Source organism: Haliotis rubra, unplaced genomic scaffold, assembly GCF_003918875.1.
Source record: "Haliotis rubra isolate DU_JTF1 unplaced genomic scaffold, ASM391887v1 Scf191, whole genome shotgun sequence".
In the NCBI taxonomy this organism is placed as follows: Eukaryota; Metazoa; Mollusca; class Gastropoda; order Lepetellida; family Haliotidae; genus Haliotis; species Haliotis rubra.
The window spans coordinates 1,376,370-1,520,548 of record NW_025765903.1 but is presented as its reverse complement, the minus strand read 5'-3'; the positions used below and the strand labels follow the sequence as shown (position 1 = coordinate 1,520,548).

At 39.4% G+C, this 144,179-nt stretch overlaps 2 protein-coding genes and 3 long non-coding RNA genes across 5 annotated transcripts; 4 read left to right on the top strand and 1 right to left on the bottom strand.

The window, feature by feature from the left end:
* Window positions 1–26,691: 26,691 nt before the first annotated feature.
* LOC124274482 (uncharacterized protein F54H12.2-like) lies at window positions 26,692–27,372 on the top strand. Its single transcript, XM_046709841.1, has one exon. It carries the CDS (start codon window positions 26,692–26,694, stop codon window positions 27,370–27,372), a length of 681 nt encoding a protein of 226 aa, XP_046565797.1.
* A 5,459-nt stretch (window positions 27,373–32,831) lies between these two features.
* Window positions 32,832–94,310, top strand: LOC124274517. Its single transcript, XR_006897963.1, has 2 exons — window positions 32,832–33,477; window positions 93,235–94,310. It is a non-coding gene; the product is annotated as an uncharacterized LOC124274517 (long non-coding RNA).
* On the bottom strand, window positions 42,841–43,933 carry LOC124274516. Its single transcript, XR_006897962.1, has 3 exons — window positions 43,641–43,933; window positions 43,315–43,373; window positions 42,841–43,151 (listed from the first exon to the last, which is right to left on the bottom strand). It is a non-coding gene; the product is annotated as an uncharacterized LOC124274516 (long non-coding RNA).
* Window positions 46,152–46,754, top strand: LOC124274518. Its single transcript, XR_006897964.1, has 2 exons — window positions 46,152–46,235; window positions 46,614–46,754. It is a non-coding gene; the product is annotated as an uncharacterized LOC124274518 (long non-coding RNA).
* Window positions 94,311–101,269: 6,959 nt separating the features above from the next.
* On the top strand, window positions 101,270–104,369 carry LOC124274515. Its single transcript, XM_046709882.1, has 2 exons — window positions 101,270–101,375; window positions 102,249–104,369. The coding sequence occupies exon 2, from the start codon at window positions 102,262–102,264 to the stop codon at window positions 102,964–102,966; it is 705 nt and encodes a 234-aa protein (XP_046565838.1). The 5' UTR covers window positions 101,270–101,375; window positions 102,249–102,261; the 3' UTR covers window positions 102,967–104,369.
* The last annotated feature ends 39,810 nt before the right edge of the window (window positions 104,370–144,179 follow it).

Below are 144,179 nucleotides of genomic sequence, written 5' to 3'. Positions count from 1 at the left end.
CTCAGTATCATTTATTGATTGATGGTAAGGCAAGCATTTTTACGATTACAAGTAGTTTATTTGGGTTTTAAAGATTTGCCACACTTTCCTCATATGGCCCATATTCTGCACAATTTTCAAATTTTCAGATCGATAATATAAGTGACATGTACGTATTTTGTTTTTGGGTTGAGGGAGTTATTATTCATAGAAGAACTTTTATTAAGAGTCGTGATGATAACCGAACTGTTGTCGTTTAAACATATTTGATTCACGGTCTAATAGGACCATGCAAACATGATTATAAACGACTAGGATTAAATTAAATATCATTACCATATCTAATACATGACGTGCAAGGCGCGGCGGTCAACAGTGCACACCGGAACTTCAAAGATAAGGTCACGGCGGGACGTCTCTACCGTTTATCGGTATGCCCCACTCGGCATGTTCCTGATGGAAAAGAAATCAGCCTATTTTTTGGAGTTGTATCTTTTTTTTAACTATTAAGTGGGACAATGTCACGACATCCTTAGCCTTTACACAAGTGTTTGCAGATGAAAAGTTGGCATAACTGTTACATGTTCTTTAGTTCTTACTATGTGCAATTCAATATTAATTCTTATTTCATATAAATAGGTTAATGAACAGTGATTAATATAACCTTATAAGTAAAACTGACAATTTTAATGAAAATGATTGATATATTTTATGAACTGAATATGCAGATAAAGGAATTGTCTTATTCATTGTTAATGCATTTGTATGGACAATACAGTGGTGCATAATGATTGGCCAGATGCGCATTTGTCAGTAACGTTTTACGATTCACTCAATGTTGTTCATGATAAAATCAATTCATATTCGAATTTTTTTTTTGTGAAGGCATGATATCTAACTAACCATATTTCTACAAGAATGGACAACAACAAAAATAAAATTAAACCATGCCAAATCCTCCTTTGGACAAACTTTACATAATTATTCTGATCGTTCCATACCAGAAGAGATTTCCTTTTGCAAATTTCATTGATAGACTTGATATACTTATGATGGCAAATAGCCAAAAAAATTATAAACAAAGAAAAGACTTATTCTTAAACATACATTTGTATGTTGTAAATGAAACGAATTCATCTCTACCATAATACACTACTATATCTGGCTTACATCGTACTGTGGCGGTGGGGTAGTGGTTAAAGCTTTCGCTCCTCACGCCGAAGACCCGGGTTCCATTCCCAACATGGGTACAATGTGTGAACGCCATTTCTGGTGTCCCCCGCCGTGATATTGCTAGAATATTGATAAACCTAAACTCACTCACTCGTACTGACATTTTGACGAGGCTGGAAGGCATACACAAAGGGTATTTAAATAAACAACATCAAATCCCAGATATTTAATATTGTGTCTTTCTGACAGTATCTTATGCCATGACCTCTATTTCCGTATATCATGATATAGCAGATTTTGGATGATGAAACTATACAGTTCTCTAACCTTTGATAAGTCAGGATTGAACAGATATTTTCTGACAATTTAGACGAACAGTTACATTCATGCACATCAGAAATGCAAGTATAAATCAGAACTATAAATCTTGCAAAATCCACTGTATCGTATGGAAACGCTCCCGGTTAAGGTACGTGTGTTGTAAATAGACATTTTTCATTTTCAACCCATGTTGGCGACCAAGAGGAGTTAACTCTTCCTGTCATATTCCACGTACCATACATAGATTATTATTCAGAGGACTGGGTTTAAGTCAAACATCTAACTGACGGTTGACCTGACAAGCATTTTATTTTGGCTGGCTAGCATATATTTTGTGCCAGTGTTAGCCATTTATTTTCCAAATTGATGATGAAAATACACAGTTCTAGGAATGAAGCTGTTCAGCCTTATAAACTTCTCTCAAACATTGTTGCGAAGCATGATCGAAGCAGGCCATTCAGTTACTAATGAAAATGTCAGCAAATTCGTTGAATACATAGAACTACCGTAATCAGTATATGTACACTGGAGAAGCATACAGAATTTGAATTATGTTTGAAAATGCAGAAAGAAGGAGTAACATTTTTACAAAGCATTAAAATTTTCCCTTAAATTGATAATTTGATTTTAATGTTTAATATTTCAGGTTCAAGAAGCATCAACAATAATGACTGAAGCAGCAATAGCGTTTGTTCACAAAGTGAAGGACGCATTACATAAACTGGCTGACGCTCTGGACGCAGACGATGCACGTTATGTCAAAATTGCTGGAAGATCCTTTGTTGTGAACATAACAGGAGGAACCATTGTAACTGCGAGTGTTGGAGGTGTCTTTGGTCTCTCGCTTCTTGGTTTCTCTCTTGCCACAGTGGTTCCCGCCATAGCTCTAGTTGGGATGGTTTTGGGAAGTGGCATTGGCGCCGTTGGTGCGTATACAAGGTATGCAGAAATGCATCATTCACATCCCATGTGAAAGAAGCACAAGCCATCTTTGACGAGTATTCACAGTACCTAAAAAAACAGAGCCCACTTGGAAGTTGTGACATCAGAGCAGTTAGGAATTTAGGCGGAATGATTGATGTGACATCTCTGGTACTGACGCTCAAAGACGGAAACACGATGAAAGGGAGTGATGCTATGGCCTTCTTAAAGAAAAATCAACCGTATTCAAGGGCTACAGTGACATTTAGCGTAGGAGTGTATGTCAAGAAGAACAAAACTCAATACAATTCGGATCTCACAAATACGATTCGTGAGAGGGCCAATGAGCTTATGAACTGTGGGGGGTATTTGGGCGACATACACTTTGGCTGACGTAAAAAAATAATTGCATTGTTTTTATCTACAGTTTAACATGATTGTAACTGATTTGTTTGGCAAAAGTTTGTTGGGACATCTATTTTGGGCACTAACTGTTTAACGTTTATCAGGTCCCATCCAAAACGTTACACAATGAGTTTCTAACCGACTGTTTCATGTTAATGTGTCAATTGGTTTGTAGCTTTGAAGGATGTTATACATTAGGATTTAAGTGTTCTGTATTTTGTTAACGTCCTTATGGATTTCAGTGAACTTTGTTTTCCTTTCAACTAAGACTGCCAATAATTTCAATAATATACACACTGAGACGTGGACGCATCGACTTTGAACACACGAAGACGTGAGCCAAGAAGTTCTGTGATGTATTGTGATGTATTGGCCAGAATACATGTTTACGCCATGGCTGTTGCAGCGTTCTTCTCAGTGTGTTGTTAAGAGTCTGAATGTGAATCTTCTGCTGTATATGCCCTAGTTTCTTTCCTGTAATAGTTGAATTTGAAATAGGAGCTGCAAATGTATACTGGCGGAAAAAAAGTAACTGTGCATAGCATAAAATAACACCACATCGCTTCAAGGGCGTGTCACGATGCCCAAAGTCAAATCAAACAGATTTCAGGATTATCCTGTCAGTAGCTAAACAGTGATTAAGGAAAACACCACAATTCATGTTATTATCTTTTTGAATTAAAACGACATAACATCAAATAAAGCACAGTTTATTAGTATATATACTGTAAGTTTTAGGTTAAGATGATGACGTCATTTCTCCAACCACGCGGTGAATAGACCAAGTATATTTATTGTAACATAGGTTTATTTGTTTAATTGTTGTTTAATACCGCACCCTGCAACACTCTCTTTGTTTACGGTGGTCTGTGAATAATCGCGTCTGGATTAGTCAATCCAGTGAGTGACATGCATCAACCAAGTTATCAAGCCTGACTAGCCGATCCCAATAGCTGCCGAAGACCAATTGTAACCTGAATATTCCTTGGTCATTACAGAGCTGAGATTATGATATTATTATACTAGTCATAAACAGATGTGTATTATCGCGCGTCCTGAAGCACTATTTTACCTTAGCAAGTATAACAATACCAAGTCAGTCGTAGGAGATTGAATGTTTAAGCGGTCAGAGACAAGTCAATGTCTGTGCAGCAGAGATATCTGAAAACAGTGTGTTGTAACACTATACGTATATGTACCGTGATGTATTGTAAGACTTCACGTGTATGTGCTGTTATGTATTGTAAAACTACACGTGTATTTTTACATTTTCATTACATTTATATAGCGCTAATATCCAGTCTTAAGAAGACTGCTCAAGAGCGCTGCTGAACTCCGTATGCAGTGCTGAACAAATGAGTTTTTAATCTGGATTTGAAAGTACTGAATGTCTCTACTGATCGAAGAGAGGGGGATAAGTTGTTCCACAAAGCTGGGCCGACAACCTGAAAAGACCTTTCACCAAATGTCTTGGTCCAGCTGACTACAGTCTGGCACATGTGTTGTTGTGATGACCTCAGATGGCGTGTTGGTTGATATTCTTGCACAAGGTCTGAGAGATAAACTGGTGCCGTGTTGTGCAAGGCTTTGAACATCAGTACCAATATTTTGTAATGGATACGTTGTCGGATGGGTAACCAGTGCAATGTCATCAGAACAGGTGTCTTCTTTGTGCGTGTCACAACTCGGGCAGCTGAGTTCTGGACTCTCTGTAACTTGCTTAGAAGATATTCTGGAATCCCCTGCAGCAGTGCGTTGCAATAGTCCAACCGAGATACTACATATGCTTGCATCAATGTTGCGTCAGTTTGTTGGTTGATGTTCTTCCTGATTAAGCCAATGTTGCAGATGAAATAGTAGGCATTTTTGCAGATTTTATTGACGTGCTTTTCAAGGCTAATAGTGCTGTCAAATATCACCCCAAGATTGCGAGCATGATCAGTGGGTTCACTGATACACTCATCAATTTCAAGTGTTATTGAAGACAATCTTTGTCGTGTTGAACTTGAACAGAGAATGAGCATTTCTGTTTTGTCTCGATTCAGCTTCAGGAAATGTCTGGTCATCCGTTTTTGGATATCAGCAATACGATTTTGAATGGTAGCACATGCTGCATCGCTGGATGACGACTGCAGAGGCTTGAAACCTAGGTAGAGTTGGGTATCATCTGCGCACAAGTGAAAAGCAATTTTTGGTGTGATTGGGCTATGTCTGCAAGTGGTGAGGTATAAATGACAAACAGAATCGGAACGAGGACTGACCCTTGAGGCACTCCAAATTGAAGTTCTTCCTTCTCTGAAACTGTTCCATTAATACACACTGACTGATGTCGGTTTGTTAAGTAGGACCTGATCCACTTTAACGCTGGACCAGTGACCCTGATCCTACGCTCAATGATGGCGAGTAAGATGCCGTGGCCTACCGTGTCAAACGCGGCGGCGGATAGGTCCAGTAAGACCAGGATGGCTCCTCCTGTAGAATCAACAGCAGACAATAGGTCATTCTGCACACAGACTAGCGCAGTCTCGGTGCTGTGCCCTTGCCAATAAGCAGATTGCATAACTTCGAACAAGCAGTTTGATTCCATGTGCTCTTTAAGTCTGGATGCAACAACAGGCTCCATGAATACGACAGGTTAGATACTGGCCTGTAGTTCTTCATTATCTCAGAGTCAAGCTGGCTCTTCTTTATGAGAGGACTGACAAGAGCTTCCTTCATTGACAGTGGCACTGATCCTTCTGAGAACGAAGTGTTTATTGTGTGCGTCAGGAGAGGAGCAACAGAGTCAAGGCACTCCTTTAGGAACCATGTTGGCACGGGATCTAGGGGTCATGGTTTATCCGGACTCATCCTAATTATCTCACCCACTTCTTTTTAGGTTGTATCACCGAAAAAGGGCAGTGAGGAGAAATCACAACTATTTATATCTTCGCCGTATGCAGGCGAGGTATCAGATTGTAGATTTTCCAAACATGTCCTTATAACCTGAATTTTCTCTTTGAAGTACTTTGCAAACTTGTTTGCGAGTTCTTCCAGTGCATCAAAGGTTGGTAGAATTTTATCTGAAGCTAGTCATATGGATAGTTTCCCATCTTCTGAACACACCAGTTTTTGCATTTCTCGCCTGGGGGCAATGATGTTCGTGTTGAACAAAACGGCAAAGTGATCCGACTTAACTGACTGGTCCATTGTGATATCGGTGATATCGGATATATCGGTATCTGCTTTGATGTATTGTAAGAAAACATATGTATGTGCTGTGATGTGTTGTAAGACTACACGTGTATATGCTGCGATGTATTGTAAGACTACACGTGTATGTGCTGTGATGTGTTTTAAGACTACATGTGTATATCTGTGATGTGTTGTGAGACAACACGTGTATATGCTGTGGTGTGTTGTAAGACTACATGTGTAAATGCTGTGATGTGTTGTAAGACCACATGTGTATGTGCTGTGAATTGTCCTATACATTGTGTTGTGTACACACCATTCAGGGTTAACACACCCCAGGTCCCGTGGTTTTCTGCTCCATGTATTGTTAACAGCCTGGTGAATGAGAATGTAATGTTGAGTAAGCGCCAGTCACATACCTGTTATGGCTGAATGTGGAGCTACATATATTTAAACTGTAAGCCTTAGAGAAAGAGAAAGAGTAATAGAAAGCTTTGACGGTGTACAGACCAAACATAATTTTATTAATGTTGTTTTGTTCGTCTAATTGTTGTTAGCGCCATACATTGACCATCGATGTAAGCAATAGTGATACGACGACATGCATTAAGCCAAGTCGGCATCCAGCCTGTTTGTTGCTGAAGACCAACTGTGAGCCGTGCATTCATGTCAATGTAACAATACAAATACTTATTTTTAAGTTTAAGAAATAGGAGATTGAATGTTTAAGCGGCCTGACTCTGGTCAATGTACGTGCAGCTGTGAGGTTTTGTTCCTTGTGAAAAGTGTTATCACGTACCTGTCATAGCTGAATGTAAAAGAGGAGCTGCAATTATATGCAAGTTTTGCACACTCATAGAAGAAACTAGGTCAGCCACCCGATATACTTTATTGTTTTGTTACACAGTGAAAACAATATGTTTATAAATCTCACATTTCATTATTTTATTTGCCTGACCGATGTTTTTTCTAAAAAACTTGAGGTTGGAGATAAATACACACATAAATACACACATGAATACACACATGAATACACACACCAATACACACATACATACACACAAAATACACCCATGAATACACACATAAATACACACATACATACACACATAAATACACTCATAAATACACACATGCATACACACATTAATACACACATACAAACACACATAAATACACACGGAAGGCCTTACAGACTATTTGATTCACCCAAGTGTGGTGTAGTTCTGTTTGTGTCTGTACAAGCATGGTAGCAGTAGCTAAATCCTTCGTGCTAGAAAGGGGTAAGCAATATAATATTTGGACCTATTCCCAAATCAGGAAACTTGGGTATCACAGATTAGAGGCTCAATCTTATTTATTCATTGTGTTCTCTTCTGAAATATATTCTGGATAACTCTTGAAATACATCCTTTTGTGAAAATATTGATATTACACTCATTTCCAAATGAGTGTGTGTGTGTGTGTGTGTGCCCTAATCCATTAGTATGTGGTACAGTGAGTTAGTAAGCAAACATTTAACGTCAGATCGGCCAAATATAGACGTGAAGAGGTATGCTAAATATCTATCCCAAAGGACAGTAAAACATTCACAAGTTTCACAAGGGACAATTCTATGTCTTTTTTAACAGTCTAGAAGTAAACATATGAACTGACGTTGATAAAACCATCCTGTAATATGTATCCCTCGTGAGACAATATTTCAATCAAGCTCAATTACACAACAATAAAATTTCAAGAAAATATTGTTGCTTAAAAGAAATACCTTTCAGTGGTACTGGAATGGCAGGGAACATGAAAAGATGGCAAATTGTTTATCATTTGGCAGATGTTGAATGTACTCCAACACTGTCAGAATAGCCTTTGGTTCAGCACTGTAAATTGAGCTATTGTCTGGTATTCTGAAAACAATGTTTTAGACCCAATTACAGTGACACTTGATACTTTTACTTTGATCCCATTCGTCATCCATGAAATCTCTTGTCAACATCAATAACCATAATGGATATAACTGAATAATTGGAAATTTGGATCTTTGCCATTTGGCGACAATTTCAATGCATGATAGTTCCAATTTTGTGTTATGGTACTGAAACCTTTGAAACTTCATGCAAAAAGTCAATAGAAGGCCTACCGATATTATTCTGCAAAAGGTGTCTCAAACTAAATATAAATACTCCTAATGACATGGGTGTCGTTGTTCAAAACAACCTTAGCGCTAAGATTATCGTACCTCCTCACGTTTTTGCTAAGGCTGACGTCCCGTTGCACAAATCTACCTTACGCTAAGGTAGCTTTAGTTAAGGTGAACATTAAGGTTAGCCTGATAGACCTTAGTGTGGATAATGTTAAAGATTGAAGTAATTTCAACATGGCTGCATTCTTTATGATGTGTGATGAAACTGGTAGAAGCGTCATTTGGTGTAGAGCGGTGTCGAGTATTACCGAACAGCTAACACCATATCATATCTAATTCCTGTTGTGTTTTATTATATGAAGCAATAAGTAATAGTAACAAAGGACTGTTCAGTGGGAATCCTATTCACGCACAAAGGGAAATAAATCCTGTCGACCAATCCTGTTGCTGATGGATATTTCACATCTTCAAATTTTCGTTTTTTTACCCTTGCAAACTCGTCTGAACACCCTTGTCGGGCTATTCCGAACAGTCATGCCGGGCTATTCCGAACAGTCACGTCGGGTTATTCTGAACAGTCATGTCGGTCTATTCCGTTAATGTGTCTGTACATGCTAACGATATCAGGAAGTATAATATTTGTTAAGAATGTATTGACGACAATATACTGACATTCTAAGAAAGATGTAACTAAAACAAAATGCGGCCCCAAATTCCAAATATGTTAGACGGTTAACATTTGTTACAACTGACATAGAGGTCAGGGTTTAAGTCAAACTTCTAACTGACGGTTGACCTGACAAGCATTTTATTTTGGCTGGCTAGCATATATTTTGTGCCAGTGTTAGCCATTTATTTTCCAAATTGATGATGAAAATATACAGTTCTAGGAATGAAGCTGTTCAGCCTTATAAACTTCTCTCAAACATTGTTGCGAAGCATGATCGAAGCAGGCCATTCACTTACTAATGAAAATGTCAGCAAATTCGTTGAATACATAGAACTACCGTAACTAGTATATGTACACTGGAGAAGCACACAGAATTTGAATTATGTTTGAAAATGCAGAAAGAAGGAGCAACATTTTTACAAAGCATTAAAATTTTCCCTTAAATTGATAATTTGATTTTAATGTTTAATATTTCAGGTTCAAGAAGCATCAACAATAATGACTGAAGCAGCAATAGCGTTTGTTCACAAAGTGAAGGACGCATTACATAAACTGGCTGACGCTCTGGACGCAGACGATGCACGTTATGCCAATTTGCTGGAAGATCCTTTGTTGTGAACATAACAGGAGGAACCATTGTAACTGCGAGTGTTGGAGGTGTCTTTGGTCTCTCGCTTCTTGGTTTCTCTCTTGCCACAGTGGTTCCCGCCATAGCTATAGTTGGGATGGTTTTGGGAAGTGACATTGGCGCCGTTGGTGCGTATACAAGGTATGCAGAAAATGCATCATTCACATCCCATGTGAAAGAAGCACAAGCCATCTTTGACGAGTATTCACAGTACCTAAAAAACAGAGCCCACTTGGAAGTTGTGACATCAGAGCAGTTAGGAATTTAGGCGAAATGATTGATGTGACATCTCTGGTACTGACGCTCAAGACGGAAACACGATGAAAGGGAGTGATGCTATGGCCTTCTTAAAGAAAAATCAACCGTATTCAAGGGCTACAGTGACATTTAGCGTAGGAGTGTATGTCAAGAAGAACAAAACTCAATACAATTCGGATCTCACAAATACGATTCGTAAGAGGGCCAATGAGCTTATGAACTGTGGGGGGATTTGGACGACATACACTTTGGCTGACGAAAAAAAATAATGCATTGTTTTTATCTGCAGTTTAACATGATTGTAACTGATTTGTTTGGCAAAAGTTTGTTGGGACATCTATTTTGGGCGCAAACTGTTACACGTTTATCAGGTCCCATCCAAAACGTTACACAATGAGTTTCTAACCGACATGTTAATGTGTCAATTGGTTTGTAGCTTTGTAGGATGTTATACATTAGGATTTAAGTGTTCTGTATTTTGTTAACGTCCTTATGGATTTCAGTGAACTTTGTTTTCCTTTCAACTGAGACTGCCAATAATTCCAATAATATACACACTGTGACGTGGACGCATCGGCTTTGAACACACGGAGACGTGAGCCAAGACGTTCTGTGATGTATTGTGATGTATTGGCCAGAATACATGTTTACGCCATGGCTGTTGCAGCGTTCTTCTCAGTGTGTTGTTAAGAGTCTGAATGTGAATCTTCTGCTGTATATGCCCTAGTTTCTTTCCTGTAATAGTTGAATTTGAAATAAGAGCTGCAAATGTATGCTAACGGGGAAAAAAAGTAACTGTGCATAGCATAAAATAACACCACATCGCTTCAAGGGCGTGTCACGATGCCCAATGTCAAATCATACAGATTTCAGGATTATCCTGTCAGTAGCTAAACAGTGATTAAGGAAAACACCACAATTCATGTTATTATCTTTTTGCATTAAAATGACATAAAATCAAATAATGCACAGTTTATTCATTCCCGTAGTATATAAACTGTACGTTTAGGTTAAGATGATGACGTCATTTCTCCAACCACGCAGTGAATAGACCAAGTAAATTTATTGTAACATACCTTTATTTGTTTAATTGTTGTTTAATGTCGCACTCTGCAAGACCCCGCTTGTTTACGGTGGTCTGTGAATAACCGCGTCTGGATTAGTCAGTCCAGTGATTGACATGCACCAAGTCATCAAGCCGATCCCAATAGCTGCCGAAGACCAATTGTAACTCGGATATTCCTTATTCATTACAGAGCTGAGATTATGATATTATTATACTAGACATAAACAGATGTGTATTATCTAAACAGTTGCGTGTCCTGAAGCACTATTTTACCTTAGCCAGTATAACAATACCAAGTCAGTCGTAGGAGATTGAATGTTTAAGCGGTCAGAGACAAGTCAATGTCTGTGCAGCAGAGATATCTGAAAACAGTGTGTTGTAACACTACACGTGTATGTAACGTGATGTATTGTAAGACTTCACGTGTATGTGCTGTTATGTATTGTAAACCTACACGTGTATATTTACATTTTCATTACATTTATATAGCGCTAATATCCAGTCTTAAGAAGACTGCTCAAGAGCGCTGCTGAACTCCGTATGCAATGCTGACCAAATGAGTTTTTAATCTGGATTTGAGAGTACTGAATGTCTCTACTGATCGAAGAGAGAGGGATAATTTGTTCCACAAAGCTGGGCCGACAACCTGAAAAGACCTTTCACCAAATGTCTTGGTCCAGCTGACTACAGTCTGGCACATGTGTTGTTGTGATGACCTCAGATGGCGTGTTGGTTGATATTCTTGCACAAGGTCTGATAGATAAACTGGTGCCGTGTTGTGCAAGGCTTTGAACATCAGTACCAATATTTTGTAATGGATACGTTGTCGGATGGGTAACCAGTGCAATGTCATCAGAACAGGTGTCTTCTTTGTGCGTGTCACAACTCGGGCAGCTGAGTTCTGGACTCTCTGTAACTTGCTTAGAAGATATTCTGGAATCCCCTGCAGCAGTGCGTTGCAATAGTCCAACCGAGATACTACATATGCTTGCATCAATGTTGCGTCAGTTTGCTGGTTGATGTACTTCCTGATTAAGCCAATGTTGCGGATGAAATAGTAGAACACGTCACAATTTAATTCTGGGTTCACAAAGGTCCAGAAACTCTCCGCACTGTGGGCACTTTCTGACAAGAGATTCGACTACATTAAACATGCAGTTCTTATGAATATATGCTAAGGATGAAAAAATGAAAAACGTTGTTTTCGAAAACTCAAAATATATTTAAACTCGCTCGCCCATGGGCGAGAATGTTTAATTTCGCTCAGAATTCATGTTTTGGAGGTTGTAAATGAATGAGTGTATGGGCGAAAAATATGATGGCCCATGGGCGAGAATATTTACTTTTACTCAAAATACATGGTTTTTTTTCCATGTTTTGGAGGTTGTAAATGAACGAGTGTGTGTTTATAAGCATCATGACACAAATTTCAACTCATTTTGACTTAATTCAGCTAATTTAGAGCGATGTTAAAATATCTCGCCCATGGGCGAAACACATTTTGGCCAATGGGCGAGAATATTTATTTTTACTGAAAATACATGTTTTCCGTGTTTTAACGGTTGTAAATGAATAAGTGTATGTTTATGAGTATCATGACATAAATTTCAACTCATTTTGACTTAAATCGGCTAATTTAGAACCATATTAAAAAATCTCGCACATTGGCGAAAAACATTTTGGCCCATGGGCGAGAATATTTACTTTTACTCAAAAGACATGTTTTTCCATGTTTTGGAGGTTGTAAATGAATGAAAGTATGTTATAAGCATCAAGACACAAAATTCAGCTTATTCTGACTTAATTCGGCTAATGTAGAACGATATTTAAAAATCTGCATTGTTTACGGTAACATGGATTAGCTCATAATAATTGCCGGGAGACCCACATTCACACGGTCACTCAACCATACCCATAGCCGGTTGAACCACATCATTTTCAACTCTTGTTTTCTTAAAAGTGGCTTTCCCTGGCTATAACTATCAGCACACCCCAATCCGACCATCTGTCATGAATTACCTGTCATGAGCTTTCAGTTGTATTAAAGCTCTCGCCTAATGTTTCATTACTAAATTGTTTCACGGATAGGTATGTCACTCTAAATTCACCATATGTGCGTGACTGCCCTCTCCGACGTCCGCGCCACCTCTCAACCTAGCAATCTCGATCCACTTTCCAGCTCACTATCAAGCCATCTATAACTTCACCTCTCTCTCTCAGCCACCTGTCTTCTCAGGGTCCGCGCCTCTCTTCTATTCCTTTATTATTTCACACCAACTTTACCTCCCAACAACTGCACACCAATGCTCCTCCGAGGTCCGCGCCTCCAGCCACCACCGACCCCGCCACCTCTCAATCACCAACCATAACAAACTCCACGGTCAAGGCCGCCCGTAGCCCCTCAGTTAAGGCCACTCAACCAAACTTACTACTGCCTCTCAATTACTGCACTCGCTCACCCTGCCTTGCCCCCTCAATCCTTCCATACCACCCCTCACCCCACCCCGTTTAACCCCTTTTTCTTTCTTTACCCATTATTGAATTATAAACAGCTTCACTGTTTCCAAAACATGCTCCCAATATGCTTTACAAATCTTCTTCCCCAACACACACACAGCACCCCTAACCAGCCCCACTTTATATCTATCAGTTTAGTTCTATTTCTCATCTCTTCTCATCTAATTAAATCAGACTACATTATTTTTTCTTTTCCCTTCATAATCACGGCTTTTTATTAATTTATTATCATGTTTGTAGCCGTTTTCATTCCAAATTCACTTAAGTTAACACCCCATCATTTACATTTTTGGGGTATGGTGGTTTATCCCTAATTATAAACATATTAATTATTACTCTAGCTCCCACCTACCCCGTCGGGGTACATGTCAATTCACTTTAGATATCATCTTTTCTTGTCATGATACTGTTTCATATATCTATGTATATTGGAGCGGTCTTCATATAAGTTCGTTTAAGCTTGTTGACCAGTCCAGTTGATGAAAATTCTGTCGTTGCTTTTTCATGAAATAAATACGTTTAAACCACCTACCCCGTCGGCGACATTGCCTACAGCCAGAAGCCCACGTTAAACTCATAATCATCATCATAATTATGTAGTCACTAGGCACTTAAAACATTAGAAGCAATGCCATGGAACAAGTTACCTAACTACAGTATGACGTGACATTGTAAGTAGTATAAATTTAAGAGCTTTGGAACCTCAATGGAGGCTCTGACCTAAAAACATCATCCTTAAATAGGTTTTCTGACGTCATAGCGCACTTCCTGACCCTAATCTACACCAGATGTGAGTCTCTGACGTCCTTCGACCTTTGGAAATGAATACCTCACACACCTGTGTCAACAACATCCATTCATTGTCGCCCACACGCTGTCTCCACTCCCATCTGACATCATTTAATGCACCTAATAGCATCGTCGATGTACCCAACGACTTTCTATTATTATTATTTTATTTTTTTTTCGTGCACCCGATAACATCGTCAATGTACCTTATGACTTTTTCTATTTTTTTAAATTCGTTTTTTTTTTTGCTTCATCGTCGCCCACACATTCGTCTCCTCTTCCAGATGCCATTCATATTTGTTTTGGATTCAAATCTTAGACATAGTATAAAACCTTTGGAGTTGTGATCCCAACCTCACATTCATCTCTGAGCCTCATCAGAAACCATACACAACTCAACACGACCTCAGTTTTATTTTAGGAGTTTGGATATTTTCAAGCTGAACAGACACATTCTTTACAGTGGAAGGTAAGAATCTTTCATATTTTCTTGTCTAATAAACACATGTTGAAGTTCAGGTTCAAATGATGAATATTTTCTGACAAATTGATGTCTTTTTACCTTTCTTTTTTTTTTTTCCATTCATTTCAGAGTTTTCACCTATTCATCTACATTCGTTTGCTAGACCTTATTAACTGCTTAATTTGTACCATTATTGTAAGTGTACATTTAATATTAAATAAACAAACAAAAAAAACCAAAATGTTTTCTTTAGAATTTAATGCCATTCAAAGCAACTGGGTTTACATTATAGAGCATTTGGAAACCTCACCCGCTTTCTCGATGTTTTGTTTGAGAAGGGGATGATTTCATTGCTCATTATTCTAGTGAAGATCAACTTTTGAACAAATTGGCAGGAGAGAATCGAATCGGAACTTAATGAGCTTTCTCCTCAAACATAGTTATTTCCGACAAGTGATAGATGCTTTCAGAAGATCACATCATGATGATATAGCAGACAGGATTGAGCAGTCTTTTCAACAGAATGATCAATAATTAAAAAAAATACGACATTTAATATCAAAGTGATTATAATAAGTGTTTATTTGTAATTAAGAAGGTAATTTTTCAAATTCTGTTGAATCATCACATCACATCACATCACAGCTCTGAAAGATAGAAAATTCTATTTATTGTTTCAACATATTTTTCAGAGAGGCATAATCGTTCATCCAATGAGCAGTGTTTGCTAGACTATTGTTCAAAAAAATAAAAAATAAAAAAATGTCTACCCCATTTACAAAATCTGTTTACAAATGTGAGTTTTGTCAAAAGGAATATAGTTACAAAATTAAACGGTGAGGGCATCAGAGAAACTGTGGACCTTTTGTAGAAAATCATGCCTGTCACATCTGTGAGTCATCTTTTCCACGTGAGATAATTTGCTGAGACACACACGAACTCACCAGCACAACACACGAAATGCATCTTCCTCGAAAAACCTTTACTTGTAATACATGTTCAGAAAGGTTCCACACACTAAAAGCTCTCATCAATCACACAAGGCAATCACATTCAAATCACCAGCAAAGTGGTGGAGGATCAGCTAAACGTGGGAAACCCATGCAAATAATCAACAGTCATGCTCTAGGGAAGCACTGAATGGAAATGTTAGGGAATTTAATTTCATTCCTCAGGGTCAAGAAGGGAACGATCCCTTCTATTACTTTACAATGAAAATGCAGCCTGAAATTATTCAACATCTAAAGTCTGAAATTGAAGTGAAACAGTCCATCAAATGGGGACTTTGTACTCAATTTAGATTTAACAAAACCAACAGCGGATGGTCAAATTACTTATTCAGAACCTTACTTTAGAACCAAAATGTCTCCAGTGACACAAGCGGATGACTTGAATGCATTTGTATACTGAAGCCATACATACATTAATGAAACTGATGGACAATTATGAGGCGATAGTTCAAACTTAAATTTTGAGACCCGTGATGAGTGTTAAATTATCTGTGGTGAAATTTCAACCTTTTAGGAAGTTCATACCTACCCCTCCCCATCATTAGAGCAAAAGCGTTGCTTGTTAAACATCAAGAACGTGGATGATGACATGTGTTTTGTGTATTAGCGTTTTGGCTCATCTGTTTCCCGTTGAATCTAATCTCATCAGGGGAACAAGTGACTCACTACTCAGATAAAGTAGAGCAGTTAAACCCTAACAGGCTGTTCATTTCCCATGAGACTCAATCACATTTCAAAATTTGAAAAAACAAACAACGTAAGTATTAGCGTTTATGGTTTGAATGAAGATGAGAAACAACCCATCGTCTTTCCTTTGCGAGTCAGTCCAATAACTTCTATGAAGTACCCAAAGATCGTCACATCGATCTACTTCTGTTAACTCAAGAAATAGAGGAGGGCGATGAACCACCACTGTCTCGTTAATGTTCTGATCACTAGTTTGACAGGTTTTATCAGGAAAGCTGTAGACACTAACAATAGTAAATTCATATGTAGAAAATGTTTATGGACATTTGCTTCTGAACATGCTTTGGTAAAACATGTTCCCTACTGTCATCACCAGGTGCAACTTTAGCAATTAAAATGCCTGAACCAAACAAAGCGTTTGAACATTTGGCTTGGGACAGTACAGTAAAATGAATAAAGTACCTTTTGTGATCTATGCAGATTTCGAGTGTGTTTTGGCTCCTCTAGAACATGATGAGACAGCGAATTCGAAATCAACATATCAAAAACACATTCCCTGTGGGTACAGTTATCAAATAGTGTGTAGGGAACCAGATCTCTATTCTTTTCCACTGAGAACCTATAGTGGGAACAGACTGCAGAACATTTCATGACACACCTTTTGACTCGATTCTGATCAGATCATGGACATTTTAAACCATCCTGTCCCCATGAAATTGACACATGAAGAAAGGTTAGCTTTAGAGTTGGAAAACCACTGCTATCTTTGCGGAGAGGAGATGCGAGATGGTGAGAGACACATCGATCGATCGATCACCCTGACCGGTCAAGTCAGGGGTCTGTGTCACAATTCATGCAATGTCAATTTCAAAGAGATCACGATGTCATTGAATGTTATTTGTCCACAATGCCTCTCGATACGACAATCATTTGATACTTCAGGCTGCGAGAATTATTTTGCTGATGCAAATTGGCGTTGCATAGCTCAAAATTCTGAACACTTTATCATGTTTCAAATTGATCACCTCTGCGTTTTTAGACAGTTACAAATTTTTGAATACCAGCTTGCAAACGTTGGCAAACAACGAGAAGCAAAGGTCAAGAGGAATTTGTCTATGTGGCAAAGAACTATCGAACATGTGACTTTGTTGACACAAAAACTACCGTGCTATTGCTGAACAAGTAAACACATTTGAAAAATTAGACCAAACAGAATTTCAGTGCGTTGATGACTTTTATTCCTCTTTATGTGAAGATACCATTTTAGGAAGAAGAATATGCCTTTGCTCAACACATTTGGCGAGACTTTCAAAATCACATCCGTGAGAGGAATTCATAGGAACTGTACGTTGCTGTTGACACTTTGATTCTAACCGATGTGTTTGAAGCATTCAGCGGCGTGTCTGAGCTACTACAAGCTCGATCCATGTCAATACTACACCCTCCCTGGTATGGCTATGGATGCATGTCTCTTGATGACAGGGGTGAAACTAGATCTCATGACCGATCCAGACATGTACAATTTTGTCTCCAATGCGGTAAGAGGGGGTGTGGCTAGTATCAATCATCGATACGCCCAAGCCAACAACAAACACATGTCCGATTTCGACCCATCGAAACCAGAATCCTATCTGATGTATTATGACATTAACAATTTGTATGGCGCGGCCATGAGTTGTCCTTTACCACGAGGCGATTTTGAATGGGTGGATGAGTGAGTGAGTTAATATTTAACGTCACATCGGCAATATTTCATCCATATCGTGACGAGAACATTTTACATTGTAATGGAATATGTATATATTATAAAACCTGTCGTCGAAGGACAGTAAAGCAACTAGAGTATCACAGATATATATGTGTAAAACTAGTAATTAAATCTAAAACATTTTAACCATAGGGGACAACACAATCTAAAAATGGGCTATAGATCGCCAACAACTGAAGGTAGATCACCATACTAAGGCCCATGGGGGCTTACATTACTTTGCTACCTGCATGGACCCTAGCTGGATTACACCATCCCTTCAGCCATTGGCGTTTATACTGAGATTAAGCCATACATTAAAATGACAAAAATACTACGATTTAAAACCTGGTAGACTGAAATTTACTTGAAATGTTTTGGGACTTACGTACCCTCTCAGGAGGACAATAATTTTACGCTACGTCAACCCCCTTTGAGGGTACAGCCACTAACAATCTAAGTTGCTAATCTAAACTACCAATAATAAAATATATACCTATTTACAAATCAGTCGACAAATCTAATTTTTTAAAATGCAAGAATTAAATGAGAACTGACATTATTAAAAGATCCTTCAGTGTTTTGGATGTGAAATAGATATCCCTTGTGATGGAATATTCGATGCAGTCAACCAAGACATGCTTGACTGTGATCCTTTCATCACAAGGGATACAAAACGGAGGATCTTAAGCCTTTCAATAAATATTCATGAGTATATCTGGTATGGCCAATGCGACATCGTCGCATAATGACCTCCCCTCAAATCTGGACTGACAACCCAAGTAGGTGTAACCAATATAAGGTTTTATTGCATGTAGTTTATTAATACCGACTTGGGTGTCCCACTTCTTTGCATCAGATCACGGATATAAGATCTTATAGCAGCTTTGTAATCAGAGTATGGGATCAGAAGTGGTGTCACAGATTTGTTGAGTGCTGCCTTAGCAGCAATATCAGCCATCGTGTTCCCAGAAATGCCAACGTGGCTGGGTAAACAACAAAACTCGATGTCGCATTGTCCAGTAGCAAGCTCATTATACAATTCAATAATTTCTAATAAAAGTGGATGTTTGCAAGAAAGATTTTTATAGCCTGAAGACCTGCGAAGAGAATCTAAAAAGATGATATATTGTTTATATTTAAGGTGTTTATTAATATATTTAAGAGCTGTTAAGATGGCGTTTGCTTCTGCTGTGAAAATTGAACTGTCATTGGGTAGTCTGGAAGATATTGTTTTGGACCCAATGACAGTGGCACAAGCAACCGCGCCACCATCCTTGGATCCATCTGTATATAAGGATTTATAGGTATTATATTTATTTCTTAATTGACTAAATTCTTGTTTATATTGTAAATCATTAGTTTCGAATTTTTTAAATGTGGTTAATGTTAAGTCAACTTCTGGCCTCACCAATTGCCAAGGAGGAGAAGAAAGAAGACGAGAAGGAGATATATTCTCCAGCTCAAGAATGGGTGGATGAAACAGAGGTAGATGCCATTGACTGGATGCAGCTAGACCCCGAAGGCATGGTAGGTTACGTTGTAGAGTGCGATTTGGAATATCCACGTCATCTTCACGCTGCTCATCACTCCTTGCCCCTCGCTCCCACCAAAGAAAGCATTCCTTTCGACGACTTGTCACTTTATCACCGAAACTTGCTCACAGAGTTAGGTTTGTTAGGGAAGAAAGATGAGAAGAAGCCACCCACACGGACCAAACTGTTTTCGACCCTGAAAGACAAAGAGAATTATGTCATTTATTTCGGAACTTTACAGCAATACTTGCGATTGGGTTTGCAACTGACAAAAGTACACAGAGTATTGAAATTTACTCAATCCAAATGGATGAAGCCTTATATTGACTTTAACACACAAAAACGAAAAGAATCCACAGATGACTTTTCGAAAGATTTGTTCAAATTGCTTTCGAATGCTGTGTACGGGAAACAACTACAAAATGTAAGAAATTACAAGCAAATTGAATTAATCACCACCGAAGAAAGACTGAGAAGGTTCACGGCAAAATGTAATTTCAAAAGTGTCAATATTTTTTCTGAAAATTTGGTCGTGGTGAGCATGGAGAAAGTGTGTGTGACTCTGAATCAAAATGTGAGCGTTGGATTCACGATCCTGGAGCATGCTAAAAGGCTTCTCTATGATTTCCATTATAATGTCATGTTAAAGGAGTACACTAGCGATCAGGTCAGGGTCCTCATGACAGACACAGATAGTTTGTTTTATCAAATTTGGTCCCCTGCGGGTACTGCTCTTCGCGATCCTCAAGAGTTCATGTTAGGGAACCTCCACCTCTTTGACACTTCAAACTACTCGAAAGACCACTCGCTTTATTCCATGGAAAGACACAAGGTCATTGGCTTGATGAAAAATGAAGTAGGTGGTAAGACAATCAGAGAGTTTGTTGGACTTCGACCCAAGAACTATAGTTTCATTTTTGACAAAACTCCCAGTGAACAGGTCGAGAAGCGCACTGCCAAAGGTGTTCAAAAAAACTTTGTCAAAAAACATCTTCGTCACCAGATGTACAAAGACTGTCTTTTCAAACACCAACAAAATATGTCCACTTATCATCAGATTCGATCAATTCACAATACGCTTTACACAGACAAAGTGACAAAAATAGCCTTGACTCCTCAGGATGATAAGCGATACCTCTTGGCAGATGGCATTACATCACGACCGTATGGATTCAAACCTCTTTAGAACTTTTTCGAAACATTTCCAATATTTTTTCAGAAAATTCCTTTAAAGAACAAAAAAAACCAAAATACATAAAATCCCTCACTCTAAGTAGATTAAGAGTCTAGCAAACATGGATGATACCACGAACCTCGAACACCCTGCATTCCTGATATGTGAAAAGGTATTTCTTACAACATTAGTTATCTATTTGAACAACAACGTTAATAAATAATGCAAGAAAAAAATAATATACAAGTGTTTATTATAAAGTAACAATCCTAACAAATTTATTCACCTATTTCTTTTTTTATATATTTTTTATTTTATTGTTTGCTTTTTATAGGATGAGTAGAAATCTGAGATACCGCTACAGGGTGACTGGAAGAAATGGACAATTAGTGAGACAAGGAAGAACACTACGAGGGAGTCCTCTTGCAGCCTGTCTTGCCGGGGTTAGACATCTCGAGATGACACTGAGACGTCAACTATCCACACCAACGGTCAGAGCGGAAGCATACCACTCACCCTTCACCATAACCACCCAAGAGGTCACCGTGGAACAACGAGCTGCAGCAGCAGCAGCAGCAGCAGCAGTAACATGTGATAATACTAGTGCTAACACAATTGTCACTAGACTGTTATTCGATTGTGTGCTTGAATCCGCATATCTGGATGAACTTCAAGAGAAGGTTCATCAGTTGTGTAACAGACATTGTTATGGGTGTGAAACTGACCATCCATCACAGGTTCATCACCCATGTCTAATGATGGACGATGATGAGCGAGTTGAATGTTATTTCGATGAAGCATTGGCGGAAATGCCACATCAGACCATTCTCGCAAGCGCTAGAGAGCGAATGAAACCAACCGCACTTCAAATTGAGGGGATCGCTCAGTATGAAAATATTGACTATCTGAACAAACATTTCTTCACATCCACTAGAAAAGAAGAACTGAGAGTCAGACTTAAAGAGAAAATGAAGGAAACTTAGAGTGTGTTCACTATTATGTTAACTATTTTGTACTCATCTGCATGTGTGTGTTGATGATATTAATCATGAGTGTAAAAAGTATTTTGTCAACAAGATATTCAACTCATTGTATAATTTTCGAAACAAAAACAAAAAATACATCAATAAAGTATGTTTTTATATCCAATTTCTTGTTGGTGTATGTCATTCCTTGTGTAATGAACATGATTTCATCATGGATCCAATTATTTATGATTTTAGTAAACACGTGATAAACAAAAAGCCTATCAACCCATGAATTTTCAACCACTTACAGGAACCAACATTGAAATATTCAAAACAATAAAAAAGTGTCAACAGTTACACAGTTAGATCCAATCATTTATGATTTTAGCAAACACGTGATAAACTTGAAACCTATCAACCAATGAATTTCAAATACGTCAACATCATAACATACACACATACACACGCATTTGCGCCTAAAAGTCATTTCATCGACTAGCTCTTAAAGACAGAAGTTGTGCTTGTAACACGGTGTATCATGTCAGCAAGGTTTGTGCATTTTGTTTTCTTTTTTCTCATTTTTGAAAACGAAAGAGTGTTTAGCAGTTGAATTGAAGCATTGGTGTCACACAGAGAATGTTATTTGTAAACTAAACATTAGGAGTCTTGGGAGGAGGGAGTTGCAGTGACCTTACCAAGAGGGTGGGGACGAGTTGATTTGTTTAGACAAAGGGGAGCTTCCGATAACTCGATAGTTTTCACGATGTAATGTTTACTCATTGTATATGGAGCTAGAGAGATTGGGTGTGTCAATAAATCGTATTGCAGTGGAATTATTTTTATCACAATGTGTCAAACGTATGCTGCTCAAACACTAGCGACCACCTGTCACCCCTTTTTTTTTCTGATAAGTTCATAGTTTTATAGACATTAGGTGTACATATTGATCGATACCATGCCATGGTAATATAAAAAGCAATAAACCATGAGTCATGGTTTCATAAGCATGGAAGACACCGTAGAGGCACAACCTCTAGATAGGACTAGGTCTATAGAGTCCTGGAGACTATTTGGTAGAATCGTATCAAAGACAGAAACCGTATTTTTTCTCAAATTTGTATTATCTATCTATATCGTGTGATTACCTGCATTGTTAACTTATCCCTGAATAAAGAAAACTCAAATGTATGGATAGCATTGTTGGGCAGCTGCTTGGGGTATCTACTTCCTAACCCTAAAATAAAGTCGCGATTGTCACGGTCAGTGTGAAAGATAACTCAACCACTCCAGTTGACATGACTGTTGACTTTGGAAATAAATCAATCAGAGGAGATTAGTGTTCATGCAAATGAGAAGATCCAATTGGCAGAAAAACCGGTGTTCGTCCAGCTCTCGCATCTTGTGCAGGTGTCGACACATACTGAACAGATACCATGAGAACAAGAAGCGTAGAAATGGTTTGTATTCTTGTACACCAAACTATGACCAATAAGTCAACATTAACCAGTTGGAAATTGACGAAAAAAATTGAAAAAAAAAAAAGGGAAACTGTAAAGAAAGGTATTCCTGGTGGGGAGAGGTTATTTTTGTGTTCATGAACTAATTTCTCAACATCGGTGAATGTGAATATATATATTTTTTATTATATAAACAGGACGTCAGATGATCGAGCGACCTTCTACACTTGGAAGCAAGTGATGAGAGCACCACATTGTCTGAAAGAGTCCATCATAACGCAATCCAATGAATGGTTCCAAGACAGACGTGAATGTTTGAAGGATGCGAAGAGAAAATTTCAGGACGAACACAATGCTACCCAACGAGTGATCGTAAAAAAGTCCAGGAAAGTGGCTGCTGTGTGTGCAGACGAAGTGGTCATGGTGAATCAACTAAAACATGCAGAGGCACTTCTGACTTTGTGTTACAGTTTCGAGGTCACGAAGATCGTGAGACGACTTTCGTGGGAACTGTGTTTTGGGTGCATGTTTGACGAAGAACTAGTCCATACTTGTCGCGACCTGTCAGAACAGGAGCAAGTGGACAAGTACTTTAACGCCGCCATGACCGAGGTGAACGATGATCACGTGATTGACAGATGGATGAACTTGCTAACTGATGACTCATCCTTGAACACGGTCACTGCTTTCAGTTTGGTTCCCTTTCAGTGCAAAGATTATCGTGACTCACAGTTTAAAACCGCGGAATGGGTTCATGATTTGAAATCACGTGTGCATAAGATGTTATTTTTGGAAAACAGATTTAAAACGGACGAATGTTGATACATATCAATCTTCCTATAGGTAAAAAGACTTTCAAAATGATGGATGTCTGATGTGTAGCAAGAGAATGCTTAAGAGTCAATAAACTACACATGTATAGTCTTTTGCTGTTGTGTTATATATGATAATATATGTTTATATATATTTACCCATTTGCCATGTCTTGTCGCAGTCCATCATGAGTTCTCAACGGAGGAACAAGACATTCATAAGGAGGCACGAGAAAGCATTATCGGAGTATTATTATAACCCCACCAAACCAGGGGCTTATTATGGACCCTCCAAACTGCGCGATGTGTTAAAGGCGAACAGACCAGCCGACGTTAAACTAAGAAAGGTCAAGGGGTTTGTCAAGAACCAAGATGCTTACAGTTTACACAAACCAGTCAGGCATAAATTCCAACGCATGAGAGTGAGGGTTAATTCCGTCAATGAGATGTTTGACTTAGACCTCGCCGATCTTTCACGCTACAGCAAAGTGAATCAGGGTGTACGTTATTTGCTTGTGGCTATTGACATACTAAGTAGGTATGCATTTGTTTTTCCCCCTGTCAAATAAAAGGCCCGAATCTGTCTTGAGTGCTTTCAAACAAATCCTCAAGCAACGACGTCCTAGGAAAGTGAGAGTGGACGGCGGAAGTGAATTTAAGGGTGTATTCAAGACGTTTTTGCAAAAACAAAAGATAAAACTCACCATAGCCCGCAATGAAAACATAAAAAGTAATTACGTGGAACGTTTTAACAGGACGCTGAAATCGTTGATCACACGGTACATGACCCGTAATAACACCAAACATTATCTGGACGCTCTACCGGGTTTAGTGAACAACTACAATCATACCCCACATTCGTCTTTACCCCAACTCTCTCCAGCACGCGTCAATAAAACCAACGAAGTGAAAGTGTGGAACCATATCTATCTGGAACCTTTGAGAAAAGTCAGCAAACCTAAAATCAAGAAATACTTATTTAAAGTAGGTGATCTGGTTCGCATCTCATACCTCAGGAAACCTTTCAGCAAGGAACTCGACCTCAAGTGGACGGAGGAGCTTTTCAAAGTGGCTCGACGTTACAGGAAACAGGGGTTTCCTCAGTACAAACTCAAAGATTTTCACGACGAATCCTTGATAGGGTCTTTTTACACAAACGAGCTTCAAAAGGTGAGCAAAGCAGCGGATGCGCTCTGGCAAGTCGAGAAAGTGCTTAAAAGGAAAAAAGTCAAGGGGAAGACATACGCTCTGGTGCGATGGGTCGGCTGGCCTAAGTCATTCGACTCGTACGTGGAAGAAAGCGAATTGAAAGAAGTGTAATAAAATATGGAGAAATATGTGTTTCTCAAAAGCTCTGACTCCAAAACGACATCCTTTCCGGATAATACACCCCATCATTTTCGTGTCAAATTAAATCAAAGGTTAGTCTTCGACGGATTCTGGGTGGTATCCTTAACGGAGTTGAACTTTGGAAAGGTGGATCTGACTAAGGTCACGGATCATTACGTAGACGTGTTGTGTAACCTGTGCGACAGTACATTGGCGGGCGAAACTCAACTGGCTTTATTGAGACGCATCGATTTGAGACAGGGACCTACCTACACCTTTGGTACTGAATTTAACATTCGTGTCAAATTGAAAGACACTGACAATATCGAATTGTATTTAAAGTCAGAAAATGCGTCTACAGCTTCATTCTTAACGGAAGAGACCTACGCTACACTTCATTTAAGACGTTATCCTTTTGTGGAGTAAAAAAAAACAACATGGATTCACGTCCACTGTATTTCCCAGACTACGTCAAGTTTAAACAGTATTTCGATAACAAACAGGCGAGGAAAACATCTCATCTGCTCCACGGGAAAGCAAAAAAGCTGGTGATCCCGGCTCGTCAAGCAGGAACACAACAACAACAACAACAGCACCGTGACCCGATCAAGGTAACTTTGCAAATGACGTCAGAATCGCAAAGCGAGGTAGAGAGAGCGGGGGCCAAAGACAAAAGACAGAAGGCTTTAAAACGCAAGGCGGGCGAAAGGTGCGTCACAACGAAGAAGATACGTCGAACCGACAACAACGCTACACCTTCCAAGACGGCCAAAGCGCTCCAGTGTACTCCCGTGCAAGAAAACGATATCTTCAGTTAAAGACGTCCATTATAGGAACATAGAGCCGTCATGTCACTCATCAACGATAACGAATTCGACGAGCTCGTTCCAGAGTCCCTTAATCTGTTCACGCTACCTCCTTATCAGACTAGCATACAGAAACATTATTTCGTGAACGTGCGACCTTTAAGCCAAATCAACGATGCTGCCCCGTTGGAGTTTCAAGTGACCAACTCAGGCCCCGACTACACCGATCTGAGGCGCACCCGTTTGCACGTCAAAGTCAAAGTAACACAGACCGATGGCACGGCCTTGGCAGAGGACGAAAATGTGGCCCCAGTGAACTTGTTTATGCAGTCGCTGTTCTCCCAGGTCTCGGTCTACCTGCAGAACCAGCTCGTGTCCAGTACCAACAACCATTACGCCTACAAGAGCATGATGAGGGCCCTGCTGGGATATGGTGCGGAAGCGAAAAACACTCAGTTGGGGACGCAGCTGTTCGCCAAGGATTTTGCCCAGGGGGACGCGGATCTGGAAAGCAGTAACGTCACCGGATCTGTCAATTCGGGAATGTCATTACGTGGCACTTTCATAGCGCAAAAAGCAAAGAACTCACCATGTCGGGGCCCGTGTACGAGGACATCTTCGACGTCAACCGACTCCTCCCCAACGACGTGGACCTGACTTTGAAAATGTTCAGATCGGAACCCAAATTTTGTTTGATGAGCGACGTGACTGATCACGAATTCAAAGTTCAACTCTTGGACGCTTATCTGGAGGTGTGCAAGGTCAAAGTCAACCCCGCCTTGATCTTGGCTCACAACACACTTTTCGAAAAATCGAACGCTCTCTACCCGTACACCAAAAGCGAAGTCAAGGTGACCAGCATCCCGACCACACAACAGACGCACACCATAGACAACGTCAGCAATCCCGTCGCCAACCGATACGTCGTGGGACTGGTGGAAAGTTCGAGTCTGAACGGCAGCTACACCGGCAATCCCTATAATTTCAAGTCGTCCATGCTTAAAAAGATAACGCTGTACATCGACGGAGTCAGTGTGCCGGGTCAACCCGCCGAAGCGGACGATGTCTCCTCTTACGTCAACATGCTCGACGGCATGGGACTGTGGAAGGAAGACAAGGGCAATGCCATCACCAGAAGCGAATTTCTCCTGGGGAATGCCTTGTTCGTCTTCGACATCGACACAATGTGCGCCGAGTCGGAGTACCTGAACTTGGTGAAATCGGGAAGCGTGAGGCTCGAACTGGAATTCAAGTCGGCGCTCACCAGCACGCTGAGTTGCGTTGTCTTGACTCAGCGAAATTCCCTCATTGAAATCGACCAAGCCCGCAACGTGTTTGTCAAGTAATCACCAGATGATAATGAAAGCTTCACAGCTTCGATGTGCCGTACGATGCGACCCGAGTTTACGATCTCGTGTCCTAGGCGTTTTTGCTAAAGACACTCTACCCGTGCTCACACCGAGCATGCGTGCTAAAGGCGTTGGACTAATCGTCAACACAGAGAACCGTTTACACGAGGGCTGCTAAATAGTAGCTGCTACACTCGCAACACAAAACAATTACAATCTTCCAAATCGAATATATGTGGTCTGTTTACATTGTACTATCTTTTAAGTAAATTCAAAGCCGATTTACGCCTGAATGACATTGTACGACAGTTTGATACGAATGATCATTTCATCAATGATGAATACATATCCACATTTATTTGTCACTATTTCAGATATTGTGCAGATTCGTGTTTATCGTGTACTAATCAGACATATATGTAATATTAGTGAATATTGTTTTGTGTTTCAAATGCTGTTCATGACACAGTACTGAATTCTGTCCATTATAGTATTGAATATATGTTGTACTCGTGGAAAACATCAATAATAATAAAATTAGACTAGAAAAATAGCTTTATGTTGTGAATGGTATAAGTCCATGTGCACGGACCACGATGAGTTCAGTTGTCTCAGGACATTTGTACGGTATAGCCATGGATCACTCTAATGATGGACCTACTGTTGCAGAAAGCTCTTGTTTACTACCGTTTCCAACACCTATAAGTATATCTATCATAGGAGGAAGTTCATCTGGCAAGACCCATTTGGTAAAACGGATGTTGGAACACACCGAGGACACGTTTCAACCACCGCCCAACTCGATCGTGTATTGCTATGCAGTTTGGCAAGATGTGTACAGTGACATGCAACATTCCATCCCCAACATTCAGTTTCACGACACACTCCCCACAGAAGATGAATTGAGATCCTGGTCTGTTCAGTCGGAAAAACATGTGTTGCTGGTTTTTGATGATTTAATGATGCAGATATGTAAGAATCAACTCATGTTGCACCTGTATACTACTCTCTCTCATCATTTAGGCATCACGGTGATCAATATTCAACAGTCGGCTTATCCCAAAGGCGAATGCAACAGAACCATGTCCTTAAACACTCATTATTTCATTCTTCTCTCTAATCCAAGGTCAGCTCACGAATACAAAATCTTGGCTTCTCAAATGTTCCCCGGACAATCCAAGTATTTCAGCGAATCGTTGAAAGATGCCATAGAGGGGAAGAAATACAACTATCTACTCATCGATGCATCTCCCTATGCCGACGAGCGCTACGGTCGTTTACGAACGGGATATTTCCTGGAGATGTGTGCACAGTGTATTTACCAAAATAGCTATATAGCGGAACACATCTTGAATAAAGAATCAGTTTGTGATTCGAGTATGGACAAGAAGGTATATCGCAGTGGCTTTACGCACCAACAACATCGTCGGAGAGTAGTTTGCTTCAGTGTGAAAAGTGGTATGCCAGCAAAGTCACAAGCTATCGACGAGCTTTAAGGTGTTGTCAAAACTCGATGTATCAACATTCCTCCGAATCGTTGGGGAGGCACAATCTATTTTGTGATTGAACGGAGTAAAAATTCATCCGCGACAACTTATCGGCCATCTGAACCACGATTGTTTCAAATCCTACATTATGAGCGAACTCGTGGAAAAACACGTGTCTTTTCTACGCACGTTGGAACAGGTCAACACCAAGCAAAGGAAAGCTTTGCTGACACATCTTTCTGGTGAACAATTCAAAGCTATTATCACAATGATATATATCATCCTACGCGGTATCATACCCATCCCCGATCCTGATAAAATTCGACTGCGACGATACAAAAAGCTCATTAGGACTCTAGCGAACAGGACGGTGAGAAGTCGTGAGAAACGTCAGCTACTGGTCTCACATCATACAGTTCTCTGTGTGTGCATAAGAATTTTACTGGCTTACCTGTCGCTCACTCGTCATGGCCAAGGCAATGATGCTCCTGTCGAGGGACACCTACAACAGTCTGATGTCCAAACAGGAAGACAACAAGTCATCGATGATATAGACAGCGACAGCGAGTCAGGAGAGGAATCCGGAACATCAGACGACAGTGCCTCCTCTTCCTCCTCAGACAGCGAATGAATCGACACGCTACATTGCCTCGAGGAACGATGTATGCGATGGGAACCGGAAACCTGTCAACAACAGCAGTGACTTTTTGTATACAGTTCTTGATCATCTTCTGAAGAACATTAAATCTAAGAGAACTATGGGAAAAGTAATGTCTCTGTTTCTGTTTGTCAAACATAAAGTCGACGCAGGCAACATGATAGTGACGGATAATTTAGAGATTGTGTTGCCAAATGGAAACGTGTTGAAAGATTCAAACCTCACAAAGTTGATTCGATATTCTATTCTTGGTTCCGAGTCTGCGTCAAAAAAGAAAAGACCAACTGGCTATAAGGAGTTTCGTAAATTACTTGTAAGTTTATGCGTGCCCAAACATCTCTTGAGGAATTACAGTAAAACCTCAGAACACCAGAGTGCGAAAAGACTGTACATAAAACGCAAACCTGGGCTTGGCATACCTGGAAACCCTAGAAACTTGGAATCTTTGTAAAAGTGTTTAGTTAGTGATAAACAACCATAATGTAATCCTATGTTAAAACATATAGATAATAGTAATAAAAAAATATTTGTTAACATATCATTGTTGTGAGTGTACTGTCATTTGTTTTAGCATGCATCAAACCTGATACCATGATCAGTAAATCTCGGAGAAAACAGTATGGTCTGCGAGTCGAGGTGATGATCACAGTGCTGGAAACATGCTGAAAGAGAATGTTCAATGTTATGTGTATCAAATACACTGAACCTGTCACGATGCTAGCATTGGTTAACACACGTATCTTTGGACCATCATAGGTACATTTCTCAACTTGTACATACATTTTTGGAAGATATCAGACGTAAACGTAATTCGTGAAAATTATTCTTGTAACCACAATATATGGTCTCCACATTTTATGCTTACTAATTCAAGTTCAAGTAGGTCAACGGTCACATCTATACACTAAGTATGCGCACACAAAGGTTTTGGAATTCCAACGCTTTAAAATACTCATTTCGTTAGTTCCTATAGTCATTAATCAATCATAAAAAGACACATACCTCTTTGGTAGTCATCTACACTCTTCGACTTGAATTATGTCCTGCAGTCAAGCGATGACGACCGACAGAAACCCACACTTGCCATATATATTGAACCAAACGACACAAAAGAGCAGTCAATAATTCGAACTAGCCGCTAGAGTTGTAGTTTTGTTTTCTCCTAGTTCCGGAACAATGAATATCACAAATATTCAACTCATTGTAGATTACTAATTTTAAAACACAATCGTAGCTCTTCAGTCATTTCATTTTGGACTAAGACAGGCTAAGTCTATATTTCATAAAATCCAAAACACTGAATTCTCCCTCCACGGTGAAAATTGCCTCACTCTTTATAACGCACGGAGGCGAGGTTTTCCAGATCGTGCTCTGGAAATTACACGGGGTGTGTTATAGTGAGGGTAATGAAGCAAACGGTATACATCAGATCGCCTGCGCAACTCCGACATCCAAATGGTGTGAATTCCATCTGTTGTTAAAAAAAATAGTGTCACTTGGTACATACATGGGCTATCGGAAATGTACAAATGCTATTGTTGCACGATTGCATATTACGTCTGACTCAGCTTTCCTACACATCTAGACACCTACACACACACATACATATATACACACGTGCACACAGGGAAGTGCATGAGTTATTGCAAGATATGTTTTTACTAAGGCGTGCACAGGAAAAGAAACACATGCCCGCCCCCCTTAGTCATTTCTTGTCTACGTGTTTCTGCTGTAAGAACTAGTCATAGTGGAAGATCGTCGCTATCTTAAACCCTCTGAGAGAACACGGTGTGTGACATAATTTACCACATTACTTACACTCAGAGAAAAGTCAAAAATGCAAACTATAAAAGCTATGGGAATAATTTTGTCTTCTACTAGTCGGGATTTATGAATATCACACATATTCATGTAATTGTAGACTACTAATTTGAAAAAAAACCAATCAGGGCTCTTCACAGGACCTACTATGAAAATGTTTTATAATATTTTCATGAAGTCCAAAACACTGAATTTCCCCGCAGTGACACGATTCCCGGAAAGAGTTCCGCCCGTATCCCCCCTTCTAAAATATGATTAAAACGCAATGACAGTGGTAGGATTATAAAAAAATGCAACCAACATTCAATAACGTGAGGGCAAAATAGAAACTTAATACGATTGGGTAACACACTTGAAACACCCCCTGGGAATAGAACACTATCATTCACCCACGAAAGACGCAATGACACCTGGCAAGGAGGAAGCGGAAATATCACATATTCCTCACAACTAAATCATATAATATAACGAGCATCACATGAAATAACATTATTCTCCTCTTGTTTGACATCGGTACATGTACTGGGCGAGGTGAAGCGTGAAATCACCCCACCGATTATGTGAGGCCGGTAGCTGTCGCTTCACGCACCACCATCTATTTTCTAGTAAATTGGTGCATGCAGCGGTCACTGGATCGGTAAGTGGTTAAAACGGAATTATTTACAATTATACAATTTCAGAAGGCAAAACAAAGTACAAAGACGTGAACATTATAAATACCAACATTATGCTGAAATACCTTTGAAATTTTCCGAATGGTTTACGTTGGTGTGAATATATCCGAGGTCACCAAGTCCGTCGTAACCCTTCCAACCGTCCGTAATAATGTGACTACCCCGAGCTATATTGTCCGTGATGATCCTCTCAAGCGTCTGTTTGTCACGTTTGTCCACTGGCACCAAAAATAATTCCCTACTTTATCTACAAATTCCACCCAAAACCCACTGGCCCTCGACTACTCTACCCCGATGATACCTACGTTTACCAAACGTACTATCATCCATCTCTACCGTCTAGCCCGGACCCCCTATCATGTTCGAACTGTTCCTTTCCACGACCGAAGAGCATACCTCCCGACAGTACATGAAATAGTCCGCTACAGTTTCTCTAGATGTTTCCTGTACTCTCCCATCCTTATCACAATCAATACTGATTTCTATGATTGTGTCACTGTAACTCATCTTATGAGCAAAACAGTAAGGGAGGAGAATAGTCTTATTCAAAGACAAATTGGAACCAGAAAACCATGTACTCCTCCGTGCAGGAACTTGGTTCTTGTTACATTTGTTGCATACCTTTTTATTACATTGAAATATGAAAGCCACTTTCTCACCCTTTCTGTTAATACCATATGTGCGTGTTAGTACTTGGTGACAGTTAGGGCAGTGAGCTTGTGCTGGTAAAACACCGTAAAACACACTTGTGGAAACCTCACCCTAAACTCATGTGTTAGTAAGTGAGACTAACCCGTGCTGGAGACGGAACTTACAGAAGATGCCTGGCCGTCATTCGTATGTTCTTCAGTCATAAAGTCGGGAGTAACCTGCAAAAAAAAATAGGTGAGTCATCGTCGGAATCGTCTCTCAGTCTATGTTGACCTGGGGTGATGTCACCCGATGATAACAAATCCAACAGAGGATATAGGGAGCTTTCACTTGAATGTGAACGTGAGCGAGGCAAATTTGGTGGAAAAATGTCATCTGAGGACATGGTAGCTGTATGTTCGTATGTTCTCAGTTTCAAGGCAAGAAAGAAGTCGATTTTACCTTTCCAAGTCAATACATAGGCTCAAATCTCGTGCAACATCTGCCAGAACACATAATGCGCCCAATCACACAAGTTATAAATGTTATAAAAGTTATATACGAAGCTATCATACAGCGCATGAAATAGGCGTGTACAAATCTAGGTCACACAAGCAAATACACTGAAGTCAACAGACACCTTCACAAAACTGAAAGTGCACAACATCAGTTGTGAAGAAAGTTCTCTATACGTCACACTAACAATATCGCTAAACATAAAATCAAGAAACTATCAGCTTTTCTCGTCAATCACAAAACAGCTGTGATCACACTACGGAAGCTCAGATGACCGGAAGCAAAGACAGATAGAGAACAGTGGATCGAATCCCAGGTAAGACACAAACATTTGCAATGTAATTCATGAAGGGAGATAACTCAATTGATGTGTGCTGCAGTAAATGATAGCTGAAACCGGATGTATAGAATCGGGGAGGATGGAAGAATAAGGACCAGCAGGAAGTAATTTTTGCCTCCCCCCCTTTTTTAATATACCCCCAAATATCTAAACCCCCATTAAACGCTTCCACCCCCAAAAAAATTATGAAAGCGCCCCTTTTTCAATATACCCTCCAGGGAAAGGATCCCCCGGAAAGAATGAATTTTGTTTGGAGAGGGTGGGGGTGTGTGGGGGTGGGGGGTGGGGTGGGGGGTGGGGGTTTGGTGGATACGGGCGGAACTCTTTCTTACTTGACTCGTTATAACGCACACACGGACATTTCTCTGAGACATTACATTGAGTGTGTTATAGCGAGGGAAATGACCTTAGACCTGGAATATTTATAGTCTAAACACGTTGATTTGTGTCTCACGAGTATACTCGTATTACTGCCAATTCTATTCGAGTTTGCCACTACGAGTTATCTCGTAGCTGCATCAACTGTATTTTAAAACAAGTTTTCACATGCTGGCAAAATAGGTACAAAGAAACAAACGTCTCCTGACATTCTTTGTTACTGCCAGGAGACGATTGCTTCTTGTACCTGTTTTACCAAGCTTGTGAAACCTGGTCTTTTTTTCAAATGATGCTGATGCAGCTACAATCGAGATAACTCGTAGTGGTAAATTCGAATAGACGTTGATATTACGAACTCGTATACTCGTGGTGTCAGTCAACGTGTTGAAGAGTGTTTACTTCTGTACTAAATTTTATCTCCTAATTGCGACAGTATCAAACCCTAAATAAGTTGTCATGAAAACCCGTATAGGTATCTTTTAAAGTGGATGATGGTGAAATTGTTTTAATCTTGGTAGATCCATATAGATCAAGGGATAGAGAAGTTCCATATGGCTAAGATCTACACCTACACAACAACGGTTCATATTTCACATCTGTTTGTCTCAAGAAAATAGGGTCACTTGATACGTGTGCGTGTGATCAGAGGCGTAGGAAGAATGGTATTGTTGCTCGATTGTACTCACTGCATGTTCCTAAATTTTTTTTTTTTTCTTCTGACTCAACACCTCTCGACACCTACACACACACACGTACACCCAGAGGAAAGTGCATGAGGTACTGCAAAAAAATATGTTTTTACTACTTAAGGCCTGCACAGGCACAGAAAAATATATGATTCAGTAAGAACTATAACACACCCCTCCAACATATTGAGAAAATTAAAATTGACGTAATATCTAACAAATCAACCCCTCAGTGCATTTTTTGTGTGTTTCTTTTTGATGAATCAGAATGTTTATGTAACCGGAGTGGTTTTGTAGATACCACAAAGGCGAATATGTTTCGTAGATGTCAGTTTATTGGCAATAACTGAAGAAGGCCCTATAAAGGAATAAATACATTGCATCAAAATGCGCTACAATACATGTGAGGCTTAGCAATAAGTTCTACAATTGTATATAATGTTTATATTTGAAGATACACATGTGGCATCATACAAGTGCATAACATGATTGTTTACAATATAATACAAAGGAACCCTCACCGAGTGTATGGCACTGTGCCCGTTATCGCCACAAACGTCAGGAAATATGTTTGCCACACCTGAACATAAACATATACAAATCCAATAATATATAACATTCTACTTCTGTACATTATCAATCTACTGTACATAAAATATCTGTTCTAATAAGCCTTCCCCTCATACATACATTCATTCATTCATGCCAAGTTTGGCGCATGTAACAGATAGTTAATTTGATTATTATTTACCACATATAACATGATACATGCTTTAAAGGAAGTTAAGAAATAATACATACACACTAAACATGAAAACATAAAATACACAATCCATATATAAACTAACCTGTTATAAGCTGTTGCTAGCTGTGACCAGTGACCAGACAGACTGAAGGGAAAATGATAGCTGACCCACAAAACACCCTGCTATTGAAACTAGGGGCCTGGGGCTGGGACAAGACAATAGATACAATAGACAATGTAAGCGCAAGGGTGAGAGTGCTATTGTGAAAGTGAAGCAGGTTAGATTGAGTGGTTAAGCTAGGGCTAGACTTAGTGATTAAAATACAAATTAAAATATACTTGCTTATATATACATAATTACATACTCCTACATTCTTCCCTCCCCAGGAAAATGACGTCTCTGTCATTCTGTGTTCTGGCGAGTGAGAATGTTTAGAAAAGCTTTCGTGATGTCCGGTGCAGTCTCTTCTAATGTTCCAGCATTGGTTAAATGCTCTAGGTACCGAACCCTAGCCATCCAATCTGGTTCTGCTGTGATATGGCTAAGTGCATACTGTCCCGAACGCACCCAACTAGGGGGTTGCCTAGCACGTGTTGACCTTTGTGGAACAACATCGAATCCATTAGCATCTGGAGCAGAGTCATCTGCGGTGTCCATTTCTTCAACTGCTTCAGGTGAAGACACGCCGAGTCCAGAACATCATTATTTGCTCCTGCTTCTTCATTCTCAGGAATGACATCATCTCTGTGTAGATCTGGAGTATTAACACCAGCGTCTTCATCCACTTCAGCATCAGAAGGATTCATCTCTGTTTCTCCCTCTCCTGGGATGTGACCGGAGTCACCAGAGATATGTTCCACTGCTATCTCAGCCTCATGATCGCCACCACTTTAAGCCTGAGTAGCAGTATCCGTGATTCGCAGAAACATCCTGTTTGGTATCTGTAGGAATACCAGAAGCTGCAGCACCTCTATTTTTGTGGATCTCTACAATGATGTCTTCCTGGTTGGTGTTATCAACTGGTAGTACATTATCTGACTTTGGTTGTGGTCTAGATCGTCTTGGCCTTGGTACGGGTTTGGGTCTGATGTTGGAGACTCTGCTTCAGGTGATGACTCAGCGTTATCAAAGCCATGAAGAGTGCCGATTGGCAAAAGGAGATTCCTATGCAAAGTCTTCTGTCGACCTTCACCATTCTCTTTCTGCACTACAAAGACGGGAACATCTTGATTAGGCTGGGACAGAATAATGTAAGGATCCTCCTCCCACTTGTCCGAAAGCTTATGTTTACCATCAAATGCCAATTTCTTTACTAGTACGCGATCTCCAGTCTGCAGAAAGCGGCTCCTCTCACCATGTCATATCCTTTCTTCTGCCTGTCACGAGATGTTTTAGCTGAAGCCAAAGCTAGTTCATATGAGTCCTTCAATCGTTTTCTGAGTGATCTGGTATACTCAGTGAGTGACGTCTGTGTCATTCCAAGTTCTAACCAAAGGCAAGATCGAGAGGAGACGTGGTTCTCACCCGAACATTCAGAAGAACGGTGGACTGTCAGTTGAATCATGCCGTGTGCAATTATAAGCATGTACGAGGCCCAATGTGAGATTTCCAATCGCTTTTCTTGTCAGGGGACAAAGTTCCTAACATATCACATAATGTGCGATTAAACCTCTCGCGACATGCCGCTACCCATGGGATGATATGGTGTTGTTCTGGATTTCTTCATGCGGTTAATAAACACAATTCCTTTATAAGATTTCCATCGAAGTTGGCACCTTGATCAGAGTGTATGCGCTGTGGAATCCCATAATGCACGATGAAGTTGTCAAAGAAAGCTTTTGCTGTGGCTTTAGCTGTCATGTTGTTGGTGACATATGCCTGTGCATATCTTGTGAAATGATCCGTGACAACTAACACACAGTGTTTCCCTCCTTTGCATGGTTCAAGGTCCAAGAAATCCATGGATACTAACTCTAGTGGCTGAGTTGTTTCAATTCCTATGAGTGGAGCTCTCTGGTTGGTTGGAGTCTTCCGGCAGATGCATCTCCTGCAATTTGTAATCAATTCATCAACATCTTTAGACATGCCTGGCCAGAAGAATCTGTCTCTCAAGAGAGACAAAGTTCGGTCTCGTCCTGGATGACCCATATTGTCATGAAGGCCTTCTAATGCATCTTTGATGTACTCAGCTGGTAAAACTAACTGCTGTCTAGTTTGTCCGTTAATTGACACTTCTCTGTACAAAATTCCCTGTTCAAGATGAAGATTCCTAGAGATCTTGAGCAATGCTGAATGTGTAGGGGAATCACAGAAATCCTGTCTCCTTGGTTTGTTGTTGGATTGTAAACATCTTGTCCATTGTCTCAAGATAAGGTCCTGGTACTGTGCCTTTCTCCCAGTCCTGTTTTGACATCCTGGCTAAAAGGGACACCAATAGTGTCTAAGTTCTCTTCCAGAGTAACGCCAGCCTGCAAACATAAACTCTCAACATAAGGTTGGGTATGAATGATGTTGCACACAGCCTTTACAGAGTCGCCTGGCATATGCCTCATTTCCTCCACTTGTCTCTAGGTCTGGTAGATCGGACATGCCATCTGCATCTGCATTGTTGATTCCAGGCCGTACTTGATGTCAAAATCATAGGCTGCCAAGGATGCTAACCATCTATGTCCTGTTAAGGCCAAGTTTAGCTGAGGTTAGAATATAGGTCAACGGGTTGTTATCTGTATAAACTCTGAACTTGGTACCATAGAGGTAATCGTTGAACTTTTCAGTAATTGCCCACTTCAAAGCCAGGAACTCAAGACGATGTGCAGAGTAGTTCTTCTCAGCTTTGTTTAGTCCTCTACTGGCATATGCAATAGCTCGCTTCTTTCCATCCTGCTCTTGATAGAGGAGCAGCCTTCAGTCCATGTGTACTAGCATCTGTATGGAGCCCAAATGGTAGGCTGTAGTCTCATGAGGCTGGGAATAGGAGGCGAAACCAGAAGCTGTTTTAAGTGATGGAATGCCTTCTCTTGCTCAGATCCCCATATCCACGGCTGTTGGGCAACTTTCTTCTGTGTTCTCTTTGTCTGTGTTGGTGGAGGCATAAGACTTGACAGGGGCTTGGTGATTGCAGCAAAGTTCTTCACAAATCTCCGGTAATACCCTGCAAATCCAAGAAACTGTCTAACCTCTGCTGGATTCTTTGGTTTAGGGCCATGTCTTTATCTTTTCAACTTTAGCCGGATCTGGTTCAATGCCTTGTCCTGATACAATATGTCCTAAGAACTTGATCTTGTCTTTGAAGAAGCTGCACTTATCTGGAGCGAGCTTGAACTCCAGAATCTCGAGCCTCTCTCAAACACCTTCTTTAGCCTGTCCAGATGTTCTTCAAAGGTATCCGCAAAGACAATGACGTCATCCATGTAGATAAGGCATATCTTTAAGTGCATATCTTCAAAACAGTCATTCATGAGGCGCTGATAAGTGGCGGACTGTTGCACAAACCAAAGGGCATCCGGGGTTGAATTCAAAGAATCCGAGGGTCCTAATGAGAAAGCAGTTCTCTCCTTGTGATGTTCTTCTAAGTCAACATGGTGGTATCCGCTCTTCATGTCCATTGTGGGAGTAGAATTTTGATCCTCTAAGTGTATCAAACATCTCCCTCAACCTAGGAGAGAGCGTGAGGAATCCTTAATAGTCCTCTCTGATTTAGCTGTCTAAAATCAATGCACATCCTTAGAGTCCCATTTCTTGCGTATTAATACCACATTGAAGACCAAGGTGATCGTGATCGACGGATGACCTAATTTGCTAATAGTTGGTGCAGATGATCTCTACTTCAGCATGCATAGATGGCGGAATTCTCCTATGTCGCTGTTTAAAGGGTCGCTCATCTATGAGATCTATCCGTGTTTCACTGCACTAGTGTGTCCAAGGTCAAGATCACCATGAGAGAATATGTCCAAGTAGTCCGAGATAACCCTTAATCCCTCTTCGCATTGAGTGCCTGAGATCTGTGAAGTTTCTATATCCATCCTGTTAAAGAGTGAATCTCTTGTCCTGTGACACATCTGTCATAGAAGGCTGTTCTTCAACAACAACAGGCCGTATCTCACACAAAAGGGCACGGGGGTTGAATGACTACTGTTCTTGTGGTAATAATGTTTGAAAATGTTGACATCTACAAATCCTCTCTCTGTATGTTATCAAGCTGGTTGAGATGTCAAGATCATCAGGAATAGCTGAACGGCTAGTACTTTGCAATATAGCACATGTATTGCGGTAATGAAGTGCCTTGTCAATGTAGCCAGTGATAGTGACTTCTGAATTGGGTGGGATGACAACCTTCTTCACTCCTGCACACTTCTGACTAGTCCGGAGCTTAAATTCCTGTCGAACAAGATCCCGTTCCTGCAGTACCATACACCTAAAAGCTAAATACCAAGGTGTATAAAGGTTGGCATCTTGCAGAAACTTCTCCCCATGTTGTTGTCTACAGGTTCCTAAGTAAACTGATAACATATTGGTTCCAAGCAAAACCGGTACCTTGTAATTATAGTTGCTTGTAGGAACAACAAGCAGAAGACATGGCTGGCGTTCAGCATCAATCCCATTAACCTCTAGGTCCAGCTGAATGTAACCTGAGTATGGCAGGGGCTGTCCATCAGCACACTCAATATCCAAGACATTTGTGATTGGGGTGATAGGAATACCGGAGAGATACTGATCATAAAATGCCTGACTCACTGTAGAGACTGTAGCTCCTGTGTCCAATAAAGCCCTTGTCTTGATTCCTTGAATACAGACATCAACTTCATTGGCATTTCCTACAAGTGCAGTTGTTTCATATCTCTGAGTACCCATCTGTCGTCTGTTGAGACCTATGGACCACCCCTTCATATAGGCCGCCTCCCTTTTTAAATGCTGACGACTGTGATCCATCCTGACTCTACATCCTGAGGCTATATGCCCAAACTGCCCACAACGAAAACACTGCACATCTCTCTCGAAAGGTTGTCCTCTGGATCTTCCTCTGTATGATAGATGATCATGCTGATGTTTCTGGAAAGAAGGTTGAGAATAATATCCAGTGCTGCCCCTTGTCAGTTTGATTATAAGTCCTGGAGTTAATGTTATCTTGTTCTCCGGTAGGATGTTGATAGTGATACAGAGGAGGCTGCTGTTGTTTCTTCAGAGATGCAACCTCAGAAGAAGTAAGGCTCTTGATCATTCCCTCGAAGTTCCTTCATCTCTGTTAGAGGGGTGTTTCAGAAACAGCAGACATACTTGTGGCAGACAGTTTCCCTTTAGTTCTACCTTCCTTCCCTCTACGTTGAGTGTTATACGCTCGCCAATCTGTCGAAGTTTCGCCGCAAAACGTCAAAGTCCGAAAACAGATCAAACTTGTGTCCGCTGACATCTTTGATTGATGGCTTAAGTCCTGTCCAAAGCATGGAATGAAGGAGCTTGTTGGTGTCTAGAGAGCTAACCTCACCAGCTTCTACCGCTTTTGCAATAAATCTTTCTAGACGACAACACCAAGTGTTGACATCCTCATCTTCCCGCTGTCGTGCTGTGTAGAAGGCCGCCAGTACATTTACGGGACTATCACTTGTGTCAAAAACACACTTCAGTTTATCCAATAGAGCAGAAAGAAAAGCGGTGGAACCTAATCGCATGGCAACCCTTGCTGCCTCCCCTCTCAAAGACTTCCTGATCGAATGTTCGATTGTTGCCCTTGTATGTGCTTTATCCTTCAATATGCAATCCACTTCATATATCTCCATAGGTCATAAGACACGTTACTTTTAGTTTCATCTCCGGAAAAGCAAGGTAAACTTGGAGGGTGAGATACAGTAACCATCTGAGCTGCTGATGGGGGACCAGGATACTGAGGTTCAGAGTCATGTGAAACACCTTCTGTTTTCACAGAGACAGCTGAATAATCAGCCATCCATTTTAACAAACTTTCTGGGGACTCAGCCTTAGGTTTTACTTTAAGCTGCTTGAATGTTGCAACAAGTTGAGCAACTTCCTCTTCTGACATATGTTCCGACATGTCTGTTAGTGGTACTAACAGCAAGCAATGAGCAAAATGTTGGGGAGGGGAAACAACACTAACTGTAAAGTATGGCACAGTTAGCACAGAAGAAATATGAATGTGGTGGATCACCACAGCGCAGCAAAATGTTCAAAGTGATGCCCTACCGAGAATGAAAACCTAACCTTCAACATGGTACTGAATATGCTATACTGGTGCAGTGGTTAGTCATGATGTGCAGGTGTAAGCTTTGCGACCGCTGCAGATAAACACACACAAAAGGAAGAAAAGGACAATATATTCAAGATGAGGGACCAAGAAATAAACCCAGAAGAGACAAAAAACACACACTTTATGACCAACTGAGTTATATGACCAACAAACACCATAAAATATTTACCGGTTTATGGATTGAATATAAACTGATTTAAGTACTTTATTGTGGAACTACATTATACTTTAAATGTTTATTCAAGGTATTTGAGTGATAAGTAGGTGCTAATCAGGCATACATCATTCGCACAAAACAAATGTATCATCCCGACAAACAGATGTTGAACATCAACTAAATGCGATGTACTAATAGAATACTTACAATATCACAAATAGCTAATCTCAAACTAACTAATTAACTAACTAAGCTAATTTGACTAGTAATGACTAACTACAGGACTGGGTGAGCTTGGTGTACTGCCGCTGTAAACAATACTTCAGTTATATCACGGCATGTCAGCTTGATGTGTGAGGGAAACCCAAATGATGCAGGTCTCAGACGTTTACCACTCAGTGCAAACCACGAGCATAACTTGCTTACAAATATATGAACATCAGTGGAACACACAGAGAACTCAAAACCAGCGAGTCACTAACATCTTTTAAGACTGGCCTCAAAACATTTCTTTTCAAGTGTCAATTTCCATCTTAAGCGCACAGAGCATTTATTAGTGAATGATGCGCTATATAAATGCAATTATTATTATTATTATTATTATTAAAACCCACGACCACTGGAGATAAAGTGCCTGAGGACGCGTCTATTCAGCAAAGTTCTGACACGTTATGTGGCTGATCCACCTGAGCCTCCAACTCAGGGACTGTTTAGTTTATGCCCTAACTGCTAGCTACCTACTGACATAGACAATATGTCTACTGATGATCTACTGAGAGAACAAACAAATAACCTAATTACACACTATCAACTGACAAGACTAATAAATAATCTAACTAATGACTATATACTGATGAAACTAACATGATGTGACTAATGACCGGCCGACATGATCAACACTATAAACAAAGTGCACTGCGCAAAAACACACCCACAAAGCAAATACATAACAGGCAAATTCTGAATTATTGCATTGCATACAAGAACATAATCCAAAATAAATTTTGGTTAGCTTGTTCACAGCATAGGTATCCTCTTCTCTTCATATATATAAATGTCATTCATAAAACGCACAATGGGATATACAGAGTGTGACACGCGTTTTCAATCAGAGTCAATATCACTTGCACAATACAAGAGTCTCAAATATCTACAAGCCAAGTAGTAAGCTCAAGGCCGAAACTCATGTGTAACAAAGTGTCTGGTTGTGTACCGTAGTGTTACATTACTTGGTCATTACGGTTCCCTTCCATCTATGGAAAGTTGATGTCCATCATTGTCCCTTGTCACTGGTTGCATCACTGTTACTTCTGAACATCTACATCCTGCCGACGACGCCAATGTAACCGGAGTGGTTTTGTAGATACCACAAAGGCGAATATTTTTCGTAGATGTCAGTTTATTGGCAATAACTGAAGAAGGCCCTATAAAGGAATAAATACATTGCATCAAAATGCGCTACAATACATGTGAGGCTTAGCAATAAGTTCTACAATTGTATATAATGTTTATATTTGAAGATACACATGTGGTATCATACAAGTGCATAACATGATTGTTTACAATATAATACAAAGGAACCCTCACCGAGTGTATGGCACTGTGCCCGTTACCGTCACAAACGTCAGGAACTATGTTTGCCACACCTGAACATAAACATATACAAATCCAATAATATATAACATTCTACTTCTGTACATTATCAATCTACTGTACATAAAATATCTGTTCTAATAAGCCTTCCCTCATACATACATTCATTCATTCATGCAAAGTTTGGCGCATGTAACAGATAGTTAATTTGATTAATATTTACCACATATAATATGATACATGCTTTAAAGGAAGTTAAGAAATAATACATACACACTAAACATGAAAACATAAAATACACAATCCATATGTAAACTAACCTGTTATAAGCTGTTGCTAGCTGTGACCAGTGACCAGACAGACTGAAGGGAAAATGATAGCTGACCCACAAAACACCCTGCTATTGAAACTAGGAGCCTGGGGCTGGGGCAAGACAATAGATACAATAGACAACGTAAGCGCAAGGGTGAGAGTGCTATTGTGAAAGTGAAGCAGGTTAGATTGAGTGGTTAAGCTAGGGCTAGACTTAGTGATTAAAATACAAATTAAAATATACTTGCTTATATATACATAATTACATACTCCTACATTTAGAACTTACGCTCCGAATTCGATCAACCCACGAATAAACATTTTATATAAAATGAACCCCTCGGTAGAAATTTCCTCAAAAAGACAAAACAGTTTCCTCAAGTTCATGATAATGGATTTGCTGTTACTTTTTAACAACGAGTGAATTTCAGATTTCTGTTAGGGGACAACTACTAAATTATCAAGTGTCGGGACGTTTAAAGTGGATAATCAACCAGCTTCTGGATGAACAAACACTGTTCAACAAGAGGGACTTTATTCCAACTTTCCGTGTCTTACTGACGATCGAGGAGGACGACACCTCCTTCATCTACGACAGAGACAAGAGGACCCTAAGAATTAAAAGGGCTGGATTTCCAGTAGAACCTCTCCTAAAGTTGAAGGAGATTAAGGATCTTGGCATATTTACAATTGAGCCGAATCGGACTTAGAGAAGCACCATTTCGATAAGACCTTCGATCATATATGTGTAAAAATCATAAATGTATTACAAGTTTTCTATATATATTTTAAAACTAAATGCTAATTTTCCTGTTATATAACAACTTTGAGGTGTTTTCTCACGTAAAAAGAATGAGAAATGAGAATGTATATGGTAAACAATCATGTTTTATTGTGTAGGGTTAATGCATGTCGACGTGTTGTTTATTATAACAGATACATCTGTTGAGGGGTCGTATTATTTCATTTTGAGTTTACATTATTTGCTGACCTAATTCATTTCAAGTTAAAAAAGTGTCAAAACATTTTAATAAACAGCTCACTCAAGTTAATAAGGAAACTATTGTGAACGCGTGGTGTATGTGTCGACTGGGGAATTAGCTCAGAATTAAGACGAAGTGTAGGTAGAATACGTTGACAAGACGAATAAATACGTTGAGCTCAAACTTCTTTAGTTACATGACAAACAAATACACAAGACATAACTTAGGTGAGCATAGTTCATGCTCAACCCCCCAGGGCGTTTCCTACGAGTGGCATTATCCTGCTCGTGGTCGTCCCAACAGACAGTCCAAATACCGAACTCGTACTCCTGCACTGTCTAGATGTGAGCATACTAAGTATATATATAGAGAATCTCACCCAAGTGTCTTCTGATATCAATTATATCAACACGAGTTGATAAAGTTACAAATATCCGAGGCTTGCCGAGTGTTGATATATTTGATATCAGAAGACACGAGGGTGAGATTCTATTTATCATCCAAAATCACTCTTCATTAATTTTCAATGAAAAATGTACATCTTTGAACATGGTACTGCCATTAGACTTGCAGTGCAGCGATGTCATAGCATTGTGACGTCATCAAGTACATGACGTCATAGCATTGTCAGGGCATTGTACAAAATCTACTGTCAAAGGAGATATCGTTTGATCTCACACAAGCGATATCTCCTGTGGAACACAGTTTTGGATGATAAACAGTTTTTTACAACAATGGACAGGCGACGACTCATCAATGGACAGACAGAAAAACAATAGCACTTCCTTGGCCAGTTGATGTGATGACAGACACGACCAAGGGAGATTACCGATGAAGGTTATAAATGTCTTATACAATAATGAATGGGCTGACGAGTCAATGTACGATGCGGTAGTGATAAGGATGTATGGTAGTGATTAAAATACAGCTTAGCGTGATATATATTTATATGTTACAATAAAGTCTTACATGTCTTGAGTACAAATATTTGGACGATGGATGCATGCATTGGTCCCTATAACACTATGTACGGAATCATTTACTTTAGATTATATGACAAAACTTGAGTTATATCAGATGTGTGTACTTGGCATAATGTTATTTTTCTATGTCAGTTTTGTCTATGTTTCAATACCGTTTCCTTTATTTTTTTATCTGATTATTTTGTCTCGAGAATATATTGTTAACGATAGCCCACATTTTTACTCAATCACCAGAGGACCTTGAAGCAGTTTCATTGACATGAAACATGTGAAAACATTCTCATTAGTAAATGAAAACATAACCATGCATAGATTTAAGGTGTCGAAAACTAAGAATGTAGGCATTGATGACCGTAGTAGGGTTATGTTCTACCACCAAGCCTTCTGTAGTAAGTGTAGGCTGCAGAGGGTTTATGCATGGGATTGCAAATGGAGAAACGTGATAGCTGTATAATTTAATACCAAAATAAGTTACGTTTTGATTGAAATAAACATATTTAACATGCTACCCCTCTCAGATTCTTCAATCTATGTTATCAACTAATTTCGGTAGCATGCTAGGAGTGGGGGCGAGGTGTGATGACATTCAGAGCCCTGGGGTGTCGAGTATGAAGGGTTAATGGAATATCTTGTAAGGGTGAGTACATGAAGATAACGATTACTGTGTGAACACCTAATTATGGATATAGTAATATGTAGTATCAACGGACAAAATTCTTTATGTTTTAGTTTACTCAATTGTAAACTGGGTACCTCACTCCAGAGATTTGATTTGGTCAATATGATGTATGATTCTGTAATAATTTTCAATCTAGGATGTTTCTAGCATAAAGAAAACACTATAAATTCAATTTGATTATGTTTTTATGGGTTTCTTTCAGACAATTGGCCACCTATTACAATTCCTACTACAAGTTCTATAACTAAAAGTATATTAGTTGAAAGTATGACTGTAATTGCCACTCCATCACACATATACTAAACTATCGTGTGTTTTTTCTCTCTTTCTTTCCAGATCTAAAGTCTGTGAGGGACAACCGTAGTCTCTTTGGTGGTGTCGTTGGTGGTTGCGATAGCGTCGGGTATTGCCTTCCGTTTTAGGAAGAATATACGAGATGTTATTAATAAAACTTGTTACTTGACATATGACCCAGTCGTAAGTGTGTTGAGTTTGTTTTTTCTTGAATGATATTTAAACTAAAATCGTTTTCCTTGAAAGTTAACTGACATATAACTACAACCTTTTTGTGTGGAAGTTTATTACCATTATTCGATGTTGTCATGTGAATCCATAGTAATCAGATTAGTTCGTTTGTCACAATTCCATGAATACAACCCATGATTATATCGCTTGAAGTTGTTGTGAGAAAATTGTAATCCGTAACATATTCGAGAAAAATAAATCCTGACATCGATTGAATTGATCTGATTTAAATCCTTTCTTATTGGTGCAATTGGAATCACGTGCCTTTGATGTTGAATCGATACTATGGTCCTTGAGAAATGAGTTGTCAATCTGTGCTCTTTGTTCTGTATGGGTTGGAATGTTAATATAATTTTTATGAGATATTATTGTGTTGTCTTATCATCTATGGTGTTGTTTTTAATCATAGCCGAAATTATTTTTGCTTAGACTTCATTCTGGTCTACATAGAACGAAGAGCGCAGATTTTCTGTTAACACATGTGTAGTATCAACATTGACAGGTGAAGATGGAAACTGTTTCACAAAAATAAATCAGGTGCAATTAATCAAGAGAGTACGATAATGCATTCTCAAAATTGAAGTATAATGAAAAAATAGATAATCTTTATCTCTTGATTAATTGTATCCGTTTTATTTTATTTGTGAATTGAGGGTCTTGGGTAACGGTGATATCTATCTATACTATGAACATAGCAACACACAAAAACAAAAAAAAACAACCCCAAAACAAACAAATACTTATAATTAATTGTTTATTGAGAAATGATTAAAATATTGATTCACATTAGAATGTCGGATCATATTGGAATACTGACTGTTTACAATAATGGAACATTGGCTGATTACTATGACATTACACTGATGTAAACACATTCCAGCAAGAAGTCTTCTCTATCTGAAATGAAATAGTAAAAATATAGACGACTAATAATGATATATTTACAACGGTCATACATTACAACCAACGGGGAAGATAATCTGTTATCTTGACAAATGGTTATTGAGGATAAACTTATCTTCTGATTCACCCAAGAAAACTAATATATAATGTGATATTCTAAGATAAAATAATATCAAATAAAACCTTACACAACTTTGCATTTGCATAAAGAACATTTGTGACATTAACTGCTACACACTCAAGTACATTATCCTTAAACATTTGAAGAATTGAGTAATATTTTATCATTACTCACCTAAGAAGACAGAGATTGTGTCAGGGCTTCCGGCATTTCCTCTCCGTCCTCTTCCTCTTCCTCCTCCTCATTAATTCCATCTTCCATGCAGGAAAAAAATTCAAGTCTGTTGAAGGTGCAATTATTTCTTGATTGGCCCTGTCCCTTGAATACCAGATGTGTTGAAAACTCTAGGGCCTGTGTGTATTGGTTGTTTAGTAGAATATCAAAACGACGAGCGTCATCCTTCTGCATGATTGGAGTTAAAACCACCTTCCACAATGACTCGTTGCGGACGTCCACTGCCTTGTAGGAGTCTATCTTCATTATAAGACATGGTGGCAGCTCGCTGACTCGACATCGTGTTGTATCTTCTTTGATTAGTATACCATTTTCATCAGCTTTTCTCATGAGTTCATCTAATGGTAAAGTTGTCACCATATGTTTGAAGACTTTGTCGGTACTGGTAGAATCTTCTGAAGCAGCACGTTTAGACATTCTCCTGGTATATTGGAAAACAGTTGAGGCAAATGATGGCTGGGGAGCAAGTGTAAGTGCAGCTAAAACTTGAAGCTCTTGTATATCTATATCTATATATATATGTATAGATCTGTTTTGGTGGTGTGTGGGTGTGTGTGTGTGTGGGTGTGTGTGTGTGTAATATTTGACTCCCCACAAAATTTAAATGTCATCTGGGAGTGGAGACAGAACGTGGGCGACGATGAATCCCCAAAATAGAAAGTCATTACGTACATCGATGATGTTATTAGGTGCATTACCCCTCCCAAAAAAATAGAAAGTCGTTGGGTACATCGATGATGCAATTAGGTGCATTAAATGATGTCAGATTGGAGTGGAGACAGCGTGTGGGCGACAATGAACTAAAATTAGATGGATGTTGTTGACACAGGTGTGTGAGGTATTCATTTCCAAAGGTCGAAGGACGTCAGAGACTCACATCTGGTGTAGATTAGGGTCAGGAAGTGCGCCTTGACGTCAGAAAGCCCAGTTAAGGATGATGTTTCTAGGTCAGAGCCTCAATTGAGGTTCCGAAGCTCTTAAAATGAAAGTCGTTGGGTACATCGATGATGCTATTAGGTGCATTATATGATGTCAGATGGGAGTGGAGACAGCGTGTGGGTGACAATGAACTAAAATTAGATGGATGTTGTTGACTCAGGTGTGTGAGGTATTCATTTCCAAAGGTCGAAGGACGTCAGAGACTCACATCTGGTGTAGATTAGGGTCAGGAAGTGCGCTATGACGTCAGAAAGCCTATTTAAGGATGATGTTTCTAGGTCAGAGCCTCCATTGAGGTTCCGAAGCTCTTAAATTTATACTACTATTGTATAGTAGATGATTTGAGAATACAGAAGCACTGAAAAAGCATCGTTTTTTACCACCAAGGCCTTGTCAAACTTTCTCACAAAGGAAAAAAAACATCAAAACTGTGACACTCGGTATGTCGTCATAGTATTCATTGTTGAATAAATTCTATCGTGGGCAAAACCACACACTTTCCATTATGATTTATACACATTGTTTATGTACACAGTGTACATCTATCATCTACAGGTAACTGTATTACACCCCACCCACCCCCACCCCCACCCCTGGATCCGCCACTGACACAATATATTCAAGATTGAGATTGCTTTTAATTGTCAATATTTTTGCTACAGCCGAAAAGATTTATCTTGACTTCGTTGTGTACAGGTCCGTGGTTGTGGTCTCTTGGTATTTTAGAAACTATGTCATTAAGACAGTTGAGAGTGTTGATCTGTATGCAGTCATTCTGCATGCATCTTCACGTGATCCATTTTCCTATTTTTCATTATGAACATTTACACAAATGTATCTTCCACCACGAAAGGTAGGGAAAACTTTCGAGTATAATAATTGTGCATTTGCCATAACTGGCAAATTCATTCACATTCTGGTACACGTGTCTTATTTCGTTTCCTGGGTGAGCTGAGTTAACACATTTTACATGTTGTAGAAATCTAGTGTCTTTTTCCCTTAAAACAACACCGTCGTCACAACATCAAACATCCAAGGATTTTTACCTCGACCCAAAGGTCTAACCAGAGACCAAATAATAGATCTATTATGTGGTCTCTGGTCTAACTTACGGGACTACCCAGTAGACATCACTTGCTTGATAACGGTTTTAGCAGCTACGCCGAAACGGTGTGTCCCCAGTTTGCCAGCAGGTATTGTTTAAACGTTCCAGGTCACTGAACCATGCTAATCTCTTGAAACAACAGGTGATACACTTTTTTAGTTACCCCTGAGCTGGTGAACACAGTTCACCTTACCACTGTGTTGAGCTCGTGAACAGTTCACCTGCACTGACACTAATACGAGTGAGTGATTAAATTAATGATTCATGTTATGTTTAAACTGAACACATCACTTATCTCGTTGACATATCAGTCTGATAAAGTCAGAACAGAACTACACAGAAATAACATTGATGCAGTTGCAGGGTGATGGTTGTGTGAGGCCTAAGAAGAACAAGTATCGCCAGCTTGAAGAACGGCTAGACCGCGAGGATAGACTGTTGCAAGATGGTGTCGAGACTCCACTTGCTTACGGTGTGTCTCACCTTGTGGGACTATGCATAATGATGTATGCTTGTGATATTGTGTATAATGTGATATTTTGTAATAATGTATGTTTACTGATGGTAGTGCTAATATTGCCTAATGGTTGTTTTTCATAATACTGTTGATGCGATTGAAGATGATGATAATATGTATGTTGAAATAAATGAATGAATGAAGTCACAGTGTCAATTTTATGGGCAGCCGAAATGCCCTGGACCATATTACACAGGGAACAACCTGCCCTGCACGCCCATTCATGCGTGTCCTCTTATCCCAGGTAACCCACTGCTGCCTGTTGGGGGTGGTCTACTCCCATTTGTGAGAACTCCCAATTGTGAGACTCCCAGTTATGAGACAGTGGAGTAGGTAATTAACGAAGAAAACACACCATACTCCCCTGTCTGATAGAATGGATTAACCCTAGCTAATTACTGATTTGCTATGTAACTGAATCTTGTGGAGGTAACTCAATGAAACTATGTTGCATGGGTGCGGTGTTAACATAAGCAGTAATCCTTGTTCACCTATCCCAATTCATTTTCATAAATAATAATTAAATATGGTCAAACCAAGATGACTTTCAAACTTCAGAAATAGTCAATAAAAATGTGTTATAAAAATTACATATTCTTCTGAATAAATAAAATATTTAATGAACATTTTCTTCTGTGTAAATAAAATCTTTGATAATCTATTTTATTAATCAACTCATCAATGAACTATGGCTCCTGTGGGTACTCTTCAACAACTGGGCTGATCCCACTTTCATTGTAGGGATGTGGAAACACCACCTATGTGCACTGAATCATTAATTAATGTGTCTCACAACTGGGAGTTCTCACAAATGGATGAAGTCACAGTGTCAATTTTATGGGCAGCCGAAATACCATGGACCATATTACACAGGGAACAACCTGTTCTGCACGCTCATTCATGCGTGTCCTCTTATCCCAGGTTACCGCCGCCGAAACGCCGCTTACATTATAATAAAGAAGTTGTATATCCATATAACTTTCTCCGTTGTTCAAATTATCATGGTCTCAACGGATATTGCATTGTGATACAAATTCATGAGAGATTTTCAAGTTATTGTGTTGCCATCCACGAGTTGATTTAGCTGGTTTCTTCCTCATTTCCAATTTCATCATTCTGAGTTTCACCTCAGTTGAGTATTTCAGTGTAGCTCGCAAAGACGAGGCCACGGAGCGGAACGATGACGTTTAGTGTATCTCTGCGTTCAGTTACGTAATTTCTGCAAAGCGCCTGCGACAATTTGCTCCGAAAAAGTCGTTGTGTCCCATCCGTTGGTCTTGTGTATTGGAGTTAAACAGCCACGACTTTCAAGTGTATTTTGCTTTCCATATACATTGTATACAAATCTATTGATCACACTGGGCAAGGTGTGAGATGTAAAGGTGCTCTTAGGGTGTTTTGTTGAAAAAGACTGACTGCGCATAACGCGCAGCCAAATATCGCACATTCTAAGGAGTAGTAGGGGGAATGATAAGAAAAACCTGTATAGGTGCACCTTTGCTTAGAAGCTTCCATACGGGCTAATTCTGCTACCAGCCTAGGAAAAAATGAGTGTTTGTCAAATCCCTTCGACAAGACCACTTTCGGCTGCTCCCAATGCAGTGCACTCCCAGTTAGAGCTATGTGGGTGCATGGATATAGAAATATGCCAGGAACCAAGCTCTCGCAAGAAGCCTATACCGAGATCCGATCGGGTCGTTTGTCCCTTCGGGAAGCGAAGAGGAAGTACCACATATCGCAAGCTCGATACACGCGAATCCGAGGTGGTATAGACAAGCCCCAGACAGCGTCAACTCCCGACATATCTGAAGACTTCGAGGCCCTGCTGCAGAAGTGTCGCCCCATGTTGCTTTCCGACCGAGAGAAACAAATCCTGGAGCAATCGGGACAAACCTTCTACGAACGCTACCAGATCCCCAAACAGTTTCTCGAACTCTACTTGCTGTGCTTTCGCCCACTAGTAGAAGCCGGCAAAATAGTTGATTTCGTCTACATCTACCCAACCCACCAATTTCGACCCTCGGCGAGCAAACTCCGAATCATTCTCGCCGATGACTGCTATCCCGCCCCAAGGACAGACACAACCCGATGCACTGACTGCCTCGCGCCACTCTATCGGAACTGCCTACTCTCTTCGGGCCCCGACATCTTTCACGTGCAATTGTGGTGCCATCGACCACTAGCGTCGACAGCAAGTAATGCGTTCTCTGGGAACAGAAAGCGATAGACTACACACACCAAGGAGCGACTTCCACTCGAGGTTCCAGAAGAGATGCGTGGTCGACAGCTGTTTCATTGAATATAGAGAACCTGTATACGACAACTCCTGCGCTTTCTGGAGCATCGATACGCACTCCTCGCCAGCAAATTGGTGGACCGTTGTCCATGCAAGGGAGAAAGAGTCTTGTATCTTCCGGCAGCTATCGGGGAAAGCAGAGGTACCAACGTGGGCGGGGCAATATTTGGCATACCCATTGCCCAACTATGGCAGACCCAAGGATATGTAAAGTAGCACCCCTCCGTGCAGCGAACACCAAAAGCCGCGAACGTCCCAGAAGGAGTCTACATGTGCAAAAGTTTGCTGTAGCGAGATACAAAGGGAAGAACCGGCTGTTGTTGCTACTTTCGATCCCCCGACTGGGAAGCGATTCCAGTCTATGGCTACAAGATCGAGAAACGATTCGGGCCGCCGGTGGAATAGAATGCCTACGGTTGGTGCGGGAACCTTTTCTGTGCACGCTCGGCAAAATCTGCTACTTTCGCCTATATCTCGGAAAAAGAAAGACGATAGAGAAGAAGAATTGCTGCTTCCAGACCTTGGGCGAGAATAGGTTCTATGGGTCCTTCCAGGCACCGCAGGGCTAGGGGGAGTAGGCCCTCCGGCAGCTCGCCTAGTATTTTTGCAGATGCAGTCGCGGGCTGGGGGTTGCAAAGGATGAATGGAGTCGTACACTTGTCTAGGTCCGTTTTCGTATTCCAATTGCTTTTCGTGGAAATCGTGGTACGGAAAGTATACCCTACTACAATATTTTTTTTCCCCAAAAACACTGCATTCCACACTCTACTCCATATGGAAGGGATCCCCACGTTTGGTCTTGGGTGTTTCTACCTTCTCTGTTGGTGTGTGGAGGGGGTGCTCGAAGGGGGAAACTGGTTTGCTGTGCTTCCAGGTCTTGTAGACGACCTTCCAGAGAAAAACAGTGGCTATCGAAAGGTAGGTCCACCTTTGGGCTGTTTCTAGCATCTGCCGCACCTTCTGGATATCCAGACGGGTCTCTTCTTGCTCCTCCTCGACATTTTCTATTTCCTCTTCCTCGTCGTCCTTGTCCAGCATCGACAAGATGTCGACCAACAAATTCGTGGTTTGCTCCACAGAGGCCGACATAGCGGCTGTTTGCTCCTCACGAGCCTCTAGCCTCCCCAAGCGGTCGTAGAAGTCCTGGACGGTGGACGCAGTCGGCTCTGCAGCAGGCAATACGCTCTCGCTGGGGGGCAATATGCTGCTGGTAGACGTCTGGCTAGTGGGCAATACCATCGTGCTGGTCGGAGGTTCTACAGCAGGCTCTCGCCATATGTCGTAGAGTCTTGTGGACCCAATACCGAAGCGCTTTTTGACCTCGCTTGCTGGGAGCACCCCTTGAAGGGAGCGTATTTCTTGGATCTTGTCCGGAGACAAATCTCTTCTTGGTGCCATGGTTGGTTTTTCCTGGGAATATATATATACCGATACTTCCTACTTGTCTATATGGGAATCCCAATCCTCTCCCAGAAATCCCAATCCACCCCAGGAATCCCAATCCTCCCCAGGAATCCCAATCCTCTCCCAGGAAACCCCTAGCAATGCTTAGCAAATCCTTGCACGGACAACGGTCCACCAATTTGCTGGCGAGGAGTGCATATCGTATGCTCCAGAAAGCGCAGGCGTTGTCGTACAGGTTCTCTATATTCACGAAACAGCTGTCGACCACGATCTCTTCTGGAACCTCGAGTGGAAGTCGCTCCTGGGGTGTGTAGTCTATCGCTTTCTGTTCCCAGAGAACGCATTTCTTGCTGTCGACGCAGTGGACGATGGCACCACAATTGCACGTAAAGATGTCGGGGACGAAGAGAGTAGGCAGTTCCGATAGAGTGGCGAGGCAGTCGGTGCATCGGTTGAGTCTGTCCTTGGGGCCTGGATAGCAGTCATCGGCGAGAATGATTCGGAGTTTGCGTCCCAGCCGAGGGTCGAAATTGGTGGGGTGGGTAGATGTAGACGAAATCAACTATTTTGCCGGCTTCTACTAGTGGGCGAAAGCACAGCAAATTGCCACTGCTGGAGTTCGAGAAACTGTTTGGGGATCTGGTAGCGTTCGTAGAAGGTGTGTCCCGATTGCTCCAGGATTTGTTTCTCTCGGTCGGAAAGCAACATGGGGCGACACTTCTGCAGCAGGGCCTCAAAGTCTTCGAATATGTCGGGAGTTGTCGCTGTCTGGGGCTTGTCTATACCACCTCGGATTCGCGTGTATCGAGCTTGCGATATGTGGTACTTCCTCTTCGCTTCCCGAAGGGACAAACGACCCGATCGGATCTCGGTATAGGCTTCGTGCGAGAGCTTGGTTCCTGGCATATTTCTATATCCGTGCACCCACATAGCTCTAACTGGGAGTGCACTGCATTGGGAGCAGCCGAAAGTGGTCTTGTCGAAGGGATTTGACAAACACTCATTTTTTCCTAGGCTGGTAGCAGAATTAGCCCGTATGGAAGCTTCTAAGCAAAGGTGCACCTATACAGGTTTTTCTTATCATTCCCCCTACTACTTAAGGAAATCTCGAATTGATTGTTTTATAAGGTGTCGAGCTGACCAATTGGTTCTGTTTGGGTTTTTTTATTTTTTTTTTATTAATTTTTATTCATTCCAGTGGAGCATACAGGATGGTATAATGACATTTGACAAAATACAGTAGTAGACAAGCATCTCAATGAAGCATGCGGGGTGATATTTAAGTATCATTTGGTGAAGTAGTAAGACACGCTTTTCAGTGAAACATACATGGTAGTATTTGAGTATCATTTGGTGTAATAGTAAAACAAGCATGACATATGGATCAACTACTAAGAGGATACAGGATGGCGTAAGGACACTTGATGAAAAACAGTAATAGACAAGCATTTCAGAGAAGCGTGCAGGGTGATATTTAAGTATCATTTGGTGGTGTAGTAGGACAAACTTTCAGTGAAGCATACATGGTGATATTTGAGTATCATTTAGTGAGATAGTAAAACAAGCATGACATATGCATCAAATACTAAGAGGGTATAGTCTTGAGCTAACATATATTACACTTGATTTTCATGGAAAATCATTATACAAAAAATAGTGTAATGAAATATCCGTATGACCTAGTAACAATTTGATCCAGCCAGAACAATACTGTATATAGCGCATGCTACACTTATATAAATAAGTATTTTAATTTGAGATGTTATTTCAGTCCATTTCTGTAATAAGTATGGTGCAGTGAGATAACTGTGTTAGCATAGCACACAGTATAGCTAGATATAATATAATAGGAGTAGAGCTTTTTATAGTAGTTATTAGCACTTTATATCATGTATTTATCTAAGAAGGATACTACAGTTTCAATTCCTTGGGCCATTTTCTCTGGAACTTTGTCATGTTGTTATTGTTTTTGGCTATATATCTTTCAATTGATAGAATTGTTTTTAGTGAGTTTAGAAATGTGTCCAAGGATGGTTTTCTATCATTAATACTAGATAAATATATGAATCTTTTTCCGGCAAGAATGATATTATCAATAAAAAGGTAGCCAGTGTTAATCCCCAGTAATATAGTAAATTTCGTAAATAGGATATTAATATTAACAGTGTTTTTAATATATGTACTTAAGTCATTCCAAAAAGTCTGGACAATATCACATGAAACATACACATGTACAATGTCTTCAGATTCTTTTTTACAGAATATACAGTGATCATTATCAATTATTTTCATCTTTACTAGTTCTTTTCTTGTGTAGATAGCTTTGTGAATGAATCTGTACTGAAAATCCAAGAGTTTAATATCCTTTGTACATTTTCTATAATTTAAGAAAATAGCGTCCCAAGGTATAGCAATATTTATCACAACTTCCCATTTTCTACACACATCAGGCAATCTATCTGATTTGATCAATTTGTCGTAAAATATTCTACAGCCTTTTGAAGGTGTAAGCAGAGTTAATATCGCTTCATTAATACCAAGATTTTGATTTTCTAGTTTATAGTCATTTAATGTGGCTTTCCATGTATTGGGAATACTACTCAAAACTATATTGTAATCCAAAAAGGTACCTTTAACTTTAAATCTATTCTTAAAGTCATCAAAAGATAGTAGTCCATCAGAGTTACATAAATCTTTAATCTCAGTAACACCCTTATTAAACCAACTAGAGATAAAAAGAGAAGAGTTAACAAATTGATGGTTTAGCCACAACGGTTCATGAAGTATTTTCTCATAGTCATGTTGATCAATTTTAAAAGATGATATATACCTCGTCCATGCCTGAAACACATCCTTCCAATAAAGGTTATCCACTTCCTTAGATAGATCACTATTAGCTCCTAATTGAAGTAATGATATGATGGGAACATTGCACGGGTTATTGCGAGGAGCTCTACAAAGGCATTTTTTCAATGCTGTTATTTTTAGTGAATCGATGAAAGAAAGGATATCTGTCATCCTAATTCCCCCCTCCCGGTGGTCCTTTTTTAATGTTACTCTTTTTATTTTATCGGGTTTCCCATTCCATAGGAAAGAGAAGAATATTTGCTCTAAGTCTTTAATGAAAGCATTTGGTGGATTAGGTAGAGCTGTGAAGATATGAACCAAGGAGGAGAGAGCTAGAGTTTTAATAACTGTAATTTTCCCGATAACAGTTAAATGTCTTCTTCGCCAATTTCCTAATGTATTCAGTATTTGAGCCATTCTTTTTTTTGTGTTTATGACCCAGAGGTCGTTCAACTTAGCGTTTAATACTATACCCAACACCTCAAAGTTACCAGAAACCCAATCCAATATATATTCCCTACAGATAATATCTTTACTATTAATCATAGCCCCTAACCATATTGCTTTAGTTTTATCAACATTAATTTTCAATCCAGAGATTCTATAAAAAGAGAGTGTATCCATAGCTGCCTTTAGACTATCCTCTGTACCATCCAGGAAAAGCTGAGTGTCATCAGCATATTGGCCTAGTTTATATTCCTTACGGTTTAGTACAACACCCTTGATATCAGAATTCTCACGGATCATAATGCCTAGAATTTCGGCAACAAAAAGAAAAAGGTACGGTGAAATTGGGTCCCCTTGACGACAGCCTCTCGAATTAGGGAAAAAGTCAGATAAGTGGCCATTTTGAATGACACATGAAGTGGCATTACTTGTTAAAAAGCGATATCCATTTGAGCATATAGTTGCCAAATCCGAACTTTTTCATAACAGAATAGATGAAAGGTTTTGAAACAGTATCAAAGGCCTTTTCAAAGTCAATTAACAGCAGGAGCCCCTTAATGTTTTGTTTTCGAGTTTCAAAAATAATGTCATAAAGGAGTCTTATATTTTCACTAATACATCTCCCTGGAATAAAGCCAGTCTGATTTTCCTGTATTAAATAATCGAGAGTACATTTTAATCTGTTAGTAATGCAAGCACTAATCAGTTTATACACGGAATTCAACAGAGAAATTGGACGCCAGTTTTTTAGCAGTTTTCTGTCTTTTCCTTGCTTAGGTATACAAGTTATTACTCCCCTGTTCATAGTTAAAGTAAGATAATTATTCTTAAACACTTCATTTATATAGCGAAATATCCATTTTCCCAGATCACACCAAAAGAATTTAAAAAACTCTATTGAATATCCGTCAATACCGGGACTTTTATCGTTTTTCATAGATTTCAAGGCATTTAGTATTTCATTCATATTTATTGGCTCTTCTAGTTTTTCTGTCAAAGTGCTTGGAAGAACAATTCTGTTTGGGGTTACTCACTCTATCAGGACCACGAGTTTTGTTATGTGTATAAACTTCCTTTGTCATGTGAAATGAGGGGGTAAATATATTGTTTTTGTTTACATTGGTGATGGTGGTTAGGTGCTTTGGAGGTCGCCTTCGCCTGTTGGCATTTCGGCAGTGATGCATTGCAAAACCTTACATACCAAGATATGCACATGAATAATCTTGAATTTCAACCTTTTGTTAAATTCTCTTTTGTGCATTAACCTATTTGTCATGCACAATTGGTGTGTATATGTGTGTGATTGAACAACCCTGTTTACTGAGATAGGAATAGGAACTTTGACCTTTCTCAAGACGTGCACATATTAGTCTGAAAAAGACACTGACATTTATGTGTATATGCTCTTGAAAACCTTGTTTGGCAAGATGTGCCTTTCAATTTAGCTATTGTGTGCATGTTCATATTGTATTTCAGTTTTTGACAAGTACATGTAGTGGGATTGACAAATTGAATGTATCTATACAACATCCCTCTGTATGTCTTGAGCGGCGATAGGGAATGTTGATAGCTGTTGACACATTTCTGGACGTGAAATCTGTGTAAGACAATCAGAAGTATCAATACAAACAGTTTGCGCCAAGTCTACTGAGTGTTGTAACTGTGTCGTGTCTATTCAGAGCTATATTTCTTAAGAATACTAAAAGCATTTGTTCCTTACATGAGCATAACAGCTCACATATTTGTGTTGTCGTAAGTTTATGATGTACTGAATATAAACATTGAGTCATGCAGGTGGAATGTATCTTGACGGGTACAGTCAAAGTTGCACAATGTTAAACGCGGTGAAATCTCTAGGTATCGAGTAAAAAATATGTTACATGACTGCGCAATATTTCATTTTATGCGAGGGAAAGTCTCATGTTTTAAACTTCAGCAGATAATTATTGTGGTCGCCCATGTACGTAAAACGGGGGCTGAAACGTTCTGAGTTTTAGTGCGGTTGACTGCATCGGTTACTAAATATACTGGACAACAATAGTTAAGGACATATGTAAATTTTGAAATTATGAATAACGATCTATACAGTAGAACACGGATATAACGAACTCCAAGGGACCAAGAAATTTAGTTCGCTATATCCGTTGTTCGTTATTCACATTTGACCGCCATCTTGGATTGTAGAGATGTAGAGACATGTATATGAGAGAGTTTATTGACAGTATGGGGGGCCACTGGCCCATTATACATACAGAAGATACAGCGCATTACACCACCAAGCGTCTGCGACATATACATATATACACATACACATATATATATATATATATATATATACATACATATACATACATACATACACATATAGACACATATATATATCATTCATGCAATGACAGGAAACGTGCTCGTAGTTTGAACGCTAAGAATACATACTTTGCAAAGCAATGATAACACATGGACATTTTACTTGCTATCAACTGTTTAAATTTGTTTTCCGAAGGGAATGTATGATAATAAGCAGGAATAATAGCTCGTCTCAGTCCATCATAAAATGGGCATACTAAACAAAAGTGATATTCTGATTCAATATTTCTAACCACACACAAAAAGGACATAACCTTTCTTCCCTAGCTAAACCTAGTTTCCTACCTTGTTCAATTAATAATATATGACTGGAGCAGCGGAGTGATGAAAGGGCAATACAGTAAACTTTTCACTGGTAAACACGAGAGGTAAAGTTCAAAATTTGCGTCATGTTTTATAGAACGGTACAGAGTTAGTTTATTATACTTACGGAGGGCTTCGAACCAACGTTGTTTATCGATATCTATACATCTTTGTTTGAAACACGAAATAAAATGGTTTATAATGCCTACATCCTGATTTGTCCACACTTCCCCGAATCCATAGTGAAACAATAATGATTTGACTTCTAATGCCCAACAACTCAAGCCCTTGTTTGCTAGAGACAACTGGTAAGAATATGCTTTCTTTAGAATAACATTATCTTCTTGATACAACAGTCTTACCCAAAACTTTACAATCCTTATGTAACAATTGACTTTAATTGAATGCCGTCCTAGTTCACCACGTGCCACAATATTTGGTACTGATCTATGTAAAAATAGCATGTCCTTACAGAAACGATCATGAACTCTTTCCACATCGGGTATTGAGTGAAAACCCCACACCTCGCAACCATAGATAAGAACTGGCATGATTTTGGCATCAAATATGTGGCATAGCATATGAATTGGTAAGTTACGGTAGTTATTTACTTTAGACTTCAAACACTGAATAACCTTGGTGGCTTGGAGAGCTAATGTTTTCTGAGCAACGTACCACGACCCAGAACTTGCGAAATGCACTCCGAGGTATTTATAATGTAGAGACATGTATATGATGAGGCTACAAATCTTTATTCTTGTACATGTACATTGCCATAACACTTAGTGTGGCGACCACTTTGACGTGTATCCGGTGTTTCACAACAGGATGGGACTGGCAAACTGCGTACATTTTTGAAGCATCTAAGCTTTGCTGACTTCCCTGTGACTAACAACTTAAGTGTTTCACTTCCGGACATGTTTGCCGCTTGATGTATACCGCTAAGTGGCTGAGCTCGCTAATCACGTTGTTAATTGGGTCTTGGGGGTAGTAAATCAGTTCGCTATAGCCGTAAATTCGCTACTCACGAGTTCGTTATTCGCGTATGATTTTAATGATATTATAAAGGACTATTGACGGGACTTTTAAATTTGTTCGCTATATCCGTTTGTACGCTATATCCATGTTTTACTGTATATTCATTGACACACTGATAAAATATCAATCATAAAAATACTAATATCCCTAACTTATTATGTCCCGTATATTTCAAGCATAAATCCCATCCGAGTTCCACAAACTTCTCAAGAAGATGCTTAATTGAATGAATGTAACTGGTGTAGAATGTCTCTCCCTGGATTTGTACCAATGTCTGTTTGTTGTTTTTTTGTTTTTGTTTTTGTTTTTTTGTTTGTTTGTTTTTGTGTTTTTTGTTTTGTTTGTTTTGTTGTTGTTTGTTATTTTTTTTTGGGGGTTATATAGATATAAATGCATACAGGGGTCGTTTTGCTAGTAAATGGTTTGGTATATATTTCTGCCTTAATTCCTGATAGGTTTTTCTACCCTCATCAATCATTAAAAATAACAAACCTGAACCATGTGTAGAATACATACAATATATACTTTCGTATTTGTGCTCTTCCTTTCTTGAGTTAATTTTGCAGCAAAAGTATTTTTCATGTTTGGGTGCAGCTCAGCACGACAACATGTCGGAGCGTAAAGTATGCTTTCATATAGATATAATGCTTTAAACAACGTTGAAAAATCTGTCTGTCTACTCTGCACAAAACACGTCAGGAACAAAAATAGATAATCCACGTTCTCTGTGGGAAAGCAGTCCTGTTTAACCACGTTAAAAATGAATTTTGTCAAGGTTCGATAGAGCTGGTGTACAGGACCAGCTCACAATGACTGTACTACCTTTGTACGGAATACGTGTCAGGTTACAGCTTTGAATGAAATCCACTCTCTTTGTAAGAAACAGCCAACATATAATTTGTCACATTTATCCTGAATTCACCAAAAGGGTAAACGTCTGGGCATTTTCATTCAAATCATTTCGTCAAATTGTTGATTTGTCTCGACACACAGAGTTTCCTTGTGAGATTGTGGAGTTGGGTGGCAATGTTAGTATCTAAAGTAGTGCATAGTGAGTGAGTTTAGCAATACTCCAACAATATCACAATGGGCTTCACACATTGTACCCATGTGGGAATCGAACCCGGGTCTTCGGTGTGACGTGCAAACGCTTTAACCACAAGGCTACTCAACCGCCCATTAAGTAGCTCATTGGCAGAATGCTAAGAATTGCATGCAATACAGCACACATCTAAATACTGATAACCTCTGCTGAAATATATATAAAAGACACCATTTATGACATAACATGAATTTTCTATTTTAGATTTCCGCGCAATACTATGATAACGTTTGACGAAACAATATGACACAGAAAAGTAAGAGGTTTTGAATTTCATGCAAAAAGTACAATGTCACAATCAAGTACATATTAAACGCTGTAACCGAATGTAAAGGGTGAGTGAGTCTCTCTCTCTCTCTCTCTGTGTCTCTATCTCTCTCTCTATATATATATATACACACACACACACACACACATATATGAGCGTGTGCGAGAGAGTGTGTCCGAGGGAGAGTGTGTGTGTGTGACTGAAAGAGTTTCTGTGTCGGAGTGTGTCTGTGTGTGCGTGCGTGCGTGCGTGCGTACCTGTCTCCGTGTCACATGTTTACCCTGAACACCACATTAAAAGTGTAACCTATGTACAGAAATGCCACTTGACAAGATAAGGCCATTCAATCGGCATTAAATCACCTCATCGTGGTCTGAAAGGAAAGGCGCATAAAGATATTGTGGGAGGGTTGAGGTTTATACGAGATAAGAGATAAGACAGCACAAGAGGTTGCCAATGTGAAACCGATATTCTCTAGCCGTGTCATGGGTCCACTGCTCCGATTTTCTCATTTGACATCATTTCTACCATGGATGCGTCAAACTTGGAAATGCCATATTGTATTTCAACTTTGAACATATGGTTTAAACATATTTATATTCTCAGAGAATCTGGTTGGGTAAACAAGCAAAACATTGCTTTTATTAATACTTCACCAGTACATATGTAATATAACAGAATACACAAGAACTAGATACATAAAAACGTCAAATTAATTCCTATCATAAGTAGTAGCAAACTGTCGCTCACGCCTTCGGCTAGGTGGATACAACGGGACGCAAAAATCCCCGTATACCCCGCATCACAATAGTACACATAATTAATCTTAACGAATGTTTAAAGAAAGACAGACAGACATAGTTTGGTACATGTATGTAAACAAGATATAGAATTCATATAAAATAAACACATAATGTTTTACATACATCCAACCTTAACAGGCTTATGAGACACTGTTACATGTATCTAGAGGGTCAAAATATACATCATAGAAAGATTTTTATAAAACCACATAAATACATAACCTTAGGTACAAATATCTTAAATCTCTCTTCATGTAAATATAGCATCAAAACAAGCTGAAATTCAGTCATATATTTCACTAACATGGAACTGACCAGTCGATTTGAACCACTGCTTCACGGTTCACTGACTGCCGTGGATGCATGTTTTTTTTCCACGGGGCGGGGTATAAATGATATATTCTGCCTGATGATTTGTACTACACCACCCAAGCAGTGTACGACCGGCATACATGGTAATTTGTTCAAGGTCACGTGAATCAATCAGAGATAGACATTCTTACATGAGGTGAATAAATGTGCATTGTACGAGCTTAGGAACCTTGAACTTGCACTTACATTTCATTATTTGTTTACAGATATTGGTCTAGAATAATTTATCAATTCGTTTAGTCTTGAAGATGTATTGATGCAGGGACTCCATTATGTTCTTGTTGACATTGTTGGTGACTGGAGGTGTTCCTTTTTATCACAGTTTGGAGCGAGTGAGTTTAGTTTTACGCCACTCTCAACAATATTCCAGCTATATGGCGGCGGTCTGTAAATAATCGAGCCTGGACCAGGCAATCCAGCGATCACCAGCATGAGCATCGATCTGCGCAATTGGGAAGCGATGACATGTGTCAACCAAGTCAGCGAGCCTGACCACCCGATCCCGTTAGTCGCCTCTTACGATGAGTATGGGTTACTAAAGGCCAATTCTAACCCGCACCTTCACGGGTTTCACAGTTTTGTCTTCTTGAGAGGGTACGTAAGTCTCAAAACATTTGAAGTAAATTTAGATATACCAGGTTTAAAATAGTAGGATACTTGTGTTTTTAAGTGATGGCTAAATTTGTGCACAATCGCCAACGTATGAAGGGACCATGTAAGTCCTTCTAGGGTTTTCGCAGGTAGCTAAAGTACCGTAAGTCCCAATGGTGATCTAAATTCAGTTGCTGGCTGTCTATAACCTGTTTTCATTTTGTGTTTTGTCCAAATAGTGCTATTATATAAATATTAAATTCCAGGTTTAAATCTGATTGATATTCTGGATATTTCACTGTCCCTTGACGACAGGTTATATGCTATACATTTATTCCTCATCAGTGTTTAATTAGTTCAAGTCAAAATATGGCTGAAATATTGCCGATATGACGATATACTGGAGTATATTAACTCACTCACACTCAAATCGTTTTCATCAGTGATATGTTTTTTATTACATTTGTTTTCAACCAACCCTGATCAAAAGGATAAAATGAAGCAATTCGCGTTCTGTTTTCATAAATAGTAGAAATAATTTTGTTAAGTTTTTTTTTTCGCAAACAAAACCAAATTAATTGTGAAACTAAGTTAGCTTGCCAGTGGGTCCAACTGTTTCGCCCATTGTGGACTGACATTTATTACTGAGTTTTGAGTAAAAAGGAAATATTTTAGCCCATGGCCGATATATTTGTTATAGAGCTCTAATTTATCCGAATTAAGTCAAAAGATTGTATCATGATACTTACAAACGTACTTTCATTCATTTGCTACCTTCAAAACACAAAAACAACATGTATTTTGAGCAAATGTAAAGATTCTCGCCCATTGGCCAAATGACTTTTCGCCCATGGGCGAGATTGTTTAAATAACGCTCTAAATTAGGGATGGCCTAAAAGTCGGGCCGGGCCGGGCCACCGGGTAATACTAAAAATGGATTGCAGAATATTAAAACGAAACCTGCACATTTGGGTCGATACACTCCCTGCCTTCACAAATGCATAGTTTGATTGAAAATGTATAGTTAATGGTGAAAAAAAAACCACACAACAACAATGACTACATACCGAGCTTCCCGTAGAAAAGACACCATCTTGTTGTTATGTGTTTTCCTTGATATGTCTATGGGGGAAGGTTGCTTACTTTTCTTAGCGTGTGACATCCGGGGGTCCTGGGCAGGAAGTGACAGTGTTTTCACTGCTTTTCTTTCTTTAATTAAGATACTGGGGTTCCCTAATTAACCTTTATTGTCTCAGGTTGAATCAGCACAGGATGTTTATGTTAAAGAGACGTGGATATCAGCGAGTGTCAATGGGCAAATATGACATGATTACGTGTATTAAAAGAAACATTTGAAATCACACAATTTTGTAATATGTTATAAAGGATCAAACAAAGTATGCATTCAAAAAAACCAAGAGTTCTTATGTGTTTTCATTGTAAACAATACCAGCCCAAATCAGATAGCCAGCGCGTATGCATATGCTTATATTTACGAATACCTATGAAGCACAAAATGGTATTATATCTACCTAAATACCACTTCATAAAGTAAAGTAAAAGTGAAACACTTTTCTCTCTCCATTCCCAACGATTTAGGAAAATAAAGTCCTCGGAAAACAAACTCCGCAATAGAAATTGTTTAGTCTCTGTTCAGCCCGGCTTGGCCCGTGCTTGTCAAAAACACCTTAAACCTCACACATGTATCTTAAAATGTGTTTAAATCCATAGATTAATATTATATCTACCTACATATCACTTCACAGAGTCTCAAAGCGTAGTATTTGAAGCAAGCGCCTTGCTCAAAGTGAAGCCCTATTTTCTATACATTCTCAACAAAGACACAGTATCACAAGCTTTCGGTCCGGCTTGGCCCGGGCCCTCGAACGCACCTTATACCTCAGGGATGTATCTTGAAATGTGTTTAAATCCATAGATTGGTATTATATCTACCTAAACATCACTTTGTAATGTTATCAAATGCAATATGTAAAGATAACTGGTTCGTTAAAGTTAGCCCTTTTCTCTCTCCATTCTCAACATAGCCTCAATCAAAAGTGTTTAGTCTCTATTCAGCCCGGCTTGGCCCGTGCTGTCAAAAACAACTTAAACCTCACAGATGTACCTTGAAATGTGTTTATAGCCATAGATTAGTGTTATATCTACCTACATATCACTTCACAGAGTCTCAAAGCGTAGTATTTGAAGCAAACACCTTGCTCAAAGTGAAGCCCTATTTTCTATACATTCTCAACAAAGACACAGTATCACAAGCTTTCGGTCCGGCTTGGCCAGGGCTCTCAAACGTACCTTATACCTCCGGGATGTATCTTGAAATGTGTTTAAATCCATAGATTGGTATTATATCTACCTAAACATCCCTTTGTAATGTTATCAAATGCAATATGTAAAGATAACTGGTTCGTTAAAAGTTAGCCTTTTCTCTCCATTCTCAACATAGCCTCAATCAAAAGTGTTTAGTCTCTGTTCAGCCCGGCTTGGCCCGTGCTGTCAAAAACACCTTAAACCTCACAGATGTATCTTGAAATGTGTTTAAATCCATAGATTAATATTATATCTACCTACATATCACTTTGTAATGTTATAAAATGCAACATGTAAAGATAACTGGTTCGTTAAAGTTAGCCCCTTTCTCCCTCCATTCTCAACATAGCCACACAGTCAAAGTGTTTAGTCTCTGTTCAGCCCGACTTGGCCCGTGCTGTCAAAGACACCTTAAACCTCACACATGTATCTTGAAATGTGTTTATAGCCATAGATTAGTGTTATATCTACCTACATATCACTTCACAGAGTCTCAAAGCGTAGTATTTGAAGCAAAGCGCCTTGCTCAAAGTGAAGCCCTATTTTCTATACATTCTCAACAAAGACACAGTATCACAAGCTTTCGGTCCGGCTTGGCCAGGGCTCTCAAACGCACCTTATACCTCAGGGATGTATCTTGAAATGTGTTTAAATCCATAGATTGGAATTATATCTACCTAAACATCCCTTTGTAATGTTATCAAATGCAATATGTAAAGATAACTGGTTCGTTAAAGTTAGCCCTTTTCTCTCTCCATTCTCAACTTAGCCTCAATCAAAAGTGTTTAGTCTCTGTTCAGCCCGGCTTGGCCCGTGCTGTCACAAACACCTTACACCTCACACATGTATCTTGAAATGTGTTTATAGCCATACATTCGTGTTATATCTACCTACATATCACTTCACAGAGTCTCAAAGCGTAGTATTTGAAGCAAGCGCCTTGCTCAAAGTGAAGCCCTATTTTCTATACATTCTCAACAAAGACACAGTATCACAAGCTTTCGGTCCGGCTTGGCCAGGGCTCTCAAACGCACCTTGTACCTCAGGGATGTATCTTGAAATGTATTTAAATCCATAGATTGGTATTATATCTACCTAAACATCACTTTGTAATGTTATCAAATGCAATATGTAAAGATAACTGGTTCGTTAAAGTTAGCCCTTTTCTCTCTCCATTCTCAACATAGCCTCAATCAAAAGTGTTTAGTCTCTGTTCAGCCCGGCTTGGCCCGTGCTGTCAAAAACAACTTAAACCTCACAGATGTACCTTGAAATGTGTTTATAGCCATAGATTAGTGTTATATCTACCTACATATCACTTCACAGAGTCTCAAAGCGTAGTATTTGAAGCAAACACCTTGCTCAAAGTGAAGCCCTATTTTCTATACATTCTCAACAAAGACACAGTATCACAAGCTTTCGGTCCGGCTTGGCCAGGGCTCTCAAACGTACCTTATACCTCCGGGATGTATCTTGAAATGTGTTTAAATCCATAGATTGGTATTATATCTACCTAAACATCCCTTTGTAATGTTATCAAATGCAATATGTAAAGATAACTGGTTCGTTAAAGTTAGCCCTTTTCTCTCTCCATTCTCAACATAGCCTCAATCAAAAGTGTTTAGTCTCTGTTCAGCCCGGCTTGGCCCGTGCTGTCAAAAACACCTTAAACCTCACAGATGTATCTTGAAATGTGTTTAAATCCATAGATTAATATTATATCTACCTACATATCACTTTGTAATGTTATAAAATGCAACATGTAAAGATAACTGGTTCGTTAAAGTTAGCCCCTTTCTCCCTCCATTCTCAACATAGCCACAGTCAAAAGTGTTTAGTCTCTGTTCAGCCCGACTTGGCCCGTGCTGTCAAAGACACCTTAAACCTCACACATGTATCTTGAAATGTGTTTATAGCCATAGATTAGTGTTATATCTACCTACATATCACTTCACAGAGTCTCAAAGCGTAGTATTTGAAGCAAGCGCCTTGCTCAAAGTGAAGCCCTATTTTCTATACATTCTCAACAAAGACACAGTATCACAAGCTTTCGGTCCGGCTTGGCCAGGGCTCTCAAACGCACCTTATACCTCAGGGATGTATCTTGAAATGTGTTTAAATCCATAGATTGGTATTATATCTACCTAAACATCCCTTTGTAATGTTATCAAATGCAATATGTAAAGATAACTGGTTCGTTAAAGTTAGCCCTTTTCTCTCTCCATTCTCAACTTAGCCTCAATCAAAAGTGTTTAGTCTCTGTTCAGCCCGGCTTGGCCCGTGCTGTCACAAACACCTTACACCTCACACATGTATCTTGAAATGTGTTTATAGCCATACATTCGTGTTATATCTACCTACATATCACTTCACAGAGTCTCAAAGCGTAGTATTTGAAGCAAGCGCCTTGCTCAAAGTGAAGCCCTATTTTCTATACATTCTCAACAAAGACACAGTATCACAAGCTTTCGGTCCGGCTTGGCCAGGGCTCTCAAACGCACCTTGTACCTCAGGGATGTATCTTGAAATGTGTTTAAATCCATAGATTGGTATTATATCTACCTAAATATCACTTTGTAATGTTATCAAATGCAATATGTAAAGATAACTGGTTCGTTAAAGTTAGCCCTTTTCTCTCTCCATTCTCAACTTAGCCTCAATCAAAAGTGTTTAGTCTCTGTTCAGCCCGGCTTAGCCTGTGCTGTCAAAAACACCTTAAACCTCACAGATGTATCTTGAAATGTGTTTATAGCCATAGATTAGTGTTATATCTACCTACATATCACTTTGTAATGTTATCAAATGCAATATGTAAAGATAACTGGTTCGTTAAAGTTAGCCCTTTTCTCTCTCCATTCTCAACATAGCCTCAATCAAAAGTGTTTAGTCTCTGTTCAGCCCGGCTTGGCCCGTGCTGTCAAAAACAACTTAAACCTCACAGATGTACCTTGAAATGTGTTTATAGCCATAGATTAGTGTTATATCTACCTACATATCACTTCACAGAGTCTCAAAGCGTAGTATTTGAAGCAAACACCTTGCTCAAAGTGAAGCCCTATTTTCTATACATTCTCAACAAAGACACAGTATCACAAGCTTTCGGTCCGGCTTGGCCAGGGCTCTCAAACGTACCTTATACCTCAGGGATATATCTTGAAATGTGTTTAAATCCATAGATTGGTATTATATCTACCTAAACATCCCGTTGTAATGTTATCAAATGCAATATGTAAAGATAACTGGTTCGTTAAAGTTAGCCCTTTTCTCTCTCCATTCTCAACATAGCCTCAATCAAAAGTGTTTAGTCTCTGTTCAGCCCGACTTGGCCCGTGCTGTCAAAAACACCTTAAACCTCACAGATGTATCTTGAAATGTGTTTAAATCCATAGATTAATATTATATCTACCTACATATCACTTTGTAATGTTATAAAATGCAACATGTAAAGATAACTGGTTCGTTAAAGTTAGCCCCTTTCTCCCTCCATTCTCAACATAGCCACAGTCAAAAGTGTTTAGTCTCTGTTCAGCCCGACTTGGCCCGTGCTGTCAAAACACCTTAAACCTCACACATGTATCTTGAAATGTGTTTATAGCCATAGATTAGTGTTATATCTACCTACATATCACTTCACAGAGTCTCAAAGCGTAGTATTTGAAGCAAGCACCTTGCTCAAAGTGAAGCCCTATTTTCTATACATTCTCAACAAAGACACAGTATCACAAGCTTTCGGTCCGGCTTGGCCAGGGCTCTCAAACGCACCTTATACCTCAGGGATGTATCTTGAAATGTGTTTAAATCCATAGATTGGAATTATATCTACCTAAACATCCCTTTGTAATGTTATCAAATGCAATATGTAAAGATAACTGGTTCGTTAAAGTTAGCCCTTTTCTCTCTCCATTCTCAACATAGCCTCAATCAAAAGTGTTTAGTCTCTGTTCAGCCCGGCTTGGCCCGTGCTGTCACAAACACCTTACACCTCACACATGTATCTTGAAATGTGTTTATAGCCATACATTCGTGTTATATCTACCTACATATCACTTCACAGAGTCTCAAAGCGTAGTATTTGAAGCAAGCGCCTTGCTCAAAGTGAAGCCCTATTTTCTATACATTCTCAACAAAGACACAGTATCACAAGCTTTCGGTCCGGCTTGGCCAGGGCTCTCAAACGCACCTTGTACCTCAGGGATGTATCTTGAAATGTATTTAAATCCATAGATTGGTATTATATCTACCTAAGTATCACTTTGTAATGTTATCAAATGCTACATGTAAAGATAACTGGTTCGTTAAAGTTAGCCCTTTTCTCTCTCCATTCTCAACTTAGCCTCAATCAAAAGTGTTTAGTCTCTGTTCAGCCCGGCTTGGCCCGTGCTGTCAAAAACACCTTAAACCTCACACATGTATCTTGAAATGTGTTTACAGCCATAGATTAGTGTTATATCTACCTACATATCACTTCACAGAGTCTCAAAGCGTAGTATTTGAAGCAAACACCCTGCTCAAAGTGAAGCCCTATTTTCTATACATTCTCAACAAAGACACAGAATCACAAGCTTTCGGTCCGGCTTGGCCAGGGCTCTTAAACGCACCTTATACCTCCGGGATGTATCTTGAAATGTGTTTAAATCCATAGATTGGTATTATATCTACCTAAACATCCCTTTGTAATGTTATCAAATGCAATATGTAAAGATAACTGGTTCCTTAAAGTTAGCCCTTTTCTCTCTCCATTCTCAACTTAGCCTCAATCAAAAGTGTTTAGTCTCTGTTCAGCCCGGCTTAGCCTGTGCTGTCAAAAACAACTTAAACCTCACACATGTATCTTGAAATGTGTTTAAATCCATAGATTAATATTATATCTACCTACATATCACTTTGTAATGTTATAAAATGCTACATGTAAAGATAACTGGTTCGTTAAAGTTAGGCCTTTTCTCTCTCCATTCTCAACATAGCCACAGTCAAAAGTGTTTAGTCTCTGTTCAGCCCGGCTTGGCCCGTGCTGTCAAAAACACCTTAAACCTCACACATGTATCTTGAAATGTGTTTACAGCCATAGATTAGTGTCATATCTACCTACATATCACTTCACAGAGTCTCAAAGCGTAGTATTTGAAGCAAACACCTTGCTCAAAGTGAAGCCCTATTTTCTATACATTCTCAACAAAGACACAGAATCACAAGCTTTCGGTCCGGCTTGGCCAGGGCTCTCAAACGCACCTTATACCTCCGGGATGTATCTTGAAATGTGTTTAAATCCATAGATTGGTATTATATCTACCTAAACATCCCTTTGTAATGTTATCAAATGCAATATGTAAAGATAACTGGTTCGTTAAAGTTAGCCCTTTTCTCTCTCCATTCTCAACTTAGCCTCAATCAAAAGTGTTTAGTCTCTGTTCAGCCCGGCTTAGCCTGTGCTGTCAAAAACAACTTAAACCTCTCAGATGTATCTTGAAATGTGTTTAAATCCATAGATTAATATTATATCTACCTACATATCACTTTGTAATGTTATAAAATGCTACATGTAAAGATAACTGGTTCGTTAAAGTTAGGCCTTTTCTCTCTCCATTCTCAACATAGCCACAGTCAAAAGTGTTTAGTCTCTGTTCAGCCCGACTTGGCCCGTGCTGTCAAAAACACCTTAAACCTCACACATGTATCTTGAAATGTGTTTAAATATAGCCATAGATTAGTGTTATATCTACCTACATATCAATCAAAAGTGTTTTGTCTGTAATGTTATCAAATGCAATATGTAAAGATAACTGGTTCGTTAAAGTTAGCCCTTTTTCTCTACATCCATTCTCAACATAGCCTCAATCAAAAGTGTTTTAGTCTCTGTTCAGCCCGGCTTGGCCCGTGCTGTCAAAAACACCTTGGCCCGTGCTGTCGAAACCTCACACATGTATCTTGAAATGTGTTTACAGCCATAGATTAGTGTTATATCTACCTACATATCACTTCACAGAGTCTCAAAGCGTAGTATTTGAAGCAAACACCTTGCTCAAAGTGAAGCCCTATTTTCTATACATTCTCAACAAAGACACGGTATCACAAGCTTTCGGTCCGGCTTGGCCAGGGCTCTCAAACGCACCTTATACCTCAGGGATGTTTGTTGAAATGTGTTTAAATCCATAGATTGATATTATATCTACCTAGATATCACTTTGTAATGTTATCAAATGCAACATGTAAAGATCAGATGATTTGAAAATAGCCTGCTACTGCCCAGCTCGGCCAGTTTTATATGGATGCATTTGGAGAAAGTTAGGCGAGACACTGTGGATTTAATGAAAACATACTTCTCCCACTTCTCTCTCTAATACTTCTATTGTCTGTATGCGTGTTCAGGAAAACAGGATTATCAGAAACGCTTGAAGTTTACAACATCCGGAAACGGCATCTCCGAGTACCCTTTGACAAAGCTCTCACAGTGAAAACAATGTTCTCCCGAGCCTGAGCTGGGCAACACAGTGTCATTGCCGTGGATGTGTTTTCATACTTTCGTATGTTCAAATTATATAACCATACGATTTCATACGGCAAGCCATTTTAGCTGATACCTTCTGATATTTATTAAATTACTGATATGTTCAAATCATGTCATGAATAGCTTCAGCCGGCTATCTATATCTGTACTAGTATGAATTGATGTTTATACTGTGGAAACTGTACGGAGAACATCCTGTATTCTGAACCACTAAAAAAACCCACCTCTTTCAAGCATTTCATGTCATATAATTGGGTGTAATATCTTCTGATATTTATTAAGTTAATTATATGTGTAAATCATATCACAAATAGCTTCAGCCTGCCATTTGTATCGGTACTAGTATTCTTTAATGTTTATACTTTGGAACATGTACAATCAATAACACTGAAGGCCCCTGAACGGCAATTAAGGGCATCAATGGAGTATGTTAATTGAATCACAACACCTAGCTGATTGCAATTAGACAAGAGGCAATTAAGCAAGCTGGATACAGGTGTACTTAACAGGTGTATTAATTCATTAGCCCGCACAGAGCCAGATTGAACACTGGGCTTCACTTTAAGCAACGTGTTAGATTCAAATACATGTACAAAGCTTTGAGCCTCAATAAAGAGGTATTTGGTTAGAAATAATAATAGTTTATTACAGTGTCATATGTTACATGTAGTAATACATTTTGGCATACATTTATACAAACACCGGGCCAGTTCTGGCCTAAATGACACCAGATAAATACATATATTTTTCAGTAAAATTTAATAAAAAGTATTGTTCTGAAGGGTCCGTAAAGAACTGATGTTCTCGGACACAGTACGTGATAGCACAAATACACCTGAAGCGCGGCAAGGACATTAGCTTTTCATGCTGCACGAGATTCTGGGCGAAGGTCGACCGCGTATGAGACAGATGAAAAAACTTTCAGTTGTAGGCTAGTGACGGTTGTTAGTGAGTAAATCTCTCCAAGTGATAGCTAGCAAGTACAGATAAAATAGAAATAGAAACAGAGATAGTTGAGAGAATTATTCACTAACATTTAACACTTGCTAAGTAGACAGTTTCTTCATATTAAGTTTAAACTTCATTATTTATTAGTTTATTTTACATTTCTAATAGCATTATAGAGATTTCACGTTTAGTTGATTATAAGGGGATTTCACATTTGGTTGATTAAAGGTAAGTCCAAATTTATGTAGTTTAGTTTAACTTCCACTGCACACCACAGATAATTTAGTTTAATTTCCACTGCGTAACAAGTATTATAAAAATATTTATATATATATATATATATATATATATATATATATATATATATATGTACATCAATCACATCCATTCACACTTCATGATCTCTCACAACTCTTAAAAGGGAGCTATGTTATTAATATCAACTTTCTCATCTCTCGTACAGTATTTACCACCTGTTTAAGAGACAGTTGGTAATATACAACAAATCACAGAAGGAATAAAATACATTCAAATATACATAAAAGAATCACTCATTCACAATACATTCATTCACACACAAGTTACATGGATTATAGTGGTATATAGATCAAAGGTAGTCTTGCAATAACCTCCTATAATACATGAATTGCAGAGATTTACTAAAGTCATATTGGATATGGTCTGTTTCCACCAGCCAGCAGAATTTTTCTTGTGGTGGACGATTATGATCATAAATCTGCATGCACTTATAAAACAGTTTTTCACGGATATCTTCATAATGGGCACATAATATCACAAAATGTACCTCATCTTCAACAGAATTTGTAGCACACATTGTGCATAATCTCTCATGGATTGGGGTGACAGACTTGGTATACCGTCCTTTTTCTAGGTTTAGAGATAGGCTTCCACAGCGCAGCGATGCCATCAAGCTTCTCTATTGTCTTGTGATAGATAATCTTGTGTAGTGACAAGTGTTAATGTCTTGTTTATACAGTCTGTAAGTTCTTAATTTGTTGCCATTTGGCTGGTTTTGATCATTAAATAAATCCTGATACCACTTAGCTCTGTCTCTTGAATCAAGTACTTCTAGGGCTTTATATAACAGTTCTGTTCTGGTTAACTTTGCACAGTAATCATATATATCGCTAAAACCATGAAGTTCAAACTTTTTATAAACTCTAGTGTTCTGTAGTCCCATGGTGATTTTTTTTTCGAACAGACCAATTATGTAAAATTCTACAAAGCGAGTTTGGTTCCGCAGTACATAGTTTGTGAAAATAGCGGATCACTTCAATCTTTATCTTTGAATCTGAACACCTCCAACCTAAATCACCTCTCATCGCTACTGAGGAAGAATTTTTCCTCACACCAAGGAACAGTCTTGCAGCTTTATTCTGAAGTTTCCCAAGTTCTTTCTGTTGATTTATTCCCCAAACACTGGCACTGCAATTTATGACTGGTTGCACATAGTTGTCATACAACTTTATGAAAACATCATGGCTAAAACCTCCAAGGAAATTGAATTTTCACATTATTACACCCAGGGGCCCTGTTGGCGGGATTTGCACACTTCCCTCAAAGATTTTTTATAGTCACAATGCTCATCGAGCCGCATATCTAGATACTTATATTCAGAACAGTAATCTATATCCATGTCACCACAGGTGAATCTATTATCGAGGAATAGACACTGGTCTGCAATGCATTATCTTGGTTTTGTCCTTGTTTATGGATAATCCCCACTTAGATGACCAATTGTAGAGACAGTGTAGAAGTTGTTGTAACTTAGTAGCATCTGGAGCTATCAACACAATGTCATGTGCATAGAGTAATATGGATACGTTAATGTGGTCTACATCCACTCCCCATTGGCTGTTACCTATTTCGGTACCTAAGTCATCAATATACATAGAGAAGAGTGTAGGAGAAAGACTACATCCTTGTTTTACTCCAATGGTCACACATTACACCATTCAGTTTTCTCAGTGTTAATTTTTACTCAACATTGTACATCTTGATAGAGTGACTGTATGGCACACAGAAAATATCCATTTATCTTAAAGCGGCGTGTCATCTTTGACCACAACAAATGTCTCTGAACAGAGTCAAATGCTTTTAATACCAATTAATCTATTGCTTTAAACACATTTCAAGATACATCTCTGAGGTTTAAGGTGCGTTTGAGAGCCCGGGCCAAGCCGGACCGAAAGCTTGTGATACTGTGTCTTTGTTGAGAATGTATAGAAAATAGGACTTCACTTTTAAGCAAGGTGTTTGCTTCAAATACCCCACGCTTTGAGACACTATCAAGACATTTTTAGGTAGACATAATACAAATCTATGGACTTAAACACATTTCAAGATACATGTGTGAGGTTTAGGTTGTTTTTAACAGCACGGGCCAAGTCGGGCTGAATAGAGACTAAACACTTTTGATTGAGGCTATGTTGAGAATGGAGAGAGAAAAGGGCTAACTTTAACGAACTAGTTATCTTTACATATTGCATTTGATAACATTACAAAGTGATACTTAGGTAGATATAATACCAAAACACATTTCAAGATACATCTTTGAGGTATAAGGTGCGTTTGAGAGCCCGGGCCAAGCCGGACCGAAAGCTTGTGATACTGTGTCTTTGTTGAGAATGTATAGAAAATAGGGCTTCACTTTGAGCAAGGTGTTTGCTTCAAATACTACGCTTTGAGACTCTGTGAAGTGATATGTAGGTAGATATAACACTAATCTATGGATGTAAACACATTTCAAGATACATGTGTGAGGTTTAAGGTGTTTTTGACAGCACGGGCCAAGTCGGGCTGAACAGAGACTAAACACTTTTGATTGAGGCTATGTTGAGAATGGAGAGAGAAAAGGGCTAACTTTAAAGAACCAGTTATCTTTACATGTTGCATGTGATAACATTACAAAGTGATATTTAGGTAGATATAATACCAATCTATGGATTTAAACACATTTCAAGATACATCCCGGAGGTATAAGGTGCGTTTGAGAGCCCGGGCCAAGCCGGACCGAAAGCTTGTGATACTGTGTCTTTGTTGAGGATGTATAGAAAATAGGGCTTCACTTTGAGCAAGGTGTTTGCTTCACATACTACGCTTTGAGACTCTGTGAAGTGATATGTAGGTAGATATAACACTAATGTATGGACATAAACACATTTCAAGATACATGTGTGAGGTTTAAGGTGTTTTTGACAGCACGGGCCAAGTCGGGCTGAACAGAGACTAAACACTTTTGATTGAGGCTATGTTGAGAATGGAGAGAAAGGGCTAACTTTAACTAGAGCCAGTTATCTTTACATGTTGCATGTGATAACATTACAAAGATGATATGTAGGTAGATATAATATTAATCTATGGATTTAAACACATTTGAGCAAGATACATGTGTAAGGTTTAAAGTGTTTTTGACAGCACGAGGCCAAGTCGGGCTGAACAGAGACTAAACACTTTTGATTGAGGCTATGTTGAGAATGGAGAAAGGGAGAACTTATCTTAGTTGCAGGATAACATTAGATATTTAACTTTAACCGAACCAGTTATCTTTACATGTTGCATGTGATAACATTACAAAGTGATATTTAGGTAGATACAATACAATCTATGGATTTAAACACATTTCAAGATATATCCCTGAGGGTATAAGGTGCGTTTGAGAGCCCTGGCCAAGCCGGACCAGCTTGTGTGATACTGTGTCTTTGTTGAGGATGTATAGAAAATAGGGCTTCACTTTGAGCAAGGTGTTTGCTTCACATACTACGCTTTGAGACTCTGTGAAGTGATATGTAGGTAGATATAACACTAATGTATGGACATAAACACATTTCAAGATACATGTGTGAGGTTTAGGTTGTTTTTAACAGCACGGGCCAAGTCGGGCTGAATAGAGACTAAACACTTTGATTGAGGCTATGTTGAGAATGGAGAGGAAAGGGCTTCACTTTAACGAACTAGTTATCTTTACATATTGCATTTGATAACATTACAAAGTGATATTTAGGTAGATATAATACCAAAATTTACATCACATTTCAAGATACATCTATGAGGAATTATAAGCAAGGTGTTTTGCTTCCAGTGCGTTTGAGAAGGTGTTTTGGCCGGGCCAAAGCCGGACCAGCTTGTGATACTGTGTCTTTGTTGAGGAATGTATGAAAATAGGGCTTCACTTTTGAGCAAACCAGTTTTGCTTCACATACTACGCTTTGAGACTCTGTGAAGTGATATGTAGGTAGATATAACACTAATGTATGGATATAAACACATTTCAAGATACATGTGTGAGGTTTAAGGTGTTTTTGACAGCACAGGCCAAGTCGGGCTGAATAGAGAGACTAAACACTTTTGATTGAGGCTATGTTGAGAATGGAGAGAGAAAAGGGCTAACTTTAAAGAACCAGTTATCTTTACATGTTGCATGTGATAACATTACAAAGTGATATTTAGGTAGATATAATACCAATCTATGGATTTAAACACATTTCAAGATATATCCCTGAGGTATAAGGTGCGTTTGAGAGCCCTGGCCAAGCCGGACCGAAAGCTTGTGATACTGTGTCTTTGTTGAGGATGTATAGAAAATAGGGCTTCACTTTGAGCAAGGTGTTTGCTTCACATACTACGCTTTGAGACTCTGTGAAGTGATATGTAGGTAGATATGACACTAATCTCTAGAGATATAAACACATTTCAAGATACATGTGTGAGGTTTAAGGTGTTTTTTGACAGCACAGGCAAGTCGGGCTGAACAGAGACTAAACACTTTTGATTGAGGCTATGTTGAGAATAGAGAGAAAAGGGCTAACTTTAACGACCCAGTTATCTTTACATGTTGCATTTGATAACATTACAAAGTGATATTTAGGTAGATATAATACCAATCTATGGATTTAAACACATTTCAAGATACATCCCTGTGAGGTATAAGGTGCGTTTGAGAGCCGGGCCAAGCCGGACCAAGCTTGTGATACTGTGTCTTTGTTGAGGATGTATAGAAAATAGGGCTTCACTTTGAGCAAGGTGTTTGCTTCACATACTACGCTTTGAGACTCTGTGAAGTGATATGTAGGTAGATATAACACTAATCTATGGATATAAATACATTTCAAGATACATGTGTGAGGTTTAAGGTGTTTTTGACAGCACGGGCCCAAGTCGGGCTGAACAGAGACTAAACACTTTTGATTGAGGCTATGTTGAGAATGGAGAGAGAAAGGGCTTCACTTTAAAGAACCAGTTATCTTTACATGTTGCATGTTGTAACATTACAAAGTGATATTTAGGATACATGTACCAATGGGATTAAAGTTCTTTTGAGAGCCAAGGGCCAACCGGACCAAAGGGCTTCAAGATACTGTCTCTTTGTTGAGGCTATGTTGAGAAAGGGCTTCACTTTGAGCAAGGTGTTTGAACCAGTTTCAAATACAACGCTTTGAAACTGTGAAGTGATATGCAGGTAGATATAACACTAATCTATGGATTTAAACACAAATAGAATACATAGGGGGTTTAAGTTTTTTTTAGAGCCAAGCCGGACCAAGGTGTACCGCTTGCACATACTGTTTTCACTTTGAGCAAGGTGTTAGAAATACTAGATTTGCTTACTGTGAAGTGATATGTAGTAGTAGACTTAAAGACTACATTAGGTAGGTGACACTAATCTATGAGATATAAACACAATCAAGATACATGTGAGTGAGGTTTAAGGTGTTTTTTGACAGCACAGGCCAAGTCGGGCTGAACAGAGACTAAACACATACTTTGATTGAGGCTATGTTGGGGAATGGAGAGAGAAAGTCGGGCTGAATAGAGACTAAGCTTTAACGAACCAGTTATCTTTACATGTTGCATTTGATAACATTACAAAGTGATATTTAGGTAGATACAATACCAATCTATGGATTTAAACACATTTCAAGATATATCCCTGAGGTATAAGGTGCGTTTGAGAGCCCTGGCCAAGCCGGACCGAAAGCTTGTGATACTGTGTCTTTGTTGAGGATGTATAGAAAATAGGGCTTCACTTTGAGCAAGGTGTTTGCTTCACATACTACGCTTTGAGACTCTGTGAAGTGATATGTAGGTAGATATAACACTAATCTATGGACATAAACACATTTCAAGATACATGTGTGAGGTTTAGGTTGTTTTTAACAGCACGGGCCAAGTCGGGCTGAATAGAGACTAAACACTTTTGATTGAGGCTATGTTGAGAATGGAGAGAAAAGGGCTAACTTTAAAAGAACCAGTTATCTTTACATGTTGCATGTGATAACATTACAAAGTGATATTTAGGTAGATATAATACAATCATGGATTTAAACATTTCAAGATACATCCCTGAGGGGATAAAGGTGCGTTTGAGAGCCCGGGCCAAGCCGGACCGAAAGCTTGTGATACTGTGTCTTTGTTGAGGATGTATAGAAAATAGGGCTTCACTTTGAGCAAGGTGTTTGCTTCACATACTACGCTTTGAGACTCTGTGAAGTGATATGTAGGTAGATATAACACTAATCTATGGACATAAACACATTTCAAGATACATGTGTGAGGTTTAGGTTGTTTTTAACAGCACGGGCCAAGTCGGGCTGAATAGAGACTAAACACTTTTGATTGAGGCTATGTTGAGAATGGAGAGAGAAAAGGGCTAACTTTAAAGAACCAGTTATCTTTACATGTTGCATGTGATAACATTACAAAGTGATATTTAGGTAGATATAATACCAATCTAGATAAGGTGTGTAGAGACAGACATTTCAAGATACATGAGTGAGGTTTAAGGTGTTTTGACAGCACAGGCCAAGTCGGGCTGAACAGAGACTAAACACTTTTGATTGAGGCTATGTTGAGAAAGGAGAGAGAAAAGGGCTAACTTTAACGAACCAGTTATCTTTACATGTTGTATTTGATAACATTACAAAGCGATATTTAGGTAGATATAATACCAATCTATGGATTTAAACACATTTCAAGATACATCCCGGAGGTATAAGGTGCGTTTGAGAGCCCGGGCCAAGCCGGACCGAAAGCTTGTGATACTGTGTCTTTGTTGAGAATGTATAGAAAATAGGGCTTCACTTTGAGCAAGGTGTTTGCTTCAAATACTACGCTTTGAGACTCTGTGAAGTGATATGTAGGTAGAAATAACACTAATGTATGGACATAAACACATTTCAAGATACATGTGTAAGGTTTGCTGGTTGTTTTGACAGCACAGGCCAAGTCGGGCTGAATAGAGACTAAACACTTTTGATTGAGGCTATGTTGAGAATGGAGAGAGAAAAGGGCTAACTTTAAAGAACCAGTTATCTTTACATGTTGCATGTGATAACATTACAAAGTGATATTTAGGTAGATATAATACCAATCTATGGCTATAAACACATTTCAAGATACATGTGTGAGGTTTAAAGTGTTTTTGACAGCACGGGCCAAGTCGGGCTGAACAGAGACTAAACACTTTTGATTGAGGCTATGTTGAGAATGGAGAGAGAAAAGGGCTAACTTTAACGAACCAGTTATCTTTACATGTTGTATTTGATAACATTACAAAGCGATATTTAGGTAGATATAATACCAATCTATGGATTTAAACACATTTCAAGATACATTCCTGAGGTATAAGGTGCGTTTGAGAGCCCGGGCCAAGCCGGACCGAAAGCTTGTGATACTGTGTCTTTGTTGAGGATGTATAGAAAATAGGGCTTCACTTTGAGCAAGGTGTTTGCTTCAAATACTACGCTTTGAGACTCTGTGAAGTGATATGTAGGTAGAAATAACACTAATGTATGGACATAAACACATTTCAAGATACATGTGTGAGGTTTAAGGTGTTTTTGACAGCACGGGCCAAGTCGGGCTGAATAGAGACTAAACACTTTTGATTGAGGCTATGTTGAGAATGGAGAGAGAAAAGGGCTAACTTTAAAGAACCAGTTATCTTTACATGTTGCATGTGATAACATTACAAAGTGATATTTAGGTAGATATAATACCAATCTATGGATTTAAACACATTTCAAGATATATCCCTGAGGTATAAGGTGCGTTTGAGAGCCCTGGCCAAGCCTGACCGAAAGCTTGTGATACTGTGTCTTTGTTGCGAATGTAAAGAAAATAGGGCTTCACTTTGAGCAAGGTGTTTGCTTCACATACTACGCTTTGAGACACTATCAAGACATTTTTAGGTAGACATAATACAAAGCTATGGACTTAAAGTGATATGTAGGTAGATACAATATCAATCTATGGATTCAAACACATTTCAAGATACATGTGTGAGGTCTAGGTTGTTTTTGACAGCCCGGACGAAGTCGGGCTGAACAGAGACTAAACACTTTTGATTGAGGTTATGTTGAAAAATGAGAGACAAGGGCTTCACTTTAACGGAGCAGTTTTCTTTACATATTGCATTTTATAACATTAGAAAGCGATATTTAGGTAGATATAACACCAGTCTGTGGAATTAAACACAAGATACGTGTGTTACGTTTAAGTTGCTTTTGACGGCTCGAGCGAAGACGGGCGGAAAATTGTGGCCGAGATAATGTTGAGAGTGTGGGGAAGAGATCGTATCATTTCAATGTGCGCATGCTTTAAATACGATGAATAGTGAATTTATTGGGTGGTATGTGATTGGATATAGATGTAAAAACATTTTCGGGCCAACGGAAATGTGTATCGGAATTGGCTGAAGTATTTATACGTATTAAATCCCGTTTCGTTTACCGATTCCACTTTTAGACGTAACCTCGGTCAGCCAGTTCACAGGCTTCTCGTCTTCCTGGATTTTAGCCGATTTACTCGTAATAAAGTTATTATGGTACGCGTTTGTTGCTTCCGATTGATCATTATTATCATGAGTGTATGTTGCATTGAGTAGTTGTAGGGATGATTTTCGTTAATGGGTTTATTAGCCAATAATAGATTTGACCCGCCTTGGCCCGGCCCGGCCCGACTTTTAGGCCATCCCTCTAAATTAGTCGAAATTAGTCCTAACAAATTAATTTTTTTGTCATGATACTTATAAACATACAATCATTCATTTACAACCTTCAAAACAAGGAAAAACATGTATTTTGAGTAAAAGTAAATATCCTCGCCCATGGACCAAAATGTTTTTCGCCCTTGGGCGAGATTTTTTAACATCGCTCTAAATTAGCTGAATTAAGTCAAATTGAGTTGAATTTTGTTTCATGATACTCATAAGTATACACTCATTCATTTACAATCTCCAAAACATGAATTCCGAGCGAAATTAAACATTCTCGCCCATGGGCCTTCATGGAGTTTAAATTTAAAGTTTTCGTAAAAAAAAATTCCATTTTTTCATCCTTGGCATATATTCCTAACAACTGCATGTTTAATTTGGTCGAATCCCTTGTCAGAAAGTGCCCACAGTGCGGAGAGTTTCTGGACTTTTGTGAGTCCAGAATTAAATTGTGACGTGTTGTAGGCATTTTTGCAGATTCTATTGACGTGCTTTTCAAGGCTAATAGTGCTGTCAATCAACCCAAGATTGCGAGCATGATCAGTGGGTTCAATGATACACTCATCAAGTGTTATTGAAGACAATCTTTGTCGTGTTGAACTTGAACAGAGAATGAGCATTTCTGTTTTGTCTCGATTCAGCTTCAGGAAATGTCTGGTCATCCATTTTTGGATATCAGCAATGCGATTTTGAATGGCAGCACATGCTGTATCGCAGGATGACGACTGCAGAGGCTTGAAACCTAGGTAGAGTTGGGTATCATCTGCGTACAAGTGAAAGCAATTTTTTGATGTGATCGGGCTATGTCTCCAGGTGGTGACGTATAAATGACAAACAGAATCGGACCGAGGACTGACCCTCGAGGCACTCCAAATTGAAGTTCTTCCTTCTCTGAAACTGTTCCATTAATACACACTGACTGATGTCGGTTTGTTAAGTAGGACCTGATCCACTTTTACGCTAGACCAGTGACCCTGATCGTACGCTCAATGATGGCGAGTAAGATGCCGTGGCCTACCGTGTGAAACGCGGCGGATAGGTCCAGTAAGACCAGGATGGCTCCTCATGTAGAATCAACAGCACGCAATAAGTCATTCTGCACACAGACTAGCGCAGTCTCGGTGCTGTGCCCTTGCCGATATGCAGATTGCATAACTTCAAACAAGCAGTTTGATTCCATGTGCTCTTAAAGTCTGGATGCAACAACACGCTCCATGAATACGACAGGTTAGATACTGGCCTGTAGTTCTTCATTATCTCAGAGTCAAGCTGGCTCTTCTTTATGAGAGGACAGACAAGAGCTTCCTTCATTGCCAGTGGCACTGATCCTTCTGAGAACGAAGTGTTTATTGTGTGCGTCAGGATAGGAGCAACAGAGTCAAGGCACTCCTTTAGGAACCATATTGGCACGGGATCTAGGGGTCATGATTTACCCGGACTCATCCTAATTATCTCACCCACTTCTTTTTTAGGTTGTATCACAGCAAAAGGCCAGTGAGGAGACATCACAACAATTTATATCTTCGCTGTATGCAGGCGAGGTATCAGATTGTAGATTTTCCAAACATGTCCTTATAACTTCAATTTTCTCTTTGAATTACTTTGCAAACTTGTTTGCGAGTTCATCCAGTGCATTAAAGGTTGGTAGAATGTTATCTGTTTTCTTGAACAAGAGCTTGTTTGAAAGTCGATAAACCTCTTTAACATTAGAAGCTCCATTTAACTGCTCAACAAAATAACATCTCTTGGTTTTCTCTATCAAACAGGTAACCATATTCCTTTGGATATTGAAAAGCTGTTTGTGAATGGATAGTCCAGTTCGTCTCATTTGTCGTTCTAATTTTCTGCGTTTCTGTTTTTCATTGCGTATGTTGCCAAGCTGCATTTTGGTGTATTGTAACTTTCTTTGTTACCAATGGTGCATGCTTATCCAAAGTTTCCTTCAATGCACCATTGTACAGACCAACACTTTCATCAGCGGATCTGTTCCCATGATATTCCAGGGCATTGTCGAGATGTTGTTTGAAGCTAGTCATATTGATCTTCCTTAGTTTTCCATCTTCTGAACACACCAGTTTTTGCATTTCTCACCGGGGGACAATGATGTTCGTGTTGAACGAAACGGCAAAGTGATCCGACTTAACTGACTGGTCCATTGTGATATCGGTGATATCGGAGATATCGGTATCTGCTGTGATGTATTGTAAGAAAACATATGTACATGCTGTGATGTGTTGTAAGACTACACGTGTATATGCTGCGATGTATTGTAAGACTACACGTGTTTGTGCTGTGATGTGTTGTAAGACTACACGTGTATGTGCTGTGATGTATTGTAAGACTACACGTGTATGTGCTGTGATGTATTGTACGACTACATGTGTATGTGCTGTGATGTATTGCAAGACTACACGTGTATGTGCTGTGATGTATTGTAAGACTACATGTGTATGTGCTGTGATGTATTGTAAGACTACACGTGTATGTGCTGTGATGTATTGTAAGACTACATGTGTATGTGCTGTGATGCATTGGAATACTACATGTGTAGTTGGTGTGATATGCTGTAAGATTACATGTGTATGTGCTGCGATGTATTGTAAGACTACACGTGTCTGTGCTGTGATGTATTGTAAGATTACACGTGTATGTGCTGTGATGTTTTGTAAGACTACACGTGTATGTGCTGTGACGTATTGTACGACTACATGTGTATGTGCTGTGATGTATTGTAAGACTACATGTGTATGTGCTGTGATGCATTGGAATACTACATGTGTAGTTGGTGTGATGTGCTGTAAGATTACACATGTATGTGCTGTGATGTTTAGTAAGACTACACATGTATGTGCTGTGATGTTTTGTAAGACTACACGTGTATGTGCTGTGATGTATTGTAAGACTACACGTGTATGTGTTGTGATGTTTTGTAAGACTACACGTGTATGTGCTGTGATGTGTTGTAAGACTACATGTGTATGTGCTGTGATGTGTTGTAAGACTACATGTGTCTGTGTTGTGTTGTAAGACTACATGTGTATGTGCTGTGATGTGTTGTAAGACTACTCATGTATGTGTTGTGATGTTTTGTAAGACTACACGTGTATGTGCTGTGATGTTTTTTAAGACTACACGTGTGTGTGTTGTGATGTGTTGTAAGACTACATGTGTATGTGCTGTGATGTGTTGTGAGACTACACGTGTATGTGCTGTGATGTATTTTAAGGCTACACGTATATGTGCTGTGTTGTGTTGTAAGACTACACGGGTATGTGCTGTGATGTGTTGTAAGACAACACCTGTATGTGCTGTGATGTGTTGTAAGACTACACGTGTACGTGCTGTGATGTATTGTAAGACAACACCTGTATGTGCTGTGATGTGTTGTAAGACTACACGTGTACGTGCTGTGATGTATTGTAGGACTACACGTGTATATGCTGTGGTGTGTTGTAAGAGTACATGTGTATATGCTGTGGTGTGTTTTGGGACAACACGTGTATCTGCTGTGAATTGTCCTATACATTGTGTTATGTACACACCATTCAGGGTTAACACACCCCAGGTCCCGTGGTTTTCTTCTCCATGTATTGTTAACAGCCTGGTGAATGAGAATGTAATGTTGAGTAAGCGCCAGTCACATACCTGTTGTGGCTGAATGTGGAGCTACATATTTTTAAACTGTAAGCCTTAGAGAAAGAGAAAGAGTAATAGAAAGCTTTGACGGTGTACAGACCAAACATAATTTTGTTAATGTTGTTTTGTTTGTCTAATTGTTGTTAGCGCCATACATTGACCATCGATGTAAGGACTAGCGATACGACGACATGCATTAAGCCAAGTCGGCATCCAGCCTGTTTGTTGCTGAAGACCAACTGTTACCCGTGTTTTCATGGTTCATAACAAAACAGAGGTACGTGGTATTTTACCTTAGTCAATGTAACAATACAAATACTTATTTTTAAGTTTAAGAAATAGGAGATTGAATGTTTAAGCGGCCTGACTCTGGTCAATGTACGTGCAGCTGTGAGGTTTTGTTCCTTGTGAAGACTTGCCACGTACCTGTCACAGCTGAATGTAAAATAGGAGCTGCAATTATATGCATGTTTTGCACACACATAAAAGAAACTAGGTCAGCCACCCAATGTACTTTAATGTTATCAAGTGATGTAAATTTGAATATATAAAAAAGATGTTACACTGTGAAAACAATATGTTTATAAATCTCACATTTAATTATTTTATTTGCCTGCCCGCTTTTTTCTACTTGAGGTTGGAGATGAATACACACATACATACACACATAAATACACACATAAATACACACGGAAGGCCTTACAGACTATTTGATTCACCCAAGTGTGGTGTAGTTCTGTTTGTGTCTATACAAGCATGGTAGCAGTAACTAAATCCTTCGTGCTAGAAAGGGGTAAGCAATATAATATTTGGACCTATTCCCAAATCAGGAAACTTGGGTATCGCAGATTAGAGGCTCAATCTTATTTATTTATTGTGTTCTCTTCTGAAATATATTCTGGATAACTCTTGAAATACATCCTTTTGTGAAAATGAGTGTGTGTGTGTGTGTGTGTGTGTGTGTGTGTGTGTGTGTGTGTGTGTGTGTGTGTGTGTGTGTGTGTGTGTGTGTGTGTGTGTGTGTGTGTGTGTGTGTGTGTGTGCCCTAATCCATCAGTATGTGGTACAGTGTGTTAGTGAGCAAACATTTAACATCAGATCGGCCAAATATAGACGTGAAGAGGTATGCTTAATATCTATCCCAAAGGACAGTAAAATATTCACAAGATTCAAGAGACAAATGCGCACAGTCTGTAAGTAAATGTGAACTGACGTTGATAAGATCACCCTATAATATGTATCCCTCGTGAGAGAATATTTCAATCAAGCTCAATTACAAAACAATAAAATTTCAAGAAAATATGGTTGATTAAAAGAAATACCTTTCAGTAGTTCCTGGAATGACAGGGAACATGAAAAGATGGCAAATTGTTTTCATTTGGCAGATGTTGAATGTACTCCAACACTGTCAGAATAGCCTTTGGTTCAGCACTTTAAATTGAGCTATTGTCCGGTATTCTGAAAACAATATTTTATACCCAATTACAGTGACACTTGATACTTTTACTTTGATCCCATTCGTCATCCATGAAATCTCTTGTCAACATCAATAATCATAATGGATATCACTGAATAATTGGAAATTTGGATCTTTGCCATTTGGCGACAATTCCAATGCATGATAGTTCCAATTTTGTGTTATGGTACTGAAACCTTTGAAACTTCATGCAAAAGTCAATAGAAGGCCTACCGATATTATTCTGCAAAAGGTGTCTCAAACTAAATATACATACTACTAATGACATTGGTGTCGTTGTTCAAAACAACCTTAGCGCTAAGATCATCGTACCTCCTTACGTTTTTGCTAAGGTTGACGTCCCGTTGCACAAATCTACCTTACGCTAAGGTAGCTTTAGTTAAGGTGAACATTTAAGGTTAGTCTGGCCCGATCTTAGTGTGGATAATGTTGAAGTTTGAAGTAATTTCAACATGGTTCCATTCTTGATGATGTGTGATGAAACTGGTAGAAGCGCCATTTGGTGTAGAGCGGTGTCGAGTATTACCGAACAGCTAACACCATATCATATCTAATTCCTGTTGTGTTTATTACATGAAGCAATAAGTAATAGTAACAAAGGACTGTTTAGTGGGAATCCTATTGACGCACAAAGGTAAATAAATCCTGTCGACCAATCCTGTTGCTGATGGATATTTCACATCTTCAAATTTTCATTTTTTTACACCCTTGTCGGGCTATTCCGAACAGTCACGTCGGGCTATTCTGTACAGTCATGTCGGGCTATTCCGAACAGTCATGTCGGGCTATTCCGAACAGCCACGTCGGGCTATTGTGAACAGTCACGTCGGGTTATTCCAAACAATCATGTCGGGCTATTGCGAACAGTCATGTCGGGCTATTCCGTATCATGTTGGGCTATTCCAAACAGTCATGTCGGTCTATTCCGAACAGTCATGTCAGTCTATTCTGAACAGTCATGACAGTCTATTCCGAACAATCATGTCGGGCTATTCCGAACAGTCATGTCGGGCTATTCCTAACAATCATGTTGGGCTATTCCGAACAGTCACGTCGGGCTATTCCTAACAGTCATGTCGCGCTATTCCGAACAGTCATGTTGGGCTATTCCGAGCAGCCATGTCGGGCTATTCTTAACAGTCATGTCGGGCTACTCCGAACAGTCATGTTGGGCTAATCCGAACAGCAATGTCGGGCTATTCCGAACAGTCATGTCGCGCTATTCCGAACAGCCATGTCGTGCTATTACGAACAGCCATGTCGGGCTATTCCGAACAGTCATGTCGGACTATTCCGACCAAACATTGTGCCTTAAAAACGTAGTTGTGTCATTACTTCAACGAACTGTCGTTTGTTTTCAAACGTGTACATAAGGTTGATAAACTCTTTCCGCGTCCCTGTTAGTGAAATTTTGTAACGTTCAGTGATAGGAACGAGGAACGTTCCTGTATTCGATAGGCCAGTATTTCTTAGTATGGCGTTAATGTGTCTGTACATGCTAACGATAACAGGAAGTATTATATTTGTAAAGAATGTATTGACGACAATATACTGAATTTCTAACAAAGTTGTAACTAAAACAAAATATGGCCACAAAATCCAAATATGTCAGACAGTTAGCATTTGTTACAACTGTTAATTGAACGGCCACTAATAGTCTGCTCAGAATAACTCTGACAGCCGAGTGCTTTTAAAAGCCTGAAAACAAAGCAACAAGCATGATTTGTATTTCCTCAGTATTTTGTGAAATATAACCATATTATAACCGTATTAACACAGATTCGTGTAATCAAGTTTTGGTTCAAGATACTCAGTATGAATGAACAACGCTATCCACTGCAGTGCTACAGAATGCTAAAAACATTTGATGATATGGGCAGAACAAACTGGGCATCCAATGTTAGAAACTTATTATTCAGAAACGGGTTTTCTCATGTCTGGTTAAACCAGGGCGTTGCTAACGTGCAGCTATTCATGTATACTTTCAAACAACGATTGAAGGATAACGCCTACCAAACTTGGCACAACGAAATCAACAGCTCCACTTTTTTCAGCCATTATTCACAGTTGAAACATGAACTTTGCCTGGAGTCCTACATAACAGAACTAAAATATAAACATCTGATCCGTGCACTTATCAAGTTTCGTATTTCGAATAACAATTTTAAAGTGAACATGTACAGACTTAATGAGGATGCCCCACGTACGAACTACTTGTGTTCATTCTGTGACGCCGCGGAAACAGAAACTGAGAATCACGTATTCTTCCGATGTGTCAAATATCAGCGGTACAGAGACAGTTACTTCAAACAATTACAAAATGTCTACAAAGGCCCACTCACTCTGCAGTCAATTTTGCAATCCAAAAACCCCCAAGTTATATACTGCACAGCACTATTTTTACATTATGTTTTTAAAGTAAGATCCCAATACTAATTATGACCACTGTTTCACGAAACTGCCATAGTTTGTGACTGTATTATAGGCCATGAGGCCGATATTACGAAAAACTTCTGTCTGTCTGTCTGTCTGTCAAAAAAAAAGAAATATAACCATACCTGTAAACATGTACTGAAACAATAGATACGTTTTAAGATTATTCTAACAAACATAAATGATTAATATATTTCACGATTTACTGTTATATCATTCGATCGACTTCTCTTCATTTGTTTGAAGAGAAATTTGTCAACGTTTCGAAAGATAAAAACATACATCGGTGCAAAATAATTATTATTAACATTCTCAGTATCATTTATCGATTGATGGTAAGGCAAGCATTTTACGAGTACATGTAGTTTATTTGGGTTTAAAAGATTTGCCACACTTTCCTAATATGGCCCATGTTCTGCACAATTTTCAAATTTTCAGATCGATAATATAAGTGACATGTATGTATGTTGTTTTTGGGGTGAGGGAGTTATTATTCATAGAATTACTTATGTTAACAGTCGTGATGATAACCGAAGTGTTGTCGTTTAAACATATTTGATTCACGGTCAAATAGGACCATGCAAACATGTTTATAAACGACTAGGATCCACTTATGTACCTGAAATTTGAGTAATTAAATAACATTATCATATCTAATACATGACGTGCGAGGCGTGGCGGTCAACAGTGCACACGGGAACTTCAAGGATAAGGTCACGGTGGGACGTTTCTAACGTTTATCGGTATGCCCCACTCGGCATGTTCCTGATGGAAAAGAAATCAGCCTATGTTTTGAGTTGTATCTTTTTTTTAACTATTAAGTGGGACAATGTCACGACATCCTTAGCCTTTACACAAGTGTTTGCAGATGAAAAGTACATGTTCTTTAGTTCTTACTTTGTGCAATTCAATATTAATTGCTATTTCATATGAATAGGTTAATGAACAGTGATTGATTTAACCTTATAAGTAAAACTGACAATCTTAATAAAAATGATTGATATATTTTATGAACTGAATATGCAGATAAAGGAATTGTCTTATTCATTGTTGATGCATTTGTATGGACAATACAGTGGTGCATAATGATTGGCCAGATGCGCATTTGTCAGTAACGTTTTACGATTCACTCAATGTTGTTGATGATAAAATCCATTCATATTAGAAAAAAGATATTGTGAAGGCATGATATCGAACTAACCATATTTCTACAAGAATGGACAGTTTTTTAAATAAAATTAAACCATGCCACATCTTCCTTTGGACAAACTTTTCATAATTTTCTGATCGTTCCATACCAAAAGAGATTTCTTTTTGCAAATTTCATTGATAGACTTGATATACTTATGATGGCAAATAGCCCAAAAAATTATAAACAAAGAAAAGACTTATTCTTAAACATATATTTGTATGTTATGAATGAAACGAATTCACCTCCACCATAATACACTACTATATCTGGCTTACATCGTACTGTGGCGGTGGGGTAGTGGTTAAAGCTTTCGCTCCTCACACCGAAGACCCGGGTTCCATTCCCCACATGGGTACAATGTGTGAACGCCACTTCTGGTGTCCCCCGCCATGATATTGCTAGAATATTGCTAAACCTAAACTCACTCACTCGTACTGACATTTTGACGAAGCTGGAAGGCATAAACATAGGGTATTTAAATATATAACATCAGATCCCAGATATTTTATATTGTGTCTTGCTGACAGTATCTTATGCCATGACCTCTATTTCCGTATATCATGATGTACCAGATTTTGGATGATGAAACTATACAGTTCTCTAACCTTTGATAAGTCAGGATTGAGCAGATATTTTCTGACAATTTAGACGAACACTGACATTCATGCACATCAGAAATGCAATTATAAATCAGAACGATAAATCTTGCAAAATCCACTGTATCGTATGGAAACGCTCCCGGTTAAGGTACGTGTGTTGTAAATAGACATTTTTCATTTTCAACCCATGTTGGCGACCAAGAGGAGTTAACTCTTCCTGTCATATTCCAGGTACCATACATAGATTATTATTCAGAGGACAGGGTTTACGTCAAACTTCTAACTGACGGTTGACCTGACAAGCATTTTATTTTGGCTGGCAAGCATATATTTTGTGCCAGTGTTAGCCATTTATTTTCCAAATTGATGATGAAAATATACAGTTCTAGGAATGAAGCTGTTCAGCCATATAAACTTCTCTCAAACATTGTTGTGAAGCATGATCGAAGCAGGCCATTCACTTACTAATGAAAATGTCAGCAAATTCGTTGAATACATAGAACTACCGTCACTAGTATATGTACACTGGAGAAGCTTAACAGAATTTGAATTATGTTTGAAAATGCAGAAAAGAAGGAGTAACATTTTACAAAGCATTAAAATTTTCCCTTAAATTGATAATTTGATTTTAATGTTTAATATTTCAGGTTCAAGAAGCATCAACAATAATGACTGAAGCAGCAATAGCGTTTGTTCACAAAGTGAAGGACGCATTACATAAACTGGCTGACGCTCTGGACGCAGACGATGCACGTTATGTCAAAATTGCTGGAAGATCCTTTGTTGTGAACATAACAGGAGGAACCATTGTAACTGCGAGTGTTGGAGGTGTCTTTGGTCTCTCGCTTCTTGGTTTCTCTCTTGCCACAGTGGTTCCCGCCATAGCTCTAGTTGGAATGGTTTTGGGAAGTGGCATTGGCGCCGTTGGTGCGTATAAAAGGTATGCAGAAAATGCATCATTCACATCCCATGTGAAAGAAGCACAAGCCATCTTTGACGAGTATTCACAGTACCTAAAACAACAGAGCCCACTTGGAAGTTGTGACATCAGAGCAGTTAGGAATTTAGGCGAAATGATTGATGTGACATCTCTGGTACTGACCCTCGAAGACGGAAACACGAGGAAAGGGAGTGATGCTATGGCCTTCTTAAAGAAAAATCAACCGTATTCAAGGGCTACAGTCACATTTAGCGTAGGAGTGTATGTCAAGAGGAACAAAACTCAATACAATTCGGATCTCACAAATACGATTCGTAAGAGGGCCAATGAGCTTATGAACTGTGGGGGGATTTGGACGACATACACTTTGGCTGACGAAAAAAACGAATGCATTGTTTTTATCTGCAGTTTAACATGATTGTAACTGATTTGTTTGGCAAAAGTTTGTTGGGACATCTATTTTGGGCGCAAACTGTTTCACGTTTATCAGGTCCCATCCAAAACGTTACACAATGAGTTTCTAACCGACTGTTTCATGTTAATGTGTCAATTGGTTTGTAGCTTTGTAGGATGTTATACATTAGGATTTAAGTGTTCTGTATTTTGTTAACGTCCTTATGGATTTCAGTGAACTTGGTTTCCTTTCAACTAAGACAGCCAATAATTCCAATAATATACACAATGAGACGTGGACGCATTGGCTTTGCACACACGGAGACGTGAGCCAAGACGTTCTGTGATGTATTGTGATGTATTGGCCAGAATACATGTTTACGCCATGGCTGTTGCAGTGTTCTTCTCAGTGTGTTGTTAAGAGTCTGAATGTGAATCTTCTGCTGTATATGCCCTAGTTTCTTACCTGTAATAGTTGAATTTGAAATAAGAGCTGCAAATGTATACTGGCGGAAAAAAGTAACTGTGCATAGCATAAAATAACACCACATCGCTTCAAGGGCGTGTCACGAAGCCTAATGTCAAATCAAACAGATTTCAAGATTATGCTGACAATAGTTAAACAGCGATATAGGGGAAACACCACAAATCATGGTATTATACTTTTGCATTAAAATGACATAACATCAAATAATGCGTCAACCAAGTCATCAAACCTGACTATCCGATCTAAATAGCTGCCGTTGACCAGTTGTAGCCCGAATATTCCTTGGTCATTACAGAACTGAGATTATGATATTATAGTTATAAACAGGTATGCATTATCTAAACAGTCGTGCGTCTTCTATTTTACCTTAACCAGTGTAACAATACCAAACCAGAAATAGGAGATTTGAATGTTTAAGCGATCTGACACGGGTCACTGTCTGTTCAGCAGTGATACACTGTATCTGAAAACTGTGGGTTGTATGTGCTTTAAGACTACACGTGTATGTGTTGTCATGTATTGTAAGACTGCACGTGTATGTGCTGTGATGTATTGTAAGACTACACGTGTATGTGCTGTGATGTGTTGTAAGACAACACGTGTATGTGCGGCGATATGTTGTAAACTGCACGTGTATGTGCTGTGATGTATTGTAAGCCTACACATGTATGTGCTGTGATGGGTTGTCAGACTACACGTGTATGTGCTGTGATGTGTTGTAAGACTACATGTGTATGTGCTGTGATGTGTTGTAAGATTACACGTGTATGTGCTGCGATATGTTGTATGACTGCACGTGTATGTGCTGCGATATGTTGTAAGACTGGACGTGTATGTGCAGTGATGTGTTGTAAGACTACACGTGTATGTGTTGTGATGTATTGTAAGACTACATGTGTATGTGCTGTGATGTGTTGTGAGACTACACGTGTATGTGCTGTGATGAGTTGTGAGATTACACGTGTATGTGCTGTGATGTGTTGTAAGACTACACGTGTATGTGCTGTGATGTGTTGTGAGACTACACGTGTATGTGCTGTGATGTGTTGTGAGATTACACGTGTATGTGTTGCCATGTATTGTAAGACTGCACGGGTATGTGCTGTGATGTATTGTAAGACTACACGTGTATGTGCTGTGATGTATTGTAAGACTACACGTGTATGTGCGGCGATATGTTGTAAGACTACACGTGTATGTGCTGTTATGTATTGTAAGACTACACGTGTATGTGCTGTGATGTGTTGTGAGATTACACGTGTATGTGTTGCCATGTATTGTAAGACTGCACGTGTATGTGCTGTGATGTATTGTAAGCCTACTCGTGTATGTGCTGTGATGTGTCGTAAGACTACACGTGTATGTGCTGTGATGTGTTGTGAGATTACACGTGTATGTGCTGTGATGTGTTGTGGGATTACACATGTATGTACTGTGATGGGTTGTAAGACTACACGTGTATGTGCTGTGATGTGTTGTCAGACTACATGTGTATGTGCTGCGATGTGTTGTAAGACTACACGTGTATGTGCTGCGATGTAAGACTGCACGTGTAGGTGCTGCGATATGTTGTAAGACTGGACGTGTATGTGCTGTGATGTGTTGTAAGACTACACGTGTATGTGCTGTGATGTGTTGTAAGACTACACGTGTATGTGCTGTGATGCGTTGTGAGACTACACGTGTATGTACTGCGATATGTTGTAAACTGCACGTGTATGTGCTGTGATGTATTGTAAGCCTACATGTGTATGTGCTGCGATGTGTTGTAAGACTACACGTGTATGTGCTGTGATATGTTGTGAGACCACACGTGTATGTGCTGTGATGTGTTGTGAGATTACACGTGTATGTGCTGTGATGTGTTGTGAGATTACACGTGTATGTGCTGCGATAAGTTGTAAGACTACATGTGTATGTGCTGCAATGTGTTGTAAGATTACACGTGTATGTGCTGTGATGTGTTGAAAGACTGCACGTGTATGTGCTTTGATGTGTTGTAAGACTACACGTGTATGTGCTGCCATATGTTGTAAGACTACATGTGTATGTGCTGCGATGTGTTGTAAGAGTACACGTGTATGTGCTGTGATTTGTTGTGAGATTACATGTGTATGTGCTGTGATTTGTTCTAAGATTACACGTGTTTGTGCTGTGATGTGTTGTTAGACTACATGTGTATGTGCTGTGATGTGTTGTTAGACTACATGTGTATGTGCTGTGATGTGTTGTAAGACTGCACGTGTATGTGCTGCAATGTGTTGTAAGTCTGCACGTGTATGTGCTGTAATGTGTTGTCAGACTACATGTGTATGTGCTGCGATGTGTTGTAAAATTACACGTGTATGTGCTGCGATGTAAGACTGCACGTGTAGGTGCTGCGATATGTTGTAAGACTGGACGTGTATGTGCTGTGATGTGTTGTAAGACTACACGTGTATGTGCTGTGATGTGTTGTAAGACTACACGTGTATGTGCTGTGATGCGTTGTGAGACTACACGTGTATGTACTGCGATATGTTGTAAACTGCACGTGTATGTGCTGTGATGTATTGTAAGCCTACATGTGTATGTGCTGCGATGTGTTGTAAGACTACACGTGTATGTGCTGTGATATGTTGTGAGACCACACGTGCTGTGCTGTGTGTGTGTGAGATTACACGTGTATGTGCTGTGATGTGTTGTGAGATTACACGTGTATGTGCTGCGATAAGTTGTAAGACTACATGTGTATGTGCTGCAATGTGTTGTAAGATTACACGTGTATGTGCTGTGATGTGTTGAAAGACTGCACGTGTATGTGCTTTGATGTGTTGTAAGACTACACGTGTATGTGCTGCCATATGTTGTAAGACTACATGTGTATGTGCTGCGATGTGTTGTAAGACTACACGTGTATGTGCTGTGATTTGTTGTGAGATTACATGTGTATGTGCTGTGATTTGTTCTAAGATTACACGTGTTTGTGCTGTGATGTGTTGTTAGACTACATGTGTATGTGCTGTGATGTGTTGTTAGACTACATGTGTATGTGCTGTGATGTGTTGTAAGACTGCACGTGTATGTGCTGCAATGTGTTGTAAGTCTGCACGTGTATGTGCTGTAATGTGTTGTAAGACTACACGTGTATGTGCTGTGATGTGTTGTAAGACTACACGTGTATGTGCTGTGATGTGTTGTCAGACTACACGTGTATGTGCTGTGATGTGTTGAAATACTGCACGTGTATGTGCTTTGATGTGTTGTAAGACTACACCTGTATGTGCTGCCATATGTTGTAAGACTACATGTGTATGTGCTGCGATGTGTTGTAAGACTACACGTGTATGTGCTGTGATTTGTTGTGAGATTACATGTGTATGTGCTGTGATTTGTTCTAAGATTACACGTGTTTGTGCTGTGATGTGTTGTTAGACTACATGTGTATGTGCTGTGATGTGTTGTAAGAGTACACGTGTATGTGTTGTGATGTGTTGTAAGACTACACGTGTATGTGCTGCGATGTGTTGTAAGACTACACGTGTATGTGCTGTGATGTGTTGTCAGACTACACGTGTATGTCATGTGGTGTATTGTGTTACAGTTAATAATTTGCAGTGACAAAAAGATTTAAGAGTCCCCTTTGTACCAACAAAATAGAGCACAGACAAGTCTAAAATATTCAATAATATACTAAACAAACAATGAGCTAGCTACAATGAATGACAATACAGATTTCTAGTACAATGCAATTGAGACACAAATCTATAATATTGGGTCATAAATATATCACCAGAGTCTTGACATTTACAGTGAGAACAGATATACTTATTGAGGGTCGTTAACAACGACAGCAGGCAAGCACGGTGAGTCTTGAAATGCTGAGAAACTCGACGATGGCAGAGAGATTTATGTAAATCCAGTCATGTAATAAGTCTCGCACAACGCAACAACCAGCCTCTTACACAGTTCTCGAGCATTCTAGCAAAGCTAGGCTCCATAATTATTGTCTCAGAACGTTCACGAAAGCCATCGTAAACACAAGACAGAAAGTCAAAACAAATGCAAAAGATTGCCCCAAGGGAGGCAACTCTGAAGCGCTATACTACTGACAGAGAACATATATGATGCGAGATGCGAACCAAAACCACACTCAAAACTTAAAACATTGTGACCCAATATTACTATCACTTAATCAATGTGACATTACAAATTACAAAAAAACCCACTCTCATAACAATTGTAAGACTTGTCTTCACATGTTTATGCTGTGACGTGTTGTAGGGGATCTTCGAGTTGTGTACACACCATTTAGGGTTAACAGACCCCGAGGTTTTCCTCTCCATGTATTGTTAACAGACTGGTTAATGTGAATGTAATGTTGTCTATGCGCCAGTCACGTACCTTTCACGGCTGAATGTGGAGCTTCAAATATATCAACTGCAAGCTCTAGGTTAAGATGATAACGTCAAGAGAAAGCTTTGTCGGTGAATAGATCAAACAATATCTTATTAACATTGTTTTGTTTGTTTAATTAACTCCGCAATATTAGTTTCTACTGTTATCTGAGTATAATCAAGCCTGGATCAGTCATGATGGAACGCAGAGAGCCTTACAGAATATTTGATTCACCCAAGTTTCCATTAGAATTTTTTGTGTCTATACAAGATACTAGTAGTAACTAAATCCTTTGCTCCAGAATGGGGAACCAGTATAATATTTGGACCTATTTGAGTGAGCAAACATTTTACGTCGATCAAATATAGACGCGAATAGTTATCCTGAACATCTATCCCAAGGGACAGGAAAACATTCACAATCTTCACAAGGGACAATGGTAAAATTAGTTATCAATTACGCCAACCTGTTTTAATCACTATTGATGAAAATCTATAGAACAATTCTATTTCTTTTTAAGAGCCTAGGAGTAAATGTGAATCGGCGTTGATGAAACCATCCTGTAAAGATGAAATTTGGTAATACATGTATGTATCTCGTGTGAAAAAATATTTTACAGTCAGATTGAAGGTCGGCCAGTAGAAAGGTCATTATACAGCTTCAAAATTTCAAGAACATATGGTTAATAAAGAAACATCGATTAGTGGCTGATGGAATGACAAGGAATCAGAAAAGGTGACAAAATGTCTATTATTTGGCTGATGTTGAATGTAATCCAGCACTGTCAGAATAGCCTTTCTAGCAATTTAAACGTGGGAGTGATGCTATGGCCTTCTTAAACAGAAATGAACCGTATTCAAGGGCTACAGTTAAATAGGGCGTAGGAGTCAAGAAGAACAAAACCCAATACAATTCGGACCTCACAAATACAATTCGTCAGAAATACTATGAGCTTATGAACTGTGGGAGGATTTGGACGGCATGCCCTTTGGTTGGCAAAAAAATAATTGTTTATAAAATGTTTGAACATGTCCGCGTTCTTCTGCACATGTTGTTAACTGTCTGGTGAAAGTGAATCTACTGCTGTCTACCCGTATATTTTGCTGGGATGTAATGCAGGGCTGCATTGTGTCGTGTACATACCATTCATGTCAGATACACATTTACATCCATGGCTGTTGAAGCGTTCTTCTGCAGGTGTTCTGAGCGGTCTGGTGGATGTGAATCTGTGTTGTCTTTGTGCCAGTCACCTATCTGTTATAGCTGAATTTGAAACTGGAGCTGCACATGTATATACTGTCAGTTTTAGGTTAGGATGATGACGTCATCCCGATAACATATTTAGTATAACATTATTTTGTTTAATTAATTGTTGTCAGCAATATTCCTGTTTCGATTCTCGATCAGTCAGTCCAGTAATTCACAGCTTGACCATCGATTTAAGCAATTGCGATACGATGGCATGCATCAGCCAATCCCGTTAGTCGCCTCTCGAGATGTATGGGTTGCTGAAGACGGGATCGTAACTATCCATAACAGAACAGAGATATTCTAAGCCAGTCTGTATCTTTGATAAATAAAGGGGCTGAATATTTGAAAAGTCTCACACTGTTCAATGCATACGATTGTAAAATATCACAATATTGAAAACTTCCAATATTGTGTCGATGCCTAATTTCGGGACCTGCAACCCTTCGCTTGCCAGCTTGTCTGTCAGTATGAACCATGCGTTCCTCACAAGACGGGTAATGCTTGCAGCACACGTGCAGGACACGGGTAACGCGCGCAGAGCACGTGCATGGTGCATGGACCACAATATCTTTCCAAACTAAAGGTAGTTTCACAGCTTCTTCCTGACTTTGATTTTCCAAAGGCATTTAAAGGGGTTAGTTAATCATGCATTTCTAGAGAGCAGTTTGATAATTACCGGGCTAATCAAATTACGTGTAGGTGTATTTCTCTCCCGGTGACGTTGTCCATTTGCTGTCAACCACCCAAAACAAACTGCGTAGCTATAATTTGCTGAAACGTCGCATCTCTTAATGATTTATTAATTAACTCTATGCTATACTTCTATGCGCAATACTAACAGGTCAGGACACGTAGGGCCTCAAATCCTTTCCTCTCAGATGTAAAGTTTCGCTGATTCATACAACACCATGAGTGCGCAGAATAGACCCTTTCCTCAGGAATAGAAGTTTCGTTTGGATATTACGTCAGAAACTCGACTTGACCCAGACGACAATGGGGTTCTGAGGAATCTCTCACGCATACATATATGTGAGAATGTCTTGTTAATCTGCATAATGAAAACTTTAATCCTATCAAGACCACAAGACGTGTAACAAATGTGTAAGTATAAGATTCCTCGTGGAAGTAGAGACAGAAAATTGATGTTGTTCATACGCTACTGAGACCCACCACCCCTATATTATAATAACATTAGGTTCGTCCACATACTCTGATAGGTCGGGTTTAAATCACGTCACTATCCGTGCGCCTTATAACAGTAGCAACGCCTCGCGAATACCCGCCCTGCAGCTGTATAGCTTCGGTACTTGCACATTAGGCTTCTGCAGTTCAGATACGAGGTAAGACAGTTGATGTTGGTTAAGTGGTGATAGTTACCATAACTTGATATCCGTTGTATTCAATACCAACAGTTGATTGTGAGAGTGAAATCATATCCAATCCTAGTTCGTTGTCGATGACTTGGTTCTTACAACAATCACTCATTTCCCGATGGTTCACTGACAATCCAGTTGTCATGGCGTGGATGTAAGAAGCCAGATCTTAGATCAGGATGCAGTAATGTTGAGTTTCTTATTTCTTTATCCGTTAACGTAGTTTCAAAATTATAGTTTTCTGCTCCCAGACAAGCATCCAGGAAAAGCTGACGAGACCCAAGTGTTCAAAGCATCGAGTTACTTGTCCCCATTTTTACTCCAGTTAAACAATTTTGGTCAGGGCAAAGTTTCATTATATAAGTTGTGGAGTTGTCGATGAAACTTCAGTATGTCAATACACAAGAAAAGGGTTCTGTTTCCTTTTGCCGACAATGCTGGGCACATGTATCTTTCAGTAAACAATAATTTGGATATATGTTTGGGAAAAGTCTGAGATCTCAGAGTTGTTTTTATTAGTATTTAATGGTACATTCATGAAGGAATTCTGTGTGTTACGTAGATAATAACTGTTTCCACTGGAGACTAAACTAAAACCTGCTGACGTTCTTGTCATCTCTCCTATATATAAACACACATGTACATCGATTTGCTGCGTGACACAAAGGGTGCGTATTTCGGCACATGTCACGAAAAATAACACCAGCACACACACGCACACACACACACACACACACACACACACACACACACGCACGCACGCACGCACACACACACACACACCCTTACCCATCCCTTTAAACCATGCATATTTATTATTTTTTATGTCTTACATTTAAGGTACCACACCAGAATGAGCAGACCATCTGTCGAGCACATACAGGATATAATAAAATCATTAAATAAACTGGCGGATTGTTTGGAGAGAGACTATAGATATTATGCAGAAAATAAGTCACAGTATGGTAAAGGTACTGTGGTTGGTTCAGCAGTTGCCGGTCTATCCGGGGGTGCAGCAGCCCTCCTTTCACTTGCTGGAGTTGCCTTAGCACCTGTTATCGTACCTGTTGCTGGTGTTGTGGCTGTAGGTGGAGCCGTGGTAGCAGGAGCTAGTGGTCTTGCTGGCTACCAAACTAAGGTTGCCGAACAGTCTGCGTACGATGTGTACTTAAAACTGGCTCAGAGAAAACTCTCAGTTTATGGCAACTACTTGCTAAAAACATCGGATAGGTTGGGTGATAAAAGAAAAGAGGACGGAGATGACAGCTGTGTGAATAATGTGCTTGGCATTTTAAGCCCTTTCATAGAAGTGGCCAGGTTTTCAATTATGGTTGGCGGCACCATACTATGTGGTCAAGCTGCTTTGGCTATTGTTGGAGCAGCTGTGGTGTTTCATGTTGTAACCATCACCTTCAACGTTAAAGATTTTGTTAAAAATAGGGTAGCCGCTGAACAGGCAAGGAAGGAAAATTCAGGGATAAACTCTGCGTTGGCTATGGAGATCCGGAAAATAGCAGACGACTTAGAACAAGAATTGCGACGCCAGGGAGGAGCTTAGCTTTTGCGACTTTAGCGGTCAGTATAGTTTTAAATCAACTAATAGAAGATTCCCTTGCTTTTATAGTTTGAGGGACCACGACCACTCATGATGCCAGACAGGCCACGTAATCCCGGTTCGCAGTTACCAGACGTCATAAACGCTTTGAATAAACTTGCTGAGGACTTGGATGTTAAAAGTGTCAGCTATGAGTCCAAAAGGCGATTTGCATCTGTTATGGTGAAGGTTGGTGGCTGTCTGGTAATTGGTAGCTGTTTAACAAAAACTGGAGCCTTCCTATTACAAATTGCTTGTATGAGAGGATTGTCAGCCCCTCTGTTTTGTGTTGGGATTGGTGTCTCTGTGTTCAGTGCTGTGGCGCATCTGTGTACTGCAGTTGCTGAAAGTGCTGAAGTAGCGCAATACCTGAAACTTGCCTATCGAAAACTTGACTGCAACCATTCTCTTTATCTGTCTGGACAAAAGTGTGGTTTCTCTATAACTGATGTCCTTTCGACAACAAAAGCGATGATAGAACGTTCAGGCTTGAAACGTGCTCTTCAGATGAAACATCCAACTGCCGCCGACGGGAATGGCCACATTCGTTACATTGTGAAACAGCTGGAACGCCTTGAAAGACGTGAAGATTGAACAAATGTATTTTCGCTCTGAACCAAGCAACTATGGAAGGGACCTTAAAAATCAAATCAAGCAGTGACCACGAATTTCTATGTAAATATTATGAATAATCAATTTCTTTGAGATTTGGTATCTTTGGTTACCAATACTGTGCATTAACGTTTTTTGTTGCTTAGGGCATGAGAGGTCTAACTTGCATATTTGCAGTTTGTAATATCCCAGTGCCACAATACATGTACAAAATATATGGGGAAGTAGTGTTATGGTTGTCGCTTTAAGTAAGTGTCTTTACATTGGAATCAACTAAGTCGGAGTACCATGTCGGTCATTGTGACAGTTAATTATTTATTCTTACGGAGGTTAGAAAAGCAAGGCTCGTGCTCGATACACACCAGGGAAATGCATGTCAGATCACTTCCGGACAATGTTTGTTGTGAACACATTATGAAAGCGCTTAGCGTACGTCTGTTGAATCATTTTTCTCATAAATTGTTTGTATTGGTGTGTTTTTGACATGATCATCGTGCCGATTGTCCTTTGGTAGTTAGATTCAGATGACCCATACCGACAATTTCTTGTGTAGTTTGATGTTACCTTACATTGTTGTGTATTCTGCACAACCAAATAGTTGTAGTTTTGTATTTTTATGATATATTACATTGTAACCATTTTACGCGTGGATGTAGCTTGGGTTTTGTAGCTTCTATTCAATGAGCTTCTAGATATCCAGATATATTTGACTTTTTTTGTTCTTTGCTAGTAACCAATAAAAATGTGTTGTGATCGATCATCGTTGTTACATTTGTCACCATCTATAGCCTACAGATTTCTAATCCGTTATGTGTTTTAAATGTGTGTCCGAACAGGCCATAAAGGGCTGCTCGTTATGCTGAGGATAATTTGGAACTTCAAAAGATGCGGGCTGTGCAAAATTCGTGAAAACGATCGACCTATGTGCCACAATTTGCTGTACCGAGTTGCCTCCCGTAGGCAGGCCAGCATCTGATGATGGTGGGTCTAAATATAGATTTGTGCTGATTAAAATTTTTGCTTTGTTAGACCCAAACCAGTGCCTGTGAGTTTGTTTCACCAAATGTTCTGGTGACCTGAGTCCTTCAGGTGTACATGAGGGGTGTTAAACGGAATCCACTAAGAATGTTGCGGAAAATATTCAAATGGAATGAAACAACATTGACAAGAGCAGCTGACGCTCCAATTCAAGAGAAACATATCCTATTAGAGCCATAGAAAATTAAGTTTTAACCAGGTAAACCTCAGGAGATTGTCTGATGTAAAGGTAAAATACATCAAACACAACGTCGCCATGTGTGACTCAAATAAACCAGTCGTTGTAGCGATATTGCAGCCAAGACAACAAGAATGGTGTCCACGTTGCGTTCTCCATTGGGATTCGAACACCGGTCCACGGAGCGACGAGTGTATTATTTGTTTTTGTACAATGTAATTCAAGCTGTTACGTTACATACTGATTATATACTTCCTTACAGCTGAGACATGATATTTTATGGACGACTCTTTCTTCTATTGTGACGCGAGGTATCATTCATGTCTTTACTGTTTCCAACCAACTCATACTTCATATGTTATGTGGAATTCAGTAGTTGGACAGAAAGTTGGAAACGCTGACAAGCGGCTCGGGATGACTTCCATTCTCCTTTACTGTATTGTAACACTGTTACCAAAGAAGGGTTATGAAACGGGCGTGTTCTATTAACATACTTATAGGATATTACACGAGCTTCAAATACATGCCATTTTTATGTGCGTTGTGGAATATATGGCAACAGCCTGGCTGTACTCTTGCCAAGACATTGGTTATTACTGGAAGGGATAGTCGTACAGATGGACTGGGTCGTGTTGACTCTTGTCGTACAGATAGAGTGGGTAGATAGAAGCCGTTCAGATTGGAGTTACCTCTTGCCGTACAGATATGAGGGGTAGATTCCAGGTGTACCTAGAGGTGAACATACCACTTGTCGTAGAGATGCAGGGAGTAGACGGAAGCCGTACAGATGGAGGGAGCAGAATGAAGCCGTACAGAATGGAGTTACCTCTTGTCGTACAGATGGAAGGGGCAGACTGTCAAGGCCATGTGTACGATCACGAGATCGTCCTCTCAAGAGAACAAAATTGGAAACCATCTACAACTGACGTCATTACACGAATCTGTCCCGAACATGCCCGAATTCCTACCGAAATTCGGATCACTAGACAGGAAGCGAATATTACCATTTATACCATGAAATAGGCTGCTACCCAGGGTTTCTTGCGGTCTACGTAGCACCGCTGTCACAACCAAACCAAATGCATCGAACCCTAACATATCACACATCGTATTTAACAAATTACATTTTCATGATTCTTTCACTTTTAGCATTCCACGCGAAATCTGGAGTTGAGCCAAAAGCCACTCCATTTCCTCCCTGGACAGTGAAAGAAGAACACGTGGCGCAAGAGTAATGGCAAGTTTTCCCTCTTATTTGCATAATTTGGCAAGTATATCAGGTTTTGCAATTTGGCAGACGGGTCTAGAAAGTTACAGATCTTTCTGTAATAGCTTGACATCCTCTCTATTTATTACAAGTGCGCGTTTGACGAGGGCACCCTCCTGAGTGTCGAAAGAAAATGATCGTTTCAACACGAAATATGACATCCTCATCAGCAGACACACCTTTTTTGCTGTGTTGAAACGATCATTTTGCGCGATCTTGTTTCGATACTCCGGAGGATGCCCTCGCTAAACGTGCAATTGCATTGAATACAGAGGCTGTCAAGCAATTACAGAAAGATCTTAACTTTCTAGATCCTTCTGCCAAATGGCAAAATCTGATATTATGCAAAACAATGCTCTTGCGCCACATGTTCTTCTTTCACTGTTCTTTCACTGTTTCGCGTGGACAGCGCTACCACCCTGTGAATAAATTACTCCCATTTCAGGAGAAACAGTCCGTTGAAAAAGAGATAACAGTCACGTGACAACTTGTGGCATTGTGGCAATATTGGTGTGTTACGTCATCAATGCTGCGAAATGTTACCATGGATGAGTGAGTTTAACGACTCTACAGTATCGACATTTACGTCACTGTATGTCTGCTTGATGAGGGAGGAAAACGCGAAGTGATGGAGCCCATGGAGGTTTACCTGTTTAGTTCGGAGAAACCGAGGATCACAGGTTCCTGGCTCACTTGACTTTAAGTATGACCATGAATACTTATACAACTTAAGTGTTGGCTTTAGTAATGAAGACTCCGATGGAAGATGTGATGTGATGTGATGTGATGTGATGTGATGTGATGTGATGTGATGTGATGTGATGTGATGTGATGTGATGTGATGTGATGTGATGTGATGTGATGATGTGATGTGATGTGATGTGATGTGATGTGATGTGATGTGATGTGATGTGATGTGATGTGATGTGATGTGATGTGATGTGATGTGATGTGAAGTGAAGTGAAGTGAAGTGAAGTGAAGTGAGAGTGAAGTGAAGTGAAGTGAAGTGAAGTGAAGTGAAGTGATGTGATGTGATGTGATGTGATGTGATGTGATGTGATGTGATGTGATGTGATGTGATGTGATGATGTGAAGTGATGTGATGTGATGTGATGTGATGTGATGTGATGTGAAGTGAAGTGATGTGAAGTGATGTGATGTGATGTGATGTGAAGTGAAGTGAAGTGATGTGATGTGATGTGATGTGATGTGATGTGAGGTGATGTGATGTGATGATGTGATGTGATGTGATGTGATGTGATGTGATGTGAGGTGAGGTGAGGTGATGATGTGATGTGATGTGAGGTCATGTGATGTGATGTGATGTGAGGTGATGTGATGTGATGTGATGTGATGTGATGTGATGTGATGTGATGTGATGTGATGTGATGTGATGTGATGTGATGTGATGTGATGTGATGTGATGATGTGATGTGATGTGATGTGATGTGATGTGATGTGATGTGATGTGATGTGAAGTGATGTGATGTGATGTGATGTGATGTGAAGTGATGTGATGTGATGTGATGTGATGTGATGTGATGTGATGTGATGTGATGTGATGTGATGTGATGTGATGATGTGATGTGATGTGATGTGATGTGATGTGAGGTGATGATGTGATGTGATGTGAGGTCATGTGATGTGATGTGATGTGAGGTGATGTGATGTGATGTGATGTGATGTGATGTGATGATGTGATGTGATGTGATGTGATGTGATGTGATGTGATGTGATGTGATGTGATGTGATGTGATGTGAGGTGAGGTGAGGTGAGGTGAGGTCATGTGATGTGATGTGAGGTCATGTGATGTGATATGATGTGATGTGAGGTCATGTGATGTGATGTGATGTGATTTGATGTGAGTTGAGGTGAGATGAGGTGATGTGGGGTGATGTGATGTGATGTGATGTAAGGTGAGGTGAGGTGAGGTGATGTGATGTGATGTGATGTGATGTGAGGTCATGTGATGTGATGTGATGTGATGTGATGTGAGTTGAGGTCAGATGAGGTGATGGGTTGTGATGTGACGTGATGTGATGTGAGGTGAGGTGAGGTGAGGTGAGGTGAGGTGAGGTGAGGTGAGGTGAGGTGAGGTGAGGTGAGGTGAGGTGAGGTGAGGTGAGGTGAGGTGAGGTGAGGTGAGGTGAGGTGAGGTGAGGTGAGGTGAGGTGAGGTGAGGTGAGGTGAGGTGAGGTGAGGTGAGGTGAGGTGAGGTGAGGTGAGGTAGAGGTGAGTGAGTGAGTTTGGTTTAACGCCGCTTTTAGCAATATTCCAGCAATATGTCCGGCGGGGGACACCATTGTACTCATGTGGGGAATCGAATCAGCGTGACGAGCGAACGCTTTAACCAATAGGGTACCTAAACGCCCATGAGGTGAGGTGAGGTGCGTTGAGGTGTGGTGAGGTGAGGTGAGGTTTAACGTCAAGGTCATTGCACTGAATGACGCGTGTGTGTGAATGAGTTGCTGCTTTAACTGGTTTAGGCAGCTCGCTCACTGAGATACCATGTCGCACGTTACACGAATTCCCTGCTCAACAACACCACTCTGACTCCGAGACGACCAATCTGTGTTCTCTCCTTAATGCAGACTGCCAGGAATGGTAATAAAATACCATCTTATTACGTCTTTTTGTATGACGGACCAGAGAATCTAAAACACGACCTTCCGCTCTCGTGGCAGATGCTTCATCGTCCTGATCGAATCTGCGACAAGGCGTGAAGACTCAGAATATCCCTCTACAGCTATGGTGACTGGTTGAACGTCCTGATTGGGAGCTAGACAGCTACTGTCTCATTCTAAAACATGCCGAAGATATTCATTCTAATGTCATAGTATATTCTGTAACAATCATTTAGTGTTCAAAACCTGAGGCAGAGCTACTTTCAAACCAATAATCCGTACCAGAATAACACTTGATAAGTCTTAGTCTGAGAGAGAGCGACTTTCACGCCATGCTGTGCATTATTTGAAGAGTGAGTGAGTGAGTGACTGAGTTTAGTTTTACGACGCACTCAGCAATATTCCAGCTATATGGTGGCTGACTGTAAATAATCGAGTCTATCTGGACCAGTCCAGACAATCCAGTGATCAACAGCATGAGCATCGATCTGCGCAACTGGGGACCAATGACATGTGTCAACCAAGTCAGCGAGCTTGACCACCCGATCCCGTTAGTCGCCTCTTACGACAAGCTAGGGTTACTGAAGATCAATATTCTAACCTGGACCTTCACGGGTATATTTGAAGACGGAGGAAGGCCACAAGATGACTGGCAATATATTTGAACCTGAGTCTTTGATATGTCGAAGTAAAAGCTTCTCATTTTGCGGGTTTGTCGAACATCGAATAATTCGATGTATGTACGCAAGACCTTGCAGCTCTGACACAGCTGTGACGTACTTAATGTGACTCAGATCATATTGTGCGCATAAAAGGCATGCGCAATACAAATTTCCCTAATGCGTTTCGGTAGTATTTTCCTGTTCGTACTTGAGCTATAGATGCCTCGCCTTCAAGCTGGGCCACAATGTACAGGTTTCACTCTAAACGTTTTGTTAAATACATTGTTGTGGCGTTGTTTGCCTGATTTGTGATTGTTTGATGTTAATGCCGCATTCGGGAGTTTTCTATATATATCTAAATATGCAAATATCCAGCCTGTGCCACTTCTCACTGGAACAAAGGAATTGAAGTTTCGGTTTCACATGATGATCACTCAGAGAGAGTGATGAATTGTTTTGTCCTTACTTCAGTTTTGAACACAACTTACCTAAAATATATTACGATAAAATGCATTACGAAATCAATCAAAATGGTTTCTGATAAATGCAACATCTGGTTTGAATTTCTAGTTATTGAATATTATAAACCACACCTTCACAGTGGGCATCTGCATCAATCTATACAGATACAACACACACAATTAGCTAAACCATCGCGACAGACTACCCGGTCCCTTTTAGTCGGCATGAACAGGATTTGATATTATTCTTTAATGTGCGTTTTGCACAAATTGAATGATTGACTTAAAAATCGTAAAGTTTATGACGACTCATTTGAATGTAAGCCCGTCATGATACCAGGTCAAAGTGACCTGTGTATAAGTAGTATACGCTTAAGAATCGGACAAATGAGTCGGTGCCAGTCGAGTCCGTAATAGACACATTCCACTGTAGTATAACGCTGACACATTGCGTGGAGGCAGGTAATAAAATACAAAGGCGAAAGAACTCGCCCAAACTTAAAACATGCACCAGACCTCTGTTTGAAACACGCTTCCCTGGGGATGTTTAATATCACAAAAATGTATTGTGGTGAATGGCTATTTTAGCAAATTTTCCCAAGTCCCAAAGGTAATACCGACGTGAACATTTGTCTGTCATCCTTCAACAACATCGGTCAAATGGTTCGATGCAACAATTCCCTTCCTCTGTTACTATCAATGTTTGTAGATATATTTGTACACATAAAGTATTTGGGTAAACAATCTCTTACTTTTTGTTAACTAATACACATATAATTTCTGATATATGTGTACTAACCTCCAAATGACGCATCTTACAAATACAATAAGATACCATTTTTATTCATAAAAAGGGCATATTTGAAAATAAAAACCACAATCCGAGCACACACTTGCTTAATAAACTCAAGTATTTCATTCATTTAAACACACACCTCTCTTTGCCTATCCATTTTCCACTCGTTTTTCTGAACTTCGTCGTATTGTATAAAATCATTGTTTAAAACATTATTTTGTTTCCGCGTGTGATGTATTGGTTTCAAGCAACACACATCCTCTTTCATGAACAAAATGCTCCCATGAAGGAATTGATCCTTTCCCATTGTATGAAATATTGTCACAGCTGCGGTTGTACAATAAATGTCCGCATCTGCCGGGGGCACTCCTGACTTGTGACTTTCCGTCGTTGTTTGTTACACTTGGATATAAAGATCAATGATTGAAGCAGGTAGAAACCAAAACGTAAGAGCCCCAGAATGTTTGTATCCCGTATGCATTGATTGTACCAAGATAGGAAAATGAATATTTCATGTTTGAATGTCCATTTTATAATAATTTAAGATGTGTAATTTTACCTGGATATTTCTGGGGAAAAACATACATCAAATCAACTGTTTCATACTGCCATGCCAAGTACACATTTCCTGGTTTGTAGAAACGCACTAATTTTGTGGCTGTTTAAAGTCATAATATATTTATACCTCTAACAGAACTATGTTCATGCATTGTCTGTGCATTAATAATGTTTTCTTTTTAACAATGTCCTGTGGTCTTATTACGGAAATAAACAGACAGCAGCTTATAAAAATAGTAATATAAATGAGGGTGATACGATGTAAAGATATAGAGATTTACAGCTACTAGCATATTTGATAATATGATACACAGATATTAAGACAAACGAACATTATGATTTTAGGGCTGCTGGAACTAGAACAAACACTTTATGCTACGATATAATGATAGAAGGATATAAAGTTACAAGGATAAAAATATACTGAAAAGCAGGATACAAAAGGAGGACAAACAGATGCTTTGACCGGGATGTGCTGATGCTAAAATTTGAATTGCATGAGGATATACACGGGTAGAAGATTAAACATAAACTTTGATATGGGGACATTGTGGCATAATGATACGAGAATTACTCAACACTAAGATATAAATATGTGGATATATCATAAACCAAGATATAAGGCTACTAGGAAAATAGATCTTAGAACAAACAGATACAGAAATATAAGGACAGTAGGATTAAGTGAATAACAGATACTAGGTTGACACCAGGGTATAGGATACAGGATATAACATATTAGTGTAGCGGCCATAAAAGTTCCGAGTCCCGTGCTGGGATTCGAACCACGGACCTTCTGATCAGAAGTCGGACGCCTTGTCCACATCACCAATAAGGTTAACACCGTCAGCAAGCTGACGAGTTAAGGATGTCATCTGTGGGATGACTACCCGCCCTGCTACATACTCCCCCGTCAACAGAAGGCACGTCCCGAGCCGCATAGTTGGGTATTGAGACTTATTTTGCTCAAATTTCATATGAACGTGCTCAGCCCCACGTTGGGCGCCAATGTAGCGGCAATAAAATTTCCGAATCCCGTGCTGCGATTCGAACAGAGGATCTTCTGATCAGAAGTCGGACGCCTTGTCAACATGACCAAAGAGGTTAACCCCGTCAGCAAGCTGACAAGGTAAGGATGTCATCTGTGGGATGACTCCACGCCCTGCTACATTAGGGTAAACATATACCAGGATATTAGGATGGTAGAGGTAGGTGATACTAGGTTATACTGATACTAGCATGTAACATATTAGGATAAATGTATTCTTGGATATAAGGGTAGTAGGATTCGATGATATTAGGGTAAAGAGAATACTAGGATACAGCATATTAGGCTAAAGATATTCTTGGATATAAGGGTAGACTGACTGACTGACTGAGTTTAGTTTTACGCTGCTTTTAGCAATATTCCAGCAATATCACGGCGGGGGACACCAGAAATGGGCTTAACACATTGTGCCCATGTGGGGAATCGAACCCGGGCCTTCGGCGTGACGAGCCAACGCTTTAACCACTAGGCTACCCCACCGCCCATATAAGGGTAGAAGGATTGATACCAAGATATAGGAGACTAAGACATAACATATTTGGATAAGTATATACTAGGATATAAGGATATTTGGATGTAAAGATACTTAGAGATATCAGTGATATGTGATAAATATATATGTATATGCCAACTATAATAAACAGAAAATATGATCGCAGGGTATAAAAATACAAGGAACTAAGAATAGTAGGATTTAAAGATACCGCTGTATAACGATAGTGGGATAAACATACTCTGTGATATCAGGATAGCTGTATATAGAGATAGTGGTATATAACAATACCAGAATATACTAGGATGTATTGATACCAGGGTATAACGCTAGTGATGCATACTCTGTGATATCAGGATAGCCGGATATAGAGATAGTGGTATATAACAATACCAGAATATACTAGGATGTAATGATAATAGGACAGAAAACTAAAGGAAGTAGGATATCGAGATATAAGGACATAAATGTAAAGTATACCAGAATATAAGGATTACAAGGCTTAGTAATGATAGCAGAAGTAATGTACTAAGATATGTGGATATCAGCATAATAGGTAATACGAATGTCAGCATTATAGGCTATAAGGATACTAGGCTATTAGGTAGTGTTTGAGATACTTGGTTATACTGGTACCAGGGTACAAGTAAGCTAAGATATAAGGATATGCAATAAACAATATCGTGTTTGTATCTATTCCAAAGGAAAATGGCGGTCTCTCCAGCCATGACTGTTGGAGAATATGAGGACAAGATACAGCTGGTCATAGCGGAAGTCAACACACAGAATGATAAAACTGTGAAAAGTCTTTATGATTTGGCTGATGAACTGGACAAAACCCAGCGGAAAATGAACATAGCTAAAGCCAGCTTTGCATCTGAAGGCATTGTTGCAGCAGCACTAACTATAGCAGGGATTGCTTGTGCCCCAGCTACCTTTGGTGCTTCTCTGGGGTTGACCATTGCAGGACTGACTCTTGGAGTAACCAGTGGGGTCGGCGGAGTGAGCACTGAATTGGCAAATAAAATGATCAACGACAAACTTTTGGAAAAAGCTCAAGAGGAAGCTAACATTTATCACGAAAAGGGTCAGTCTTTGCTTCTATTAATGGACAATATGAGAAAACAGTACGGAAGTAAGTTTAAAACGTTTTTAGTGGATAAAGTGAAAGGAAAGTTGAAACCCAAACTTTTTGAAAAGATATCTAGTCATGGAAAAACGGCTGTCAAAATCATTGAAAAAATCAGCAAAACTGGTACAAAAGGACTTAAAGGGGTCGGCATTGCGCTATGCGCGCTGACTATCCCTCTAAATGTATATGCCATAGTTGCAAACAGCATCAGAATCCACAAGAACACACCATCTGACACTGCAGAAGAAATTCGGGGAATCGCAGAGGAATTAAAGGACAGAGAAGGTATGAAAATACACTTGGTTATATGGTGATTGCCTTTATGGCACAATACCGGACCTCAGCACACATTTTTACCTTGGTCATATGGTTTAACTATTATTACATTCTCGAAGAGACTTGAAAATGTATGTTATCAATGTAACTGGAGTGTACCCAATTTGAATATACAGTAAAAAACTGTTTACTCTGATCTTGTGAAATCAAGTGACAAATTAGCTTGCTGGAATATATTAAAATATTCGAGTTTATTGGATTCATGGGTTAAGACGCCATACACATGTTTCAGCTGCGTCATTTGAAGTTCAAAAACTGAGGAGAAGAGTTGAAGAGATGGAGAGGAGCCAGGAGAAACACTGTCAGGCTTGGGATGAGGCAAAGAAGAAGATTGAAGAAGACATCACTGAGGAAATGGAAACTATTGCCATAGATTATGAATGCGTGAGAAGAGTGTTCCTAAGATCAAAGCGGTTCGCTCTTATTGTTGAAGCCATTTTAACCACAGTTATGTCAGTTGCCATTGCGTTCAGCTCTGGAGATGAAGGATGGCTGCCTTATTTTGGAAAGTATGCCTTTGTCATGTAGGACGTGTTTCTGTTAAGTTTCGAACTTTTCCCGCTACTCTATGGATACAACTGCTTGTTCCGCGCAAAAGCGATATGGAAACAACAGACCTATGCTATTGAGAATGTGATAGCCCTACACCCAGGAACACCCTCCCGTGGAAACCAGCCAGGGACAGCGTGGACAGCCCTCCCCAATTATGCCAGACATACTTTTGATGAGAATTTTTTTATTTCAAATCAAAATCTTTTTGGACTGTTTTTTATTATATTGAAATGTATGCTAACCATGTATATCCTGTTTGGGTCTTATCACAATGTTCCCGAGGAGGGCCTTCCTGCTCAGTATGATATGTATAAGCCTGACACCTCTCTGATGATTGGCCTTCTCTTTCCCTTGTCTGTAATTCCGATAGAGTCTAGTGATGTTTCGAGTCCTGATTTGTACATATTGTCCTTGGCAATGACTATCTTTATGCTTGTAAAATCTTATAAGGATTCGAACGATGATCCGTCTGACGTGGCGATAGAAATCCAACATCTTCCTGTTGAGTTTAAAGCCAGACTCAGGGAATTGATGAAACAAATGTAGACATGTGTCTGGTTTTGTGAAGGATATAAACAGGAGTAGGACACGTTTTACATTTTGTTTAGGGTATAATGGTAATATACTCATAGTGAAGAGAATATACAAAATATTCCGTGAACATGTAATTGGTGTTTTTTTACCATATACTTACATACTTAATTCAAATCCTTAATCAGAGCACTCGCATGTTAAAAGCTCGCTAAAGCTCGTGACCACGCATAATTATATCACTCGCCAAAGCTTGTGACAAAGCAAAATTATTTCACACGGGACATAAACTTGATATGGAAGGGGAAGCTCGTTTGATATCCTATACTTCAGTAACCCGTGCTTGTCGTAAGAGGCGACTAACATGATTGGGAGGTCAGTCTTGGTCAGACTTGGTGGACACATGTCATCACATCCCAATTGCGTAGATCGATGCTCATGCTGTTGTTCACTGGATTGCCTGATCCATACTCGATTATTTACTGACTGCCGCCATATGGCTGGAATTTAGCTGAGTGCGACAATCAACATTCAATCAATCAATCAAATCAGACTAAAACATGAAAAGAAACACAATTATAGACACATTCATTAAACAATCTAACAACCTACTTCGGTTGTCAGTCAAGACGTGATGAAGTAATTTTACGATGTCGTATTGGCCACAGTTCACTCATGACTATCTGCTGAAAACTGATTGAGATGGACCTCCTACGCGTATCTCTTGCGATGAAGTCCTATAATGGTTCACCTCGAGGTAATCAATAATTTTAAATATCTTGGTTTAGTATTTTCAATAGGTGGAAGTTTTTCACAAGCTCAGAAAATCCTATCAGAACAAGGTTTGAAGGCACTTGGTTCATTGTACAATATATTCAATGATAATGCGTACATTACTCCAAATATTCAGTATCAGTTATTCCAATCAGTTGTTTCTCCGATTCTCTCATATGGCTGCGAAGTTTGGGGTTTTATGGCTAAGGCTATCGAAAGGGTACACTTGAAATTTATGAAACACATATTATATGTCAAAATGTCAACTTTCTTATATGGAGAATTGGGTACATTCCCTTTGAAAGTTATTCGTTTTGTCAGGATTATCAAATCTTGGCTTAAGATTTTGAGAAGTAAACCAGATAGATATATAGTTTTGATATATAATTCATTATTGAATAGTTCAAATGATAACCCTGTTGTTGAAAATTGGGCAAGTTTATTGAGAGATACGTTCTTCAGGTTTGGTTTTGGCTATATTTGGGTTGCCCAATATGTTCCTGAAAGTTGTGATTTTGTGAGGGAATTTACACAAAGGGTTAATGATATTTATTCTCAAATGTGGAAACATCAATTATCAACTCTGAGTGAAACTAGATTGTATCTTCATATTAAGGAAACTCTGTGCATCGAGAAATATTTAACTAATATTGATGTTAGGAAGTACCGAATTGCGTTTACACTTTTCCGACTCAGTTCACATATGCTTATGATTGAAAAAGGAAGATGGAGTGTGCCTAAAATCCCACTTGCTGATAGATTATGTCCCTTTTGTACTAACGAAATAGAAGATGAGTACCATGTACTCTTGATTTGTCCAAAATATCGAGAAATACGTAAACAGCATTTAAGTAATACTTTATCGGAAAATATAAGTATGTTTAAGTTTATCAAATTGTTAAAATGTGAAAACAGTTTTGAAGTACTTAAAGCTGCAAAGTGTACTTATTATATCTTAAATGAAAGAAACAAAGTTGAATTTTTGTAAATCGTTCACACATATCCTAACTCTTGGGCTATAATGTTAATAACAATATGATTGCTCTCTTTATATACGTACCTCGCCATGTGCACAGGCGAATATTCAGTATATTTATATTGTATTGGTCTTTGACCTAATAAAAATCTTGTCTTGTCTTGTCTTGTCTTGTCTTGTTCACCATCAAGCATAATCGGCTTGAGTATGTGGACTTTTCAAATACAAGGGACTCATTATGAAACGATAACCTGAAAGATCTGTTTTCCCGCGTGAGCGGGCATCTCATTGTTAACTACTTGAAGGAAATTGACCTGTACCATCAATTGTAACTTTGCAATGTGAATGACGCATTACTTGTTTTTAAACTTGGTGTTATGACCATTTCTGTTGTAAATAATAACGTAATGAATAAATATGTTTTTGAAAAGCCCAACTCATTTGAGCTTTGTACTTAAAATATTTATGTGTGCCAACCTGTTCTCGTTGCTGTATGGCTGGGATGATGCCGATGCGACGTAAAACTCAACTCAACTCTGCACATTCGTTCTCAGTTGTATTTCAACACAAGGAATCGAAATTACTTCATTCCTGATAATGAAAGTGAACATCTTTGATGATGATCCTACTGGTAATGGCTTCCACCTCTTGGATACAACGTCACATGTGTAACAGTAGAATCCACAGATTAATTGTCGCAAACATTCAAAGGAATACATCGTGGTGGTTCTTCAATTTGAGAATGACTTCCAAAGTAAGCTAGAACTGCTGATTTACTCGCATTTTGTCAGCCAAACCAGAATGCCATCATTCTGTACCTGCAACACTATCAAAGATATTCACTATGTTAAAGAAGCTTTATCTATATGGTAGTCTCTATTATGATAGTATACCCTTCATCTGTACAGCTTTCGAACTACCACCACACTGTATGTATGTATTGTTTGATATGTAACGTATATAGCCTGTGGCCTACCAGCTCGGGTAACACAGCTACAAAGAGGTGAGGTGAGGTGAAATTGGGTTTAAGGTCATGCTTGAGAATATTTCGCTCATATGAAGACGTGCATGCGTGTGTATGTGTATGTGCGGCTTCTTGTACTAGCCCAGACTGAAGCTGGTTTTATAGTGCTAGCCCACTGAGATACCATGCCGCAGTGAAGCATGAATACCCTACTCAGACACATTATACTGACTCCGAGCCGACCAGTCCTTGTTATACCCATTAATGCCAAGCGCCAGACAGGGACCAACAAGTACCATATTTTAGCGTCTTTTGATATGACGCGGTCGGGGATAGAACCCGCGACGTTCCGCTCTCCGGGCGGACGCTCTAAGCACTTCACCACGGAGGCGGTCGCTACAAAGAGGCATACAACAGAACGTATTAACCCCGAGATTTATCTAATCTTACGGCAGCAATAGAGACGATCCTGAGTGAATACGGCGATCTGAAGTGAATTCCACATTGCAGGGATGCCGTATCTTGACCTTCACTGATTTTCAAAAAAAGAAAAAAGAAAAGAAAAAAAAAGGATGACCTTTAAATTGACGGTCAAGGGTCAAAAGATGCATCCCAAATAAAGTCTTTCAAAACATTATAGCTGTCAGATTGGAGATATTTTGAGTCAAATATTATTCTTGTTTTGTTTCGGAGTGGTACTCGGGTCACGGAAACCTTACTGCGGAAGTTTCATTAGTAACGTTTAGAGTTGAGACAGTCAGTGATAGGAAAGGGTTTATAATATATACTAGCCACATAAAGAAACTGTACATTGTCAAAATATTATCCCAGTTGATAAGTACGACAACAATGTCAAAGGTACATATAAACTTTAATGGAGGGATCATGAGACCATAATAAGTCGGGAGAATTTCAATTGAAAAGTCAATTACAATGACGTCACGAGTCCACAAGCGGGGCAGAGGTCAAACGACCATGTCACAAGCTCAATAACGGGTATGTCCACCATCGGTATTGAGAACAGCAGTGCATCGACGACGCATTGAGCCTATCAAACGTGCAAGGACGGCTTGTGGGATGTTACGCCAGATTCTCTCAAGTTCTGTTGCAAGGTCAAGGACGTTATCTGGCGGATGAGGAAGTACGGCGTAAACGTCGATCCATCTAGTCCCAAACATGCTCTATCGGGGAGAGGTCCGGTGAATTTGTAGGCCAAGGCAGTAAGTCAACGTTGTGGTGTTGCAAGAAATCCATAGCAACCCTTGCCGTATGAGGGCGGGCATTGTCCTGTTGGAATGTTAACCCAGGGCCATGACGTTGCAGAAAAGGAATTGCCACAGGTCGAAGAATCTGATCCCTGTAGCCCACACCAGTTAAGCTGCCCTGAACAATCACCAAAGGAGTTCTTTGGCGTGCTGTTATTCCACCCCAAATCATCACGGAACCACCACCAAAGCGATTCCTCTCCAAGACACAGGCTTGTGCATAACGTTCTCTCACTCGTCTATAGGCACGTTGACGTCCATCACTATGGGAAATGTTAAACCTGGACTCATCTGTAAAAACAACATTTCTCCACCAAAACAAGGGTCTGCGGACATAATTTCGGCACCACATTCGGCGAGCTTATCGATGACGTTGTGTCAGGATAGGCCGTATGGCGGGACGTCGTCGTCTGATCCCGTGATGACGTAAACGTTGTCGAACTGTGTTGGGGTGGATACGGCGAAGTCCTGGGATGGTTCGGGCAGTCATCACTGCAGTCTGAAACCTGTGGCGAAGATGGGTCACCTTATCCATATGTCCTGTCTTGGAGTTGTCACACGTGGACGTCCAGAACGTGGCCGATCGATGACGTCATTTGTGTTCTGGTAGCGTCTCACCAGTGCAGAAATGGTGTTCCGGTGGCAGTAGAAATGTGCAACCACTTGTCGACATTCCCCCAGGGATCATCCCAATGGCCTCATGACGTTGTGCAGACGTGAGCCCTGGCATGCTATGCGTTTCAATAGCCGTTTAATTGTTCGAACGATCGCAAGGGCAGGGGTTGAGCTTTCCAAAGTGACAGTATTTTGTGGCATTCGTTTGCTCTGTTTCTCTTTCCCGGAATGCACGTGCAACAACGTATTGCACGTCTCAAGGACGAACCCACTGACGTCACGGAACGTGACACGTGCATGCATGTTGGATACATGTCACTAATCTCTGAGTTTAAATCCTTATGTGTCTACACAGGTTTGATAAATTTAGATTTTAACTTTTTGTATGCACAGTTTCTTTATGTGCCTAGTATATATAGAACGTCATGATAGTGCAAATGGACCTTATGTATTTTACGTGTTATTTCTCTCCCGGTAAAACATCTTCTCGTTTCGTTCTTCAGGATCGATGCTGATCAAGACGCTTGAAATCTCTTCAGGTAGATGTAGAACTTGGGGAATCATCCTTGATACACAATGTAAATGGTAGGCACGTAGAGAGGTTTTCAAGATCGGGAGTAAGCTAAAAAGTTACTCCAGCCGGATTCTAACACCAATTTGTCAACGCGTGGTATATTCGACTGGGAATTAGCTCATAAAACGAAGGAATACGTTTGAACTCAACTATGCCTTCGTCTTCATCAACGTATTCCTTCGTCTTAAACATGAGCTAATTCTCCAGTCGACGCAAATACCACGAACAAATTGGTATTTGATGTCTGTTTGGACGACCACGAGCAGGATAATGCCGCTCGTAGGAAACGCCCTGGGGTTGAGCAGGTACTCTCTCACCTCGCTCATGTCTTGTGTATTTGTTTGTCCCGTACTAAAGACGTTTGAACTCAACTATGCCTTCGTCTTCATCAACGTATTCCTTCGTCTTAAACATGAGCTAATTCTCCAGTCGACGCAAATACCACGCGTTGACAAATTGGTATTTGGACTGTCTGTTGGGACGACCACGAGCAGGATAATGCCGCTCGTAGGAAACGCCCTGGGGTTGAGCAGGTACTCCTCTCACCTCGCTCATGTCTTGTGTATTTGTTTGTCCCGTACTAAAGACGTTTGAACTCAACTATGCCTTCGTCTTCATCAACGCATTCCTTCGTCTTAAACATGACCTAATTCCCCAGTCGACGCATATACCACGCGTTGACACAGATATCAAGTCAGATCATGTTGTTTCAAAGCAGAGCGAGAACAAACTGTACCTTCCTATCTTAAATTGGGGAGGAAGCGTTAGTCTGAATTCAATCGTCGATTTACGTCTTGAACGTGATTTGTCTTTGATGCAGATACCGTGTTATCGGCTTGCTTATTTGTCTAAATAGACTGGAGACTGTTGAAATTCTAAAAGGAAGAATTTTCTACTTGAAACACGTATGTGAGAAACTTCTGAGTAGCAGGAAAGATAGCAGGTTTAGGCTCACCATTGAATCCCCTGGTTGAGGGGTTCGATTGACACCATCTTGAAATTAAGAGGAGGTTAAGAAAACATGCGTTGAAAACTTTGACATTGACAATCATGTGCATCTTGTTAGAGGCCCTTTTGATCAGATCATGATTGGTACCTGACGAATTTAAAACAAAGCAAAAAACGTAAACGTGTTTTTCAGATGTACACTTTTGTATGATATAAATAATTAACACACAATAAATTGTTCAAATGTGTCACAAGTCACTGCCACTTACCAATGTTTGCAATCGTGTCAAGGTGAAGGTCATGTGTTCTTAATATCTTGTTAGGCGCCCATGAGAGTCCAGAACTACAGGTTGTTCAGCTTGACCTGATCAAGTGAATACTAATGCATTGCATGACCGTGTCACAACTGGTTGGGTCTATTATTGTGAAGGGGTGAGCCTTTGTCAGCTGCTTGTGAAAATGTCCGAACAGCCGAGACAAGGTCGCCGTTTGACATCTCAGTGTCTAGAAATCGCCAGCAATGTCCTTACTTTCTTTACACGGTCACACGGGAATCAGGCTACCTCCATACCACGCAGATCTGAACCCAATCGAACTTATATGGGCCATTGTGAAAATTTTGTAGCTGCCAAAAATGTGAAGTGTACTATTACCGATGCTAGGAATTTCGCTGAGGCGAGGTTTCTTGAAATTGGTGTAAACGAGTGGACTGATTGCTGTGCCCATGTTGAAAAATAGGAAAGCGACTACTGGGACAGAAATATTGCATTTGAACATGAAAAAGAAAAAGTGATAATTGAACTGGGTGGAGAGAGTGATAGCGAGAGCGAATCGGATTCTGAAAGTAACTGACTTTACATTGTTAAGTTAGTAAACCAAACTTGATAGCATATGACTGTAAAAACAATTCAATTAAAACATGAAATGAATGTTTTTTCAGAAGTGTTGTTTTCCGGGAAAAGTTCTTTAACGAAGCCATGTATGCATGTTTCGCACGAACGCAGCAATAACAACATTCTCTGCTCCCCTATTTAATGAAGTTAACTCGACCAGCCGTTTGTGCCATTTGACCTCCCGGGTCATGCATATGTAGAGTAGCTCAGGTCAAGCTGAACAACCTGTACCTGGCATTGTTGCCTCATAGGACCAGTTAGATTACTAATTGTGGCCTGGGCAATGTTAACCTACTCCTCCTGGAGTGCTTGTGCCAATTACCGGGGATTTTGTGGCTGTTGCTGATCGCAGACTTTGATCAAGAGGATCCAATAAATGTTCGATGGGGTTTAGACCTGGAGGCCCTCTATTAGCCATAGCAGTACTTGGATGTTGTGTCTCCGGAAAATGGCCGTTGTCATTATTGACACACAAATGAAAACCCAATGTTTTTACAACCCAATAACTCTGGGTATTCTGGGTATTGTCTTTCCGTACTCTATTTTAAATCACAATCGCACAAATTATACCCGAAGCATGTGGACATGAGAAATTCATGTTTGGTATTCATTTTGTAAGAATGCAGAGTATACCATGTTCTTTTCTACAACATACCAAGAGCTTTTTGATAGGCTCTCTGCATAAGTGTTAAGGCAGGGCTGATTTATTAAACCAAATCTTGATCTGCCAAGGTGAATATTGCAGCAGGGCCCTCTGCTGAACAATCCTGATGTTAGCAAGGGAATTTGAGATCTGGTGTATTATCTTTTGGAACTATGGATCCGGGCCACAGCATCTTAAATATGTATCTCTTTGGCTATAGTGGTGAGATTAATCTTTGCAATCACATGTATCGCTGGTTTCGTGGATTCATCTGTCAGAACGGTATGCCATCAGTTCAGAACAGAACAGAACTTGTAATATGCCCAACCAGGGATACTGGACATATAAGGTACAGAAATACAATCTTGTATTCATAGGATGGTTTACATAGAAGATTTTACAGTTTACATTATATGTCAGAATGTTCATAGGGGTTTTGCTATTTTTTTCACTAATTACTCGTTATGACTAAATGTCAGACGTAGAATACAGGTCATGTGTAACCCATTATGTAGACAACCTCCTCAAGTGGCTGATATTTCGTTTCGCTGTTTATATATCTTTGTGTGCGCGTGTGTGTGCCATTCTCATCCAGGGCACGTAGGCGCTGGTTTTCAGCAAGTCTTGGCATTGCCTACATGCTAAATATCTCCGGTTAAACAAAAGTGTTTCATGAGCAACTGGTAGCTGGACCATCATTTTGAGTTATTCACATTAAAATTATAAATTCTCAGGTAAGCATTATGCTCCCAGCCAGCACGCAAACATCCGAATCCAACTGTGAATTGCGACCTTTATGTCCAGGTTTTGTTAAACGAATGTTTTGAAAGATGCATCAATTAATTGATTAATTTAAAGAAACCATATTCTTTAAACTGTGTATAAAGCAGTTAGTTATTTTCTGTGGGTTTTTATTGACGTTGAGTTGTCACCGCAGTAATATGTTTGCATATAAGCATTTAGATATATGTATATCCATATATAACCTGTATGTTCATATTTATTCTAAAGGAAAATGGAAGTCTCTCCAGCTATGACTGTTGAAGAATATAAGGACAAGATACAGCTGGCCATAGCGGAAGTCAACACACAGAATGATAAAATTGTGAAAAGTCTTTATGATTTGGCTGATGAACTGGACAAAGCACAGCGGAAAATGAACATAGCTAAAACTAGTTTTGCATCTGGAGGCATTGTTGCAGCAGCACTTGCTATAGCAGGGATTGCTTGTACCCCAGCTACCCTTGGAGCTTCTCTGGGGTTGACCATTGCCGGCGTGACAGTTGGAGTGACCAGCGGGGTAGGGGGATTATGCACAGAGGTTGCAGATAAAATCATTAATACCAAGACCTTAAGAAAAGCCCAGAAGGAAGCCAAATTGTTTCATGAAAGAGGGAAGGATATGCTGTATTTGATGGACAACATGGAAGGAAGACATACAAGCCAGTTCAAAACATTTTTCGCTGATACCGTGAAGAGGTTGCTGAAACCAAATCTGTTTGAAGCATTTTTACGATTCGTTTATTTGGGTTTAAAAGATTTGCGACACTTTCCTAATATGGCCCATGTTCTGCCCAATTTTCAAATTTTTAGATCGATAATATAAGTGACATGTACGTATTTTGTTTTTGGGTTGAGGGAGTTATTATTCATAGAATTACTTATATAAACAGTCGTGGTGATAACCGAAGTGTTGTCGTTTAAACATATTTGATTCACGGTCTAATAGGACCATGCAAACATGATTATTAACGACTAAGATCCACTTATGTAGCTGAAATTTGAGTAATTAAATAACATTATCATATCTAATACATGACGTGCAAGTCGCGGCGGTCAACAGTGCACACGGGAACTTCAGGGATAAGGTCCCGGCGGGACGTCTCTAACGTTTATCGTTATGCCCCACTGAGCATGTTCCTGATGGAAAAGAAATCAGCCTATTTTTGGAGTTGTATCTATTTTTTAACTATTTAGTTAAGGCGTATGACTTAAGTGGGACAATGTCACGACATCTTTAGCCTTTACACAAGTGTTTGAAGATGAAAAGTTGGCACAACTGCAACATGTTCTTTAGTTCTTACTATGTGCAATTCAATATTAATTTTTATTTCATATGAATAGGTTAATGAACAGTGATTAATATAACCTTATAAGTAAAACTGACAATCGTAATGAAAATGATTGATATATTTTATGAACTGAATATGCTGATAGGAATTGTCTTATTCATTGTTAATGCCTTGTTATGGACAATACAGTGGTGCATAATGATTGGCCAGGTGCACATGTATCTGTAACGTTTTACGATTCATTCAATGTTGTTGATGATAAAATCAATTCATATTCGAACAAAAATATTGTGAAGGCATGATATCTAACTATAAAAAAAAACATATTTCTACAAGAATGGACAAAAAAATATAAAAAATAAAATAAACCATGCCACATCTTCGTTTGGACAAACTTTACATAATTATTCTGATCGTTCCATACCAAAAGAGATTTCTTTTTGCAAATTTCATTGATAGATGGGAAATAGCCAAAAAAATTATAAACAAAGAAAAGATTTATTCTTAAACATATATCTGTATGTTATAAATGAAACGAATTCACCTCCACCATAATACACTACTATATATCTGGCTTACATCGTACTGTGGCGGTGGGGTAGAGGTTAAAGCGTTCGCTCCTCACGCCGAAGACCCGGGTTCCATTCCCAACATGGGTACAATGTGTGAACGCCATTTCTGGTGTCCCCCACGGTGATATTGCTACAATATTCCTAAAACTAAACTCACTCACTCGTACTGACATTTTAACGAAGCTGGAAGGCATACAGGATATTTCAATAAATAACATTAGATCCCAGATATTTTATACTGTGTCTTTCTGACTGTATCGTATGCCATGACCTCTATTTCCGTATATCATGATGTGCCAGATTTTGGATGATGAAACTATACAGTTCTCTAACCTTTGATAAGTCAGGATTGAACAGATATTTCAACAAAGTCTTTCTGACAATTTAGACGAACAGTTACATTCATGCACATCAGAAATGTAATTATAAATCAGAACTATAAATCTTGCAAAATCCACTGTATCGTACGTGTGTTGTAAATAGACATTTTTTATTTTCAACCCGTGTTGGCGACCAAGAGGAGATAACTCTTCCTGTCATATTCCACGTACCATAGATAGATTATTATTCTGAGGACAGCGTTTAAGTCAAACATCTAACTGACGGTTGACCTGACAAGCATTTTATTTTGGCTGGCAAGCATTTATTTTGTGCCAGTGTTAGCCATTTATTTTCCAAATTGATGTTGAAAATACACAGTTCTAGGAATGAAGCTGTTCAGCCTTATAACATTCTCTCAAACATTGTTGCGAAGCATGATCGAAGCAGGCCATTCACTTACTAATGAAAATGTCAGCAAATTCGTTGAATACATAGAACTACCGTAATTAGTATAGGTACACTGGAGAAGCACACAGAATTTAAATTATGTCTGAAAATGCAGAAAGGGGCAACATTTTTACGAAGCATTAAAATTTTCCCTTAAATTGATAATTTGATTTTAATGTTTAATATTTCAGGTTGAAGGGGCATCAACAATAATGACTGAAGCAGCAATAACGTTTATTCACAAAGTGAAGGACGCATTACATAAACTGGCTGACGCTCTGGACGCAGAAGATACTCGTTATGACAAAATTGCTGGAAGATCCTTTGTTGTGAACATAACAGGAGGAACCATTGTGACTGCGAGTGTTGGAGGTGTCTTTGGTCTCTCGCTTCTTGGTTTCTCTCTTGTCACAGTGGTTCCCGCCATAGTTCTAGTTGGGATGGTTTTGGGAAGTGGCATTGGCGCGGTTGGTGCGTATACAAGGTATGCACAAAAAGCGTCATTAACATCCCATGTGGAAGAAGCACAAGCCATCTTTGACGAGTATTCACAGTACCTAAAAAAACAGAGCCCACTTGGAAGTTGTGACATCAGAGCAGTTAGGAATTTAGGGGAAATGATTGATGTGACATCTCTGGTACTGACCCTCGAAGACGGAAACACGAGGAAAGGGAGTGATGCTATGGCCTTCTTAAAGAAAAATCAACCGTATTCAAGGGCTACAGTCACATTTAGCGTAGGAGTGTATGTCAAGAAGAACAAAACTCAATACAATTCGGATCTCACAAATTCAATTCGTAAGAGGGCCAATGACCTCATGAACTGTGGGGGGATTTGGACGACATGCACTTTGGTTGACGAAAAAAAATAATGCAATGTTTTTTTCCTGAGGTTTAACATTATTTTAACTGATTTGTTTGGCAAAAGTTTGTTAGGACATCTAATTTGGGCGCAAACTGTTACACATTGATCAGGTCCCATCCAAAACGTTACACAATGAGTTTCTAACCGACTGTTTTATGTTAATGTGTCAATTGGTTTGTAGTTTCGTAGGATGTTATACATTAGGATTTAAGTGTTCTGTATTTTGTTAACGTCCTTATGGATTTCAGTGAACTTGGTTTCCTGTCAACTAAGACTGCCAATAATTTCAATAATATACACACTGAGACGTGGACGCATCGGCTTTGCACACACGGAGACGTGAGCCAAGACGTTCTGTGATGTATTGTGATGTATTGGCCAGAATACATGTTTACGCCATGGCTGTTGCAGCGTTCTTCTCAGTGTGCTGTTAACTGTCTGCATGTGAATCTTCTGCTGTATATGCCCTAGTTTCTTACTTGTAATAACTGAATTTGAAATAGGAGCTGCAAATGTATACTAACGGAAAAAAGTAACTGTGTATAGCATAAAATAACACCACATAGCTTCAAGGGCGTGTCACGATGCCCAAAGTCAAATCATACAGATTTCAGGATTATCCTGTCAGTAGCTAAACAGTGATTAAGGAAAACACCACAATTCATTAGATGCTTGATTGGCATTTTAGAAGATGATATGTGATGAACAAAGAGATTTTTTCTGGGTTACCTCTTCTTTTTATTCTCGAGTACAACGTTTCAGGGCTTGTTCTGGCCCCATCATCAGAACAAGCCCTGAAACGTTCTACTCGAGAATAAAGAGGAGATGTAACCCAGAAAGAATCTCTATGTTCACCACAATTCATGTTATTATCCTTTTGCATTAAAATGACATAACATCAAATAATGCACAGTTTATTCATTCCCGTAGTATATATACTGTAAGTTTTAGGTTGAGATGATGACGTCATTTCTCCAACCACGCGGTGAATAGACCAAGTAAATTTATTGTAACATAGTGTTGTTTGTTTAATCGTTGTTTAATGCCGCACCCTGCAATATCCCGCTTGTTTACGGTGGTCTGTGAATAATCGCGTCTGGATCAGTCAATCCAGTGATTGACATGCATCAAGCCTGACTAGCCCATCCCAATAGCTGCCGAAGACCAATTGTAACTCGGATATTCCTTGGTCATTACAGAGCTGAGATTATGATATTATTATACTGGTCATAAACAGATGTGTATTATCTAAACAGTCGCGCGTCCTGAAGCACTATTTTACCTTACCCAGTATAACAATACCAAGTCGGGCGTAGGAGATTGAATGTTTAAGTGGTCAGAGACAAGTCAATGTCTGTGCGCAGAGATATCTGAAATTAGTGTGTTGTAACACTACACGTATATGTACCGTGATGTATTGTAAGACACGTGTATATTTACATTTACATTACATTTATATACATTTATATAGCACTAATATCCAGTCTTAAGACTGCTCAAGAGCGCTGCTGAACTCCGTATGCAATACTGAACAAATGAGTTTTTAATCTGGATTTTAAAGTACTGAATGTCTCTACTGATCGAAGAGAGAGGGGTAATTTGTTCCACAAAGCTGAAAAGACCTTTCACCAAATGTCTTGGTCCAGCTGACTACAGTCTGGCACATGTGTTGTTGTGATGACCTCAGATGGCGTGTTGGTTGATATTCTTGCACAAGGTCTGAGGGATAAAAAGGTGCCGTGTTGTGCAAGGCTTTGAACATCAGCACCAATATTTTGTAATGGATACGTTGTCGGATGGGTAACCAGTGCAATGTCATCAGAACAGGTGTCTTCTTTGTGCGGGTCACAACTCGGGCAGCTGAGTTCTGGACTCTGTGTAACTTGCTCAGAAGATATTCTGGAATCCCCTGCAGCAGTGCATTACAATAGTCCAACCGAGATACTACATATGCTTGCATCAATGTTGCAGCAGTTTGCTGGTTGATGTACTTCCTGATTAAGCCAATGTTGAGGTATCAGATTGTAGATTTTCCAAACGTGTCCTATTAACTTCAATTTTCTCTTTGAAGTACTTTGCAAACTTGTTTGCGAGTTCATCCAGTGCATTAAAGGTTGGTAGAATGTTATCTGTTTTCTTGAACAAGAGCTTGTTTGAAAGTCGATAAACCTCTTTAACATTAGAAGCTCCATTTAACTGCTCAACAAAATAACATCTCTTGGTTTTCTCTATCAAACAGGTAACCATATTCCTTTGGATATTGAAAAGCTGTTTGTGAATGGATAGTCCAGTTCGTCTCATTTGTCGTTCTAATTTTCTGCGTTTCTGTTTTTCATTGCGTCTGTTGTCATTGTACCAAGCGGCATTTTGGTGTATTGTAACTTTCTTTGTTACCAGTGGTGCATGCTTATCCAAGGTTTCCTTCAATGCACCATTGTACAGATCAACACTTTCATCAGCGGATCTGTTCCCATGATATTCCAGGGCATCGTCGAGATCTTGTTTGAAGCTAGTCATATCGATAGTTTTCCATCTTCTGAACACACCAGATTTTGCATTTCTCGCCGGGGGGCAATGATGTTCGTGTTGAACAGAACGGCAAAGTGATCCGACTTAACTGACTGGTCCAGTGTGATATCGGTATATGCTGTGATGTATTGTAAGACAACATGTATGTATGTGCTGTGATGTGTTGTAAGACTCTATATGCATGTGTTGTAAGACTAAAGGTGCTGCGTGATGTATTGTAAGACTACACGTATGTGCTGTGAATGTGTAGGGATGTGATGTATTGCAAGACTACACGTGTATGTGCTGTGATGTGTTGTAAGACTACATGTGTGTGTGCGACTGTATGTGTTGTAAGACTACATGTGTATGTGCTGTGATGTGTTGTAAGACTACACGTGTATGTGGTAATGCTGCTGTGTCCGATGTGATGTATTGTAAGACTACACGTGTATGTGCCGTGATGTATTGTAAGACTACATGTGTCTGTGCTGTGATGTATTGTAAGACTGCATAAGTGATGTATTGTAAGACTACATGTATGTGTGCTGTGATGCATTATAAGTGATGTGCTGTGATGTATTGTAAGATTACATGTGTATGTAAGACTACATGTGTTGTAAGATTGTACACACGTAATGTGCTGTGATGTATTGTAAGACTACACGTGTATGTGCTGTGGTGTGTTGTAAGACTACACGCGTATGTGCTGTGATGTATTGTAAGACTAAGACTACTACACGTGTATGTGCTGTGATGGGATGTAAGACTACATGCGTATGTGCTGTGACATATGTTGTATGTGTATGTGCTGTGATGCGTTGTGCTGTGATGTGTTGTAAGACTACACGTGTATGTGCTGTGATGTGTTGTAAGAAGACTACACGTGTATGTGCTGTGATGTGTTGTAAGATCAACACGTGTATGCTGCGTCATGGCTGTAAGTACGTGCTGTGATAAAGCGTATGTGCTGTGATGTGTTGACTACACGTGTATGTGGTGTGATGTATTGTAAGACTGCACGTGTATGTGCTGTAATGTAATGTATGTAAGACTACATGTGTCCGTGCTGTGATGTGTTGTAAGACTACACGTGTATGAGCTGTGATGTGTGTGTAAGACTACATGTGTGTGATGCATTGTAAGCTACATGATGTGTGTGCAAAGACTACACGTGTATGTGCTGTGATGTATTGTAAGACTACATGTGTATGTGCTATGATGTATTGTAAGAGTACATGTGAATGAGCTGTGATGTGTTGTGTTGTAAGACTACACGTGTATGTGCTGTGATGTGTTGTAAGACTACAGGTGTAGTGCTGTGATGTGTGCTGTGATGTGTTGTAAGACTACACGTATGTGCTGTGATGTATTGAAATACCGTAAGACTACCTGCGTGAGCTTGTAAGACTACGATGTATGTGTGATGCATAAATACTACATCGTGTGATGGGTAGTACTACACGTGTATGGGCTGTGATATGTTGTAAGACTACAGGTGTATGTGCTGTGATATGTTGTAAGACTGAACGTGTATATGCTGTGATGTCTTGTAAAACTTCACGCATATTTTGCTGCGATTTGTTGTAGAGGACCATCGAGTTGTGTACACGCCATTTAGGGTTAACAGACCCCGAGGCTTTCTTCTCAATTCATTATTAACAGTCTTGTGAATCTAATGTTGTTTATGCACCAGTCACGTACCTGTCACAGCTTAATATAATATAGGAGCTTCAAATACATATATATGTATATACATGTATATAAACTGTAAGCTTTAGGTTAAGATGATAACGTGAAAAGAAAGCTTTGACGGTGAATAGATCAAACCTATTTTTTGTTTTGTTTAATTGTTGTTAACCTCACACTCAGCAATATCCTTTTGTACGGTTATCTGTTTATATTCGAGCCTGGGCTTCTCATGATAGAATACGGAAAGGCTTACAGAATATTTGATTCACCCAAGTTTGCTGTAGCTATTTTTGTGTCTGTACAGGATACTTGTAGTAACTAAATAGAATGGTGAACCAAAATAATATTTGGACCTATTCCCAAAACAGGAAACTTGGGTATCACAGAGATAGAGGCTCAGTCGTATTGATTCACTATGCCCTGTTCTAAAATATATTCGTGATAACATTTGAAATGTATCCTTTGTGAAAATATGAATTTTACACAGAAATCTGAAGCGAACAAGCTGCATAATAATAGCTCTTAAAAAGGGCATGTAAATGCGTGCGTGTGTGTGTGTGTTTCTTTTAAACCAACGCCACTACACAGTTGAGGTCAAATAAGTTTATTGCCTGTACTCCGAAACAAGTGCAAGCCAACTGGGGTCCCCAAATACAAACAATTCAAAGTTAAATAGAGCGAAATAGTAATGGGTACACATGTAAAAGTTAAGTGGTGAGCTATATTGTATAAACTTATAATAAAATCACTTGACACGAAGACGCATGTCCGGATGTTGGATTCATCAACATCCGGTATACAACTGACGATTGTACGATACTTCGCTCAGTTGGTGTGACTTCAGTTTCTTTTAAACCAACGTCACTACACAGCTGAGCTCAAATAAGTTTATTGCCTGCTTTTAGAGTAACATGATTAAATCCTTAGTATTATTAAGAGATATAATAAGCACACCTATTATAGGAAATAAACGTTTGCTTTTATGACAACAACCATAAAAAACATATCAAACCGTAAATATTTGCAGAAAACACAAACACTAACTTTAACAATGTAAACATTCAACTTCATTTAGTAACTATGGTAAACAAAAGAGGATAGACATACCGATCACGAAATGCTTTTAACTGCATATCAGTGTTCCATCTACGGTAAGCACTAATAGTCATATCTGGAGTTTCAGGTTTGGTACATACATCATACTTTTTCAGTGTTCCATCTACTGTCATGCAGCTTCAGGTTTGGTACCAATCTGTACTGCTGCAGGGCACCTGTAGGTCTAAAGGACCTAGCTGTAAATCCTTGTCCATTCAGGCCTGCTCGCCTGATAGAATCTGTCAGAATAGAAAGCTATGCTTTGGCTTGTAAGTGCTTTGTAAGGTCCAGTCAAAGTAAGGAACACGGGGTTATTCCCCTTTGACCGATAGCTCGCCGTTCTGTCAATGTACACCCTGAGTGACTCCACTGGGTCAGACTTTATCGAAGATCCTCTGAGTATTCGAACCTCAAAGCCTGAACAATCAAAATCATTCTTTATAACAAACAGTATCACTGTGGGAGATCCGTCTCTGTTAAATTCCAATTGATCTGTAGTGAAAACAGCAGGTATGCTAGACTGAGACTCTGATTCACAGTGCACAGCTTTCGGTGCTGCATCAGAGGGGCTGATCATCAAACACAGGGCAAGTAGAGTTATGGCCCTTAGTCTCAAGTCCTTAGTTGACAGGGTGTCATTATTAGGCCAAGATTCAAACAAACACCTGAACTGTTCACATGGGATTACAGGCGTTCTGCGACATGGTTTACCTGATTTTATCAGAGCTGTTGACATTTTGCTGAGGTCTCCAAGAGTCATAGGTGACGGCTTGCCAAGAGCCTCATAGAGACATGATATTGCAGCACATGTAGACTTTAATTGTGATGCTAGCCGATCACTGGAGTCCGCTAAAGTACATAGAAACCTAGCAATGGTCCCTGTGTCCTGATAATGTGGAGGAAAGCACACGCCCACACTCTCACAATATGATTTCATTTTTTGTAATTGTCTGTTGTATAAAGATAATGTTGATTTGCCCTAAGTAAATTGGAAATGCTGTGACGCTCTCTGCGACCATCCAAGATTAGTTAATTTCTCATGCCAGACACTAGCAAGGCATATATCCGTCATCCTCGATTTCGAAGGGGTTCTGGTTCTGGCCCTATGGCTAAAAAGGTCCGCGTGTGGTTCGGTAACAGAATTGGCGGTGATACTGCCACTTCTATCAGCCGTTGACACCATGGCTGTCCCTCCCGACGTGGAGCTATGACTGTTGCGGCTGCATTTTGCTGGAGTGTGGTCTCTAGTACTCTTGAAAGAAGATGGAATGGGGCGTTGACATAGTTGTTTTCTGATGTCCAGTTGGTCTGGGCAAGTGAGTTCAGCAGGGAACCGAAGCGATCGATAGTATTAGGTCCCTATATCCGATCTATGTATGACCATACTGTAGGGTTTAGTTTCCATTAGAACCGTGCTGGTGGTCTGGAGAGGGCATCTGCACGCACGTTTTCTTTGCCAGCTAGACGTCTGGCTGTAAGTCTAATGTCCATACTTAAAGTAAATGTCCATATTTGTTTGGTTATCGCAGTCAATTCCCTGCTTGCTCCTCCCTGGAAGTTTATATTGGCCACTGCTGCGATATTGTCGCTGAGAACTTGAACTTATTTCCCCTGAATCTGTAGACACATTAGAATATCAGTTAACTCTCTCACATTTGAATGCTGGTGACACATTCGAGTATTCCACAAACCGTGGGCTTCCAGCCCCTGACATGTATCGTATGTAGGCTACCGAAGATGCATCGGTTACCACCTGTACATCTGTTGTGTGGGGCTGCACCGCCACACCATTCCATGAGCTTACTGCTGAAAACCACCATTTCAGATCCTTCACAGCTGCTTGATCAAAGTAAAGGGTATCCTGCCATGTGGATTTGGTGCGTAAACATGCAGAAGTTTTGCTGGTACAATTGCTTTAGCCATAGAAATACATTGTCCTGCTATCCTAGCTAGAGTTCTCGATGTACAAACACCTTTCGAAATAACTCTTCTAATGTCATGTTTCAGTTTTGTGATACGATCCTTAGGAATCTTTATCCAGACATGTCAATCTTTATTATCTGTAGATCGGATGTAACCTACATACCTTAATGCAGATGTAGGATCTAACACTGATTTCTCAAAATTCACCTGAAGTCCAAGACCCTTAAGGGTTGTCAAAAGAATATCCTTATCCTTTTCAATACAATCTGAGAATTTTGCACCAATAAAGTCATCCACGTACACTGAAATTTTTATGGCTTTTTGTCTCAGATGACAAATCAGTGTCCTTAATATCTTATTGAAAAAATATGGACTAACTGATAGACCAAAGGGCAAACATTGCCAGGTATAATACACTCCTCGTCACTGTATGCCTAAACATTGTTGAGACACTTTGCTGACTGGAACATGCATGATAAAAGCCATTCTTAATATCAACAGAAACCAATGTATGGTTAGGTTGTACAAAACCTAACACAGTTGATATGTCCTCTTGTTTAAACTTAGGACAAACTACATTTTGATTAAGCTGTCTAAGATCAGTAATAAGCCTGTATGAATCCTTACCCTTCTTTGGGACACAACTTAAAGTTGATACACAATGCGGTCTATTGGGACATGCAGCAAGTGCTGAACAGTGGACAAGATTACTTATCTCATTGTCAATAAGAATACATTCTTTTGAGGAAAGTGTGCGATTTGGAAGCTCAAAAGTCTTAGGTTCTGAAACAAAAGGAATATCAACACCTATCTCAATCCACTTTAACACTGTATCGCATGCACCAATTGTTTGTTTCTAAGAAAATTACATATGTTTCTTGCTTTAAAAACCTGAGGTGACATAACAGATAATACTGTTAAAATGATCACGAGTCCTGCATAGCATTATTCCCTGTCTGACCGAGAAATCTGGTGTATGGTAACTGTCTGTTGAGCTGTTGAAAGGGGTATCCCCTTGTGTATACACGAGAATAGTTTGTAGATTGCCTTTGACGACTCGCAAAACCACCTCTAGATGGGGTGACAAACCAGGATCTGGCCGTTGATATTTGTGCAGCATGCCGCAGATTGTTGAGAGATTGTGCTGAAAAAGCTGTAGTGTTTTCCTCTAAACATCTGATAACTTTTGCAGTTTCACCATCAAACTGACTGTTCACCAGAAGGGTCGAATACTCCCCTTGTAGATTACTTACGCGTTTTAAATAATGAAAAGTTTATGGATGTCTCCATCATTAATCTTGTCTAGTCCTTTACTAACAATCACAGACAACTGTTTCATTGCAGTCTGAGAATATCTAGCACATTTCCTGAGTAATGCTTGCACCGCCTGATTTTCCTGTTTGATGTCCTGTTTCATGTCAAACACACGCAGTTCATTCGGAATTAGTACTGTCTCTAACACACTCGAATTCTCTCTGGATGTCGGAAGCTGCGACAGAATGTGTCCCCGGGTCGACATGGCCATCTTGGCTCGCTATCCCGCCTTTTTGGCGGTTATCAGACTGAGGAACCTCGGTAGAGTTTTCTTGTAAAACAGGACAAACATGCGAATTTCCATCGACTGTCAGCAATCTACTTTTAATTACTTCTTGGTTAATCCTGACAGTTGATAATGTTTCACTGATTTCACTGAGATTTGTTTGAATTTTTTCAAAATCTGTCATCGTAAAACTTTTGGGGACCCGGTCAGTGGATTGCACTTGACACGAAGACGCATGTCCGGATGTTGGATTCACCAAAATCCGGTATACAACTGACGATTGTACGATAGTTCGCTCAGTTGGTGTGACTTCAGTTCTAATCCATCACCATGTCACAGTTTGTAGGTGAGCAAACATTTAACGTCACACTTGATACTTTGATCCCATTAGTCATCCATGAAATCTCTTATCAACATCAATAATCATATTGGATATAACTGAATAATTGGAAATTTTGATCTTTGCCATTTGACGACAATTCCAATGTATGATAGTTCCAATATTGTGTAATGGTGCTGAAACCTTTGAAAATTTAAGCAAAAAGTCAATAGAGGACCAACAGATATCATTCTGCAAAAGGTGTTTCAAACTAATTATAAATACTACTAATGACATGGGTGTCGTTGTTCAAAACAACCTTAGCGCTAAGATTATCATATCCTCCTTACGTTTTGCTAAGGTTGACGTCCTGTTCCACAAATCTACCTTACACTAAGGTAGCTTTAGTTAAGGTGAAATTTAAGGTTAGTCTGACCTGACCTTAGTGTGGATAATGTTGAAGATTCAAGTAATTTAATCATGGCTACATTCTTGTTGATGTGTAAGGAAATTGATAGAAGCGTTATTTGGTGTAGAGCGGTGTTGGGTATTACCGAACAGCTAACACCATATCGCATCTAATTCCTGGTGTGTTTTATTATATGAAGCAATAATTAATAGTAACAAAGGACTGTTCAGTGGGAATCATGACGCACAAAAGGTAAATAAATCCTGTCGACCAATCCTGTTGCTGATGGATATTTCACATCGTCAAATTCTCATTTCTTTACCCTTGCCAACTCGTCCGAACACCCTTGTCGGGTTGTTCCGAACAATCATGTCGAGCTATTCTGACCAAACAGTGTGCCTTAAAATCTTAGTTGTGGCCGAACTGTCATTGCTTGGACGTATTGTCGTTTGTTTCCAAGGTGAGGTTGATAAACTCTTTCCGCGTCCCTGGTGAAAGTTGCAAATTTTGTAAAGTTCAGTGATAGGAACGAGTTCATGTATCGATAGGCTATTGCGAGTATGGCGTTAATGTGTCTGTACATGCTAACGATATCAGGAAGTATTATATTTGTAAAGAATGTATTGACGTCAATATACTGAATTTCTAAGAAAGATATAACTAAAACAAAATGCGGCCCCAAATTCCAAATAGGTTAGACAGTTAACATTTGTTACAACTGTTAATTGAACGGCCACTAATAGTCTGCTCAGAATAACTCTGATAGTCGAGTGCTTTTAAAAGCCTGAAAACAAAGCAACAAGCATGATTTGTATTTCCTCAGTATTTTGTGAAATATACCCATACATGTAAACATGTACTGAAACAATAGATACGTTTTAAGATTATTCTAACAAACATAAATGATAAATATATTTCACGATTTACTGTTATATCATTCGATCGACGTCTCTTCATTTGTTTGCAGAGAAATTTGTCAACGTTTCGAAAGATAAAAACATACATCAGTGCAAAATAATTATTATTAACATTCTCAGTATCATTTATCGATTGATGGTAAGGCAAGCATTTTTACGAGTACATGTAGTTTATTTGGGTTTAAAAGATTTGCCACACTTTCTTAATATGGCCCATGTTCTGCACAATTTTCAAATTTTCAGATCGATAATATAAGTGACATGTATGTATGTTGTTTTTGGGGTGAGGGAGTTATTATTCATAGAATTACTTATGTTAACAGTCGTGATGATAACCGAAGTGTTGTCGTTTAAACATATTTGATTCACGGTCTAATAGGACCATGCAAACATGATTATAAGCGACTAGGATCCACGTATGTAGCTGACATATGAGTAATTAAATAACATTACCATATCTAATACATGACGTGCAAGGCGCGGCGGTCAACAGTGCACACCGGAACTTCAAGGATAAGGTCACGGTGGGACGTCTCTAACGTTTATCGGTATGCCCCACTCGGCATGTTCCTGATGGAAAAGAAATCAGCCTATGTTTTGAGTTGTATCTATTTTTTAACTATTAAGTGGGACAATGTCACGACATCCTTAGCCTTTAAACAAGTGTTTGCAGGTGAAAAGTTGGCATAACTGGAACATGTTCTTTAGTTCTTATTATGTGCAATTCAATATTAATTGCTATTTAATATGAATAGGTTAATGAACAGTGATTAATTTAACCTTATAAGTAAAACTGACAATCTTAATGAAAATGATTGATATATTTTATGAACTGATTATGCAGATAAAGGAATTGTCTTATTCATTGTTGATGCATTTTTGATGGACAATACAGTGGTGCATAATGATTGGCTAGATGCGCATGTGTCAGTAACGTTTTACGATTCACTCAATGTTGTTGATGATAAAATCAATTCATATTCGAAAAAAATATTGTGAAGGCATGATATCTAACTAACCATATTTCTACAAGAATGGAATTTTTTAAAAATAAAATTAAACCATGCCACATCTTCCTTTGGACAAACTTTACATAATTATTCTGATCGTTCCATACCAAAAGAGATTTCTTTTTGCAAATTTCATTGATAGACTTGATATACTTATGATGGGAAATAGCCCAAAAAATTATAAACAAAGAAAAGACTTATTCTTAAACATATATTTGTATGTTATAAATGAAACGAATTCACCTCCACCATAATACACTACTATATCTGGCTTACATCGTACTGTGGCGGTGGGGTAGTGGTTAAAGCGTTCGCTCCTCACGCCGAAGACCCGGGTTCCATTCCCCACATGGGTACAATGTGTGAACGCCATTTCTGGTGTCCCCCACCGTGATATTGCTAGAATATTGCTAAACTTAAACTCACTCACTCGTACTGACATTTTGACGAAGCTGGAAGGCATACACATACAGTATTTAAATATATAACATCAGATCCCAGATATTTTATATTGTGTCTTTCTGACTGTATCTTATGCCATGACCTCTATTTCCGTATATCATGATGTACCAGATTTTGGATGATGAAACTATACAGTTCTCTAACCTTTGATAAGTCAGGATTGAGCAGATATTTTCTGACAATTTAGACGAACACTGACATTCATGCACATCAGAAATGCAATTATAATTCAGAACGATAAATCTTGCAAAATCCACTGTATCGCATGGAAACGCTCCCGGTTAAGGTACGTGTGTTGTAAATAGACATTTTTCATTTTCAACCCATGTTGGCGACCAAGAGGAGTTAACTCTTCCTGTCATATTCCACGTACCATACATAGATTATTATTCAGAGGACAGGGTTTAAGTCAAACTTCTAACTGACGGTTGACCTGACAAGCATTTTATTTTGGCTGGCAAGCATATATTTTGTGCCAGTGTTAGCCATTTATTTTCCAAATTGATGATGAAAATACACAGTTCTAGGAATGAAGCTGTTCAGCCTTATAAAATTCTCTCAAACATTGTTGCGAAGCATGATCGAAGCAGGCCATTCACTTACTAATGAAAATGTCAGCAAATTCGTTGAATACATAGAACTACCGTAACTAGTATATGTACACTGGAGAAGCACACAAAATTTGAATTATGTTTGAAAATGCAGATAGAAGGAGTAACATTTTTACGAAGCATTAAAATTTTCCCTTAAATTGATAATTTGATTTTAATGTTTAATATTTCAGGTTCAAGAAGCATCAACAATAATGACTGAAGCAGCAATAGCGTTTGTTCACAAAGTGAAGGACGCATTACATAAACTGGCTGACGCTCTGGACGCAGACGATGCACGTTATGCCAAAATTGCTGGAAGATCCTTTGTTGTGAACATAACAGGAGGAACCATTGTAACTGCGAGTGTTGGAGGTGTCTTTGGTCTCTCGCTTCTTGGTTTCTCTCTTGCCACAGTGGTTCCCGCCATAGCTCTAGTTGGGATGGTTTTGGGAAGTGGCATTGGCGCCGTTGGTGCGTATACAAGGTATGCAGAAAATGCATCATTCACATCCCATGTGAAAGAAGCACAAGCCATCTTTGACGAGTATTCACAGTACCTAAAAAACAGAGCCCACTTGGAAGTTGTGACATCAGAGCAGTTAGGATTTTAGGCGAAATGATTGATGTGACATCTCTGGTACTGACCCTCGAAGACGGAAACACGATGAAAGGGAGTGATGCTATGGCCTTCTTAAAGAAAAATCAACCGTATTCAAGGGCTACAGTCACATTTAGCGTAGGAGTGTATGTCAAGAAGAACAAAACTCAATACAATTCGGATCTCACAAAGACAATTCGTAAGAGGGCCAATGACCTTATGAACTGTGGGGGATTTGGACGACATACACTTTGGCTGACGAAAAAAATAATGCATTGTTTTTATCTGCAGTTTAACATGATTATAACTGATTTGTTTGGCAAAAGTTTGTTGGGACATCTATTTTGGGCGCAAACTGTTACACGTTTATCAGGTCCCATCCAAAACGTTACACAATGAGTTTCTAACCGACTGTTTCATGTTAATGTGTCAATTGGTTTGTAGGTTTGTAGGATGTTATACATTAGGATTTAAGTGTTCTGTATTTTGTTAACGTCCTTATGGATTTCAGTGAACTTGGTTTCCTTTCAACTAAGACTGCCAATAATTCCAATAATATACACACTGAGACGTGGACGCATCGGCTTTGAACACACGGAGACGTGAGCCAAGACGTTCTGTGATGTATTGTGATGTATTGGCCAGAATACATGTTTACGCCATGGCTGTTGCAGCGTTCTTCTCAGTGTGTTGTTAACAGTCTGAATGTGAATCTTCTGCTGTATATGCCCTAGTTTCTTACCTGTAATAGTTGAATTTGAAATAAGAGCTGCAAATGTATACTGGCGGAAAAAGTAACCGTGCATAGCATAAAATAACACCACATCGCTTCAAGGGCGTGTCACGATGCCCAATGTCAAATCATACAGATTTCAGGATTATCCTGTCAGTAGCTAAACAGTGATTAAGGAAAACACCACAATTCATGTTATTATCTTTTTGAATTAAAACGACATAACATCAAATAATGCACAGTTTATTCATTCCCGTAGTATATATACTGTAAGTTTTAGGTTGAGATGATGACGTCATTTCTCCAACCACGCGGTGAATAGACCAAGTAAATTTATTGTAACATAGGTTTATTTGTTTAATTGTTGTTTAATGCCGCACCCTGCAACACCCCCTTTGTTTACGGTGGTCTGTGAATAATCGCGTCTGGATCAGTCAATCCAGTGAGTGACATGCATCAACCAAGTTATCAAGCCTGACTAGCCGATCCCAATAGCTGCCGAAGACCAATTGTAACCCGGATATTCCTTGGTCATTACAGAGCTGAGATTATGATATTATTATACTAGTCATAAACAGATGTGTATTATCTAAACAGTCGCGCGTCCTGAAGCACTATTTTACCTTAGCCAGTATAACAATACCAAGTCAGGCGTAGGAGATTGAATGTTTAAGCGGTCTGAGACAAGTCAATGTCTGTGCAGCAGAGATATCTGAAAACAGTGTGTTGTAACACTACACGTATATGTACCGTGATGTATTGTAAGACTTCACGTGTATGTGCTGTGATGTATTGTAAGACTACACGTGTATGTGCTGTGATGTATTGTAAGACTACACGTGTATGTGCTGTGATGTGTTGTAAGACTACACGTGAATGTGTTGTGATGCATTGAGAGACTACACGTGAATGTGCTGTGATGTATTGTAAGATTACAAGTGTACGTGCTGTGATATATTGTAAGATTACACGTGTATTCGCTGTGATGTGCTGGAAGACTACGTGTGTATGTGCTGTGATGTATTGTAAGACTACATGTGTATGTACTTTGATGTGTTGTAAGATTACACGTGTATGTGCTGTGATGTGCTGTAAGACTACGTGTGCATGTGCTGTTATGTATTGTAAGACTACATGTGTATGTGCTGTTATGTATTGTAAGATTACACGCGTATGTGCTGTTATGTGTTGTAAGACTACACGTGTATGTGCTGTTATGTATTGTAAGACTACACGTGTATGTGCTGTGATGTATTGTAAGACTACACGTGTATGTGATGTGATGTATTGTAAGACTACACGTGTATGTGCTGTGATGTATTGTAAGATTACACGTGTATGTGCTGTGATGTATTGTAAGATTACACGTGTATGTGCTGTGATGTATTGTAAGACTACACGTGTATGTGCTGTGATGTATTGTAAGACTACACGTGTATGTGCTGTGATGTATTGTAAGACTACATGTGTATGTGCTGTGATGTATTGTAAGACTACACGTGTATGTGATGTGATGTATTGTAAGACTACAGGTGTATGTGCTGTGATGTATTGTAAGACTACACGTGCATGTGCTGTGATGTGTTGTAAGACTACACGTGTATGTGTTGTGATATGTTGTAAGACTGCACGTGAATATGCTGTGACTTCTTGTTAAACTTCACGCATAATTTACTGTGATATATTGTAGGGGGGCATCGAGTTGTGTACACACCTTTTAGTGTTAACAGACCCCGAGGTTTTCTTCTCCATTTATTGTTAACAGTCTTGTGATCTAATGTTGTCTATGCACCAGTCACGTACCTGTCACAGCCGAATGTAATATAGGAGCTTCAAATATATAAACTGTAAGGTTTAGATTAAGATGACGGTGAATAGATAAAAAATATTGTATTATCATTGTTTTTTTGTTTAACTGTTGTTAGCGCCACACTCAGCAATATCCATTTTTTACGGTTATCTGTTTATATTCGAGCCTGGACCTGTAGTGATAGAATACGGAAAGGTATCGATTCACTATGCCCTATTCTGAAATATATTCTGGATAACAGTTGAAATGTATCCTTTTGTGAAAATATGGATTTTAACCACAAATGTCAAGCGAACAAGCTGCATAATAAAAGCTATTAAAAGGGCATGTAGAGGCGAGCGCGCACGTGTATGTATGCGTGTGTGTGTGTGTGTGTGTGTGTGTGTGTGTGTTTGTGTGTGTTCTAATCCATCACCATGTCACAGTGTTTGAGTGAGCAAACATTTAACGTCACATGGGCCAAATATAGACGTGAAGAATATCTATCGCAGGGGCGGTAAAACATTCACAAGCTTCACAAGGGACAATGATAATATAAGTTATCTTATTACATCAACTTAATTGAACCTCTATTAATCAAAATGTATCGAACAAATCTTTTTCTTTTTAACAGCCTAGAAGTAAACGTGAACTGACTATCCTGTGAAGATGAACAAACTTTTTAATATGTATCCCTTGTGAGAGAATATTTCACAGTCATACTGAAAGTCGGCCAGCAGAAAGATCATGATACAGCTTTAAAATGTCAATAACATATGTTTGATTAAAAGAAACATCTTTCAGAGGCTGATGGAATGACAGGGAACAGGAGGAGGTAGCAAATGGTTTATTATTTTTTGCTGATGATGCTTACTCGAACACTATCAGAATAGCCTTTAGCTTCAGCAGTGTAAATTGAACTATTGTCTGGTATTCTGAAAACTGTGTTTTAGATCCGTTTGATTCTTGATCCAGTTCCTCATCCATGAAATCGCCTCTCAATAATCACAACGGATATAACTGAATAATTGGAAATGTGGATCTTTGCCATTTGAAGACAATTCCAATGTATGATAGTTCCAATATGGTGTTATGGTGCTGAAACCTTTGAAACTTCATGCAAGAAGTCAATAGAAGACGTACAGATAGTTTTCTTCAAAAGGTGTCCCAAACTGAATATGAATATTCAAAATGACACGGTTCTTGGAGAGTGTCACAGACATCCTGTCACAGCATTACAATACATTAAATGAATTCACCTCCACCATAATAAAGTACTATATCTGGCTTAAATCATGCTGACATTTTAATGAAGCTGGAATACATACACTTGGGATATATTAAAAAAAGACCAACATAACATAAACTCC

Excerpts from the sequence above, each read along its gene's own strand:
- LOC124274515 (XM_046709882.1), top strand. The coding sequence starts at position 102,262 with ATGAGCAGACCATCTGTCGAGCACATACAGGATATAATAAAATCATTA.
- LOC124274482 (XM_046709841.1), top strand. The coding sequence starts at position 26,692 with ATGTTCAGATCGGAACCCAAATTTTGTTTGATGAGCGACGTGACTGAT.